At 43.6% G+C, this 144,179-nt stretch overlaps 1 protein-coding gene and 1 long non-coding RNA gene across 4 annotated transcripts; one reads left to right on the top strand and one right to left on the bottom strand.

The window, feature by feature from the left end:
• Window positions 1-43,673: 43,673 nt before the first annotated feature.
• LOC143822373 (uncharacterized) lies at window positions 43,674-52,424 on the bottom strand. The gene is made up of 3 exons (XR_013226139.1): window positions 51,981-52,424; window positions 45,826-45,933; window positions 43,674-43,967 (listed from the first exon to the last, which is right to left on the bottom strand). It is a non-coding gene; the product is annotated as an uncharacterized LOC143822373 (long non-coding RNA).
• A 28,363-nt stretch (window positions 52,425-80,787) lies between these two features.
• OGFRL1 (opioid growth factor receptor like 1) lies at window positions 80,788-138,362 on the top strand. 3 transcript variants are annotated; one of them, XM_077307283.1, is made up of 8 exons: window positions 80,788-81,618; window positions 87,729-87,815; window positions 90,588-90,669; window positions 92,265-92,343; window positions 92,434-92,500; window positions 92,596-92,741; window positions 94,261-95,065; window positions 137,625-138,362. In XM_077307283.1, exons 1-7 carry the CDS (start codon window positions 81,229-81,231, stop codon window positions 95,033-95,035), a joined length of 1,626 nt encoding a protein of 541 aa, XP_077163398.1. In that variant the 5' UTR covers window positions 80,788-81,228; the 3' UTR covers window positions 95,036-95,065; window positions 137,625-138,362. The 3 variants fall into 3 exon arrangements, with proteins under 3 accessions (XP_077163398.1, XP_077163391.1, XP_077163407.1); XM_077307276.1 differs by lacking the exon at window positions 137,625-138,362 and adding an exon at window positions 95,148-117,323; XM_077307292.1 differs by lacking the exon at window positions 137,625-138,362 and having other exon boundaries at window positions 80,790-81,618; window positions 90,591-90,669; window positions 94,261-117,323.
• Window positions 138,363-144,179: the final 5,817 nt, after the last annotated feature.

Raw genomic sequence — 144,179 nt, 5'->3', positions numbered from 1 at the left:
ACACACACACACCCTAACCTTGCTATAATTAAAACAATTAAAAACAGAGTTAAAATGCATACACAACATTAAAAGCAGCAACTAAAATACAGGCTAGGAAGGAGAGATTATTGAGGGAATGCCAAATGAAACAAAAAAGGCTCCATCTGGTATCCTTTACTGTCTGTAAAGAAATACTTATTTATAGGAACTCAATCATTTCCCCTTTCAACACTCTCATTTCAAACATTTTTGACTTTCTCTCTTTCACCTTGATAATTTTAGTTGATCTTTTCTGCACCTGTATCAGAATAGGACTGGGATAAACCAGCTTTACACTCAAGCTTATGGGATGATCTTGGGTCAGTCACTCTCAACCCAGCTACCTCACTGGACCATTGTAAGGATAAAATGGAGGAGGACAGAACTCTATCAAGCTCTACACCAATAACCAGCTTGGTGTAGTGGTTAGGAGTGCAGACTTCTAATCTGGCATGCTGGGGTCGATTCTGTGCTCCCCCACATGCAGCCAGCTGGGTGACCTTGGGCTCCCCACAGCACTGATAAAGCTGTTCTGACCGAGCGGTGATATCAGGGCTCTCTCAGCCTCACCCACCTCACAGGGAGTCTGTTGTGGGGAGAGGAAAGAGAAGGTGACTGTAAGTCGCTTTGAACCTCCTTCGGGTAGAGACAAGCGGCATATAAGAACCAACTCTTCTTCTCTCTTCTTCTCTCTTCTTCTTCTCCTCCTCCTCATTCTTCTTCTTCTATTTGCTGCTCTGAACACCCTTGGAATGTAGAAGATAGGTATATGCTTTTTCTTTAAAATCCCAAATTCTCAGTTAAATCTGAATCCCCATTTTCTATCTAATGTTCTATCACTGGTCTATTTTAGAATTAAGTGGCATTTATGCCTTCTTTTTCTCAAGACGCCAAATATAGTTTCTGGCATCTATAAACTGATGTTTTAGAAGACACTAATTTCCCTTCACTTTCAAGCTGGCCTCATCAGTTCTGTGTTGCTTGCTGCTAGCAACTAATCCCCTCCTCCTATCAAAGCCTTAATTTGTATTTAAAGATGTCTTCACATTTAAGGCTTGAAATATCTTTGAGTCCAAAACATTTGTTAGCTAAGAAGATCATTTGTGATGAGCTCACTGAGCAGCAGAGGTTTTACATTCACTTTTCTAAACTTTGTACACACAAATGTTACAAGCAGACCATGCTGCTTCGATGTTTCAGGCAGTAAAGGGTCATGTATGAAGTCTACCCAACATCTGGTAGCCGGCTGAAAAGGAGTAAGTCAAATATCACTTGTTAGTGACTTGCCATTTACTTGAGGACCATCAGGGATATCTATTCCTCCTAGAGCACATCCACTCATCCTTCTTGTGCGGTGATGCAAAACACAACTGGAAGGCACTGGAAGGGCCCCTAGGAACATTAGTTTGTTCACAAAGTACTCTGATACTGACCTCTGGAGGCTAGTGGTATGGACCTCATGGATGATTGCCAGGAATCAAGGAGTTGGATTGTACATGCCACCAATAGAAGGGACTGGCAGTAATACTGAGGCTTTGGGGGGATCCATAAGCAACATGAATGGCTAAAGAGAATAAAACGAGTGAAACTGTCCATCCTATCTCTTGCACCAGTGATGCCTTCTGTGCCTGAGGAAAGCTTCATGCGTGGGATACAGAAGACTGAGCCCAAGGAGCTGAAACTGGATATTAAGGCGATGATTTGGGCTACAGACCACCATCACCAAATTCTGGCTGGAAGACAGGAACAGGGAGCTACAAAGAAATCAGCAAACAGATTGACAAAGAAGCCTCTTGATAGGGCAGAATAGGTCATGTAGTCACTGAATAGGGTTGCTAATCTCAATGTTGAGTCTGGAGATCTCCCAGCACTACAATTGATCTCCAGGTTATAGAGTTCAATTCCAGTGGAGGAAAGGGCAGTTTCAGTGGGTGGCCTTATAAGCTGCTGAGGCCCCTTCCCTCTCTAAACTTTCCAGATTCCACCTCTAAATCTCTAGGAATATCCCAACCCAGAATTGGCAGCTCTACTGCTATAAAAGTATGACAGTCAGGCTAGATCTGCTGTCTCAGCAACCAGGGTCCTCCATGTTCTTTCTGATCATTTATCCTCATATTCTTCTATTACTTCTGGAGTAGAGTCTGACAATAGAAAAGAACCAAGGTAGTCTGATTCCTTTGGTATGTCTGGATGGCAAGAATTTGGGAATGCCCTTGATTCAATAGCAGAGCACATTCTTGGTCTACCAAAGATCCCTCATCCAGTCTCTGGCATTTAAGAACATAGGAAGAGCCCTGATGTATCAGATGGGTGGTCCATCTAACCTAGTTGCCATGGAAGGCCAACAAAATGAGTAGAGAGTGCTAGGGAAACTGCATCAGGCATTCCCCTGGTGTTCATAAGTTTTCTTCCTGCGGTATTCATGGGTTTTCTACCTATAACTATGGAAGTTCGCTCCACTCACTGTGGCTCATAGCCACTGATAGACCTATCCTATAGGAATCCCCTTTAAAGCGCTTTTAAATACATATATATGCACCCCTACACCCACTGGCAGTTAATGGCACAATTTACCCATTGAGTAAAGAAGTATTTCATCCTAAATCTATTGCCCATCAGTTCCATTGGGAGTTCTAACATCAGAAAATCCTGGGATCAGAGAAACCATTGTATAAAATAGCCTCATATAAGCATATGATTGGATGTGATACATGAAATGATGACACATGTTCAGGATAGTTGTGTGAAAATATATTACTAAAATGAATTTCACTGCCTGCAATCTTTCATCTCTATTTATTACATGTATAACAGTTGCCAGGCATCCATGTACATTGAAGGTCAAGATGAATGTACAGCTAGTCTTATTCCAAATGCTCAGGGCAGACAGCAAATGCGGGGGGGGGGGGGGGAGAGCTAGAAGGACACTTAAACAAAGTAAGATAACTTTCAAGACACTAAAAGCAATTTGATTTTCTTTTTCACTTTTACTGGCCATCTAGAAATGGAGTAAAACAAAGATGTATTTCAGTTGTTCCACAAGATGCTTAAGTTGTAGGTTTGAACAGTCCTTGGGTAGGTCAGTGATGGTGAGGCAGAAGGCTCCTCCAAATAGGGAAGACTTTTCCACCAGAGTCTTTTCTCCAGCCTCAGTAGCCAGGTTGCACCTGTGCAAATCTCATTGCAAGTGCATCCCACCCGGTAAGGATGAAGAAGGTAGAATGGACGATGGTGTAGTTTTGTCAGGGTCCACCAGTATGTTTCTTATCTGCTCCCTACCTTGTAGCTCAGCCCTGATCCTGCCACTTCCATCCTATTTGCATGACCTTTGGGTGCTAGGAACAGCCACAGCAGGAAGCCATTAACAGAATCCATTTATCATCTTCATTCCTTGGCTACACTAACAACTTGCTGCCTTCTTCCACTTTTCATTTCATATTACAACTCCAGGTAAATAGTTTTTTGCCCCACTTTTCTCTACCAAAGGAGTCTCAATGCAGCTTACAATCGATGCAGCTTCCCTTCCTCTCTCCACAACAGGCAACTTGTGGGAGGTGACGCTAAGAGAGCTCTGAAAGAAACTGTGACAGGGTCAAGGCTACTCAGCAGGTTCAGCGGGAGGAGTGGGGAATCAAGCCCAGTTCTCCAGATTAGAGGCCACAGCTTGTAACCCCGACACAATGCTAGCTCTTATATTAGTTAAGGAAGCAAATATTGCCAATTACAAAATATTATCATTTTTTTACAATATTAAATTAATCAAAAACAGTTTTGAATAATTATGGATAACACACAACAAGCCTCCTTCCTTCATGATTCATTTTGGCTACCTCAACACTCTAGATGCAGAGTAACCTGTTTTTAAGGGTTGTTCATTGATCCTTCTCTAAACTCTGCTGGATAAAGAAGAGCTCTGCCAGATCAGATCAATGTTTCCTTCAGTTCAGCATCCAGTTTCACACAGAGATGCCAAGCCTCCCTTCTAGTGCCCACCAACAACAGGTATTTAGCAGTAAACATAAGAGGACCCATTCAACTGTTCATCTCTGTATATTCCATGTGAAACTGTTCATTTACTGAACTGTAATGTTTTGAAAGTTAGCAGCTTACAGTCTTCTTGGATTGTTCAGATTCCAGCATTTATCAAAAATGTTATTGGTTCTGTAGTTGATTCAAGTTCCAGTTATCTGAATTTATGGCTCTAAAATACAAGCAAATGTAATTTCCTGTTCAATAACGACCAGCTAAGCAAATAATAAAAGCTTTCAACCTTGTTGTTATACTTTTGTTAGTTCTAAACCAGTACTTGATCATCATGGCCTATGATACATGAAGTACATATATAATTTTCATTACCTTTAGGTTCCCTTATGGAATTCTGATCAAATACTCAATGAAATCTAGTAGCAAAGAAGTCAGGAGAGATTTTATTTGTATCTTCATATATATACTAGCAAGAAAGCCCATTGCAAGCAGGAATATAATGGGTGCTAGGACCCAGGGGACACCGGGAGGTGCAGATCTCTCTCTCTCTGTGTCTCTCTCTCTCTGTGTCTCGGTGTGCCTCGCAGTGGAGAGGGAATGAGGGCTCGTGTTCAGTCTGGCAGGGCTCTGTGTGTTTCTCTCTATCTCTGGTGCATCTGAGAGGAACGTGGCTAGCGTCCAGGAAGGGAGTGCAGGAGCTGTAGGGGCAGGGCAAATCAGGGTGCAGCCAGTGTTGCTGGCTGCACCCTGATTGGCCCTGTTCCAACTTGGACAGCTGGAAACGTTCCACCCCCCAGGCTGTTTCACAAATATATAGAGGAACCATGGATAAGGATATAGAACATGTGTGTATGCACTCACGCACATGCGTGTACTCACATACACAGAATTATTAGCCAGGAGGGCAGAGAAAACATTGAAAGGCCAAGATCGTTATGTTTGCTAAATTATATGTATTGATAGCTAAAGCAGTGTAGCAAAATTTCTCAACGAGATTGCATACTTCTGTACCAACAGAAAACAGTTAACATGAGTAGGAACCTATAATACTTTGTGGTGGGCAGAGATAGACTAGCAGACCCAATGGGGCATAATAAGTTAGAGGGGAAAAGGGACAAGCTTGCAAATTTCCTCTCCAGCCCATATATTTAATAGTACTTTCTACTAAAATAAGTGTACCATTGGGAGCATGCTCATGTGCAGGTTGGAATTAAGGATGACAGTTTCCAGGTGGGACCTGGGAATCCCCTGGAATTATAGCTCATCTCCAGACTACAGAAATCAGTTCCACCGAAGAAAAATGGATGCTTTGGAGGGTGTACTCTGTGGCATTATACCCCAGTGATGTCCACGTACTCCCCAAGCTCCGCCTCCAGATTGCCAACCTGGATCTGGCAACCCTACTTCCCATCCCCCGCCAATGGCAAGGGAGGACCTACCAACCTTAGTTGGAATGCAGACACAGCTTAAGGCTAGAATACATCTATGGACTATATGCCATTTGGGGTTGGTTAGGGAACTGCCAGGTGCTGTATGTTTCACCTGGCACACCTAGATGGTCTCTATCATCAGGGACTGTAGAATTTAATGGGCATATACATCCCCCATCATGCCTGCATCCACCAGCCTGGCACCAGGGGGCATTCTGGAGGCCACGGATCTCCCAGAGCCACCTGGAGACCTGTTGGCCACAGGACTGGACTTGCCTGTTTCCTCTGAGGATGAGCAACCCATGCGCAGCCAGGCTGAGACCCAGTCGTATTATAAGCCTTTGGACAAGGCAGCTACCAGACCAGAGGAGCAGCACTGGAGACCACAGGTAAAGGTTCCAGCAAGCCCCAAATAGCAACATCGGAGGAGGTGATCTACCCTGATAGCTGTCGGAAGATCAGCACACTAATCAGCATGCTCTCAGGGTAGATGGGGCCAAGTGCGCTGACTTCCTCCAATGAAGACTGGTCCCAACTGCAGGTCCTCTGCCTGGTTTTGAGCTATATCAGAAGGACCTTGAGACAAGGTCCTTCGTGGGGATCAATGCGAGCATTACACTGACTGTCTCCTGAGACTCCTGTTCCAGTTTGCCATAGCAAAGCTCTGTTCCTGCAACTCCCAGCTCTCTGACCTCTGGCTTGTCTAACATTCCTGCTCTGGCTTTTGACCCCTGGCTTGTCTACCAACTATATTCTGGCACTTCAACTCTTTGGCTGGGTCTCAATTCCACTCCTAATTCTGGTTCGTGTTTTGCCTCTGTCCCACTCTCTCTGGTTTTGACTCCAGCTTGGCTTGACTTCGCTCCACACCCTGGACTCTGGACTTTGGGGCAAGCTCTCTGCTCCGGCACAACCACCTGGCCATGGCTTGGCAGAGCAGCTCACTCCCAACGCTTCCACACACATATAAAGTATGCAGAGCTTGCCATGAACTGATGCATGTTCTAAAGCAGGATTTGGAGTGGAACCTTATAGGATCTCAACCAGGGTTAAATATTTATTGACTCCCCCCCCCCCAATAGCCAATGATGGGCCCTGAGGGGGGAGGGAAGGGGAGGGGCGCTGGGTAGGAGTGTACACAGCTGTGTTTCCCAACCATATTTGGCATAATTGCACCACTTCTGGGTTTCTCACAATCTGAAGAATGTTTAAAGGGTTTCTCAACAGTAAAAAAGTTGAGAAAGGCTGATCTAATAGAATGAAAGATTGGCTCAACTTATAGGTTCTTTTCTTCCGGGTGATGCTTTTATCTGAGTTAATTGCTGCTTGTTTTTTAATGAGCAAAAAATAAAAGACAAAACAGATTTCTTCAGTGCCTCTCTTTGTTTAAAGAAGACACCCTTTGCTATATAGTTGATCTCTCTTTGCATTTCACAGGCAGTGGCAAGGTATTGGTGATGTGCGACGCAATTAGGTTGCTTAATTAAACAGACAAAATCTAAGGCTCAGTGGAATGAAAGTGCTGTTATACTATATCTTCTGATATTTAGAAAACCCCACTAGATACCCTCTCCTCATATATAGCAACATCAAAACAATATTTGGCTGTGAAGTATCTTGGTGAGCTATTAAGGCAGGAGATTTGTAATGTTTTTGGTAACAGATGAAACTGGCCTTTACTTCAGTGGAAAGTTGCAAGAAAGAATGAGCTATCATCTGGGTGCCGTTCTATCTTGGCCCATTTCAGAGATGAGTACTACCTGACCTTTACCGCATGGCTGCCGTTGTGCCAGGCCACCACCCAGTGCTTGCCTTGGGGCATGTTGCCCCGCGTCTTCCAGCTCTCGCGTGGGGGAGCAGTAGGCCCAGTGGACCTCCTCCACCCTGGATTTGTGCTCCTGTATGGGAGCCAGGGCAGTGAGGCTCCACCACACCACAGCAAGAGCCTTCTTTCTTTCTTTCTTTCTTTCTTTCTTTCTTTCTTTCTTTCTTTCTTTCTTTCTTTCTTTCTTTCTTTCTTTCTTTCTTTCTTTCTTTCTTTCTTTCTTTGCTTGCTTAGGAATGCTACCTGGGGTAAAAATGGGAACATGGGAGCAACAGAGGGCCTGAGTTGGGCCATGCCTGGGATACCTCCGTCTCACTGCCAGTGTTGAGTGGAACTGGGAATTTGCCCTGCCACCGTTTAAGTCAGGGGTAGTCAAACTGCGGCCCTCCAGATGTCCATGGACTACAATTCCCAGAAGCCCCACAATAGCCTACATAGCAAGGTCAAGTTAAGCTTATTAGGACTGCTATATTTATAAAGTGCAGAAGCCCTTTAGTCTCTACCAGGACCCACATCTATGGTTTTGGAATAATTCAAGAAGCTGTTACATACAAACAACAAATGTTTCATTTGATAATTTCTCTGAAAATTCCCATTCAGAGAAATTTCAGGGCATTTCTGCACCAATTAAATATAGTGAAATGCTTACCTTATGTAGTCGTTATATTCTGGCTCCTCCAATGTCTGGGCAGTAACTGGCTGGCTACATCCTCCATTTTAAAGCGCTAGTTGGGGAATCCACTTCATGCGAATCCCCAACCTATTTAGTGCGAGCTACAGGAGACCAACCAGCAGAGGGAAGTTATGGAGGATAAAACGTGGTAAAGGCACCTGCCTCCTTTTCCCTTGTTCCCAGGGATGGGAATAGGTGGACAAGTATGCAGATGATGCAAAAAAACATCCCCCCCCCCAAAGTTGTAATGCAAAGCATGCCTCTCTAAAATCCCCCCCCCCCCAAAATCAGGAATGAGATTTTTTAAATTATCTAGACTTGTGATTCCATAACCGGTGTCATTCAAAAAGCACTATGCATCTATGATGCATTTTATGCATAGGCATTTAAATGGAGAACTAAGAATTTTAAAAAATTAGTGGGCATCGTGGGACTTTTAAAACATGGAGAAATGGGATTGGCTGCCTGGATTGATTAACAGGCAGAAGAGAGTTGTGTATAAAGTGCGTTGCTCTCTTCCGCCATTTTCAGCAGCAGTTGTAGAAAGTGAAAAGCGTGAAAAGGTGGCAGACTAGAGTGAGACAGCGAAAAGGTGAGGAGGGGCCATAATGTTTAGCATTACGCCATTCAGCTGATGTAACACTATTTTTTTCTGATGTGCGGAAATGCCCTCAGTGTTGCTGTTTTGTAGCTTCTCTGTTTGACTTGACCATACCCCTTCCTTTATCGCATTTGATTGTTCATCTAGCACAGTGGTCCCCAACCCCCGGTCTCCGGCTCCTCTTCCCTGGCTGCTGCCTCAGGAGCTGCCCTGCCACTCTGCTGCCGGCTCACCTTTGGTGCTCTCCAGGGTGCTCCCCCTCAGCATGGCACTACACAGCTGCTGCTGGCAACACCCCACAGCATGTGGTAGGAAGTCTGGGGCACTAGCGGGAAAGTAAGTGGAGCGGGAGCTTAGGCGGCAACGCTCCTTGGCAAAAGACTAGCCCCCCCTCAGTAAAATTGTCAAGTGTTGACCGTGTCAAGTGATAAAAAGGTTGGGGACCACTGTTCTAGCATGTCTCTTAAGCAAAACTTTCCCCCAAAACTCCTGCAGAAAAGGAAAGAGAAGTGCCATGACTGACCAATTAAAAGAGAAGGAGGTACAACAATTATTGAAACAATTATCTGCAACTTAAGTGACTCCCCATGTTTTCCTTGATGGAAAAGTTTGTTGGTCCCTCTGAGAGAGCAGTTATAAATTACATAAATTACATTTTCCCATCAAAGCAGTTTGCCTAGAAAGAAGTGAAGGATAATCATGCCAGGAACATGCAGGTAGCTTTTGGTGAACTATTTATATATCCTGAATATATCCATATATCCATTAACCACTGTGGAAATGGTCTCAGTTTGTGCAGGGCCACTTCTATCCCTGAGGGCATCTAATTGACTTCTTTGAGCAGCCCAACTGAAGTTGTTGCCCCTCCATCCCCAGAATGGTGTAGAACTGAATGGAAGGTCTGTATCCATGATCCTAAGATTAGCAACTGAAAGCCATATATTTTTGTTAAAAAATGAGTGGACTTAAGCAAGTGTTTTGCCTGTTTTATTTAAAATCGTTTCTTACTGCATGCAAGCAGAGATCCAATATAAATAGCACATAACAATAAGGCAAGTGTAACAACTATAATGTGTAAATATGACACGCACAAAGCAGACCTCCACAGAGGGCCAATCAGGTAGGGAGTGAGTTGTCTGCATGCAATTTCAACTTTATAATGTCTGTGTGTATGTGTATGTATACACATTCTGCGCATGTTGAGTAATGCACTTCCAATATGCTTTTGCCGCTCTAAAGTGCATTGACAGTACATTATCCAACATGTGCAGAATGATCCAAGATCAGTCAATAAGGAAATGGCAGATGAAACAGAAACGTCTTCACCTGCTGGTGAAAAAGTTCAAGTGGGGTGAAATTACTTAATTTTGGTGCCATAACTGAGAAAGCCCTTTCTCAGGTTGCCACCCATTTGGACTCAGATGACAGGGGGGCCTGATTATCACAATGGCCATGTATGTTTGCAGGGGTCCTTAAACTATGCAGGTCATGCATTGTATAGAGCTTTAAAGGTCAATACCAGGAGTTGGGACCAGCAGCAGATTGGGAGCACATACTGTTGGAACAAAACTAGAGTGATAAGGACTATCTGCATGTATTTGTGCAAGGGAGAGCAAGCCTAGTTTATAAAGATTATGCCTTTGTAGCCATGAGCTTAGAATAGTATGACTGTGTTTAGGATGGCTCTGTACATGTATCACAAAATCAGTTCTGATAAAATAAAAATCTGAAACAGCTCTTCCATTCTGAAGTTCTGTTGAATGTATGATCAGCAGGAAGAAGAAAAAAGGAGATCTCAATCTATCCCAAATCAGGTCATTTTATGACCAGCCTTTCACCAGGCTGGGTGCATAACATGTCTGTGCTTTGTGAAGAACTGAGCATATGAACAGTCTCACATGGGGAAATCTGAATAGCTAGAAAAAAGAGGTTGGCACTAAGTAGAAGAGGTTGAATGAAGATAAAGTTGACCTAACATCACTCTTCGCTGTCTTTTTCTTTGTATAGTTTAAGCTATGTTTTAAGAGGGGTATCCCCAAGGAGAGCATCTCTTTAATTATCGCACCAGAATGAGCCTACTATTTTTGTTATTTAGAAATCAATGCTAGCTGTTGCCTGCACAATTATGTCAAAAGCAGGTTCTGGTCTCATTGTCTGGCTATGCTCTATTTTGTTTATTCTTAAAGGATCATTCTTTGAATTTCAGCTTCAGAGCTGAGCACTACAAAATGTTTATGTACATTAAAGTATCCATTGTCATGTATATGCTTATGTATGATGATACGGAGTTTCTCTGGATGATAGGGAAGATGTCTGAATGATTCGTTGACATGCAAAAGCCCTATGCCAGCTGGCAGGGGCTCATGGGAATTGTAGTCCATGGACATCTGGAGGGCCACAGTTTGCCCACCCGGGGGCTCCCTCGGGCAGCGGCCTGACTGCCGGGGGCTCCCTTGGGCAGCGGCCTGATGCGGCGAGAGGCGCTTTGCGCCTCTCACCGCATCAGGCCGCCGGGCAGGAAGCCGGGAGCAACTGCGAGCGGCTCGCAGTTGCTGGGGCTGGGAATCGGAGGGACCAATCGGCAGGCGCTTCGCGACTGCCAATTGGTCCCTCCGATTGTCTGTCCTGAGGAAGGGTCCAATCCGGACCCTTCCTCATCACGGACACATCCCACCTTCGAACCTCTTACCCATTTATTTAGTCCGTGGCGCCCGCAGCACCACAGGCGGTTTAAAGATATGCAAGCTCTGTAGTGTGCATGATTGAACAGAATATAAAGAATATACTACAGAGGGAATCAGAGGAGATGTGCATGCGCATCATGGCCATATCTTGCCTTTAAAACCCTATGAGGGTTGCTATGAATTAGCTGCTACTTGGTGCTACTTGGTGACACACTTAGCCTTTTGCTATAAATGCAGGACTCTTTATGCTTGCTGTAATGGTGCTTGCTGCTCCCCTGCCAAAGGTGTTTAACAACCCATTTTAACACACCGCATTGTAAATTCATTTAAAAATTAATTGTCCCTACAAATTTGTGACAATATAACTCTCTGCCTATTTTCAGTTTGCTCCTTCTGCTCAAATACATTTAGTAACAATTGAAAAGACAAGGTCGAAAATATATTTGATGGGCATCAATTGGCAACTAAACACTGGAGCCCAAACTACCAAGCCATTTCCCTCCCTCTGATTTTGTTCCTTTGAAAGGACACTGTTTGGATCTCATCCTAAAATATCATTTGTCGTAATCCTGTGCAACTCCATGCTGGGCCATTTGCTCAGCAAAAGCATTACTTCCAATTGTAACAGCTAATGAAATGTGCTTTAACATGACAGCAAATTGCCCTAGGATTTGAAAATTACATTGTCTGCAGTTTTCATTTGTGAGAAAAGGTCAAACATTACTAAACTCATAGGAATACATCAACAACTGCTAACATAATTGTTTCCACACTATGGACAAAGAAGAACATTTAACAAAGACTACAGCTGAGAGCTTCAGAAAGATGAGAATAAAAGCTAAAATTTTATTGTATTAAGCCCTTTTCTAATTACACCTTTAATGTTCTATATTCCGTTATATTGTCCCAGAAAGTATTATTCTTTCTATGCTCCCTATCCAACAGCAGGCAATAATTCCCTCCCCTTTTTACTGCCAGTTCTGTAGCAGAAATTATTTAAAGATAAGGATCAGAGTACTGATTTCTGTTATAGCACTGAGATACAAACTATGTCTAATCATTATGTTCACACATACTTTGATTATAATATATTTTTAAAAGATTCTAACAAATGTTTTAACCCTTATAGTCCTGTTAGGATGCCTATACTTTCCATACAGCTCAAGGAGTTTCAAAAAGGGGGTCACCATGGCTTACAATATGGATTCTTCACTTTCACCTGTGATGAACAGATTCTGCAGATTTCTGTACTGTTACTGAGCCCTACAGACCAGAAAAGAAATTCCAAGTAATAGATTTCATAGAGAAGAACAGAGGGTAAGGGAAAGGCAGGACTAGGTTGCCCCAGAGGTCCCGTCCAACTCTATGTTTCTAGGAAATGAAGTGTCTTTGCCCCAAGCAGTGCATTCTTAACTGGAAGTGACCTAGACTCTCTTTGTTATCCTCTCCTTGCTTACAATGCATTTCTAAGCCAAGTTATACTTTTCTAGGTCCATCGAAGTCAATGGACTTCAAGTTACCTTCTTGTTTAGACTCCACTGGAGATATGATTCTGGCTCCTCCCCCCTCCCCCCTCCCCAGATGCTGCCTATGCCCATGCTCTGAGTGGACCTCCCCACACACTGACGGTCTGGCTATTCATCCAGCTCTTGTTTCACTCTGCCTAGATCCACCCAAGTAGGTGGGAGTTCTCTTTTTCCATCTGGCTATCTGCTCCCCTGCCCCTTCAATTAGTCAAACATTTTCTTCTGTCAGTATGAATATCTGGTACCAAGACTCCCAGCTCCCCTATTCTACTACTATCAGTAACTGTTTATGCATTTAAAATCAGTGGTTCTCACAAACTGCTATATGCTCAGTAGTAGACAAAGGGACACAGTTTTTACAACAGAAAACAGGTTAAAAACTTGCAGCTAACTGCACAACATTAGCTACAGTAAATGATCTGCTTAACAGGGTATAACAATGTACTACAAGAGGAGATGACAACTCTGATAAACTATCAGAGAAATCAGTTTCAGATGGGTAGTCACGTTGGTCTTCAGTAAAAGAGAAAGATTCTAAAAAGGTTGCACTTTAAAATACCAACAATATTTCCAAGGCATAAGCTTTAGAGTATCAAATCTTCCTTCAACTGAGAAATGAAGGATATTAGAATATAGAATTAGAAACAGTCTTTCCAGTCTGACCTCATGCTAAGTGAAGGTTTTTCAGATTAGCTTGTCATCATCCTTCTGATCTGTCTCTACCAGAGCTAGCACTTTGGTTAATACAACCAACTTGTGGAATAGCCTACCAAACAAAAGCCCTTTCTACACTCATGATTATTGGAGAATTCCTTTAATTAGAATCCTGTTCCTTCACTCTGCATCTTTTACAAAATCTGATTTTCTCTTGGGAGTTGTGAAGTATGCATTCTGTGCCCCAATGAGAAAAATGCAAATAGTTGTTGAAGTACTGTTTTGGGAGCGTTCAGCAGTGGAGCAATGGTTACTAAGGGGCAAAAAGCAGCAGAGTGGTAGAAAATCCCATGGAATAATTATGCTTGTTACTTTCACCTTGGGAGCAAAGAAAAGGGAAAACCCATGGCAATATTACTATCAAAACCCCAGAGAAATAGCAAATGAAAAATGAACTGAATGCTGAAGGAAGTGAAATCCATGCAGAAGGGAAAAGCAGTGAAAACGAAGGGATGTGCAGAATGGAGAAAAAAACACCCAATGGGAATGCGCAGTAAAAGTAAAGGAAACTAACAATGCATAAAGGTCCAAGGAGAGGAAAGGATCTTTTCTTCAGACACTGAGGGAAAAATTAATTATATTTGTCACAACTAGGGATATTATTTTGGATTTTATTGCATGCTGTTCTGCTATGTTCTTGCTGAATTCTTTGTAAGCCCCCTTGAGCTGTGCATAAGGAAAGGTGGAATATAGACGTTGCAAATAAATAAACTTGCCTCTTCTCTCTGTGTGTCTCACACAGAGAGAGACAAACATGTAAGGGCTGCCTTTCCTCCTCAGCATCACAAAATGAAGGGAAAGTGACGTGAGCAGGAGGATGATGGATAAAAACTGACGAGTGAGAAAGCAAGCAGAGGCAAAGAATAAGCCCCGAGAGGAAGCAGCTGAAACTGAAGGTGGAAAACAAATTAAGAGGAAACTCTTGGGAATCAAGCAGCTGAAGGTCACACAAAGGACAGTTTCAGAAGGTAGCCATCTTCGCCTGTAGTAGAAAGTGCAAGAAAAAGAAACGTATATCCCCCTTAAAAGATATGTTCAGGTGGATAGCCATGCTGATCAGCAGGCATAAATAAATAAATTTTAAAAAAATGAAAAACATGACAGCAAGAGTTGAGTCCGGTATTACCTTAAAGATCAACAAGATGTCCAGTGTATCAGTGTTTGATATGTCAGATGAAAGCTTAACTCTGAAGATGCTGTAGGACTCATATCATCCCTGAGACAAAGCGCTCTCTCTCATTCTCCCTCCCTCTCTACCTTTTCTCAGCTGCCTTGAAAATGACTGTGTATCTCCAGTCTATCGAACACCACTTGCACCTGCCATTTTAGGAGTGCATAATTTACCGTGATGAGACAAAAGGCTGCTGGATCTTTTGCAGCCCTTTCCACGGTTTTAATACTCAAAGAGGAGAAGGGTAACTCTTACTGTGGTGAAAGGTTCTTTCTGACTGTGTAAAATGCATGGCAATGGAATCCACAACTATTACGTAGCAGCAGAAAAGCCTCAAGATGGCTGTCATTCAAAATTACGTGCATATTCTCTTTCTGTTTTTCCCCCTGAAATACAATTTCTGATTTATTGTGAAGCAGTAAAACTTTTACAGGCTGTTTTCATTGCAATTTGGGATTCTGAATTGGTTGTAAAAAGAATAATGAAGGTGGTAACAATCTTGTCGAGCCGTGGAAATATGAACAGGGGAGCCATTTGCAATCAGACATTCCAGAGCCTATCAGTACTCTGCTTTGTCACAGACTGGCCTCCTTTTATAGAGCATTTAACATTTACAGATTGGAAATGCAATCTAAATGGGCTAGTATATCTACAATATAATTTCTGAAATTTACTTCTCTCCATCTGTTGCCTTCCCATATCATCCTGCAAGATCCCCTCTGTAGACTCCTTGAATGGACCCCCCCCCCAACTTATGACAGGCTGAACTGCATATTAAGTGCAAGCAAACTCGTACAACAGAACCTGGCAGGAAAAGCAGCTGGGAGACAAACTTGAAACACAGAAATGAGAACTGAATCCCACCCATTATGGTTGTGCTACAACTTCTCCTGCCCCAATAGAGTTCCAAATGCCTGCTTATAGTGCTGGCCTAATGGGGGGACAAGCCAGGTGCCTCCCCCTGCCACAGCCTGGGCACACGAGGCACTCCCATGAACTAGGTGTGGAGGCCCCACCATGACCCTGGTGGATGTGGAGTCTGGTGGCAGAAGAGCCGCTCTCTCACTATTCCTTCATTTGGAGGGTGGGGCAGGAGAAGGCACTTTAGGCGAGCAGTGTCCCCCCCCCCTGATCATGCCATGCACCCTGCTGGTAGTGATGCCCCTTGGGCACCAGCGTGCTTCTTTTGGCACCCTCATCTTCCAGTGCCTGAGGTCTACCTAATGGGCAGCTGAAAATCACTCTGCCCCTGCCACTCCTGTACCCCTTCCAAAATGGCTTTCTGTATAAGGACTGCCTTGTATGTTCCTTAGTAAATGGTACCATCTCCAGATTTTCAGGAGACTGCCAGAAACACCTTTACTTCCCAGGTAGTTTGGTATATCACAAGCCATTCTAAGTGTTATGTGTCTCTTTCTTGAGTTTTCATTAACTTCCCTAACCAACCTGATGAAGGTCTCTAAGGTGCTACTGGACTCAAATCTGGCTGTCTTAACCAACCTTGTTCCTGTTTTGGTCTATATGGGTGAAGACCATCTTTGGTGGATGTTCAGATCCCACTAATGCATCTGCCAATACCCAGTGTTCCATTTTTCTGATCTTCTTCTGCACTTTGTCACAATTCTCTCTTTTTAGCCCTGTTTCTTTGTTGCTGCTTCTTCCTCTCCAGTCCAGTCTCAAATTAGGCTCGCTGCGACATGGGGTCCAGTCTCAAACTGCTGCGACATGGGTTCACTCGGCTACATCAGCAGCCACGAGCACCTTGCTTGGCCTACATGCCTCACCCGCCAGGCACCAGCCCTCACCCCAGCAGACTGCTGCGACAGGAGGTTGCCCGGCGCTTTCACCAGCCAACAGCAGCTTAGCTGCCCAGCATGCCTCCTGCCTCTCCTGCCATGCTCCACCACACATGGCTGCGGGGCCATCACCCCAGCAGCCTGCGGGAAGAAGAGGTCGCCCCACGGTGTCATGCCCCACAAGCACCTCACCTGCCCAGCACGCCTCCCACCTCGCCCGCCGCACACCGTCCCTAACAGCTGTAGGCCTGTCACCCCAGCAGCCGGTGGGAACCAGGGCTTGCCTGGCAGCTCTCCCACCCATGAGCCGCTCGCCAAGCCTTGCTGCCAGCCCTTCCTTACCCGATGCACTGGCTGCTCCTCTGATACCCTGATTCCCCTGCCAAAACAGGGTGTTCCACCCGGCTGTTCCACCCAGACCAACTGCTGCCCCGTCGTCCCGCCCAACTGCCAGACCATGATGTAAGTCACCAGCCGCGCCCTCGGGTAGAGTGGGGACCCCGCTAATGCCTGTTGCATTCCTGCATGCAATGGGCTTAAATGCTAGTACATAAATTAATGTTAGGATTCTCAGAAATCTGTTCAAACTATGATTTATTTTATATTTATTTATATTTGAATTTATTAACTGCCACTCCTAGCCATGCCATCTTGAGGCGGTTTACAGATAAGAGACCCAGAAAACAGTATAAAGTGATACAGTATTGGCAGAACGGTCCCATCCATTCCCTCCGAACCCACAGTCCAGTCCCTGTTCATGCCCACCTACTAGTCTTGGGAGAGGTCATCTGCCCCGGCTGAATGCCGAGTAGACATAGTCCGGATTAAAACAATACCCTTCCCATGGTCCTTGCAATGAATTTGCCCATTCAATAACTATCAAGACTGTTAACATTTCAGTTTCCTTCCTAACATGATACCTGTTTTCAATATTTAAAAATGAAAAATTAACCCACCAAAAACGCATGTGAAAAGGAGATGGAGAGCAGAGAATTGTGACAGCTGGCACAGCTACTTTCAGTTCTTGCTTCTTCACTCCCAAAGCTGAACTGACAAGGATTCGGGCATGGAAAGACTTCTAGACTGACTGAAATGCCTAGCATGTAAAAAACCGAAGCATTGTGAAATCTCCTTTGGGTCAGCAACTCAGTGTAAGGGGGTTATGTGATTGCATTAGATTGAGGATTTGAAACTGCTGTTATCCATGGTTCCGGTAGTCATAATTTTGTTATCTTTAGTTTAGACATTTTTGAAGCACTGCCCTCCTGTGTCCGATTACTGTGCTCCTCTATTCTGTCTAAAACCCATTGTGTGTGAATGCTGGGTGCATGCAGAATGCTCTGCGCAAGAAACAAAGCCAAAGATAATGGGATGGGAGAGAAATAAGGAAAGATGTAGCTGCATCAGCCCCATCAACACACTCTTCTGGCAAAGATAAAGGGATATTTCACCAGAGGCGAGCTCTACTGGCCAGAGACATTATCTGGGCAGAATTATCTGCCAAAGCTACAGAACTATATGGGAAGACCAGTGCCTATGAAACTCTTGCAGAAGCCCACTCCAAATTGTTAAATTCCCAGGCCAGCAGTGTGTGAAGGACGTATCCACCCCACAGAGGACATCTCAACAGCCCGCCCCCATCTCAGAAGGTCAGTACCTCACAAGCGCGGGTGTCCTATTTATTAGAAGAAGTATGAATGGGAATACGGTCAATACGGAAGGGTGCTGAAGATGGCCCAAGTGGCCTGAGGCAGAACAGTTTGTGAGATTGTGTTTATTGGTCTGGACCTCAGTAGAAAAATTACATGCAAGATGATGAGTCTATCCCTCTTTTAAAGAGCCTGTATAAAACACTGCTGATTCCCATCAGAAGGACCTTAAATGTTTGCATTTTATACTGAAAAGGAACAATGCCTCTAGGCATATTGGATCAACATGTGATTTGGCCAGGCCTGGCCTAGCTCTTGGGCCACTTGGCCCAGGTAATCCACTCAAGTATCCAAAATAAATAATAAAATAAACCCCAAGTTAAGTAGCAGGGATTGGGTGGCAAGGAGAAGTCAATCATACAACAGCTGAGGCCAGCATTGAATCTTTGCTACAAATCCTGGCCAAATCATATTAGATACAGGTGGGCAGCCATATTGGTCTGAAGGAGCGGAACAAAATTAGTCCGGTGGCACCTTTAAGACCAACAAAATTTTATTTAAAGTGTAAGCTTGTGTGTGTACACACAAGCTTACACCTTGAATACAACTCTGTTGGTCTTAAGGGTGCCACTGGACTCAAACTTTGTTCTGACCAGATCAAAGAACATGCATGCTGCACTCACACGGCTGGATTGGGGACACGTGAGAATCACAGCAGTGGCCCTGAGACTTCTTGAATGATCCTCTACATTATCTGGGCCTCAGCAGCAGCCCAGTCTTAACAGAAGAAGAAGAAGAAGAGCTGGTTTTTATGCCCCACTTTTCACCACCCGAAGGAATCTCAAAGTGGCTTGCAATCACTTTCCCTTCTTCTCCCCACAACAGACGCCCTGTGGAGTAGGTGGGGCTGAGAGAGCTCTGATAGAAATAGAATGTGAAAACAGCTCTTTTTATAATTTTAATATTTATAATTTTAATATTATTTTGTACCATATTTAATAATATACACTTTGGATCAAACACAAATTTAACTTTCAATATCTTTTGCCTCTCATCATGTATCATAACTCAATATCTCTATTTTTTCTAGCATATCCACCACATATGGTCAAATGGTCCATTTATATTTTGACATTTCAAACATTTATCAATATAGATATTTATTATTTATTTATTTATTTATTTAGATTTATATACCGCCCTCCCCGAAGGCTCAGACTGCTTTTTCCTATTAATTTTTTCCTATTTCTTGAGGGGCAATATACCATCTAAAAACATTTTGTACCAATTTTCTTTTAACATTCAATGAATTTCAATACATTGACCCACAGTCCCTCTCCAATGTATATTCTCTCCAGTGTTTCAAGCCAGAACAGCTCTAACAGAACCATGACTTGCTCAAGGTCAACCAGCTGGCTGTATGTGAAGAAGTGGGGAATCAAACCTGGCTCTCCAGATTAGAGGCTGCTGTTTTTCACCTCTGATTTTTGTCTACCTCTGATTTTTTGTCTAGGGCAGTGTCTGCACTTACTTTCTTTATTCCATTGTCAAGACTGTTGAATTCAGATCGCTTTGAACTCGGGTCTTCCTCTTTCCCCCCCTTCCCCATTGAAACAGGAAAGTCTTCTGCACGTGGTTAGGGAGGCTCAGAAGGGGGGGGGAGCCAAGCCTCTTTCTTTCTTTTCTTGAAGGGGGGGGAGGAGCCAGGCAGGAAACCTCTTTCTTTTCTTGGAGGGGAGGGGGAGAGGATCGAAAAAGGCAGAGGAGGGAGGAAAAATCCAAGACCAACAGAAGTTGAGAGAAATTAGGGGCTTCTCCTTTAAGGCAAGCGCGTCACATGACCAGGTGTAGCCTATCAGAGGTTCTCTACCGCGGAGCTTTCTTTCCCAAGCTGGATATTCAGGATTAAAAGCAGTCTGAGATCGCACAATAAAGGTAGGGTCACTCCGGATCAATCCTTCTTGCTGCAGAAGGAAAATTAAAATCGCCCAAAATCCAAACGGAAATCGCATTCTGTGTAGAGGGCAGGGACTGAATCGATCTGGGGTTGGAATAAAATCTCCGTGCAGTTTACACCTAGGACTCTGGGCAGGCATTAATTCTGTGCTGTCCTACCATGTGGCTGACAGAGATTAACTCTGACGCAACCAGCACAGCATTCCAGAACAAGGGTTTCCCACAAGATTCTCCCAGCATGAAAAGCCGCTTGCGTTTTGTGATGAAGTTTCCTGGACACTTTTGATTGTGCTTTATGACACCTAATCAGAGAACACAGGCAGCCACAGCACAGCTGTGCTCTTATGATCGAAAATGAGACCTTTCTATCTTGGAATGTAGCTTAATCCCAAATTTTAAATACACTATGTAAATTTAGGCTCAAACTCAGTCCCTTTCCCCTCCCCGAAAATTAAAACCATAAATCATTACAGAAACATTCTTTACTGAGCCTGATAGAACTTCTCCAGTGAAAATAATTGAAAACTGTGGCTCTTTGTTCACAGCCTTGTTCACATTGGAAGTTTAATTTTGAATATGAGAAACCACCTTGCTTTGAAGGATGACCTCTGACCCAGAAACCTCATCCTTTAATCCCAGACATTTTAGTCCTAATTGCAGCCATCCTGTGTCTGGGCTAAAGCACTTAACACAATCACACAGATCCTGTCTTCGACATACATTTCGCTAAACTCTGATGAGCCACGCAGGTATAAATGTTATTCCACAAGCCCTAAGGGTAGCGGGGAGGAATAATGCCCCAAGTATAAAAGCTGGTTTAATGGACTGACAGTCATATAAAGATGATTAGACCTCTGATTAGATTTTGTTCCCATACTTTTCTGCTCACATATTCCTGTTGTGTGCATATATATTTGCTCTGTATTGCTAATATTGTCTTGTGAGAATTTTGTCTTTTTTATATTCTAAGACACGGTCTGGCCTACATAAAGCAACTCTTTACAATGACTATTAGTATTCCTTTGTGTTGCAGCTCAATGATTTGTTGCATGGATAAATAAAGGTGACAAGTACCTCCTCGGGGGTACTCTGAATATTAAACAGATTAAACATAAAAAGAGACAGCAACAATCAAAACAAAGAAAAGGAGCAAGAAAGGGAAATGATCTTTTAAAGACATCTATGCAACTGCATCCTCTTGCATGTATTATTTTAATGACCCTTCAAATGGCTTTTTCTCCAATTTACATTTGGTTTGGGGAACAAGAAATTAGCAGCCATTTCCCATGGATTATTTATCCTTGTATTGTTCAGAACTGTATTAATTTTTTTTTGGGGGGGGGGCAAACAACTTCAGGACAATAGTGTAAAGATTAGCTCAAAATCATTTGAACAGGTGTTTGTTTATTGGCACTGAATGCAGCTTAAACAACTTACATAGAGAGCTGCTTAAAAGTAGGTGACTCTGGATAGACACATTTCCAGCCTAGTATGATTAGAAATGGCAGTTAATAAACTGTAACAAACTGATGTTGAGGTTAGATGAGAAATATAATAGAATGTGAATGGCAGTTTTCCTACCAGACTCCACAGAGTTTTAATAACTGACAAGATTAATATACACCACCAGGTCTAGCAGTACTCTGATTCACAACTTGTTTCCCAGTTTCTGATTTGTTTTGGTATCTAGGATCTATTTTTATCATTATCAAACACATCTGCCAAGGAAACCATCCATTATCTCTGTCTCCCATTCACTATTGGGGGTCATATTATGGGAAATTACTGGGGATAACTTCCCTCTCTCTCAGCCTCAGATACCTAACAGGGTGTCTGTTGTGGGGAGAGGAAGGGAAGGCTATTATAAGCCACTCTGAGACTCCTTTGGGCAGTGAAAAGCAGGGTATAAAAACAACTCTTCTTCTATTGGGAAACTGCTACTGAGAAGATGCTATGGGAAAACAGTGTCTCTCCCTTCCACGTGTCCCCATGGCCTCACAGTGCTATCTTCCGTGCAATTGCTCTCAAATTTGCTTTGAGGTGATGGTCTTGAAAAGGTTGCAGCAACACCAAGATGGTTTCCATATGGAAAGGGAAAGTCTACATCTTCCCAGTCCCACCCACATCTGCATTATTTCCCCTGGAGCAATTGCCTGTGATAGCTACCCCCAAAGCACACCTCCCTTCTCAGATTGCAAATTGCAAACCACACATGACTTACTCATAAGTAAACATTCCCAGGGCAGAGGCTTTTCTTGGCTTCCCTGGGTCCCCAAGGGTCGGCAGGGTGCCATTTCTGGGACTCCCACAGCTCCCCCTCCAGAAGGCACCAGGAGATGGCTCACTCCCCCTCATGTCCTCCGAGTTGAAAAAGGCCAGGTGGCCAGGGCAACTTACTGGCAACAGAGCATTCTCTGTGGCTCTTCCACACAGAAAACTTCTGAAACTAGCAAGAAGCTGATTAGCCTTTAATGGCTGAGAGCTCCCTCCTGATTTGGGCTAAACTACCAGGGTAGGCCATTCCTGGCTTAGGGCTACTGCAGGGAATATTTCCGGGGGGGGGGGATCGGATAGGGAGTGAGTTGTCTGCATGCCATTTGAGCTGATTGGCCCTCATTGGCAGAATGCAATTTGAACTGATTGGCCCTCATTGACAGAGTATTCTTTCTCTATTGGCAGCACATCCATGGGGAGGGCCAATCAGGTAGGGAGTGAGTTGTCAGTTTGAGCTTTATTATGTTTAGTGAAGTGATTATTAGTGATGGGTCCTTTAAAGAAGAGGGGGGGGGAGTATCCTGTATGTGCACCTGCCTGATGAAGTTTTGTCTGGCCTTCAGTGTTGTTTTCTCTGATAACAAAACGGGGAGGTTTTACCCTTTTCTTCTCAGGTAATTGCAGCTGTGAATCAAAAGATGTCTTTGAATTGAGCCTTGAATAGCCTGTAAATTCTTGATTGGTTAAAGCTGGGGTTGAATGGAGTTTTGTAGCCCCATTTGAAATGTCCATTCTTATAATATAAAGCATTTGATGAGAAATCATCTGCTCTCTTCTTAGGGGTTTTGTAACATACAGTTGTTATTGCCTCTGACTTTCAGTGCTTAAAATGTTTTAATTCGACTATATGACAGTGCACTTGCTAGTAGTAGTAGTAGTAGTAGTAGTAGTAGTAGTAGTAGTAGTAGTAGTGAACCAGCAAAGACTTGTGAAAGGCATCATCTCATTCCCCGCTCCCCACAAATTCCTCTTTCCTTTTCTGGAAAGCCCCCTAACATCTCCCCTTTTCCTGCTTCCTTCTAACCTTCATGTGGGGCCTGGAGATATCCTAGAATCACAACAGATCTCCCAGCTACAGAGATCAGTTCCACCTTAGGGTTGCCAGCCTCAGGTTGGAAAATTCCTGGAGATTTGGGGGTCCAACCTTGGGATGGAAGGAAGTATGGTATAATGCCACAAAGTTCACCCTCTAAAGCAGCTATCTTCTCCAGGGAAATTTATTTCTGTCATGTAAAGAGCAGCTGTAATTCTAGGTGATCTCCAGCCTTCAACTAAATGTTGGCAAATCTAGTTTCCTTGTAGAAAATAGCTGCTTTGAAGAAGAAGAGTTGGTTCTTATATGCTGCTTTTCTCTACCCAAAGGAGGCTCATAGCGGCTTACATTCGCCTTCCCTTTCCTCTCCCCACAACAGACATCCTGTGAGGTGGGTGAGGCTGAGAGAGCCCTGATATCACTGCCCGGTCAGAACAGCTTTATCAGTGCCGTGGCGAGCCCAAGGTCACCCAGCTGGTTGCATGTGGGGGAGCGCAGAATCGAGCCCGGCATGCCAGATTAGAAGTCTGCACTCCTAACCACTACACCAAACTGGCTCTCTATGGCATTATATCCTGTGCTGGTTCACCACCACCACCACCACCACCACTACTACTACTACTACTACTACTACTACTACTACTACTACTACTACCTCTATGGCATTATACCCTGCTGAGTCCATCCCTTTCTTAAAGGTTGTTGCTGGGTTCTTCTTCCAGATATAGCCACGGTCTCCAAACCCTCTCATAGCTTTGTTATAAACAACACTATACTTTGCCTGGGCCTCCAAGTATTGTTCAGTTTCAGAAAAGCACTCTTTGTTCCGTTCACTAAGGTACTTTAGATATAATAAAATCAGAGTCCAGTAGCACCTTTAAGACCAACAAAGATTTATTCAGGGAGTGAGCTTTCGAGTGCAAGCACTCAGTGCTTGCACTCGAAAGCTCACACCCTGAATAAATCTTTGTTGGTCTTAAAGGTGCTACTGGACTCTGATTTTATTGTGCTACTTCAGACCAACACAGCTACCCATTTGAATCTATCACACTTTAGATATGTTATATACTGAGATACCTAATAAAACTTCCTTTGTTTTTCCCTATTTCCACTGCTCCCACTGATTCCTTTAGAATTCACGGTCAACCATGTTAATCCGTTTTCCTCCACTCTTGGTATTTTATGTTCTACTGACTTTTTTTTACTTCTGTGACCTAGAGGAGATTCATTCCTAACCAAAATGGTCCTATACAAATCACGTGCAAATTATTTGCAAACTTCCGTAACAGCGATCGAGGGCAAAAGAAGAAGGGGACGACAGAGAATGAGGAGGCTGGATGGAGTCACTGAAGCAGTAGGTGCAAACTTAAATGGACTCCGGGGAATGGTAAAGGACAGGAAGGCCTGGAGGATCATTGTCCATGGGGTCGCGATGGGTCGGACACCACTTCGCACCTTACAACAACAACAAATAACGGCTAAAATAGATTAAAATCCTTACTATTGTATGTATTTAAAAAACAAATAGAATATGCCATAACGCTTCTGTTGAACTACTTCACTGATGTTAATGCAGAAAGTGAGATATTGTTTCCGCATTAGGAGACATATCTTGTTTTAGCCCTGCTTTATTGAATCATAGAATTGGAAGAGGCCATACAGGTCATCTAGTTCAACCCCCTGCAGAATCAGCCTAAAGCATGCATGATAAGTGTCTGTCCAGCTGCTGCTTAAAGACCACTAGTGAGGGGGAGCTCATTACCTCCTTATGCAGCCAATTCCACTGCTGAACTACTCTGTGACCCCCCCCCCAATATCTAACCAGTACTGTTTTACAGACAGATTAACCCCATATGAATTTCCTTAGGATGCTATAAGTAAACTGTAAGTTTTCTGCATTTGGGCTCTCCTCCCTTTGTTTCCTTTGGTGCCGGCTCACTCCTTTTTTTTAATGTACCCCTTAATTCCACCATTCTGTGCCCATGATTGCCTTCCCCCCCCTTCCCTACAAGTATACTCATTGTGTCGTCCCCCCCTAAATGTGGGTTATCATGTTACAACGCTGCTGCAGTGCAAAGAAAAAGACTGCCACTATTTTTTATTGACAGAAACAGCATTGTAACGTGATAACTCCTGGTTTTTAGTCAGATTTTCAGGAGGGAGGGGGAGGAATAGACAGGGATGGAGGATGGCAATAAGGAAAAGGGCATGCACAAACAACTCAAAATGGTGGGCATGGGGTAAAGCCTGAAGGCATGCATTTCTCCATTGGGCAGCTATGAATCAGATTGTGCTGTGACAAATGAAATCACCATAATAAATATGCAGTAAGTCAGAGAGCTATTTCGGTCTGCTCTTGGAAATGTGAATTTTAATGCAGAAATGGACTGAAAAGTTTAAAAATGCAATCCAAATGATATTGTTAATGCAGAAATGGTCTGAAAACTAGAAATCTCCAAATCAAAAAGTATCAAGTGAGAAAAGAAAATTCAACTTATCTTTGTGACAAGATTACAAAATTCCGTGTGTGCTCTGGTGTTTTCCTGGAATTGCAACTGGCCTCCAGACCATTTATCTGAAGGAGAGAAAGCATTTGAGGACACTCTAGAAGAGACAGACGCCCTACAGTGACATGATATCACTATGGTTGCTGGTTTCTACATTTCTACTGGACTAAAGAAGGAGAACCAGCATGGTATAGTGGATATAGTGTGTGTGTGGGGGGGGGGGGATAAGAGTCCTATGCGGGCTCAAAACCTATTTCCTCCATAGAAGCTGGCTAGGTGACCTTGGATTCATCACATACTCTATGGCCTTAATTAATTAAAACATTTTCCCCTGAGCTTGGAAGCTAACCATGGTTGTCCCTGGTTAGTATTTGGTTGCGAGACCATCAAGGACGTCCAAGATTGCTACAAAAAAGGCAGGCAATGTCCCACTCCCTCTGTTATTCTCTTGTTTAGAAAATCCTTTGCCGGCACTTAAAACACACATACTCACACAGAGAGGACTTGAACCTACCATATCCTGCTGAGTTCCTTCCCTCCCTAAATTCCACCTTCCCCAAATATTGCTCCCAAATATCCAGGAATATCCCTAGAGAGAGTTGGCCACCCTACCTTGGGCAAACTTTATTCCAAAAGTCTACATAGTGAAAGAACAGTTTTAAATGCCCGATAAGCAGTTGCAGAAAGGAGGCCAGCTGTTACTTATAATCCTGACGTTAAAAGTTGAGGCACACGCCAAAATCCCAAAGCTGCTGCTGCAGTTGCTAAAATTGTAGCACTTCACATACAGATAAATTGGATTGGGTCACAATGACAATCTCTTTTAAGATGAGTTCTGAGGACTTTGGTTAATCAGGTTCTATCCCATCAGTACAAAGGATCACATCCATTATCAGTCCAGTTGGAGGCAGGAAATCTGATCAAAGCAAGGCCTGGTTTCCTTTTTTTTTCTTGAAGTAGCTCCACAGATTCACAGATGGCTTTACTCAGATCAGATAATATTTTGTGGCAATATTCATTAATTCCGAAAAGATCCTGCTGAGAATGCCCCATGTTTTTCAAAACCAGTTTTTCTCCTTACTGGGAAGATTAGTCCTTTTTCGGATCAGCCATTTTAGCTGAAGTAACTAAAAGGTCAATCTGTGACTGACTTTTGTTTAAAATGGAAACAGGCAGCTTTATCATATAGTCCTATTGCAAAAGCTCCTTCGGCATGCTGAGTATTTATTTTCAAAAGAAATATTTAGGCTCTGCAAGTTCCTATTTTATTAGGACTGTTGATTGCTAATCAGAAAGGTACAGCAGGAAGCCTGGCTCTTGAATGTCCTGCTAGGCAATCATTAACTTGGGGCAGAGGATGTATGGAATCATGAATTTTCTTTTCTTTTCTCCTTAGCTCTTTTCAGTCTGTGCTTTATCATACAACACGGTAATTACAGCCCCCCTGATACACACAGTTGCCATTTTGTCTGGGAGGGGCAATGCATGTATATTCCAGCTTTGGAACATGTTCACTTGAGCCCTGATTTTCTAGGTTGAACATACACATGTGCCATCTTTCAGTCAAAACAGCAATTGTGCATATAAGAAGAATTACATGTATAGCATACATTGATTACGTGCAATTTCCAGGCTTCCTGTATGCATGACCATAAAAACGAAAAAGGTTCTTGCTTCAGAATGAACTGGTGTATTTTTACCATAACAAGCTGTTAGCATTTTTTTTAACTTAATGATATAACTATTTCTGAAAGAATTTATTTCTCCCTTCTTCCTCATTCTGGAATGTTTGCCATCCTATTTTAGCAAATTATTATTTTTACTCCCAAATGGTGTCATTTAAGTTGCTTGGTGTTCATGATGAATTTTAGCTGGTGAGTAGTTCATGAACTGAAGTTTGTGGCAGGACAACTGGCACAAACTTTCTATGAATTTTCAAACAGCTCCTGGTGATTCATGAATGGGTACATTTCCAGACAGATTGTCTCCACTCAGTCTAAATGTTTACTGAACTTCTTAGCAATAGCACGGGTGGAACCTTAGGACATGTAGAGGAGCATCCTTTGTAACGTTCATGTCTCTACCTTGTACTGGATCTATTCTATACACTCCTGAACCTGCACCGTCATTTTCCCAGAAAGCATTTTCCTTGTGGGCAACTTTGCTGGGGGGGGGGTTGTAACTTGGATCCTGTAAATCCAACCCACACCAAACATGGAGGGCAAGTAGAGGAGAGTTGGCCAAAGATATCCTACAAGTTTCATGTCTCTAGCATGTCAGGAAAACACATTTTCCTAGTTTGTGCCCATCCCTAGAAATGTTCCTTTCCAAATATTGATGGTAGCTTACAAACCACCGGGGGGGGGGGGGGGGGGCGAAACCACAGAATGAAATGGTCATTAACTATCCAAAATAATTAGACTAATATAAACAATTTAATTGTTTCAGCCAAACAGCAGCACTAATCCTTCATCATTTCTTGAAGAAAGGGCCTAGAGGATGCTGTATCATTACAGAGTCTCCTAGTTTTAGTACTGTGAATGCTGAGGCTGCTGGACTTAAGAAGAAACAAAGCATAGATATTTGTGTTTGTGGGAAGGGCATGAGATGACCTTTAAATGGTGGGTCTGTTGTCCCTAAGCCATTTAGGTCTCTGAATGTTTAAAGTTCTGGAGCATTTCATGAGTGATTGAGGAGGGGGGAAGGCTGAGGTGCTGTTGGCTGGCTCAAAATACACTCCTTATCTTAACACAGCCTGCAGCGCTGCGGGCACTGTGGACTAAATAAAGCCGTAAGGGCTTTGTGGGAGGAGTTAGGGCGGGCTCTGTCCGGGATGAGGAAGGGTGCCGACTGGCCCCTTCCTCTGGACAGACCATTGGCCCGGCCGATTCCCGCCCTGCCGACAAGGAAGCAACTGCGAGCCGCGCTCTGCGCAGCTCGCATTTGCTCCCTTGCTGGCGGCCTGACACGCCGAGAGGCGCAAAGCCTGTACATCTCGACGCGTCAGGCCGCCAGCCAAGGGAGCCCCCAACAGCCTTGCTGCGTGTGACTGCCGGGGTCTCCCTTGCCTACAAGTTGCCAGTTGTCTCTGGTTTTAAACAATAAATCTCTGACATAGGGCCCTGCTTACCAATCTTGAAGGCTATACACGGAGAGGGACTTTCAGAAGTAGGTCCCTGTTTCCAGATTTTTCTTCATGAGGATTATTTTGGACATTTCACAGATCAGTGAAAGCAGGAATTAAAAATGAAATTTGATAACTGACAAAAGGCATTTGGTGGATCCTGCTGCTTACTGAGAAATGCCTGATAGTTTCCAGTGGTTTCCTAAAATGTTAACATCATCAGTAAATGCAAAGATTTGTTAACATAGGGCTTTTTCTTATAGACAGAAGGCAGGGCTTCATTTGAGAGAATAGTCTGCATACAAACAAAGATATAAGAACTGGATTGTCATGGAAGATTATGTGAAAACATCAACATTTCCCGCATAGGGGCGTGTGGGGCTTCAGGCATGCAGGCCAGTCTGGCTGCAATTCTGCACACAGCCCCTTCCCCAGCCAGACTCCTACTCACCAGGAGTATTGAGGACTGCCTGGGTACTACTGGACTGGGGGCAATTTGACTTGCCTACCTCATGTCACTTCCCGGCTTGCTCACTCTTCAGGGGCTTTGTGCAGCAAGAGGGGATTTGCCTCTGCTCAGGTGCAGCCAGGAAAGTGGAGGAGGGGGCAAGGCATGCAGGAATGTGTGCGCTGGTTGAGAGGTGGCAGCAGGGAACATCCTGGCTGAACATGCAGTGGAGGGGCCTGGACTGCCAATTTCACCCACTCTCCCACCCATGGGCTGTCTAGGAGCCAGGCACTGGGAGATGGTCCATTCATTGTGGAGGAGGCACTGAGACACTTAGCTAATCCTCCTCCCCCCAATCATGGGGAGGAGTATGCATGTTTCAGGGGGTGCTGGGGAGGTCAGCTCCTCGTGCATCTCTCCTTCCCATGGCTGTCCTTGCTCACTGGAGGGGAAGGGGATGGCGGATGAAGTTTCCAGGTAGCATGTCAAGTCCCAGGGACATCAAACAAACTGCAAAGGGAACATGGACCCTGCACTAAGCAAACAGAAACTGAAATGTCCATGTAAATCCGGCTACCAAACTGAATAATGTAGACAATACAGGGTATCTTGCAACAAGAATATATTAATGAACACTACAATTAGTATAGTGCAATTTGTACTAATTGTATTGTTCATTGATATATTCTTGTTACATGTCACACTGTACTGTCTACATTATTGAGTTTGGTAGCTGGATTTACACAGACCTTTAAGTCTCAGGGACGTGACACATGACTTCCTGTCCCTGCAGTGTGACTCTCTCTTTTTGTGGGGGCGGCAGCAGGAGGGCAGCGGGCCAAGCCTCGCTCACTTGCCAGCCTCTCTGCTCCCTTAGCCAGCCGCCACTGCTTCCCTCACCTACCACTGCTCTAGTCAGTGTCCCTGGCCTGGCCGACTCTGCAAGGGAGGAGGCAGGACGGCAGCGGGCTAAGCCTTGCTCACTTAGCCTTGTTGCTCTGCTCCGCTCCACAAATGGCTTCCATTTCTTCTAGGCTACCCCTGCCCTCCCTGCCTCATCCCTCTCTCCTCCTTTCCTCTCCCCATTGCTTCCTTCCCCCGGTCAACTTTCCTTCCCCTCAGAACACCAACACTTCTCCTCCTCCTCCTCGCCTCCCCCGAGAGTGCCCTGTCAGTTCCACTGTGACTTTTGTTGCATTTTCCCCTTAGGGCACTGCGTAAGATATTTTCACATCAGAAATTCCCAGTACATATGATGATATCAAAGAGAACAGTCCTCACCTGGACTTCTCTCTGACATCTTCTGCAGATACAAGGAATTTATCTCTGCATGGAGAAACATTAAGTCATGTGAATGCTGCTGTCATTACACAGGCTTACCATCTTATCCACTATCCATAAGAACTAGGTCACAGGCATCAAATTGTACGATGGCAAAGTTATAAATAAGCTGGATCATATATAATCCCTGCTACATGTAGGTGAATAATGCTCTTAATTGGTCTCTCTGTTTGGATCTAACTTTGGAGAATGTATTCCTTTGTAATTTTTCTTGCTTCCTGCTGTAAGAGTTAAAGACTATCTTTTCCCTGTGATTTTTATACTGAGAAACAGAAGGATTAGAAGAAAGGAAAACAGGGAGGTTGAATATGCCAACTTTCTGTCAGTCTTTCATGCTGAGTACAAGTCATACCGTGCAGAGACCCCCTCGGAGCATTTTACAAAAGCCCTGAAATCCATTTAAAAGTAAATGGAATTCGTTTAGAGGGGGAAATGGAAAGAATTTTCTGACAGGCTTTGTTCTAATTAAATAAGGAATTACTGCTATATCATTTGCATTTATCCAACTCACAAGAGCTTGCTGATATCTTAGAGGGGGGAATTCAACGTGGCTCCTCAGACTTAATTTGTCTTCCTGAAGCCAGTTCAGCCTACTCAAGTGAAACTGGTCATTGAATGTACCTCCCTGACTGATTTTGTTCAGTCTTTACAGTATTGTAGCTGTATGGATTTCTTCAAATCTCTTCCTACTTTTTGAAAGCCTGATTTCTAAATGTGGTCTAAAAACATATTAAATAACATTGTCAGATTGTTTTGCCTTTATCCACAGAAAGTGTTATTTAGTCTAACCTTTTATTAAAGTAACAGTAGGTATTTAAGTGTTCTCAACAGAAGCAATTCCCCTTTCACAATTGTTTAACATAACACCAGGAAGAGGCGGGAATATTGATGTCAATACTACTGATGTAACTGTGATCAGGGATCATATGTAGGTGAGAAATATATTGCTTAAGCCTTAAGGGATCTAGGAACAGTATGTTCCTATTTTTATGTCCTCTGGGCGTTTTATGGTCAAGGGTACTCTTGGGCTCCTCCGTTCGAATCTCAAGTTTGTTAATAAATTGTGAAAACACGATGGAACAATTGAAAAAGTGTTTGTTTTATTTTGGATGTTTGAAAATGGACCACAAATGCTCAGAACATGTATGTATTACATTGCTTCTCTTGTTCTTGTACTTCATCCATCATCTGTGCATTAAAAAAATCAAGAAAATAAAATAATAAAAATAAAAAGCATTTAAATCTTGCTTGGGGTGGCATGGGAAAGGAGCATGGCTTTTCTCTTGATTGTAGCCAGACTGGCCTTGTGCAGTTTGCTGGGCTGACTCAGTGGGTTGTCAGGTCTGAATCACAGGGGGACATCTCAAATCTTTTGAGATGATGCTTAAAGCAGAAATTTTAAAAAAACATTAAGATAAATGAAATTGTATAAATGATTAGGTGAGTGCTCCCAATGTACTCAGCGGGCGGGGGGGGGGGGGGCGAGGGGGTCAATTTATGAAAGAGATGTTTCTGTTGCTTGTTTTAATCCCTCTGGGGTGGGTGGGTGAGTGGCATTTTGGGCAGCTGAAAGCATGTTCATAGGCACTGGTCATGTGTCTAAAGGTATATGTGCAGAAACACAATGTTTAGGCTCCTTGCTTAACAGAACAAATGTGTTCAGTGTTCTGGAACAGCTGCCCGCTTACTCCATCCTACATACATGATTAGTGTGTACACACAAGCACACACACACAGAATCACCAATGTGTTATACAGTTTCATTTCACATAATGGTTTTCAATACCACACACACACACCCCTCCAGTGTCAACAATAGGGATGATCTGAAAAGATCTGGTCTGCTGTTTTTTTTTCCTTTTCACTTCTCTCTTCTCTTTGAGTGGGCATTTTAAACGTCCTTTATGTTCATTAGCTGAAAAGCAATGCTTTCTGTGCCTGATTAAACTCTCATATTGATGCTCTGAGTCATGTGGCTATCGGTACATCCTGATGAAGTGCGTTTCTCCCCCTACAGTGAGCACAAGTGTCATCACACCACAGCATGGCTTCCTATTTGAAAGTGGGCGAGCTCACTTCTTGGGAAACCTAAGGGAAGTCATGCATAGAGAAATCAAAAGAATGAGAGCATGACCTTTCCCTGGGGCGATATTGGAGCGCTATTAACAGGACAGAGATGGAGGAAGGAAATATACTATAATGCTTTGAAGGCAATACTTTGAAGCTTTGTTTGGGAATGTTCCATGACCTGCTTGCATGTAGTGTTGCCTAATTGTTTTGTTTCTTGTTATATGGGCCTATATATTTCTGAATCTTGTGGCACAGATCTGGAGATATGCAGCACCCACATCTACAAATTCATTTTGATTGAGAGGAGCATTTCCCATTCTATTCAGGGCTACATGTAGAGAATCTCTGTGTGTGTGTCACATGGGGGGGGGCAGGGAGATAGCACATCTCTCTTTCTGAAAAGATCTGTCACTGAAGTGATATTTCCCATCTCTGACTTTTTGAGAGCGGGGAGTGGAATCACCACCTCCTGTGAACAGATGTTTGAGGTCCAGAGGTCATATAGAAGGGCTGGTAGAACTTCTCTTGTTTTGTGTAGAGCTGAATTCTGAAGGTTAACTGATGCAGTATGAGTTGGCAGAAGCATTAATTTCTGAAGGGTGTGTACTTTAGAACATGTTGAGGGGAAATGAAAGTAAATGTGTTTGACTTCTTGACTTCTGTGTATAAGTTAATAAGAAAAAACTGTGTGCTGCAATTTGGAGTAGGAGTAATCTTAAGGCTGTGATTCATTGCCCTGAAAGTATTTTCGTTATTCCTGCACAGTTAACATGTAAGCATAAGCAATTTAGTGTTAACTCTCTTTTTAAAATGTATTTACTGCTGCCAGCCCCTGTGACAATTTTAAACCACAATGAAAATTGGTGTTAACCGGATAATACAAGAGGCTTTGGAGTTCTGAAGTGATCACACCATCCCAACACTTTTACTGGAACAATGAACAGAGTTAGTGAGCAATATCACCATGAACTAACCTAAACTATGCTTAAACTGAGCTAGGACTTGCTCAGGTTTGGTCATGGAACACATCATTAGAGCTGGGCTAGCCCCGGAACAGAAGGGGAAACATTATGTTTCATGTAAGTAGAACAGTGTACATGGGATGGTTGTATCCTTGGTCATTTATTTACACAGTCCCAGCCTAAAAAATGCATGGGGCCTTCTTTGAGATAGGTATTCTGTGACTGGGTTGATCGCATTTGGAAAAATTCCTAACAGAGCATTTCCTCAGTGGAACAGGCTTCCTTGGGAGGTGGTGGGTTCTCCTTCTTTGGAAGTTTTTTAGCATAGATAGTCATCTGACAAAAATGCTGATTCTGTGAAGTTAGGCAGATTGTAAGTGGGTGGGAAGAAGGAATTGTGTCTGAATTTGGCTCTTGTGGCCCTTTCTTGTGTGCCAAGGAAATGCTGATCACCACTTGGAGGTAAGAAGGTGAATTTCCTCCAGGCCAGATTGGTCAGGGATTCTGGCCATGGAATTGGGGCCACTGTGGGTGGGCAGGAAGTTGTGAATTTCCTGCTCCTGCATTCTGCAGGGGGGTTGGACTAGATGACCCTGGAGGTACCTTTCAACTCTATGATTCATGGTTTTGGGAGGGCCCAGTTATTATAATTAATGAAGGTAAGCAATACTGTCAGTGGCTAGAGGAAGTAGGGTTGTCAGCTTTCTTTCCCGGAAGAGATACTGTGGCCTTAACAACTATACATTGTGTATCTGAGGGGACCTCCTATCCCATTATGTACCCCAGAACAGTGGTCTGCAGCCTTTCTAGGGCTGTGGACCAGCAGTGGTGGGGAGGGCGATCGTGCGGCCGCGCATGCTGAGCACATGCATTTGTGCCATGCGCGGCACTTTTGCGCATGCGTGCATGTGCGGCCCTTCTTCCCTCCCACCCCCTCCTACAAAACGAAGCTTGCTGGGCCACAAGCTAATCAGCCGCTTTTGCGGCCAATTTGCTTGTGGCCTGGGAAGTTTCTTAGTGGGGGTGGGGGTGGGGAGAGGGAGCCGCGGCCCGGTGGTTGGGGACCACCGCTCCAGAGAACTCTTCACCAGTATTAGCTTGTTGGTAATCCCTGGCCCCAGAGATATTTACATGGCCTCAACCAGAGCAAGGGTCTTTTCAGCCTTGGCTCAAATCTAGTGGAATGAGTTGCCAGCTGGGAACCAGGCCCTAACAGATGTCTACATTCTGTAGAGTCTATAAAATGACACTCTTTCACTGGGCATACAGTTGGGGTCAGGCTGTATAAATAATATGGGCCTCCCTCCTTTTCGGCTCCCTGCCCCCTTGTTTCAGACCTTCTTGTTATACATCACCTCCAGCTTGAGTAACCATCAGTGACTGTTTAAGAAGGTGGGAGTATTTAAGAGGGTGGGGGATGGGGCTGTTTTTAATTATTTTTGTTTTATTGTAAACTGCCTCAGCCTGCTTGTATGGAGAGGTAGTAAATACATGACAAACAAATATCCAGCAAAGGTTGATTTTCTTCCCAGGGAAGTGTACTGATAGAGAAAACTATAGCCATCACTTGCACTAGGTTTTGTGGGCCCTTGAACAAGACACTACCACTGCATAAGCACAGTTGTTTGCAAATCAGACAAGATCATGAGAAGGGACTTTCAGAGCTAATTCAGAGCTAATTAAACTGAATTCATTTGTCGCTAATGTATACAAGAGATCAGCAGGAGACTGTGTGGTGTAGCAGTTAGTACCTCAGAGACCCAGTTCAAGATTCCTTCTCTGCCTTGAAACAAACTGAGTGACCTTGAAGGTCAATCTCTCTCTCTCTCTCTTTCAGCATAATTTACCTTACAGAGTAATTGTGGTGATAAAAGGATGAGGGGAGGACTTTGTAAGCTGACCTGAGCTTGCTGTGTGAAAGGTAGAGAAAACGTGATGGATCAATACCAACCCCAGTGGATTAGTCTCCCCATTAACAGATAGAGTAGATAATTATTGACCTTCCTTCTGACTTTTAAAAAATTAATAATTTATTTGCGTTATTTATAGTCTGACTTTTTCACTGAGATTCCAGGCTTATTATTTAGTCTAAGTTAAATACAATCAACAGGATGGAACATCCAATAAACAAAGCAATAAGGTTTGGATTGCAGAAATCCAAAAACAAGCAGAAATCTGACAATGGAACTGAAGCAAAGCTTAAATATTAACATTACAGGTTAAATGATGCACAGATTACATAGCAAGTTCATGTTTACAGCAATAGACATCATGTAGTATATATAGTAATAAAGCCCACAGTCCCTATGCCATTAGCAAAGCATCTTTTAGAAACATCTCATTATAATATAGCTCTAATTACCTGTAAAAAAAAGCACTCCTGGATAATTTAATGTTGCATAGTCTGCAAAAAGTCAACAGTCCTGACTTCATCAGGCAGGCCATTCCATTAGGCGGGGGACAAAACAGAGAATCCACCGGTATGAATAATTGTTGACTTTGCCACCTATAGGGTGGCACCTTTATAGCACAACATAGGGAGAGAGGTAGTCCTGCAAATATGAGGGACCAAGGCCAGGGAGGACTTTGTATATGATAGTCTCTAACTTGAAGAGAGTCTGGCAACTCATGGGCACCCAATGACTGCAGAAGAGTAGTTATATGCATGCTGCACTTAGCTCCTAATAATAGCCAAGCTGTGGCATTATGCACCAACAGAAGCCTCCAAGTTGATATCAAGGGGAGACCTATGTATAGTAGTCTAGTCTCAGTGTTACTGTGGTGTGGATCCAAATGGCCAGTTCAGCCATGGTAGGTGGGGCCATCTTCTCAGCTAGACTGAGTTGGAAGAAAGCATTTTTTTGCAGTTGCATTAACTTGCCTCTCCAGTAGTGATTCTGGATCCAGTATTACCCAAGTCATCAAGGGTCAGCGGAACCCCATCAAAAATGGGAAGCACAATATCCTTCAAAATATCTGCCTTTCCAATCAGCATCACTTATATTTTGTCTGGGTTCAAATTCAGTATCTTTACTTTCAAAACATTTGACCACAGCAGTGGCTCAAGACCTCTATTGTATCACCAAGGGATTTCGACAGAGAGAGACAGAGCTGGGTGTTATCAACATATTGGTGACATTAAGCATCATTGGCTTCTTGGTGAATTCTTCAGTTATTACTGGAGAATAGCCAGTATATCAAACCGTTTAGCTATATACATGTCTTCTAAGTATGTTACTCATTCTTCTGTCCTCTGTATTCCTATGGAGTTTCATTTTAGGACTCGGATGCTGGATGCATTACTCTAGCCAAATATTTTATTTATTTAGGGAATTTACATGCACCGCCTTTTCCTTAAACTAGTTACAAGCCAAGGTGGGAAACAGCAACAAATACAATAATACTCTATTAAAATGACAAAAATCTGCCATTAAACAAATAAACCAGAGCCTGCTGCCTCCATATGCTCTGTATTTCAGCCTCACCAAAGGGCTCAAGGATAGGTACCTGCTCCACCCTCTTTGTGTTTTTTTGTGACAGGCCCTTTCTACCAGCTGAGGAGAGCCACACAGGCTGGAGCACATACATTTAAACTAGTTATGACTTCAAAGTATGGTTTGAATTCTCTTAAATGCTGGCACGCATAAACAGGCTTTCATTGACTAGTCACTAGGTTAAATCCTCTCCACACAGGATTCTCCACCACCGCCAGCTTGCCCTTTCCCAAGAGTGAAACGAAATGGTTCAAGGCCTGCTCATCTCTAGGGACAGGACTCACAACTGGCTACTCTGTCCTCCCCACTATGCTGCCAGGCAGAACTACTGCTTGCTAAGGTAGATCCAAACCATCTAGGTATTCTTCCTGAGCTAACTCCTCCTGTGCTTCCCTCCAAGATTCCATCCCCACTCTAAAAGTGGATTGGATGCTGGAGCAGCACTTCCATAGACTCAGGAATTAAATAGATAAATGGCCATTTTTCAGGGACAGGACAGCATCCTGCCAATGGGCCGGCAACAGAAAAGTTCCAAGCCCAAGCTATAGTGGATTGTATTCCTAGAGTGAGAGTGCTGTTATGAGACCGTGTTGTGAGTTGTTGTGAGGAGTGCAATTACTATATAAATTCAAATCCAAGTACGTGTGCCCGAGATGAGCTTTAAAATTAAGCACCAAAAACTTAACCTGGACCCATAAACAATCAAATCAGTGAAGAAACTACAGGACTGGTTTAATATGCTACAAGCAGCACCTGGCAACAGCTGCCACATTTTACTCTAGCTGAGCTATCTAAATCATCTTCAAGGGCAGTCCCCTGGAGAATATGTCACAGTACTCTTGCCTCAGCATTATCACAACATGAACTGGTGTAAGACAAAGCAGGCTCTCTCAACTGATGGGAGGGAGTTAATTGATTTTTTAAAAATTAAACATTTATCAGGTAATAATAACATATATGGTCATATTGACCTGTCTCCCCTCCCAAAATGGCCAATGATGGGCCTGGAGAAGGTGAGAAGTGGAGGGGCCTTTACTGGCCAAGGCTTGTGGCCTCCAGAGGGGTAAATTTTAACTTAACTGCAGGGGAGGGGGGACAGAGCAGCATAGGCCTGCTCCAGCCTTGATTCTGTCATGGGGGTGGAGGTGACAGTGGAGGCCATGGACTTGAATGGGCCTCACCCCTGTTACTGGAGGCTCCTTTTGGTGAAGAAGAACAAACTGGTAGCCAGTCTAGAGTGCGGGTATGGTTCTCTTCACAAAACATCTTAACACCGCCCGTGGCGCCACGGACTAAATAAAACAGTAAGGCGTTCTGAGGCGGGATGTGTCCGGGATGAGGAAGGGTCCGGATTGGACCCTTCCTCTGGACAGACAATCGGAGGGACCAATCGGCAGGCGCGCAGCGCCTGCCGATTGCTCCCTCCGATTCCCAGCCCCGAGCAACTGTGTGCCGCGCGCAGCGCGGCTCACAGTTGCTTCTTTGCCGCCGCCCGCAAGGGAGCCCCCGGCAGCCGCGCGCAGTGCGGCTGCCGGGGGCTCCCTACAACACAATCCTATGAAGAGCAACTGAAAGAAAACCAGCCAAAAAGCCCCCACGAGCCGCGTCAGAAGCCGCCAGGAGCGCCTGTTGCGCGCAGTTGCTTCTTTGCCGCCGCCCTGACGCGCCGAGAGGCGCAAAGCGCCTCTCACCACGTCAAGCCGCCGGCCTGGAAGCCCCCGGCAGCCGCGCCCAGCGCGGCTGCCTGGGGCTTCCTACAACACACAACTACGAGGAGCAAGCCAAAGAACAAACACAACCAGCCGAAAAGCCCCCAAGAGCCGCATGAGAAGCACAGCGCATCTGCCGGGCCCTCCCTGCCCTCCTGGCTGCATAACAAAAGAAACCTTAGATGAGTAGCCGAAAGAAAAGCCCCGAGGAGCCGCATCAGAAGCCACCGAGGAGCACCCCTCCTCCGACGCGTGCGCACAGCACGCCTTCCGGGGCCTCCCTGCCCTCCTGGCTGCGGAGGAAAACAAACCTGAGTAGCCACGGAGTGAAATAAAAAAAACAGCCGGAAAGCCCCGAGGAGCCGCATCAAAAGCCGCTGAGGAGCGCCCCTCCTCTGACCCGTGCGCACAGCGCGCCTGCCGGGCCCTCCCTGCCCTCCTGGCTGCTGAACAAAAAAACCCTTCGAGGAGCCACCGAAATAAAGAACAAAAAAAATACAGCCGACAAGCGCCGCCGAGCCGCATCAGCTGCCGCCGAGGAGCACCCGTGAAGAGCCGCGGAGGTGCTGCCAGCCTCCTCTGACAGGTAGCTTCAGCCCCTCGCCTGCGGCTCACTCTGTCCCCGCATGCTAGAGCCCATTGTATTCTTTATACAATGGGCTTTTTTTACTAGTCTGAAAATATTTCTGTGCTGCCATTTCCTGTGCTTTGGGAGTGGCCTGGTGATGTTACACCCAGTGGGAAGGTCTAGGTAAGGGGCAGTCGACCGTGGTCCTCCATATGTTCATGGACTACAATTCCCATGAGCCCCTGCCAGCATTTGCTGACAGGGGTTCATGGGAATTGTAGTCCATGAACATCTGGAGTACCACAGATTGACTACCCCTGGTCTAGGTGATGCCACTTTTGGTGTCATGTGACTTCTTGGAGGTGTGGCAGGAAGGTGTGGCCTGCTGACATCACTTCCAGGGTTTCTGGAAGCCTGAGGAATGTTTCAGGATTTTCTCATTGGTAAAAAGGCTGAGAAAGGTTGAGTCAGAGCTACAGCAATACATCATCTAGGTGTTACTATTAACTTAAACCTAAAGCTGTCAGTGACTCCTTGTGCCACAGTATCGTATCGCTTTATGGATAAGTAAGTGGTTCACTGTACTCCATCACCTCCCACCACCCACCCTCTTAGCCTGCATTAAGAAAAAAATGTACTTGTCTTTCCTTCCTGCGGAGGACATTTACATGAAGACTATAGAACTTGTGATTGTTAGCCACGAATGCCGGCTTGCCTGCTCCCAGACCACCCTCCTGCCCTTGCAATCTTACAGTGCTATCCTAAGTAAAGCTAAGCCCTTTTAAGTCCATTGAAGTCAAAGGGCTTAGGATGATGTAACTCTGGCGAGGATGGCACTGTTAGGCAGGCAACAGAACCATGAAGTCAATCAAGCTCCTGGGGTGCTGCCATATGTGCAAGTGGGCTGGTTTCAGCTTGGTTGGATCACAAGCTGTGGAGGCCTGATTGACTTGATATTTGTGGCATTTAATGAAAGGCATGGACTAAAAGGCATGGACTAAAAGCCTAGCCAGGGGTGGGGTAGGGGATCAAATAGTTTCATCAACCAAGTATGGTACAGCTTGAATTGGGTAACCTGGAAGAAGCAGGACCTTCTGTTTATAAAATGATATGCTATAATTTCAGTCTAAATATCTTCAGTTTAGAAGATGACCTAATTGTACTGTGGAAAAATATTAATGTGTTTAATTGGACACAAAGGAAGAGCTTTGAGGCACAACAACAGTGTCTATAATGTGAAAAAGATCTCTAAAGGCAGATCCAGACCACAAGAACACTCTTATAGCAATGCAGACACAGCAATTTAATTTCTCTAGACAATTCCAGGTATGAAGAAACTATTAGTATGATTGATTATAGAGACCAAATTAAAGGGATTCTCAAAATTCAGTGTTGCATACAATGAACATGATCAGGGATTTGAGTTTAATGTTCACGTCTTTTGATATTCAAAACAGATAGCCTATGGACATATCTACAAAATCTATGGAACTGTTGTTACTTGGCTGCTGTTTTTATGGCTTCCAGCCTGGAAGGGTTGAAGGAGCCATTAGGGGTGCCACGCAATGTTTGGAAATTTGGGGGTGGAGGCTTGGGAGGTGTCATGAGTCCTCTGCAGACTTCAGACTGCTTGGAGGAGGAGCTGGAGGGCAAGCAAGGGGCACAGGCACAGGCTCAACCTGGGGAGTTGGAGGAGCCAGCTGCTGAGCCTGAAGTACCAAACAGACTCCTCTTCATCCAGCAGTCAGCCCTGCTTGGGACCCATTGCTCACTAGCAATTGGCTGACAGCTCTCCTGATAGTATGTACAACACAGCTGTGGCTGCTTGCCATCTGTAAAGAGGAAGAGAACTATCAGCACATAGAAGGAGCACGCACGTGGAGCATGGGAAAAGGCCAGGACTGAGACTCTTGAAGGCCTTTGGTGCCAGGGCATTTGCCAACATTCCCAAAGAGAAGAGAAAGGGAAAGCTGAGTCCCAGAACTGAACTGGGAATACTAGTAGGTTATGCTGAAGGGTCAAAGGGCTACAGAATTGTGGAGTAATACAGATCTTCTCCCTGGAGAAGAGCCTAATGTTGGGAGTGATTGAGGGCAGAAGAAGAAGAGGATGACAGAGAATGAGGTGGCTGGATGGAGTCACTGAAGCAGTCGGTGCAAACTTAAATGGACTCCGGGGAATGGTAGAGGACAGGAAGGCCTGGAGGATCATTGTCCATGGGATTGCAATGGGTCGGACACGACTTTGCACCTAACAACAACAACAACAACGATCTGTAATGTTGTGCACATTGAAAAAAGGAATGTGATGTGAGCTATTATGTACAACAACCCTGCAAGGCAGGACAGTCAAAGTGATCTTGCAGTGCAGACCAGTGGTGACACAAGTGAGGAGGCATGCTCAGAAGGGGAACCAAACAACTCAACCCCAGAGGTTGCATCCAGATATTCAAGCAGGAACAACAAAACAGTGATGCTAATGAGATATTGGGTGAAGGATGAAGCCAATCAAGAAAAATAAGTGAAGTGTGTTGAGGATGGCACCAACATTGAAGGAGGCACTGATGCTACTGGCAATGCCAATCCTGCAGAGATGGCGAAAACCTACATGACTGTCCTAAAGGAAGCTGCTCTAGCAGGAATGTTCATCCAGCAGCTGAACTTTGAGGAGTCAATTGAAGACTCCAAAGAAAGAGCCATCAATCTTCTGTTGGACCAAGGCTTTTCCTGAGATCAGATTGATCTAGATCTACTGCTGAAGCAGAACAAAGATGGACAGTCCCAATTTGTTCTGACCAGAGAGAGTTTAGCTGTCAGAGCAAGAATGCTGGAAAGGTCCTGATAGATAAACAGAACCAGAACATTAAGCTTGTGGCGTTAAGCATGAACGTTAAGCATGAACCAGAATGTTAAGCATGTTCATATGTGCTGTGTTGTTGAATGTTATTAGTCTTTTCAAAGTTTTTCAGGTGCTTCCCTGAGTGCAAATGACTTGCTTCTTGGGAAGGGGAATTGTTGGGATGGTAATCAGAAAGTAATTTGGTGAAATCAGCTTTGAAGAAGAAGAGTTGGTTCTTATATGCCGCTTTTCTTTACCCAAAGGAGGCTCAAAGCGGCTTACAGTCGCCTTCCCATTCCTCTTCCCACAACAGACACCCTGTGGGGTGGGTGAGGCTGAGAGAGCCCTGATATCACTGCTTGGTCAGAACAGTTTTATCAGTGCCGTGGTAAGCCCAAGGTCACCCAGCTGGCTGCATGTGGGGGAGTGTGGAATCAAACTGGGCTCCCCAGATTAGAAGTCCACACTCCTAAACACTACACCAAATTTGCTCTTTGGAGGGCTGTTGTTAAGCTTTTGAAGCAGTTGTGCTGTACCTGTGTGGTAACTAACAGTCCCACTTGGTCAGTGCTGGGATTGCTGCCGTGAGCCATGGAGAAACCCCAGGACATGGTCCTTTTGTTTGAACTGGCCACCGCCCATTGCCTAGCAAGTGCTCTCCATTAAGATTCAGCTCTCTCCATCTCTGATGTGGGCATGAGAAGTCTGCCTGCTGCCTAGCTACAAGAGGCTTGCAATATGCTGCATTTCTCATTACTCTTTTAGCTTCTGTACTCTGCTTCAGTAAGGAGATGGAAGCAGATGCATATGACATACATTTGTATATAATGTTTCCTAGTAAAGCTTCTCTATTTTAAACATCAAAGCACTCTGAGTCTCATCCTCAATAACTAGCTAATAACTGTATACTTTTAAAACACTCTGTTGCTTTGCAGCTCTGTTTCTCTGGAGGGACCTAGGACTGAGCCCAATCCTAAAGCCCCAACACTCCCTCCCCCCTCCAATTTTAGATCTTCCTAGTCTGATTAGCCCGACAGAGTGTATCTGGAGGTGAGGGGTGGGTAGAGGTATTGGTTTTATCTGTAATTATTTTTAAAAAATCAAAAAACCCTTAATGGCATATAAAAACATATATATGAAAGTAAGTAGTTGTTCATTAATAATTATTTATTATAAGCCACTGCAAGCCTGCTTGCTGGGAGGAACAAAATATAAATAAAATAAATAAAAATAAGAAACAACACATAATTTCTGTCTCATAAAGATGTGCTTTAATTTTTTAACTATTTACCATTGAATTAATTTAGGAATGTTTCAGATTACAAGATGGCAAACTTGAATTGCTACTGCATACACTGTTATGGATCATAGTCAAACCTGATTTCCTGACAGGTGCACCTCTGTAGCATGGATTTGTAAAATGTACTTGATATTCCTGTGTTTGATAACATTTTAGATATACATTTAAAACATATTGCATGTACAATGAAACATAATGGGTTGTATCCTATGCTTCATTTCTACCAACAAAAGAAGGCTTCCACTGGCTTCCGCCTTTGCTTGCATTTCCTGTCCTCAGTGATGTGAGCATAAGGAAATAAAAATAAGAAGTGCATTAAAAAAATTGCACCCAATCTGATCATATTTCAAAATAAATGCTAAAAGGAATACAGTTGAGATAGCTCATACTGCTGTAATTTAGGACTGGTGGTTGAAATACATTTCAGCTACAGGATAAATTTTAATACTGCCTTCTCTTTCCTAACTTTGCTGGGATAAAAACAGAACGTTTTCTAAAATCTGAGCTCTTCAGCAACTCAGATTTAGTAAAGTTATCTGAAGATGCTAATGAGTTGTACAGCCATCCCTTAAAAGAAACCATTTCTGCTTTGATGCACTGGCTCACTGCATATAGATTTTCTGTCTGAAAAGCATTTAAATTAGTATCTTCCTTATTCTGCTTCTCAGTAATACTATTTATTCAATCAACTTTTCACAGTCCAGATTCTATTTTAAAGAGATATATTTTACAGTGGGAATTAACACTTGCAGCAATATTTATCTTGCGGATACATTTATATTAAAGGCATTTCTTCCCCAAGGTAAGAATCTGTTGGCAGTGAGTCAATTAATCTTTGCAGAATATCTAAAAGATTTCAGGAGAAAGACACTGGTTTTATTTATCTTACTTTTTTGTTGTTAAACATGATGTTTGTTTGTGACACATCTTAACCTTGCATTTTAGGTTAGATTAAGCCAAGAAAGAGCAAGCCCACTTGAACAAAAAGGGGCTTTAACTTTTCTTTGCAAATACAATAATCCATAAGCCTTTTTCTTTAGAAATAAATGAAAGATATATTTAAAAATTTAAAGCTATAGTGTGGGAAAGTAAAGATTAGCAAACTGGGCAGGAGGGCAGTATATAAATTGAAAAAGTAATAATAATAATAAAATGTAAAAAGAACTTCAAATAGGTTTACAAACACTGGGTTGGGAAAATACCGGAGATTTGGAAGTATAATCTGGGGAGGGCAGTGTTTGGGTAGGGAAGGGAGTTCAGCAGTCCTATCATAGAGTTCACTCTCTGAAATAGCGATTTTCTCCAAGGGAATTGATTTCTCTAATTTGGACTTCAGTTGTCATTCTAGAAAAACATGAGGCCTCACACAGAAGTTGAAAACCCTAACTGCAAGTGACACCATAGGGAAATAGCAAAAATTCAGGTCTAGTATGTTTTAGATGAAGTATATCATGTTATTTTAGATTAGAACTAAACTTCAGTGGTCTACCATCCAAAAGTGTCTCACTGGTCATACGTTCAGGCCCATCAAGGTGCTTGACAGTTCCTAGTCTCTACCCCAGAGAAGCAGGACAAACCTGAGGGTTTTATAGTATGGTAACTTTGGTTACTATACCAGGGATTCCCAACCAAGGGTCGGCGGACCCCTGGGGATCCTCATGAGCTCCAGAGGGGGTCTGTGGCCTTTCTCCTCCTACCTTAACGGACTTGGTCACAAGTTACAGAACCGGCCACCTCCACCTGGAGGGCTCAGTGAGTAGACAGTGGGTGTAAAAATCGAATGAGGGGAGTCAGTTTTGGAGTAGTATGGGGGGGTCTGGGGAGTCTTTTTAGCTCCTGCCCTTCTTATCGCCTACATGAGGTGGAACCACTGTAACCGCAGTAAAGGTGGGGGGAGGGAGCAAAAGGAAGGTGAAGGGTTATATCACTTCCGGGGACATGGCTGGGAGGTGTTACCAACTGACATCACTTCCAGGGGTACTTGAAGCCTGAAAATCTATTTAGCCAGAAATCAAGATGAGATGCATAGATAAAACTAAACATTTTATATCCTAATTGCTGGCTACCAGTCAATAAATCATTAATCAAGGTATCCCAAACACTAAGATGAACCAGATCATGTTGCACCTGGTATCTAGTGATGAGAGGAAAAAATCATGCTTTGAAGAGAGAGAGAAGTTCTCTTGAGAGTGGTTGCTGTCCCCTCACAGTACTCAAGGCAACTGAAGCACCAACCTGTAACAAAGATGGAATTACAAAGGTTATACAATATGCCCACAGCATGTCAACCTTGTCTTGTACATGTTTTGTAGAGGGTTCCCTTTCAGTATTCCCTCAAATTTCCTATGTGGAAACTGTTTGGAAAACAATAACAAAAATGGGGGTAGGGAGGAAAGGCCTCAGGAAAAAATTGTTTCCCTCCTCTCCATTTATCCATTTTTTCCTGGTCTTCACGTCTCTGCACAAAAGTAGTCAAGACACAAGCAAAATGCTCTGAACCTCCATGATTGTGTAATATAGATATTATCTGGTAGCCTCTGAATTTGGCTTTTGGTGACAAGTTTTAACCAGCTTTAGCTGATCACATCTCTTTTCAGATTTCAATTTGTTCACAAATTGCAAGCAAGCATCCTGAAGGTCAATAAAACCCTTGTTTTGATACATTTATAATAGGATCCAAAACTTTCCATACATGCACATTCTCACACTGCTTTCCCAAACTATGTTCCTAACCCATCATCTTTATTATATGTTAAAGACATTTTAAAAGAAGATGTTTCAACATGCTGGCTTTTCTCTAAGATAGCCAGGCCAAATGGGCAAGGCTAGCAAAATGTTCATCAGCTATGTGTTGCTAACAATTAGCTATGACTGCTCTCCTTCCCAGTCTGTTCCTGATAGTAAGAAAAGGTCAGCTTACAAAAGAGGATGTTTCCTTGGTTGTGTTCATCTTGCTAAGGCGAGGAGAAAAGAAGCTGTATGGCTCATTTGTCATATTCCAGCCTTGCTCATTTTGACTCCCAGGCAGATTCCCAGAGTGGAGCACAACTGTGTTTATTTTTATTAATTGAATTCATGCTGCCTCATGGAAACTGTAGTTTGGGCTACATTCCAAGCATGTGTCAGCCCCATGAATGCTACTGACACTGCAATAACAGTAAGAGCACATACACCTGAGGATACTGGGGCATGCACAAGCCAGACAATTCAGTAAACAGTGGAGTGAGTATTAGCTATGGCTACCCAGCCAACTGCTGTGATGAATATTGCAGCTATTCTGCTACTAAACTACTTGAAATACTGTTTGTGTTGAATTGTTGAGACAATCACATGAGGAATTCAATTCAGCACAAAATGGACATCGATAATTTTTTCATATTTTTTCAATGTTCTCAGTGTTCCTGATTCTAACTCACTTTAGGCTGGATTTTTATAAAAGTAACCTACATACCAATGAATCACCATTCATTCATTCATTCATTCATTCATTCATTCAACTTCTAGACTGACCCTATTGACCTCATTGTCTCAGGGCAAAAAGTTAAAATGAACAATACAATATTATTGGTAATACCAAAACTATAGAGCTAGATATTTGCTGTCCTTGTCATGTGAGGAGGGCTAGCAATAGTGAAGAGCTGGGTATATTGCAGCAGGGGGGGGCATTGATATTCAAGTTATTTGTCTGAACTGGCCTCAGCCCTAAGCCTGGTGGAAGAGAACCAACATGCATAAGAAGAGGCTGAGCATATAGTCTCCCAATCTAAAATCAAGGTATTGAATTGTCTCTTCTTGTGCCACAGAAGTGTATGTCCAACTGTACACTCTAGAACACTTATTTTTTGCTTCACAACCCTGAGACCAAGTCAGGTGGATTAAAATTTCAGATCATTGACTAATGTAATTAAAATTGGCAGAATCTGATCATCCAAGTTTTCCTTTGCCCCCTCAGAAACACTAAAACTGACAAGGTATATCCCTCCTAGTTTTTAATGACTCAGAAATATCCTTAATCACAATAGTATCTTTCCTCCCTCAGTTTTCTCTGTGGATAGGATGAAGATGCTTATAATGCTGTATATGCTACAGAAAATTAATTAATTATCCCATATGGGACACAAATATTTCCTGCACAATACAATTTAAAATATCATGTAGGGATTCCATACTACACATTGGTGTACTCTGAATCTGCATCCTTCTGGCAGCTGAAAATAAAGTTCCTCCTTTCCTTCCTACTTACCATTTCCAGATACCTTTGTTCTGCCTCCAGACATTGTGGCAGAAACAGATTTTTTTTCAAGGAGTTTATTAATACTGCAAAAAACTTTTGCAGTATTAATTCCATACATCCACAAACAGTTCTTTGCCTGACCTGGACCTGTTCATCTGAACAACCAGGCTTCCCCTCCAAGGCATCTGATAAACTTGTGTGTTCTTTTTCCTTGGGAGTAATTGATCACCTGTCCATTTGTTAGCTTCCAAGCAACTGGGTCCCCGCTGGGAGATGCAGAGGCCTGCTGGCTACTCTTCCTGTCCTTGACTATGAATAATCTTTGCAAAAGTAATCTTGAACATTCTTATTGCCCTTGATCTTAATGCATATTCTGTCTCCCAGGCAAATGGAGAATACACAGAAGGATTTGGATTCATCTGTGAGATTGTATATAGTATCTTAGTTGCTTTATCAAAGACTGAAACCTTTTCCCCACAAACAATCAACCAAACCCAGAACTACACACACACACACACACACACCCAATACAAGGGCTGGATGCTGAACTTGCTTCTGAACTAAGTACAGAAACTAATGGCTTTCTGCACCAGGTTTTTGTTCTAGCTCAGTATCTTAACTCTATCTGATTTCCCCCTCCCTAATCCACCATATCATTTGCCAGGCATTGCTGTCTCCATTTTCTTTGTGTTTTTTCAGACCACCTTTGCAGTGCTATGACATGCTGTCCTAGATATAAAACACATCTTTTAATATATTGACTTTAGCCTGGCAGAAGCCCTTGCAAGTTAACTCCTATATTTCCCTGATACTGGATGAAAATGTCAGAAATGCAGGATGCAATGTTATCTCTATGCAAGTAGGGCCCAACTATATTTCTACTTTCCTTCTGTTTCTAGAGAATTCATGGATATCTAGCACCAGTGCCTTTGATCACTAGCAGAATGAAGGTGGATAGGATTTCACAACCTTTTAAGAATCAGGTCAGAGCTTAGGAGTGTTTTTGGATCCAATATTGTTTCTCAGTGATTATGGCTGTTTACAGGCAACTTTTCTCAGCTTAGGCTATTGTCCCTGCTGTGCAAATTCTTGGAGAAATCAGAGCTGTCACTGTGTGATTCCTTTACTTAGGTTTTTAAAGTCTAAAATATTTTTAGCTGTTATATTAATAATATAATCATAATTCTTAAGCATAACTATTAGCTACTTTGAGAGTCCCTGGATAGAAAAGGGAGACAGAAATAAGTATTTGTAACCAATGATGCATTTAGATATGCCCAATCGGTCTTATTTATGTTCTATATTTACATCCATGCTTCTTTTGAAAATCCTCAGCAGGGTTTATATTGCCATATGTAATAGTTCATAGGCAGTCTTCTAATCAGGCAGTTTATGCAGCCAGACAGATTCAGCAGCTGCACTATCTCATGGCTTCAGACCATAAGCCGGTGTGGCCGTCCTGCTTTCTCAAGAGTCAAACAGTGGTTAGCAACCCAATCGCCAGTTTGGCAAATTAGGACTTCTACATAGGGACCTGAAAATGCAATCCTGCCATGGCAGCAGCAGCAAGCAGCATGGGAATGGGCAGGAACATTACCCAGGGCACCCATTCCCAGGCTGCTTACTGATGTCACTGGCCCCACTCCGTCCCTTCCCCTTTCCCCATTGCGCCTGCGTAGAAGTACAGATGAAATGGTCATTACACCACGAACCTGCAGCCCAGAACTGTACTTCTTCTGCCCATGTTCAGAATGAGAATTTTCTGGGATGTTGTGTGTATGCTGCACGTGTAGACTCAGGGGCTTCCTATTTTCCATAGATGGAAAAAAAACCACCTGGAAGCCGCAATCTGTACTTCACCGCCCCTTATGTTGAGATGAAAAGGAACAACTACTTTTTATGACCAGCATGCTTCAGCTTCAAATCTCCTTGATTGTACAGATCAAGCAACAGAAGAACGTGTGCTGTATTGAAAACCGTCTGCTTATGTCCTGCCTTATAATGGATCCTCAATTAGCATTTGTTCCCAACCCAAAAGGCTTTGCCAGAACAGTTCCAACTGCGGCAATACTAAGCCTTATCTCTTCTTGGCAGCTGCTGTAGTTCTGTGTCAGAGCAAACTTTGAGTTTGTGCCAAAATTGGCACAAATTTTTCTTAAAGTATGACTAAATGACAAACCTTGTTGCAGATGACCGAGGACTGCTGTCAGCTTTTACACAACTGCACAGAAGAGGAAATGTAGTTAGGCACAGTGTCTCCCTGCACCGTATGGTTAAGATAACACCACAGGACAAGTCCCATACCCACGACTCTTGGAGTCAGTTTCCTATTTCCTCTTCTATTTCAGCATGTGCAGTTCCTGCTCCAGGACTGTGATGGCATGCAAGAGAATTTCAGCCTTCCCCCTTGCATACTTTCCCCAAACAGGAAAGGTCTGGAGTAGGAACTATTTTGCTCACTGTGGAATGCCACTTGGTGCCTGTGGTATTCTGGAGTAGGCCAAATAGCTACCCCTGCAGATTGGTTCTGTTGGACTGTTGGACACAAACCACATATTAATGTGTGTCAACGACTGTTTCATTTGTTGAAGAGCTGGGTCAGAGTTTCCTGAACCCAATTTACTTTCCTCATGATTACACAGCAGTTGTGAGGAAAAGCATTTAAAATCTCTAGGAGCTTAGGACCATGGCACAGGAGAAGGAAGAGCTTTTCCCTCCCCTCAGCACTATTTTCCCAACCCAAAATGGCAGGCAGGGAAGTAAATTTTTATCTTTGGAGTTGTGTATGGAGTATTGCAAAGATGAGTCCTTTACTCCCACTCCTGGCCATTTCAACTTAGGCAAATGGCACAGGGAGGAGGACATTACCTCTCCATGTCATCATCCTGAACCTAACGGGATCATGGGGTACTTTAAAATGACTTTCCCTTATATTACTGTGTGACTGTAGAGCAGTGGTCCCTAACCCCCGGTCCGGGGACCGGGACCAGTCCGTGGATCAGTCGGTACAGGGCCGCGGCTCCTCATCCTCCTCCCTGGCTGCTGCTGCCCTGACACTCTGCCACCGGCTCACCTTTGGTGCTCTCCAGCAGCCGCCATGGCTGGGGCTCCCCCTTGGTGTGGCACTGCGCAGCTGCTGCTGGCAGTGTCCCCCCCCCCCAGCAGGTGGCAGGAAGTCAGGGGTGCTGGCAGCAAAGCAAGTGGAGCAGGAGCTCAGGTGGCAGCGACATCCCTCAGCAAAAGACTAGCCCCCCCCCAGGCCTCAGTAAAATTGTCAAGCATTAACCGGTCCCCCGTGATAAACAGGTTGGGGACCACTGCTGTAGAGCACTCATAACAATATAACATGGAGTTTGGCCCGATGTTACCATTTCTGGGTTGGTCTGTGATCCCCACACTGTAAACATAGTTGTGTGGAAATTGACCACTGATCTCTAACTAGGTGCTGGTAGATGGTAGATTCCTTTTCCTCTTTTATTTCTTTATCTCTAATTACTCTGCACTTTTGGATTTTTGAAGCAAGTGAAAAGGGGAAATAACATCTACTTTTTATCTTTCTGTTCTCTTTTCCCTCAGCTCACAAAGTACCTGTGTTTTTGTATTTCTCAACATCAGTTGCTGGGAGGCAGCAGCAGGGGAACAATTGTTGCCTTCATGCCCTTCCTGCAAGCTTCCCATAGGCATCTGGCTGGCTACTGTGAAAAACAACACCCTGGCCTAGGTGGACCTTTGTTCTGATCTAGCAAAGATCTTCTCATGTTCTTAGTCTGGCTGATTAGGAACATTTTGTTGAAGCCTAGTTAAGACACTAATAAAATTAATTTGTTTAAAATATAGTTAAAATAAATTTAAAATAATGCAAGAGTGTAGTAACAGCAAAAATCCTTTGTTTACAAGAATTCAATGGACACATTTTCCACACATACTGTATTTTTCATAAAGGTGTTGACAATTTCATTCACAAATACATATTATACTTATGCTGCAGTCAGCACGTTGGCTACCAGTTAGTTTCCGGGCACCATTCAAGACACTGGCTATAACCTACCAAATCCTTCATGGCCTAGGACTCAGATATCTATTGGTGCACATCTACGAATTCACTGTGCCAAGGCAGTTCTGCTCTTCAGGATAGAGCCTTCTAAACCTGCTACCCTACAAGTGGGTAAGATAAGCAGCTGTCTGTAGATAAACATTCTGTTTTGTGGCTCCCGCCTAGGGAAATGGTCTGTCTGATAAAGTCAAGAGATCTCCTACATGCCTATAGTCCCACAAAAATGGAGCTGTTCAGCATTTGTAAAGTGAATTAGGTTGGGGTTTATGCTTTAAGCAGTTCTTTCTCAATTTCTCTTAGCCAGACACACTCTGCACTCCCTAGTTGCCAACTCCTCAACCGCTCTTTCTCAACAGCGGTTTTCCAACTGTCTATATACCAACATTCCATCAGCTCCCAGTGGCCGCTCTTAGGGAGAGGCTGACCCTAACCTGTCCATCACAGGGGTAGATAAGGAATAGATTAGTGGGTAGAAAGGTGAGAAGGAAGCAGGGAAATGTGAAGATATCGGGGTAGCCAAGAGAAGAAAAAGTGGGAGAGAATGCAGAGGAAAATGATGTGACCTTCACAAGTCTTTGCAGGTTCACCACTGCATAGCTGGGCTTGACCTGGTGGCTAGTACTGCACAACTAAGTCATAAGTAGAAGTATCTGGAGGAGGGAAGGAGGAAAGCTAAAGACAGGAGGACAGATAAAGGCTAGCTAGTGTGCAGGAAGCCAAGGAGGAAACAAAAGAGGGCAGAGACTATAGGGGTTTCAGGGTAGATAAAGCAGAAATTATGGGGTGAAGGAAATGAGATGTCATTTGGAAGTTGTTGTAGGTTTCCTATTTGTTGTCCTCTAATTGTGCAATCTACCATTATTCCTCCCTTGCATATGTTTCCTTAATTTTTTCTCCAGTCTTGCAATGTTGCTCAGTGAACTCTACTGTATATACTCCATTACTTTTAGTTGTAATCTGCCTTGAGTCTCAATGAGAAAGATGGACTAAAAATGAACTAAAAAAATAAATGGCTACTCTCTGTCTCTTATTTATCCTAAGGAATTCAGGGCAAGGGAAATGATTTTCCAGTTTGTTTCACAACCATATTTTGAGGTTGATTATGCTGAGAGGGAATAACTAGCATACAGTCACCCAGTGATCTTAACCATTCTTGTGGTCTTGCCTATGTATATCAGATTACAGGGGCATTGTACATATATTATGTTTCTAGAGTTACAGTTGACAAACAAATTAATATGAAAAATTCTATTGCAAGATGAATTCTGAAATGTCTTCCTTTTAATGGAATATGCACTCACAAAACAATAACCTCAAGGAGAATTCCCTTTTGGCATTTCTTTACCATCAATTGATATATTTCTTTAGCACAAGAGGAAAAAATATAAGAGCCTGCATATGTAGATATGACAAGATCAGTTAAGAATCGTATTTGTAAACACAGGAGCTATATGAGAAAAAGAAAGTTTACAGCTCCATTAACTCAACACTATACAATCTTCAAACATTCTGATAAGGATCTTTGTTTCTGGGTTGTTTAACAGCTGCCAACTTTATCCTCTCAACAGCATAGACTTTTTATAAGAGGAGAAAAATTCTGGATCTTCATTTTGGGAGCACTTACACCACAATGATGGAATGAAGATATTGACTGGAGGTGCACATAATTACTGGAATTCTTTCATCTGCAGTGGCTTTATATATTGATGGAAAGCTGTAACCATGTTTGGTCCCCCCCCCCTTTTTTTTTCCTGTTTAAGGTTGTCATGCCTCCCTTTTCCTCCTTCTACTTCAGTTTTTTTTTTCTTCCTTCCTTCCCCTTTTTCTCCCCATCTGTCCTTTGGATTACTCAACTAACAGGAGGATTACATCATCCTCTTAGGTTTAAGAATAGTAAAGAGTCATTGTCAGAATTAAGGTTGATACTTATATGTACACTAAGAGTTATAATAACCATGGTCAGGTATGTATATTATAAGGTTATATTATCGGAATGTAATTTGTTTGGTCTGAATTAATTGAACGTAATTTTAAAATATGTGAGTAGCTATGTTGTATACATTTTTAACAGATAGAGCTATTGAATCTGCATTCCTTGGATGTCCCTTATACAGCTCAATTCTTTTGCCACAGAGAATATTTGTTGTTGTTAGGTGCGAAGTCGTGTCCGACCCATCATGACCCCATGGACAATGATCCTCCAGGCCTTCCTGTCCTCTACCATTCCCCGGAGTCCATTTAAGTTTGCACCTACTGCTTCAGTGACTCCATCCAGCCACCTCATTCTCTGTCGTCCCCTTCTTCTTTTGCCCTCGATCACTCCCAGCATTAGGCTCTTCCCCAGGGAGTCCTTCCTTCTCATGAGGTGGCCAAAGTATTTGAGTTTCATCTTCAGGAGCTGGCCTTCTAAGGAGCAGTCAGGGCTGATCTCCTCTAGGACTGACCGGTTTGTTCGCCTTGCAGTCCAAGGGACTCGCAAGAGTCTTCTCCAGTACCAGAGTTCAAAAGCCTCAATTCTTTGACGCTCGGCCTTCCTTATGATCCAACTTTCGCAGCCATACATTGCAACTGGGAAGACCATAGCCTTGACTAAATGCACTTTTGTTGGCAGGGTGATGTCAGAGAATATTAGGAATGCCATATAACCTACCTGCCTTGGCTCAGACACGTTTATACGTTTAAGTGTGCATGTATGTACAAAAATTTGATCACCGAGGAAGGCCTCGCAGGCCTGAACACAGCATGTCCAGAGGAAGGCTATGAAGATGGTGAGGGGTTTGGAGACCAAGTCATATTAGGAAAGGTTGAGGAAGCTTGCTCTGCTTAGCCTGGACAGAAAGCAAATAAGAGGTGATATGATAACCATCTTCAAATATTTGAAGGGCTGTCATATAGAAGATGGAGCAGTTTTCTGTTGCCCCAGAGGGTCAGACCAGAACCAATGGGTTAAAATTAATTCAAAAGAATTTTCGGCTAAACATCCGGAAGAATTTTCTGACAGGGTGGTTCCCAATGGAATAGGCTTCCTCGGGAGATGTTGAGTTCTCCTTCTTTGGAAGTTTTTAAACAGAGGCTAGATATTCATCTAAAAGAAATGCTGATTTTATGAACTTAGGCAGATTGTGAGCAGGTGGACAGAAAGGGATATTCTGGTGTTTGTGTCTTGTGGCCCTTCCTTGCAAAACCCAGGGAATTGCTGATTGTCACTATGGGATGGTAGGTGAATTCCCTTCAGGCCAGGCTGGATTCTGGAGATTTTTTTTTTGGGACGGGGGAGGGAAATCACTTGGGCATGAAATAAGAGCCACTATGGGTGACCAGAGTTGAAGGGAGGTAAGGCGGGACATGGTGCCACAGCAGCGGCGGCGACCTCCCTCCCTCCAGCCCATCTTGTGTGCCTGCGGGGCCTCCGTCAGCACAGGTCAGGTGGGGGCCAAGGGCAGGCCTCTGCCTGGCACGCCTGCGCCGGCCAGCCACAGGGCCAGCTAGGACAGAGCGCCGCTGCCAGCCATCCTGCTGGCCGGGGGGGAGGGAGGGAGGGGGCAGGGAGGGGCTCCAGCTGGGCCCATGTTGCGGTTTAAAGGGCCTGGTGAGATACGGGACAATGTCCCGGAAGGCATGAGTGTCCCACGGAAGTCGAGATGGATGGGCAGCTTAACTATAGGTGGGCAGGTAGTTGTGAGTTCCTGCATTGTGCAGGGAGTTTGGCTCTATGATTCTATTCTATGATTCTATTGGTCCTGTGTTAATGGTTCAAGGGTTTTAATCCAGAAACAGGGGAATGTATTAGGTTATACAGATTCAAAACATTTTAGTTCAAACATTCACCATTTTAAGGGTGGTATGTGCTGATGTTTTTAAATTCTAGTTTTTGCTGAATTTGTAATAAATACACATATTTTGGTTTAATTTGTTTCTGTAACAATGGTCTTCTCTCACCCAGCCTTTGGGTACCCCGCATGAACTGCTATGTCATATGAACTTTGAAATCTAAATTAAAAATATCCTTAATGGGCCTTCACTAAAGCTCAACATCCCTATGGTGCATAAGATAAAGCTGCCAGAATATTAAAGAGGGTTTCCTGCTCTGAGTTTTGTAGTTAAGGAATTCACATTCAGAGCTGTTGGCAGCCTCACCGTGCTAGGCCTTGGCACCCGAATTGCATTGCAGTGAAACTTGCATAATACTGTATTTTGTACCAGCCAGGTGTAAGCGTTGATAAAACTGTGCTCCAATAAATGTTATGAAGTCCTACCGCAAGCCTCCAGTTGCTTTCTCCCCATAGGGTTCCGAACACATTTATTCTTGAAAACATATTTAGAGCCTCACCTGGGGAAAGCTGGGGTTTCTGTGTGCGATTTGGTGTAGAGAACTGGCAGGAAAGAAGAGTCTTAAGCACCGCCGCACAGAGATCTTTCTCCTCTTCAAATCACCAAGTGTTTGCTATATTAAAGTTCCTGAAACAATTATCTGGTCCCTTTAATATAATGCAATGGTTCTCAGACTGTGGGCTGAGGCACAAAAGTAGGCATTACTATTTTTTTTGCAGGTGGGTTGTGAGGAAGGACATGAAACAGGGCATGCTGGAAAGGAGGCTCCGAGAGGCTTGATAGCAAATTTGGGGTTTAAGAACGAAGGTGTTGCCATGATTTTTGTCTCTCTTTATAGCAACCACATTGCTATTCCCCAGTGACTTGATTATTAAAATATAGAAAATTTGATCAGTTTAATTGAAGGTATAATGTACACCAGAATCCACAGGACAATAATGAAGAGAGAGAGAGAGAGAGAGAGAGAGAGAATATCTAGTTACATCTTCTATAGAGAAATATTGTACATGTCACTTTTTTCCAGCACATTTTTCCATGCCTGATTTTGTCAGAGAGGAGTCTCAAAGTGGCTTATAATTGCCTTTCCTTCCTCTCCCCACAACAAACACCCTGTGAGGTAGGTAGGGCTGAGAGAGCTCTGACAGGACTACTCTATGAGAATAGCACTATCAGGACTGTGTCTACCTAAGGTCACCCATCTAGCTGCTTGTAGAGGAGTGGGAAATCAAACCCAGCTCTCCCGATTAGAACTTGCTACTCCTAACCGCTACACTAAGCTGCTATTGTACTACTTTTAAGAACATTCTGTCAGCAAGCAAGGATAGGGATGAAAAGATCTTGAGACAACATGGTGAAAATAAAGGGGGAGCAGGGAAAAATTAGGTAGAGGGATATAGAAATGAATGACAAAAATGTGGAAAAGAGGGAGAGAGATTAAGGAAAAGAGAGGGAAAGATTGTTTACTTTTGCTGCAATACCCTAGCGATCACTTTGCAAGAACTGGCTGAGCTGTATGCCAGGAAAAGGCCAGGGTATTATACAAAATGATCTTGGTTAGCAGGCAGGAGACACTTAGGGTAGCATCCATCAGATGAGGTTGTTTATCTTGCACCATTGCTGGATTAGTTGATGAGTTTAGCATGATCTGTTAGTCAAGTTTGCTTCAATCTTGGGAGAAAGGTCAGTCAGGTGTGGTCAAACTGTAGCTCTCCAGATGCCTATGGACAATTCCCATGAGCCCCTGCTAGCAACATCCTGGAATTGTAGTCCATGGGCATCTGGAGAGCCACAGTTTGGCCACCCCCTCTAGCAGATAATAGAGCAATATGTGGACCGAGAACTTCCAGAAGTACAGGCAGGATTTCGAAGAGGCAGAGGAACTAGAGATCAAATTGCCAACATACGCTGGATCATGGAGAAAGCTAGGGAGTACCAGAAGAACGTCTACTTCTGCTTCATTGACTATGCTAAAGCCTTTGATTGTGTGGAGCACAACAAATTGTGGCAAGTTCTTAAAGAGATGGGAATACCAGAGCATCTTATTTGTCTCTTGAGAAATTTATATGCAGGTCAAGAAGCAACAGTGAGAACTGAACATGGAATCACTGACTGGTTCAAAATTGAGAAAGGAGTTCGGCAAGGCTGTATACTGTCGCCTTGCCTATTTAACTTGTATGCAGAGCACATCATGAGAAATGCGGGATTAGAGGAGTCACAAATTGGGATCAAGATTGCAGGGAGAAATATCAACAACCTCAGATATGCAGATGATACCACTCTAATGGCAGAAAGTGAAGAGGAACTAAAGAGCCTGTTGATGCGGGTGAAGGAGGAGAGTGCCAAAGTTGGCTTGAAACTCAACATCAAGAAAACAAAGATCATGGCATCCGGCCCTCTCAATTCCTGGCAAATAGAAGGGGAAGAAATGGAGATAGTGACAGATTTTATTTTCCTGGGCTCCAAGATCACTGCAGATGGGGACTGCAGCAAAGAAATTAAAAGACGCTTGCTCCTGGGGAGGAAAGCTATGGCAAATCTAGACAGCATCCTAAAAAGCAGAGACATCACCCTGCCAACAAAAGTGCGTTTAGTCAAGGCTATGGTCTTCCCAGTTGCAATGTATGGCTGCGAAAGTTGGACCATAAGGAAGGCCAAGCGTCAAAGAATTGAGGCTTTTGAACTCTGGTGTTGGAGAAGACTCTTGCGAGTCCCTTGGACTGCAAGGCGAACAAACCGGTCAGTCCTAGAGGAGATCAGCCCTGACTGCTCTTTAGAAGGCCAGATCCTGAAGATGAAACTCAAATATTTTGGCCACCTCATGAGAAGGAAGGACTCCCTGGAGAAGAGCCTAATGCTGGGAGAGATCGAGGGCAAAAGAAGAAGGGGACGACAGAGAATGAGGTGGCTGGATGGAGTCACTGAAGCAGTAGGTGCAAACTTAAATGGACTCCGGGGAATGGTAGAGGACAGGAAGGCCTGGAGGATCATTGTCCATGGGGTCGCGATGGGTCGGACACGACTTCGCACATAACAACAACAACAAGACTTCTCTGTCCCCCTAGTGGTTGCATCCAGAACTGCATTAAAAATAAATGGAAAGACATTGGACTGCATGCAGTTTGATTCTGTTTTCAAAGGTCCTCCAGTTGTCTTGGGCCCCTGAATTCTCCCCCCCCCCCAGTCTCCCCAGTCTCCCTCTGGTGGTGGCCCTGATAGTGAAGACAAAGGAAGAGCCTCTTTGGGCTTTCCTGCACACCATAAATTTAACGTCATACTTGCCCTCTGAAGATACTATATTCCACTATATTATCCCACCAAGTTTCTGTGATTCCTATTAGGTCATAGTCCCCTTCCTCTATTAGGACTACGTACCTCCCGCTTGTGATCATTCTAGTCTTGTTAATTCTTGTCCAGGTTTAGGACTGAATTGTTAGTTACAAGAGAAATATAGCTGATTGATTGGCTTAATGTCTTTAATGCATTTTTAAAATCCAATATGTATTAAGGTTGAATATGCAGAATTGGAGATCTGGACTTTTCCAGGGTCCTCAGACAGTGCGTGGAGAGAGCCTACATGTACCACTAGTATGCAGATATCCTCCATCCAGACCACATGAATACATAGAGGGTAGAAATTGCCTCCCTTTAGTTTGCAGGTAGTAGATTCCAATTTTGAATATTTGTTTCTAGAAAAAAAATACTCCATGCAAACAGGCTAGCACAGTAGGGGGAAAGGAAATACTCTTTTCCCTTGCCATGTTGGTTTCGGTTTGTACAGAGCTTTTAACGTGGGCAGCGTTGCAAAAAGTGATTATCCACCTGAGGTTTGAACGGGTGCAGGTCACAGTCCTATTTCATGCTTTCACTATCTCATTCTTCAGCATCTGGGATCTAGGCCTGAAATGTGTCTCACACATTCACTGATCCTGTAAAAAGGTCAGCTTCTTCATTCCCCTCAAATAGCACTTGCGTAAAACCCACAGCTACAGGCCTTCTCACAGCCATCAAGGCAGCCAACCTCAGCACTGCTTCCTCTCAAAGCGACAAGCATTGCGTTGCCATAACAGCCCCTTGCTTCCTTGACTGAAGCACTGACAGCTGTTCCATGAGGTTGTCCTGGACAATGAAATGACAATTCGGTGCGGCATTTGGACAGCTGGTGCGAGCATGCCAAACCTCTGCCAAGATCCCTCACAGGACGCTCACTACTGAAAAGCCAATGAGTTTCTACTGACAGCCAACTTTCTTCAAATGTTCCTCTCAGAGGTTAGTCATAATGAATAGAATATCACAAGGTTCCAGATGGCGCCAGTTTAAGCATGCCAAACTCTCTCCAGTCTCTATTCTAGTTCTTTCCCTCTACTCCTCCAAAAGTTACAGAGAGGAATCAGAGTTCATGAACAGTGGTATACGGGTATGGTTCTGTTAAAATAAAATTTTAAAAATATGTATTTTAAAGAGACAGCTTCAGGCAGTTAAGCCTGTGTTTTTCTAAGACATAAGAATCACTGCATCACTGGCCTCTATATGATGTACAAGGCATTCTGTAAAATATGTGAGAATTTAGGTTTGCATCATGCAGAACTAATTTGGGAGGCAATGTTTTTTTTTGGGGGGGGGGGGAGATAATACAAAAGCAGTTCCTATTGTGGCCAGTGAATCTCTTACCAAATCAGACATGGAAGAATGTGCTAGATTGCAAGTAATTTTCCTAATTTTAGTGCAGATGTTGCCCCATCTATAAATGTGTTCATTTATACCCCACCTTTCTCCTCAACAGGGACCCCCAAGCAACTCTTTGCCTCTTTGCCATTTTATTTTCAAAACAACCATGTGGGACAGGTTAGGCTGAAAATCTGACTGGCCCCAGATCACCCAGCAAGCTTCCATAGCAGGGTGGGAATATGAACCTTGGTTTCCCAAATCGTAATCCAACCACTACACTACAACACATCTATGGGTGATTTGTTATGTCTCTCCTTGCCCTGCTGTAGCAGCAATGGGGGGGGGGGAAGAGACCTTTTGTATAGGCTGGAGTTTTGATTTACCCATTTCTCTCCAACTTACAACATGGGCACTCAGCCAAGAAAACTTGTAATTTGATGGCCATATTTCCTTCTATAAGCAAGCATGGTGCTCTCTCACTGGGGACACAAAGCTATATCCCTTTATTTTCTTTCAGGTAGTTTATTTCATTGATTTACTCTCTAGGATTAATTGAGTTCAAAGATGGGCACAAAGGACTGAAGATATTGTTTGTGCCAATATGGTGTTAAGCATATTATAATTTGAAGAATTCTTGGGCTCTACTAAACTGTCACACAAGGTGGTAAAATGAGCAAGGGAGGGTAAGGCAAAAGAAATAATATGTTGAATGAGATTTTGCATATATTTCTGCCACTGAAACTCCTTCACCATGCACAGCCTGTTGAAACAGCCACATTCAGGACCCAACAGACAAATGTAATCACCGTAGAGTATGTATATGTATTTGCAATAACAAAAGCCCACTGATCAGATATACACCTGCTTGCCAAATCTGGGCTGATTCTGCACTTACTTAGTTTATTCCGTTGTGGATCCTGCTGAATTCAGATCGATTTTAACTTGGGTCTTCAGTGTAGACGGCAGGGACTGAATTGACTTGGGATTGGAATAAAAGCTCCGTGCAGATTCAGCCCTGGTGTGCAGGAATGTGTCTGTGGCCTTTGATCCTTTTTGTCATAAAATGGTTCATCCCATAATAACCTCTATACTCCCACATTTGAGTACCATTATGCTTCATAATATGGCAACAACTCTAGTATAGGCATTACGCAATGTATGCATCATACAATATTATCTATACAACATCATCCATGTGCATAACACATTATTCTTCATCTTTTCCTAAGCAGAACTACACCTCCATGTCACTTGCACCAAGATGACAGTACATCTCTTTCCCTAACTATCTTCAGTAGTTCACAGACAGCTCTCTATTGAAACAGAAGTAAAAACAAAACAAAAATAAATGAGGAATCATTGGCTCATAATTCTTAAGGTATAGGTTAAATTGTGAAACTATGTATGTGGAGAGAATAATTTCATATTCAAAGAATGATCTTATTCTGAGTTTATAATAAGGCTAAGAGGTGACCTTGCTGTTAGAGCTGCACTGAATTTCTAATTTTCATATATGAATGAATAACTCCAATTGGTATCCTTCCAAAATGAAATTAAAAACCACATAGAAGAGTGAGCATGTAAATGATGCTGCCGTATGTATTACAATAGATTCACCTGGATGTCAGTAATAAAACCTAGTGCTAATTGATCACAGTGTAAATTAAATACTGTTTAATCCATCAGATTTTGGTAATGAATTGGCAACAGTCATTAAATATTGCGAAACGAATGATCTGTAGGCAGTGTATCTAATGGTGAGTGCATCAACCCTTTGTAATGTACTTTGTTTCTAACATGATAAAGCATTCCCAGGGCCATGATTATGGATTTTTTGTACATCCTACTTCAACTGAAAACTCCTCCCTCCTTTTCCTTCCAACAGCCATCAGTGGGACCATCAGGGATGGCTGGATCTATCATAGTCCTCTCCTCCAAGGAACAGTTGCATTACATTTTAGTTGTCTTGTGCATGGTGTAGTTTTTAATCCTATGAGCTACTTTAGTAATGTCTGAAGTCATTTCGGAGGACAGTGGCTTCTTCACTCCACTTTCATTCCTCCACTTCCTAAGAAGGTCACCACTGGCATGGGAAAGACCATGCCTTCCAAATCCCATCTGTGTGACTTGAGGCATGTACATGCTTTTCATTCTTCTTTCCCTAACCCATACTTCCATGCATACATAAAACATTGGAAATTATACAGGTTAGTTGTGAGAATGAATGAAAGTTGGAAATGCTTACAGCAGTAAAACTTAACTAATGTTAGAATATGCAAGATCTGTAGTGTGCATCAGGGGTAGTCAACCTGTGGTCCTCCAGATGTCAATGGACTACAATTCCCATGAGCCTCTGCCAGCAAATACTGGCAGGGGCTCATGGGAATTGTAGTCCATGAACATCTGGAGGACCACAGGTTGACTACCCCTGGTGTACATGATGGAACAACATATATGAAGAATATCCTACAGGGGGCAATAGAGGAGATGTGCAGTTAGCATGTTCTAATCAGGAACTTCCTGGTACTTGTCAAGGAATCTCCCATGTGTCCTGATTGGCTCCTCTGGATACTTCCTGCTCCTCTGCACATACTTCCTCTCTGTCTGCCTTCAGATGAAGAACCTCAGTTAGTGCTTCTCTCTCCTTGCTGTCCTTACAAAGTTGTTTCAGTTCTCAACAGGGCTATTCATTAAGAAGCTGGTGATTTACCCCCTTGCATATTTAAACTCTGCCAACAGCTAACAGGTGCAAGTAGAGGGGGAAGAGCTACTCATGGTGAATTATTGAAGTGTAGCAAACTCAATATAAGCACAGGGCCAAGGAGAAGTTTCCTATTGCTAGTTATATTATTAAGCTGACTATGTTTAAGGCCTCTACTCTGGCCAAAATAGTGTTATTTTTCCCCAGAGATATAATGCAGGGAAACAAATCATAGCCAAAATATCTACTATCCGCACTTTTAGCCCAGATGCTCCTGGATTGTTCTAGTTCTTGGTAGAAAAAAGAATAATGGCCTGTGAAGTTTCCAGGTCTGCCTAGTTCCAGATGTGCTTTTCTGATCCCAAATGGACATTGTTGTAAAAGGATGGAGGAAATAGCTGAAATATCATTCACAAACTTGTTACAGAACTGCATGCAAAACATACTAGCTTTACCTCCCATAATTTGACCAAATTATACCTTTTGAGAAATGAACAACGTTTTGTGGCTCAATGAAATGTCAGACCGCTGAAATCACTGGGACTGATAGTTCTGATGACAGGATGGCCTTATGTGGGGAGCCAAACAAGGCTTTTCCCTCTGTCATTTAAAGTACTCCTGCCTAAATAACAACTACAACTCCCTGTTTCCATAGAAACTTTATAAATATGCCATTATTGGAGTAAGTAATAATGATACTCTTAAAAGAGCTTTAATCAAAACAAAATGTTTGCAGCAGTAAACACAGAAAGCCGCAGTCAAGTTACCTGTCAGCTCTTTCTACAAAGTCTCTTGTGCGCGGGGGCTTTTCGTGATTCTGCCAAGCCATGCAGGCAAAAAGTTCTGTGAAGATTAGAGTTCCATGTACACCAAGGTGTTTACAGCTGCCAGAGGGTTATAATGGTGGAGGCCTGGTGAGAAGAACTGCTCCCTCCCTGTGCAGGCCTGGGAGAGCTGCGGGGACATTGCTTGGAAGATTTGTGACTGATGGCTGTGGGGGCCAGGTGAGGGAACAGTCTAATGCAGGGGTGGTCAACCTGTGGTCCTCCAGATATCCATGGACTACAATTCCCATGAGCCCTTGCCAGCACTTGCTGGCAGGGGCTCATTGGAATTGTAGTCCATGGACATCTGGAGGACCACAGGTTAACTACCCCTGGTCTAATGGGTTAACCTGTTGTTGTGTTTTACTGCCATCTTGGGTTTTTTACTGGGATATTGTACTGTTTTATGGGATTTCATATTAATGTAAACTGCCACAAGCCAGTTGTTCCGGGAGGGGCGGTCTAAAAATATGAAAATAAATAAATAAAAATGAAAGGCCAGATTGTGGTCCTTTATGAAAAAACCAAGGAAGAGCATACATTTATACAAGGGAAGCAGCCTGACCCCTCACCAAGGGATTTTGCACAAGTGTTGCATGGATAGATAACAGTACCCATGATCCTCTGCTTCCCAAGTCGCTTTACATCCAATGACTATATGGCAAAGGGGGCATTGTTAGTGCTATGACATGGAATTAGACTTGCTTGCTCCCTACCCTTTTGTGTGCATAACTATAGTAAGAGCCAAGAACTGGAGAGTCATTACCTGAGGAAACGGGAGACAAACTGGAAGGTTATCATTACCTCATTTGCCAACAGAAAGGCAAAAGAGGGATGCTGGTGGCAATGGCAGCTTTTGGTCTCTTATGTGCGAGTTTTTCTGTGTGTGGACTGCAATGCTTGCATGTGCTGTCGTGCTCACCTGCCGTCTGAAATGGTTCTAGCCCTAGAATTCTGTACCTTGTGACTTCCCCACATAGGTAGATTAGCTCTTAAGCCTCACAATCTCTAGTTCAGGGGTAGTCAAACTGCGGCCCTCCAGATGTCCATGGACTACAATTCCCAGGAGCCTCCTGCCAGCAAATTGTAGTCCATGGACATCTGGAGGGCCGCAGTTTGACTACCCCTGCTCTAGTTCAAACATCACTTGGCTTTCCAGGCATTTTGTCCTTTCATGCTTTCTTGTTTGTACTATGTATAATGTGCACACCCTGCTTGCAACAAGTGATAATTATTCCTATGAAGTGTTATTCTGATGCAATACTTGATGTGTGGGATATGGTTTTTTTTAATGGCGCTGGAAGCCTCCTTGAGGCACAGCTAGAGCTCCTTGTTAGTAACCATAGATACTGCCCTTACATTTGCATAAGCTTACACCTCAGAGATTCCCGTGTGCAGAATTATTGGATGCAATTAACTCGCAAATACCAAGAGTAACTTTATTAAAAATGAATCTGACATCTATTTTATTTGTCTCAGAGAGTTTCCAGTCTCTGCATGATCATCCTGTGAATGTGGGGTCCTATCTGGCTTTTTGTCCTTTCCCATAACGATTATTGATTTGCCTTTACAAAATTGCAGCTGCTGGGAATGCTGATTGCATCTGTTATGGATCTAATCTAAAGAAACACCTAGTTTATGCAGAGTTTACCAAGGATGTCAAAGACTGGGGGCAGAGGAAGAGAAGCAGGCTTTGTAGGCAGAAAACTAGCAGCAGCTAAGTAACATTATGGCTATTCTTTACTTGCCTTTTCCTGCATCTCCAGTAAATAGGACTGCCAACCTCCAGGTGGTGGCTGGAAATCTCCTTTACAACTTATCTCCAGGTGACAGAAATCATTTCACCCAGAGAAAAAACCCACTTTGGAAGATAGACTCGGTGGCATTATAATCCTTTGACCAGCGATGGGCCTGGAGGGAAGGGTAGGGGCCCCAGGTATGTATGTCCACAGCTCTGCTTCCCAACCATATTCTACATGATCGCACCACTTCTGAGGTTTCTTGAAGCCTGAAGAATGTTTCAGGGGTTTCCCAATGGTAAAAAAGTTGAGAAAGGATGTTTTAAAATGAACCTGGCCTGTGTCCTTCAGAGGATGTCTGAGAATGAACCAGCAAACCAGCCACTAAAGCCCAATCTGCTCAAGATATACTGTGCTGTGCAGCTTATTGGTTTTCAGTTTTTGTTTGTTTTTTAAAGCTGTTATGAGGCACTTTTGGTACTTATTCAGATAAAATCTAAAGTTTGCAAAATAACCAAGGAGATGACAATTTTCATGTAATGTTTTATCAAAACCCAGAAATGAACACGGTCAATAAACCACACATGTCTGAACATTGACATCTAGCCTTGCCACACTATGTAATAGGCTTTGGTTCCTCTCAGATGTCCAATAAACAATTTATAGACTGTATTTTCAGTGAACGACTACTATGACACAGGAGATTAGACAGAAAGGAGGCCTCTTACAAGTGCTAAAAACTGATGATGATGATAATAATAATCATAATGAAACACTCCTAAAGAATGATGTATCCTGGTCTGTTAAGATAGTACAAGCCAATATTGCACTTGGAAGATTTTTAAGAAAGGACCCAAGTACAGTTTGCATCCCATCAGCTATATTGCAAAAAAGCCCCCATATCTCTCCATTGTTGATCCTGTTTGTCCTTTAAACACCCCATAGATAAATGTCATCAAGGCATTATTCCCACAGATACGAAGGCTAAGAAAAAGTGCCTGCCCAAGTTCATAAAGTGGGAAATTATTAGCCACCCAACTCAGTACATAATTGTAAATTCCCATATATAGGCAGGGAATGTAGGCTGTGTATGTTTTAATAATGGGGACAGCAAGAACAAGGATAAATGATAACAAGAGGATCCAGAGAATGGGATGATGAGGGCAGAAATCATCTGTTCCACATAATATTTCTGTTAAGGGCTTGGAGGTGAGGGGTAGTGCAGGCTGGGGCAGGTGGATATGTGTTGGGCACAGTTTCCTCAGGGCAAATGAATGAAGTATATAGTGCCTTGTCTGCCGAACTGAATGAGCTAATTTAAGGTCTTACTATAGTGTCAAGCTCTCTTTGAAAGTATGTGAATACACTACCCGAACTGATAGCCGCTACAGCCAAGCAAAGACAACTTGTGTGTTTGTGTGTCTGTGTGTAGAGCAGTTCACAAGCTCCTGTGTGGGTTGATTTTAACCTCGAACAATTTGGATTATTTGATACTGTAAATGGGCAATCTTATTCTGTGTCCCTGGCTTATATAACAACATAAAACCATTCCCTTAGCAGTCAGAACGCAATAATGCAATAGCCTCAATGACTGTCAGCGTACATTTTGTGTACACAAAGGAATGCTCGCTGCTTTCGGCTGTTACATGCTATTGCTTACAGTATTTTACACAATATGTCACTCCAATGTGCATCTCTTTGTATTCTTTGCTGCACAAATGTTCCCTTGGCTGTGAAGGCAACTTTAGTAGCTACACAACATCTGCTCTTTTAACAATGTGCTACTCTTTGTCACTTGCTGGGACCCTTTCCATTTCATTCTCTCCCCTCCCTCACCCAAACTGTTATGTGACCCAGGAAATCATTTCCAGAGCTCAGGATGACAAACAATGTGGACAGCATTCCCGACTTTTAGGTTTAACCTCGTCTGCATACCTTATCAGCACCTTTCATAGCATTCCTTTCCACAGTCATTTCAGAATGGGTTATTGCAACAAATGTTTTTGCAGAATCTATGGATCTCTCTGGAGTGACAAGGTAGAGGGGACCAACTTCTTGGGACCTATTTTCCAGGCTCTGATGAAAGAGTGTACTTAAGCCATCCTACTCCTTGCTGGTCAGGCTTTGCAATAAAAATGGAGCCATCTAGAAGGATAAGCTATACATAGCACATGTGCTCAGGTATAGTATTAAAATTCAGGTACCGCTGTAAAATCCAGGGGAAGAAATAATATTGAAGTATGGGCTGTCTCTATTCTTTCCAATTCAAAGAAAGAGATGTTTTCCTTCCAGGGAACTTGCAGAGAAATGTCAAGATTTAGTAGACACCAATGGCTAAAATTGACAAATTGGTTTGAACTAACATCTCAGAACTGCTATAGATAGGGGAAGATCTGGCCAGACTCCAACAACAGGATGTGGAAGACTGGCAGGGCCTGTTTGGCAATGAAACTCTTTCTTTGATGGCAACAGCAGCATATGAGTGTCAAGCAAAATGAGACCCTGCTCTTGTCTAAACAGACCTCAGTCCATCTCACTTCTCTCTGGGTTATACTATTGACTGGATGGAACTCTTGCCTGTCCTGGTGAGGGCCTCTCTACTTGTCAGTCCGGGTCCAAGGGGCCAATCCAGGAGTTTTGATCCCGGACTCAGCCCACTCCAACACCCCTTACTGTTTTATTAAGAGGGACAGATGCTTTAAGACAAAGACTGTCTGAGTATTACATTTGTAGTTATAATCTTACTAGTTTCAAAGCCCCTTTATAAAAAGGGGTTTTGAAAGGGGAGAAGGGGTTTTGAAAGGGGAGTCCAGCAGGGAGGGAACCCCCAGCAGCCTCGCTTCGCACGACTGCTGGGGGTTCCCTCGGGCGGCGGTCTGACGCGGCGAGAGGCGCTTCGCGCCTCTCGCCGCGTCAGACCGGCAGGGAGGGAAGCCCCAGCAGCCGCGCTTCGCGCGACTGCTGGGGGTTCCCTCGGGCGGCGGTCTGACGTGGCGAGAGGCGCTTCGCGCCTCTCACCGCGTCAGACCGGCAGGGAGGGAACCCCCAGCAGCCGCGCTTCACGCAACTGCTGGGGGTTCCCTCGGGCGTTCGGGAGCAACTGCGAGCCGCGCTGCGCGCGGCTCGCAGTTGCTCAGGCTGGGAATCAGAGGGACCAATCGGCAGGCGCTTTGCGCCTGCCGATTGGTCCCTCCGATTGTCTGTCGTGAGGAAGGGTCCAACCCGGACCCTTCCTCATCACGGACAAAGCCCACCTCTAGGGGGCTTAACGAATTATTCGGGCGCCACGGGCTGTTTAAAGATGGTAATATTCATGTTATATTTTGTGATTTAACTCATTGTTTCATACCCCTTACAATTCTACAGGTTTAAGCACAGGTTAGTTGGTTAGTTGGTTAGTTAGTTAGTTAGTTAGTTAGTTAGTTAGTTAGTTAGTTAGTTATTGTATGCCATGTGTAGTGTGGCCAGGAGATCTCTGGATTGTCTGACAGCCAGGCAAGGGAAGTTTGGCGGTGTTTTGCTATTTCCTGCCTCTGCCATTTCCACCCTAGTTTTCCTTGGAGAAACTACCAACCAAGTCCTTGGAGGTCTTCCATCCAAATATTAGCCAGAGTTGGCCCTGCTTAACTTTCAATGCATCAGCCTTGCCTGGCCTATTATTAGTCATTATTACTAGTCATGAGCACAAGCTAATCCTTCAGGTTTGGACAGTGCACCATCACAGTTAAAGAGCTAACTTGCCTGGAAGGAAGCACCAATGAATAAAATAACACTGATTTATGAGAAGACCTATTTACAATTTCTGCCTATGTGACATTACACTGGTTTCCACTGTCATATTCTGAACATTTAAATTCTATTTAAGCACAAAGAATAGCCTAAAAGAGTAGCTGATCAAGAGTTTTTATACACTGAATGTCTCCAGAACACACTTTACAATATCCATAACCTTTCTAGCATTTTCTACCTTTAATATTGGATTAGTGGAATTCTCTCCAAATTGTTAATGAATCAGTGATCCTTGCTATACCATTCAGGAACCCCTTTGACATCTCCTCTCAACTAGTCATTGCACAGTGCATAATTACTCTGTTTAATTTTAATCTCATTTTGTATCTATTTGACAGCAGTTCCATCAAATATGCATTTAATTAGCTTTCTGGGGGAAAATCCCTGCTATGTCCAATATTAAGTGCACTGCATGTCCTTTATGCTGTTTAAGCTTATCAAAGAAAAATATTAATTGAATCTGGTATAATCAATCATTGACAAACCCAATCTGCCAATTATCCATATTCCTACAGGTGCTTCTGAACTGATAGTTTATTAATATTGCTATATCTTAAGTCTTTACCAGTAGTTTAGACCTGTTACAGTGCCATCTATTATATTAACTATTGGTTTATTATCCCCCAGGTTCCTCAAAATTGTCTTCTGTTCAATATTAATATGCTAGGATACCAATTAATCTGACATTATTCAAAGACAATACTTAACTAAAGTTGGCAGGTTTACTTAGTCTGAATTTTCTCCTAAAAATGGGTTTGATAGTTAGCAATATAACAGGTGAAATGCTGGCTACAAGAACAATCATTTACATAGTCTCCAGAGATAGCAAATAATAAATAAATAAAATCAGATATATTCTAAACTGTATGAATTTGAATCATTTAAAAAACTCCCATCACTGCCTTTAGTTTATCAGATATGTATAGTACATCCCTCATCATGAGGATTGATGGCCTTCAGATGGCTCTCGTTAACCAAAGTGGACAAGCTGCCAGGTTCAGTGAGAGCAGCCACTTGCCCCTTGGAACTCCGCCCGTCCCAGCTGCTCAAGTTGGGTGACAGATAGATAGGAGGCCCCTTAAGGGAGATTGTGAACCTCTCCCTTGCAGTAGGGGGGTTCCCTGACAGGCTCAAGGAGGCAGTGGTCCATTCTCTCCTAAAGAAACCATCTCTGGACCTGTGGGACCCCGCCAACTACCACCTAGTCTCACATCTTATGTTTCTGGGAAAGGTAGTGAAATGGGCCACAGTGGACCAGCTCCTGGCATTCTTGGAGGAAGCTTTGGCCCTAGGCGCATACCAGTTTGGCTTCTGTCCCAGCCATGGGGTGGAGAATGCATTGGTTGTCCTAATGGATGACATTGGGCATCAGCTGGATCAAGGTGGGTCAGCTATTCTCATTCTTTTAGATCTGTCGGCTGAATTTGATGTGGTCGACCATGAGCTGCTGGCCAAGTGCCTCGCCATGACTGGAATAAGAGGGACAGTACTTAAATGGCTGTCCTCCTTTCTCTGTAATCAGTTGCAGAGGGCTGTAGTGGGAGAAGAGTTGTCAGCCCCCAAGGCACTCCTGTGTGGGGTCCCACAAGGGGCAATCCTCTCTCCCACACTTTTCAACATCTACAAGTGCCCTCTAGTCCAGCTGGTCCAGGGATTTGGGTTGGGTTGTCACCAATATGCAGATGACACCCAGCTCTACCTTCTGTTGGACAGACAGCCGGACTCCCCCCCCCCCCATACATTTGCAAGCTGTTTGAAAGCAATGGCTGGGTGGCTCAGCCAGAGCTATCTAAAACTCAACCCCTCCAAGATGGAGGTCCTCTGGCTGGGTAGGAAGGGGCAAGATCAGGCAGCATGCTTACCATGCCTGGATGGGGTGCAATTAACACCTGTACCAGCCGCCAGGAATTTGGGCGTAATCTTCGAAGCCTTCCTCTCTATGGAGGCTCAGATCACAAAAGTAGCCCAGACAGAGGGACAAACCAGATCCAATGAGATGAAATTAATTCAAAAATTTCATCCAAACATCTGGAAGAAGTTCCTGACAGAGCGGTTTCTAAGTGGAACAGGCTTCCTTGGGAGGTGGTGGGTTCTCCATCTTTGGAAATTTTTAAACAGAGGCAGGATAGCCATCTAAAGGAGAGGCTGATTCTTTGAAAATTCAAGGGGGTGGCAGGTTATAGTGGATGAGCGATAGGATTGTGAGTGTCCTGTATAGTGCAGGGGGTTGGACTAGATGAAGCAAGAGGTACCTTCCGACTATGATTCTATGATTCTATTGTGTTTTTCCATCTATGCCAGGTGCAGCTACTATTACCCTACATGTCCTTGGATCACAGTCACAGTGATTCATGCAACAGTCACTTCCAGGTTAGACTTCTGTAACTCACTCTATGCAGACCTACCATTGTCCTTGACCTGGAAATTGCAATTGGTACAGAATGCAGCTGCAAGGGTCCTCACTAGAACATCTTGGGGGGTCTACATCCAGCCTGTGCTGAGACAACTGCAATGGTTGCCAGGTTGTTTCCATATCAAGTTCAAGGAATTAGTTCTAACCTTTAAGGCAGCTTGGGGTCTACCTATCTGAGGGACCACCTGTCTGCTTATGCTCCCTGCAGGGCCCTTCGCTCTGCAGGTATGAATCCACTGGTTGTTCCGTCCTCCCAGGACATCCGGCTGGCCTCGACTAGGGCTAGGGCCTTTTTGGCCATGGCCCTAGCCTGATGGAATGAGCTCCTGGAAGAGCTAAGGGCCCTGACAGAACTATCAAGGTTCCACAAAGCCTGTAAGACAGCACTCTTCCACCAGGCATTTGGTTGAGGATGGGAAGGGATGCCCGGTGTTACAATCTGGGGGTCCCACCCTATGCTAAATATTACGTGTTCAATCTGATGCCACAGATCACAACCGTTGAGATACCATCATGAGCCATGGAAGTGGCTTGAGGCCAGAGCAGCGATGTTATGGGGTGTGTGTCTTTTTCTCTTGTTTTTATTGCTATCTTGAAGTTAGTTTTTTATGCTAGTTTTAATTGTGGGGATGGGAAATGTTTTAATGCTATATTGTATTTATGGTGTTTTTATTGTTTTATCTGTGAGCCGTCCCGAGCTAATACTAGTAAGTATGGGCAGGATATAAGTAAACAAACAAACAAACAAACAAACAAACACCTTTATGGTGCTCTTAAACCTAGGTTTAGCAGGGTCAACCCCGGTTTGTATTTGGATTGGAAACCACCAATGAATTCTAGGGTTGCTACAGAGGCAAGCAATGGCAAGCCATGTCTGAATGTCTCTTGCCTTGAAAACTCTATTGGTTGCCATAAACTGGCTGCAACTTGATGGCAACATCTACCCCTCCAAACAGTGGGTAATCAGTTGTCTTCTAAAAAGAGCTAGAGATCTTCTTACCGAAGCTGCAAAATTTGTCTCAGACTAAAACACACTTAAATGGAAGACGTGCACATAAACATCTCTACATCAGTTCACACCTAGTTCACACCCAGATACTTTTCCAGCCCTATTCTTGCTCCATCATAAATTAGATTTGCCAGCTCTGGGTGGGGTAATACTGGATATTTTGGGAATTAGAGCCTGAAGACGGCAGGGTTTGGGGAGGGGAGAGACTTCAATGGGTTATAATGCCACAGAGGCCACCTTCCAAGGGGCCTTTTTCTCCAGGTGATCTAATCTCTGTTGCCTGGAGATCTCTTGTAATCACAGATCTCCAGCCATCACCTGGAAGTTGGCAAGCCTACTAATAAATGTTCTATTTAGCTGCAAGCTCTCCGCTGATAAAACCCTCTCAGTACCATATGGTAATGAAAAAGATATTTTGCCTCAGTTCAGACAGAAAATGAAACTACGGTTTAATCTATATATGGTTAATGTGGTCATCTCAATGAAGGCGACCCTTCAAAGACGGAGGTCCTGTGGCTGGGCAGGAAAGGCCCAAGTAAGGAAGCGCGCCTACCCATTCTAGATGGAGTGCAGCTAAAAGTGGTCCACTCCACCAGGAACCTGGGAGAGATACTTGATGCCTCCCTTTCAATGGAGGCTCAGATCACAACGGAAGAGCGGCTGGCGTTTTACCACCTTCGTCAAGACAAACTACTAGCACCCTACTTGGCCCCAGAACACCTAGCCACAGTGATCCACGCAACGGTCACCTCTAGGCTGGACTTCTGTAACTCGCTCTATGCTGGCCTGCCCTTATCTTTGATCCGGAAACTGCAGCTGGTCCAGAATGCGGCTGCCAGGGTCCTCACAGCAACACCTCGGAGGTCCCACATCCGGCCCATCCTCCAGCAGCTGTGCTGGTTCCCATTCTGGATCAGGCTTAAGGTGTTGGTTATCCCCTTTAAGGCCATATGCGGTCTGGGCCCAGTATACCTGAGGGACCGCCTCTCCACCTACACTCCTCAAAGAGCCTTGCGCTCTACTACTTCCAACCTCCTGGTGGTCCCTGGCCCCAAGGAAGCCCGCTTGACCTTAACCAGGGCCAGAGCTTTCTCCATTCTGGCCCCCACCTGGTGGAACGAGCTCCCAGAGGAGATCAGGGCCCTGACAGAACCTAAACAGTTCCACAGGGCCTGCAAAAGGGAGCTCCTCCACCAGGCAGCAAAAGGGAGCTGCTCCGCCAGGCAGCTGAGGTCAACCCAAACTATCGCTTCCAATTGGCCCCCAAGGCCCCCCCCCGCACTACGACTGACACTAATAGGCCTTACCTTAAGAGTTGAGCTGAGACTCTTGCAATTTCTATTTTCTAATGTTATTGTTATGATCATGTTATTATTATAATGTTATTACTGTTATCACCTGTTACTATAAATTATCTGTATCTTTTCCTGTTTCCTGTAAACCGCCGTGAGCCCTCGGGGAGGGCGGTATATAAATATAATAAAATAAATAAATAAAATAAACTAGGACTAATCAGGGTCTGCCAAAGCAAGTCCTGAACCAATTGCTTGAAGTTGGTTTATTAATCACAGTTAGTTTTAACAGTTTTCAGACAGTATAACAAACACAGAGATTCTTAATCTAGGCGTGTCCCAATGTGCCACTTTCAAACACTCCCCTAACTATAGAAACAACCATTTGTCAAGCCAAATCAGGAGCTGAGTGATGGCCTTTGGAGACTGGCTTCACAAATTAATCATCTGTTCCACTTAATATTTCTAGTAAGGCCTTGGGAAGAGGAGCTGGTCTCATTGCTTAAGTGCCACTCAGAGCTTATCCCCTACTTGGCAGCTGTCCCACCCCCGGGTGCCTCCTCCTCCAACCGGCTTGCCTGTCTGTCCAGTGGCCAGCCAATCACCTTCCGTCCCCCACCCCTGACCACTCCCTCCTCCTTCCACTTCCCTCTGAGGCTGCAGATTCTTGGTGTGTGAGAGCTGCCCCTGATGGTGAGATCCCTAACAGCTGCCTGCAGCTTTTCCAGGTCCTGGGGGGAGGGAGAGGCCATCCACTGAGTTCTTCCACTCCACCCCCCTCAATCTAGCGCCGGTTGTATTCCTGAATGCAACACGCTTTGCCCCTAGTACATATAATAAAAAATGGTTTTGCTTTATGTTTGAACCCTCCTGTAATGTTACCAAAGCCTCAGCAAAAATATTTTCTCATACCTTTTCATTCAAAACAGGCATTTCCTTGGCACTGCCTAATCTGCCACTCTTTTCTCTACATCTTTTACCATAATGCTTTATATTTTGGTAGCTAAAGTCAAGTATGTTAAAAAGCTACTTTTTACACAATATAGCTTAGTGCTACAAATTGTGCTTTCTGAATTGTAATGATAAAGCAACAGGAAACTCCTTAAAAACAACTTATACAAAAGTGCAACAGCACAAAAGGGAAAAAATACAGTGTATAAATAAATCCAGTAACTTGAAAGAAAGAATGAGAGAAAAGCATAATTATTCTCTCTCAGAAAATATCTGACACTGTAGTCTTGATACAGAAGAAGCGATTGTACTTAACTAATAAACATCATGGGAACCAACGTATTTAAATTTTATTTTAAAAGAGTAGCCAAAAAGACAACAGTTATGAATCAAAAACCAGAAAGAGAACCTATTAAGAAAGATATTAAATTACTTTTCTTCCGAGGTGGAGAGAGCAGAATTCAAAATATTGGTGTTCTACCAGAACTGGACAATTTTTCTCATTCACGTTTTCTTGCAAATAGTTATTGGATTTATTTGAAAATAGTTACTGGATTTCTCTTATATGATTGTATATTTTTCTAAATAGACTTTTGTTCCTAATCGTTTCTCCACAGAGAGGCAGATTTATAAAACATCTCTGTAAAAACAATCAGATTTAATTTAATTTTATTCCTTTCCCTATTATTTCTCTCTTTTATTTCAATTCTTTAGCAAGATATAACATTTTAGCCAATTACAGATACAAGTGAGTCAGTGGCCTCATTGCTTGTCAAGAATAAATTAATTCATGGCCCCAGGAATTTAAAATATAATTTTTCCTTGGAATGTTAAGAAAAAGCCTTTTCTCCAGTACCTCTATGTGGTCTTCTCACAATTCATTTTCTGACTGCAGCCCATTAAGTTGCTCAAGTGTATGTACAAGTTGTTCAAAAGCAAATCCCAGTTTATTCTATGGGGCTTTCGAAGTCAGCATACATTGGATTTACTTCCAATTTGTGTGTTTTGAGTTGGGATGTAAGATTCACTACACATATTTTTTAAACTTCCGTTAGACTTGAATAGGACCAAGTTAGTTTAAAGGTCTGAAATGATGTGAATACTAAATACTGTACAGTTTCATTTATACAAATGTTGTAATGCAACTTTGTAATATAGTTAAGAAGTTGAATTATAAAAGTAGGTCTACTCAGAATCCTACTCAGGTCTATTCAATGATGCTAACTCCCAATAAAGTATCCCTAGGACTCCGTTGATCCATTCATCTTCAATACGGTTATACGGGCATAAGAAATTTGGATCTTCAGACATTATCATGGAAATTTTGTTTCTGTGATGTCAACTTAAAACATGTGCATTATACTGCACAGGTAATATGCGTGGATGGTAAGATTTGGGAGGCTCTGATTAAACCTTGGGCTTTGCATCAGTTCCAATATTTGGGATTTTTTCCTTGCCCCCCAATCTCCCCCCCCCCCAATATCACAGTACATTCTTGTACTTCCAGGGCTTTCCCTGGTTTTTCTCTCATCTTCCTCAAAGTTGCTTCGCTGTAACATTTTGGGAAAGATCACAGCAAATCCTGATGGTTGTTGCAGTGTGTGTGTGTGTGTGTGGGGGGGGAATATTCAGATTTTTTAGCCCACAGGGCAGCCATTCTTCCTGACTCTGTCTGCACAGATGTAATTTCCTTCCCCTGCCATCAAGGGAGGGCTTTTTAAAAATCAGCACTAGAATATTGGTGTATTAATATACCTTTGTGAACAGGTATAGCAGATTCTCTAGAAATCTCATCTTCCATATTTAAAAAAGTAAATCCTCCTCCCTTGCAGAGATGCATATCTTTTCAATCAAACATATCTTTGCAACCATTTGCGCTAGAGCAGTGATTCTCAACCTTCCTAATTCCGTGACCCTTTAATACAGTTACTCATGTTGCTGTGACCCCCAACCATAAAATTATGCAAGTGTTCTTTCACAGAAATTAAACCAAAACTGACCAGTGGTGTGAAGATCCATTGTTCATGATTGTATATAAATCGGGTTTTTTCTAGGGTTTCTCAGTTTAGTTCTGCCTCTTGTCCCACCATGCCCACCATCTTTTCCACTGCTCGAGGCAGATGAACGCTCTATCTCGATCTGCAAGGCTGTTGTGTAGATGGTGCTCCCCAGCCAAGCTGCTTGCCCTGCCATGACCCCCGTGAAAGAGTCGTTCGACCCCCAAAGGCGTCCCGACCCACACGTTGAGATCCGCTGGGCTAGAGACTTAGTGGTTTGTTTGTTTTTTAGAATGAAAGCTGGGAATTAGACAACTTGCTATATCTACACTTACAACAATATACCAATACAATGATATCCTTGTGTCAATATTTCTAAAAATGGCAAAAACCCTGATGGCTGGGGGGGCGGGGGGGGGAGCTACGGCTAAGGGACCAGAGCAGGGAAACTACAGGGAACCTTGCCACTTAAAAACCCTATTGTTGCTGTGCTTCATCTGCAGCCACATCAGCCATGGAGAAACCATGAATCCTATCTCCATGTAGAAGACACCTTTGTAGATACTGGTAGGGATCAGATAAGTCTGTATGGGCACCGTTTGTTCAAACAACTTAGGCCTTGTTCCTAAAGAACTGCCAAGAGAAAGATATTTCACTCCTAAAAACAATACAATGTTTTCTACAATCATAATTTAATCTCACTCTATTGCATTACTGGGAAAATTCTACACCTACCATATGCGTTTATAATTAAAAGCTGGCTTTCTCCAGAGATTGAAGGCAGCTAAGTGTCAATGTGGCAGAAAGAATACAATAAAAGCTGAAGAACAGAAACCACCAATACCAATCCAGCTGCAGCTAGCCAATTCATTTCTTTTACAATCTTTCTGCAGTCCTCACATCAGACATAAAGAACAGTCTCTACAAAAAAAGCCCTCTGTGTGCCTTCCTAAAAATAGGCTGTGAGGAGGAACTTTGAACCTGCTCTGGAAGGCCATTCCAAAGAATTGGCCTATTGATCAAGGGAAAACCTTGAGAGTGAATGACTCTATTGAGAAGGCATGGTAAGCAAAAGCTCAAATCTACTATCTTGTTGCTTGTGGAACTTAAGGGTTTCTATTTAGGTTGTAATAGTTTTAATACAATGTAGTCCTTAACAGGTAGGACTCATCTTTTTGCACACTTAATATATGTAAAACGGGATATGGGGATAGTTGGTCAAAATCAGTGATTCTGGGACTGGCAAACCTTATCCAGTTCTGCACACAACACGGGACATTAACACTAGCCCTGTATATAGACAGGGAAGACTACAGAGAAGGGCTGTAGAAGGTACAAGTATAGCATACCATGGCTCTTGAATCACATTCCACCAGGACTTCCAGATACAGCTGAGGATTTGCACTGTCAGACACAATTACCAAGGCTAGACCAGGTGAGCATATCCCATCCTTCGCTGTGGCAAGCCCTATTTCCTTGTGCCCCTGACTTGCATTTACCCCCCTTTGGACTATGGTGGCCCTGGTGAGGAGGGGGTAGCACCTGGTTTCTGGAAGCCCAAATGGGGTACCCCCCCCCAGGCTATTGCTGCACCAGGACTTTTCTGTGTCTTTAATGCCTAATCTGCCCCCACTGCTCTAGCACTGAACTGTTCATGCCACTTTTATACTCATGCTGGAGTTATGCCAGTTGCCAATACACTGATTCCCTCAAGGTTTTGATGCGGTCTGATTTACAAGCTTTGAAACGGAATTCTGCTTCATTTCAGTCAGACATTCTTTCTCTCTTTTGATATGTTTGATTGCATGGTATGTACATCACTTGAATTAAATCATTGCTGGAGCATGGGATGATGGCAGGTAACCAAGCAGAAACAGACAGATGAACAGCTACAAGATCTCTGACTGAAAGGTTTAGTAAGGCTGCAAACTGTTGTGAGCTTGTCTATATGCTGACATTGTTTTGCATTTTTAAAAGGAATTAAGACAATTTCCGCACATCAGTAAAAATAGTGTTACGCCAGCTGAATGGCAAAGCGCTAGATTTTATCGTGCTTCCCAGCCCCTCCTCACCTTTTCTGCTGTCTTGCCTCTGTCGCCTTTTTGTGCATCTCACCCTCCACATCTGCTGCTGGAAATGGCAGGAGAGAGCAATGTGCCTTAAACACATCGCACTTCTACCCATCAAGCAATTCTCTATATTTTAAAGGTTCCACAATGCCTAATTTTTTAAATTTACTTTTCTGTCGAAATGCCTATGCATAGAATCATAGATGCATAATGCCTTTTGAACGTGACCCCTTATGGGATCACAAGTCCTTTGATACTTTAAAAAATTAATATCATTCCCATGGTGGGGGGGGGGAGAAAACTTTAGAGAGGCACGCTTTGTGTTACAACTCCTGAAAAAAACTGCTTTTATTTTTGGCATCACCTGCACGCTTGTCTGCCTATTCATTGCTCCAGGAAGTTAGCCATTTTTAAAAAGAAATCCCTGTCCCCGGGAACAAGGGAGAGGGTGGCGGGTGTGAGGGCTGGACGAGGCAGCCGACTTTAGTGCGTTTGAGTCTCCATACCTTCCCTCTGCTGGTTGCCTGCTGGTTGCTCTCCGGTAGCTAACCCTAATAGGATGGTGAATCCACTTTATGTGATTCCCCAACTAGCACTTTAAAATGGAGGATGTAGCCAGCCAGTTACTGCCCAGACGCTGGATATTGGTGATGTCATATGGAGAGGCCGGAATATAGTGACTTCGGTTGGCAAACATTACACTACATTTAACGGGTGTGGAAATTCCACAAATGTCCTTAGTTATAACAAGAAAACATATTCCAAAGTTTACCCCATCCCTCTTTCTCTACCACAATAAAATTTTTGAATGCCTGTGCCTTAATTAGCATATATTTAATAAATATTTGGGTATGCTGCATCTCCTGAATTTTTAAATAGCCAACAGAAGTGCTTCCGGGAAAAAAAACATATTTGTTCATTTTCCATTTGGACTGGCATTCTAGTGCACAGATTCCTCATCCTACGGGTGCTACAGGGCATGAGATAAAGAAAGGGCTCCAGTAATCCTCTGCCAAGCAAATACAAGGCACGTTCTGTAAGATAGTGCTTCAACAAACATTAGCAAGGACAGTGAGAAAAGTGTTGCTTTTTATAAGCAGTTATCATATTAGAACCAGTAACTGCAATAACTAAGCCGTCAACCCTAAGCAGATCTACCCCAAATCCTACTCTGGGCCAATCCAAGGAAAATGTTCTAAGAAACTGCACTGGAAATAGTCAAAGTTGGAGGGTGTGTACTACAGAGACAGTTGCCTCGGCTTGCATGGTCCAGGAATCACCTGTTGAATTTCTACTCGGTATGCCACGCTTAGAGCACGGGGGAAGCAGCGGGCAAAGCGAGCATCCCTTTCTGCACAACTCGCCCTAGAGGCAGAGCCGCATCTCTCGTTCCCGTTCGGAGTCCCACCAGCAGGTGGTCAAGCAGCCGCCAGGAGGGGGCTCCTGAGCCGCCGTCTCCGTCTCCTCCTCCTCCTCCTCCTCCTCCTGCTGCTGCCCGGCTTCTCCAAGGCCTAGCTGCCTGCCGCCAGCCTGGAAGGCACGAGAAACCCCCCGAACGAAGCACGTGTTTGCACAGAAACTTCCACGTCTCCCAGCAGCAGCGCGTCCGAGAGGCGACTGCCGCGGTTCAGGGAGGAACTGGGCGTGCTTGACGGTTTCCTGTGGAAATCCCGGAGCCGCGCAGCTCCTCCTCCTCCGCCCCATGCGCGTTTCGGGGGCTGGGGACTGGCTGAGGAGGAGCAGAGCCTCGGCTGGCTGTCGCTTCTGCCATCTGCGCCCGCCTCCGCCTCGCTGCCTTCTGCCTCCCCGTTGCCCGCGGCCTCCTGTCGCCACCATGCCCCGGCAGCAGCAGCAGCGGCAGCAGCGGCGGCGGTGCTCGTAGCCCGCCTGCGGACCCCCTTCCTTCCCTTGCGCGTCCCTTTCCATCCTCCCGCCGGGGGAGGCTCCTGCGGCGCTTCTTCAATGGGCAGTTTGCTGAGCGGGGTCAGCTTCAAGGAGCCCACCACGGTGGAGGACTGCGATTCTACGTGGGAGACGGACTCGGAGCCGGAGCTCCCGCAGCCGGGGGCAGGCGAGGAAGGGCAGCCGCTCGAGGGGCTGGGCGGCGGCGGCCGGGAAGAGCCCCCCACGGAGGACGAGCCCCAGCAGGAGCAGCAGCCGCCGCCGCCGCCGCCGCCACAAGGGGAACCGCTCCCTGCGGCAAGCGCCCGGCCCGAAGATACGGAGCCGCGGGAAGGGCTGGAGGAGGCGGTGGAAGAAGAGCCCGAAGGGGAGGAGGGCGGCGGCGGCGGCGGCGAAGCCTCTGAGGAAGGCGGAGGGCGCGAAGGAGGAGAAGCGGTCCACACCGAACAGGTAACTTGAGACCCCGCAAACTTCTCCGGGGGGAGGACAGGTGGGGGCCGGAGCCTCCCCTCCCCTTTCTCACTTCCATTGCCTCGGCCCCTCGGCCGCCTCGTCTCGCCCGTGCAGAGCCTCTCCGTGTACAGGCAGGTGCCCTGGTCTAGGAATGCAGCAGCAGGGGTGGGGGTGGGTGGCGATGGTTGTAAAGCTCGGCCGGCCTGTTTGCGTAAAAGAGGTGCTCGCTCCCTCCCCCCCCCCGGTCCCTCCTTATCTCCCCCCCCCCCCGTTTAAATTTGCGCCCGCCTTGTGACTCAGTCGTAGTGGCTGCATCTTTTCTTTGCTCTTCTCCTTGCCGGGAAATGAAAGCCAGCCGTGGAATGGGAGGTGTGAGGCTGAGGAATCGAAGGGGGTGGAGAAACCAGCCTGCCTTGCCCGTTGGCTGTCTCTTGTGCCACCCGACCGCGCACTGGTATTTTGGTGTGGTTTGTTTTCTTCCTGGTGACCTGCGTTGCGGGCTGCCAAAGGAGGAACGGTCAGATGGGGCTGTGGTTTGTTTTCCTTCTCCCCTTTGCCTTACTGACAGCTTGCTACATATTCCTCCTCCCCCCCCCTTTTTTTTTTTTTGAAGAAGAAGACTCTAGAGGTTTAAAAATGCAGAAGGTCAAAGTAGTTTTAATCCGCTCTGTTTCCAGGGTATGACTATTATTGCTTTTCTCTTAGCAGCATCTGATTCAGAGAACAAAAAATAGGTTCAGCTCATGTGGTATTGGTGCAGCTTCAGAAACCAGGTTTATTTGACATTCTGGCTGTGTAAAACTACCTGCTATGATTATATCTGTTGAAAATGGGTTTCCTGCCTCTGAAAGAATGCATAAACCAAAGTCTTTTGGAAAGCATAAAACCAGCTGACCTGTCCCTTACTTTTCATTCAATTTTAGATTGAGGTTTTCAGCCCCCCCCCCCCTTTTTAGTTCTTATTCAGAATTTCACCCCTACCCCATGAATAATTTTGTCTTTCTGATAAAAAGTTTTCATCATATGTCTTTTAAAGATTCCAGACAGTAGATAACTGGGAGCATACAGCTTTATATATTGTATAAATAAATTGGGTACATGGAAGTCAAAAGTGAACCAAGTTTCAGGGAGTTTTGTTGGATAAATCTGAATTATAAATGTCTGCTGCTTGCATATTGTTTCATGTGGAATGTTAAGAAGTGTGAAGTCACTTCCAACTTTTGGTGACAACCTCCTAAACATTCTATAATTGACAGCCTTGTTCAGGTCTTACAAACTGAGGCCCTTAGCTTCCGTTATTGTCAATTCATTTCATGTTGGGTCTTTTCCTACTGCCTCTTCTTAGCATTAGTGACAACCCCCCTCAGCATTATTGACTTTTCTAGTGCATCTTGTCTTTTCATTATGTGACTGAAATATATAAGTATATAGCTTATAAGGAGAGTTCAGGCTTGATTTGATCTAGAACCTACTTATTTGCCAATTTCGTGGTCTCTGGTATCCATCCATAAACTCCTCCAACACCATATTTCAAATTAATCTGTTTTCTTCCAATCAGTTTTGTTCTTTGTCTGATACATCCTGTAACTGGGTTTTTAAAAGTTATTTCCTAACAAGTGTCCTAAGTAAAAAAAAAAAAAATGCTATAGCAAGTAGGCAAATAGGCAAATATAACTATGTGGAATGAACTTAATCCCAAATTTAAATTCTTGGCAAAAATATTCATATACAAATTCTCTCTGTTTCTTTGATACTATATTTTGTTTGGACAAAAGCTAGTGCAGTCGAGATGTAAACTACTAACTGAATTGTAAGTCCCCATGTGTTATAATTATTTACCACTCCCCCCCCCCACCTAATCGCCAGAAATACTATATTTTCCCACATTATGGTAAGAATTTAGATTTAAAATAGTGTTCAGTTGGTGGGCTAGTAAATGAAAAATAACACCCATTGGCTGCTATGTATAAAGTTTGGTGGACTGAATTTGCAAAATACAGAATGACTTCAGGTAAGTTGGTTCTGGCACTACAGACATGTATCCCTTGTGTAATTTAATCACACAGTATCTTTAACTACATATAGCTCTGCCACCTGTAGCATCCTTGTATGGTGGTGTGAGGTGAAAAATTCCATCTTTCACATTTGGATCCCAACCTAGGAAACTCGAGGTTCTTCTCCCACTCTCCATTTTATCCTCACAAACACACTGAGTGACTGACTAGCCCAAGGTCGCTCGGTGACTTTCATAGCAAAGTAGAGAATGAGAATTCAGGAATTCAGTCCTGGATCTCATAGAGCTCAGTGTTGAGCCAACTTGATACCAGCAGAATTGGACTTGACCACACATACGTGCACAGTAGAAATAATGACAATGCATGTTTCATAGTGAATCTATTGAGATGATTCTGTATTGGCTAGAGTAAATAGTGACATGTTTTGCAGGACAAACATTATAAGGGTGTGATATGATATAGGAATGTTGGTACTGCCCTAAATGATAAATATGTAGAAGACCTGGATCATAAATGCAGTACATCTAGTAGAAAATGTGTGTGTGTGCAAAAAAAGAGTTTGTTTGAAGCTTAAAATGATTCATATTTCATGTTGACGTCTAACAGAATAGACCTGTGACTAATGGAATTATCAACGGTTGACAAAGTAATGGTGCTTATTATTCTTTAATGTAAAAGTCTAAACCAAGCACCAGCTGAAATCTGTGGGAGTTCTATTATTCACTATTGCAAATAATCATCTGTTATAAAAATTGTGTGCATGAAGGCTTTTGGGGGGGAAGGTAACCTTTCAGAAAAGGTTATTTTGGCAATTTTGAAAACCTAATTCAAAATTATTAAATATTTTTAAGTTGTTTCACTCAAAATATTGTGCAGTCCTCCATGTAATGATCAGGTCTGTCAGAATACAGACAGACTTGCTCTTATCAATGCAAATCTTAGTTCAGCTGTCTCATGAAACCATCTGAAAGAGACTTGTAAAGAGAAAAAAAATTACTGTTACTATTACTCCACTGTTACTATTACTCAACTAACAAATATACATGAATTTGCTTTGGCTAATGGTGATAGCTGAACCTTTCTTTGGATTTGGAACACTATGGTTTTGTACCAGTTACGTAAATTTATTAAAGGTCTAAACATTATCTGTAGCAGATGAAAAGTAGCAAGGAGTGATTGGCCAAATAGTTCCTCATTTGGGAATAAGTCTGTATCTTAAAAAAGAAACAAAACGTTTCTTTTGCTTTGTATATATTGATCAGAAAGGCACCATGAAAATGAAGTTTCTGAATTGGTTTGTTAAAAATGAAAAAATGTGCCAAAGCTGAAAAGGTCAAATTTGTTTGGAATTGTGCTATATTTTTCCTCTCTGGTCCGTAGTCACAGTCTAGCACCAACAATCCATTCATCAAAATGTAGATCTGCTGTAATTGAGAACAATATTCTGCCATGCAAGCAGATCATCATGCAGTGGATTAGGTATGTGACTGGTGGAAAAGCAGTCGTGTATTTTTGAAACATTAATTAGAATTACAAAAAGTTTAAACCACTAATCTTGAGATATATGCTATATATGCAGATACTAATTAGTTATATTGTTTCACAATAAGAACATTGAGATCATTAAGAACACTGCAGTTGCTTTACATCTTAATAAATTTACACAGGCTGCCCTACTCTTTTGTTTTTGATGCCTATTCCCGTTTGCATATGGTATAGCAGACATCCTAATGTAAAGGCAGGAGAAGCTTTGATGTGCTGCTAGGTTTGCTGTTGACTCCCGTAGAGTTTGGAAGCAAGCAGTAATCATTTCTGCCCTTCCTAACAAATTATGTCATCATGAAATTTAAAAGGTAACTTATTCTCTATAGAGCAGCATTCTTGGATTTGTAGAATACTTAATTTTTGACAGATAATTGACCAATAAGCCAACTATACAGCAGTCATTAAGAGATGGGTGATAGACGGATTGAAAAGACAGAGACTGAGGCAAAGTTGGTTGAAAAAGCAGAGATCCTAAAGGACATTGTGCTCCCCACTTTCGATGGCGTTCAGCTGATCTTGCAGCTGACTGAGTTAAAAGTCGTGGGGTTTATTACTTTATTACTGAGCTTTATTACTGAGAGGAGCAAGTTAATATAGTTGCAAAACCTGGCTTTCTTCAACTCCGCTTAACCCAAAAGGTGGCCCTTACCTTGATACAGCTGATCTGGCCACCTGGATCCACCCCACAGTAATATCAAGACTAAGGTGACCAGATTTTAACATTGGTAAAGCGGGACACCATTGACCGGGGGGGTTCTTGATTAAAACTTTGGTCTATATGGAGCAACAAAAAGTTTCATAGAACGCATAGAACGCAAAAATAGTATTGTAATATATATTTTTAAATTTCAACATAAGTACAATTTGCCAGGTGTCCCCAGATGTCCCTCCAAAAGTGGGACAATCTGGTCACCTTAATCAAGACTAGACTATGGTAGTGCACTGTACATTGTTATCCCCTCAAAATCAATTGGGCAATTCCAGTTGGTGCAGAATGTGTCGCTCGGCTATTATTGGGAGCTAGGTGGAACACAGTCCTATCCTGCAGGTACTGCACTAATTGTCCATCAGTTATTGAGCCCTATTTATTTATTTATGTAATTTATATACCGCCCCTTGCTGTGATATCTCTGGGTGGTGTATACCTAACCAGTTGGAGGGTGGGTGGGAAAGATACATAAAATATGGAACAGTATGGTCAACACCACAACATATGGGTAACCTTGAATGATTGAACAACAACAGTCAGGGACAATTGGATATTAGGTTGCCGGTAGAGGGAGAGGTTGAGGGAATGTCCCCATCGTTGGTCTCATCTCAAAGGTATAGGGTGTCATATATAAAGCCTTTCATGGCCTTGGACTCATATCTATGAGACTACCTTTTCCCCACGCTCCACCACAACAGCCTTGCTCGCCAAAGCAGGGTCTTCTACCGGTGCCAGCCTGAAAGCTGGCCAAATCAATTAACTGCCCATACACATGGTGCCTCCATGGTGGCCACCACTTTGTGGAATGGCCTGCCAGAGAAAATTAGGGAGGCTCTCCTGGCTTCCTGTAGTCTCTGGAAAGCAAATTATTCAAGAGGGTTTTTCAAGGGAGGCTATAGAATCACACATTACTAAATGACGGACACAGTTACTTGCATAAATCAGTAAGGACTGTAGTCTGTGGTACTGGGCATAACTTGCTGTAATTAGGATCGTACTATGACATTTTGCATCAATTAATGTGTCATGTCAATATTTCTGGTTTGCTTCGGCTCTAATTTTAGATGTCTGGTTAGCCCTAATCCTATTGTATTGTTTATCGAATGTCCCATCCATTGATTGTTTGACTCACTCTGATTTGCCCACACTAGGAGAACCCTCCCCCACTGAGGGCCAACCAAAGGCTCTTCTCCACCTACCCTCATTTTGTCTCATTTCATCCAGAAAGCCAGCAGGAGCTAAGCTGCGTGGCTTTGTGCAACCAGTCAGCACACCTCCTTGCTGCCAGCAGGGCTGCAAGGTCCAGCTGCCTTTGCTGTGGCGCCTGTGCTAGTGTCTGCCACTTCCTTGTTGCCCACGGGGGCTGGGAAGGCTGGCCACATTCTCCATGGAGGGCCCTGCCCTACGTCCTTGCTACCTGCGGGAGCTGAGTGTGCTGCAAGGCCTGGTCATATGTTCCGCAGAGGCCTGATGGGCCTTCCTGGCCTCTGGCAATAGTGAGGAGTTAGATGAGGACTGCAGACCCGCTGCAGAGGGGGTAGCAAGCCTTCTTATTTGTCAGCAGAGGTGAGCATGGCTGTGCACACCTCCCCCCCCTTCCTCCCCTCTGGCGCTAGCCTACAAGCAAGCTGCCTACTCTGCCGGTATTTGCTGCCTTCTTGGGGGGGGGCACTTCATCCTCCACCGAGCTCTTGCCTCTTGTGCCAAGCTGGTGGGATGGGGCACTGGCTCCCAGCCTGCTTTTAAAGCAGGCTTTGCCACTAGTATATTATATATGCCACCAAATTCTAGTTGTTATACTCATTTTGCTTGCTACTAAATATGTCTTCTCTTTTCAGGGGGATGATGCAATTGAAGTGACAGCTAAACCAAAGAGAAGCTTTTATGCTGCAAGAGATTTGTACAAATATCGACACCAATATCCAGTAAGAGCATTTGATAGGGTTTGTTTTTTGAGGGGGTGTCATTCATTAAGTACAATTATGGTGACATTTAAGTCCCTGAAGTCATTTAGATAAGCATAGTAATTTTACGGTGGGCTGAAGGATGGAATGGTGTCTAGAAACCCGCAAGCCCTTTGTTCTTTGACTGAGATGTTGGAGGGCAAGTACACATTGTGTCTTTTCTTATTGCCATTGTTTGTGTTGATGCAGTATTAAGAGACATCAAAGGCCATAATTTGCTATATAAGATCATCCTTGCCTTGAGAATTTTATGATGGAAATACCCAATTTTATAGTTGCTTGACTCTGTCCTAAAAGCAAATGCAGGAGGGAGACTGGTTTCAGTAACTTGCCAGAAAACTAGTAGAGCTGGGGAATAAGTTGTTGTACCATCATTGGTTGCCCTATTAAACCTATCTTGAAATAGTTCTTAGCATCCCTGAGCTGGAAGATCAGACTGCATGTTGAGTGGGGGAGGGGGGAATCCTCTGTCTTACTATTCTATTTTATATATACATATATACACATACATACATACATACATACATACATACACACACACACACACACACACACACACCACCCTCTCTCCAAGAAGAAGAAGAGTTGGTTCTTATATGCCGCTTTTCCCTACCTGAAGGAGGCTCAAAGCGGCTTACAGTCGCCTTCCCATTCCTCTCCCCACAACAGACACCCTGTGAGGTGGGTGAGGCTGAGAGAGCCCTGATATCACTGCCCGGTCAGAACAGTTTTATCAGTGCCGTGGCGAGCCCAAGGTCACCCAGCTGGTTGCATGTGGGGGAGCGCAGAATCGAACCTGGCATGAGTAGAAGTCCGCACTCCTAACCACTACACCAAACTGGCTCTCAAGGAGTTCAGGGTGGAATACATGCTTCTCATTTCATTTTGGCTTCCCAGAAACCCAGTATTATAGACTGAATGATTGTCCCACAGTCACCCAGGGAATCTGAACCTATGTTTTCCCAATTCTAACCACTGTACCCTATTTCCTCTCTTTTCCCCCACAGTAGCTCAGTTGGCCAGCAAAAAAATGGTTAACAGTATGAAACCACTCAACGCTGTCCTGTTTTGCCGACTTTTGTTCAGGAACCTAGACGGTTGAGCTGCTAAAACACTGAACAAAATTAATCCATTTATTAAAAAGTGCACAATAACTACAGGTTAAGAACATACATATAGTGTAGATAAAACAGAGAGTGGGTATCACATTACATCCACATAGTATACAGCAGTGGTCCCCAACCTGCGGGCCGCGGCCCGGTGCCGGGCCGCAAAGGCCATGGCACCGGGCCGCGGCTCCCTCTCCCCGCCCCGCCCCCGCAGTAAAAAACTTCCCAGGCCGCAAGCTTGCGGCCCGGGAAGCTTCTTACTGCGGGAGGCGGGGAGAGGGAATCAGGGCCGGGCCGCGCCTGTGCGGGCCACGCCCGCTCGGCCCGATCCGCGGGCGCGGCCCGATCCGCGGGTGCGGTGTGGGCGCGGCCCGCGGGCGCGGTGTGGGCGCGGCCCGCGGGCGCGGTGTGGGCGCGGCCCGCGGGCGCGGCGTGGGCGCGGCCCGCGGGCGCGGCCCGATCCGCGGGCGTGGCCCGCACGGGCGCGGTCCGCGGGGGCGAGGCCCGATGCCCTGCCGGTCCCCAGCCTCGGAAAGGTTGGGGACCACTGGTATACAGCAATAAATGTAAGTTGCAATTATTGAATAGTGGCCTCAATAAGGAGTGGAGTCGCTTGGAGAGTGAAACGTCAGCTCTTTATTAAGATCACATAAATAGCACACCACCTGTACTTATATACAGTGCTGGGTTCTTGCCCAAGCCTGTGATTGGACCAGTGTTAGTCCCCCAAGTTCAAAATGATTGGAACATTTAAACTATCCTGGAGGAGGATGGATCCTGCATGCTATCTGATGCCATTACAAGTCCCTGAGGTTTGAATCATGTTTCCTGCTCTGTGGGCCTGCTAAACCGCATATGCAACAAACAGCAAGTACAATAATTAAGACCAAAATATTGGTTACATATATCACTAGACCAAATGTGTTTGGGCCCAGAGGGCCTTCTTCAGGAGTCTAAATAATAACACACACTATAAATGTAATAACTATGAAGTATCTCTTCCAAGCCAGTCAGGTTGTGTATGAATCAACAGAATAGTGTAGCTCCAAACAATTACAAAGTTTTGATGTCAATCAGGCCTGCATATATCAAGGAGCCCACATTCATAAAAGATTATAGTTTAAACAACAATTTTGCCCTTGGCCTTTGCCCTATTTGCCCTGTGTGTCCATGTGTCAACCATAAGTGGCATTAAATGACATTAAATTCCAGAGATAAAAGCATAACAAAAATAATTTCAGATGCTTGCATAAAGAGGCATTGCAGGCATTTTAACAAGAGATAACAGATGCGCAAATTCTTTTCATTTTGCATTCCTGCTCGGTTTTTACTTGATCTCTTCTTTCATGTGAACTAAGTCACTACATAGCATTGTGAAAGCTGTTGTCCTATAACAATCAGATCGTGATCTATCCTGGCAGCTTAGACTGTGTTAAGAGGCTTCTTTTGGCACATAGAGACAGAGCTAGTTTCTCTCCTGTTTTCCCAAATGAGAAGAAATTTGGTTAGCTTAAAATGCATCCACACTTCATTATAAACATATTAGAAATGACTTCAGCACCCCTCTGTTTTCTATAGATATTTGGTTAGCTGACTGTGCTTTGTACTGTTCATCTTTGCTCAGCAGAACTTTAAAGATCTTCGATATCAGAATGATTTATGCAACCTCCGCTTTTACAAGAATAAAATCCCCTTTAAACCTGATGGTAAGTAACCCGGCAAGGATTTCATAATGTTAATTACATTCAGTAGTAATAGAAGTATGCTTTTACTAAGTGCTGAGAATTTGTGTTTTCATTTGTGTAAATTGTAAGAACGAAGGGACTGGAGTGTTTGTTTTAAGATCACCTTGTCTTCAAGCATAATTTTGCACTGTGAAGAAATCTTTTTAATACCAAAAGTCCTTCAAAAAGACCTTTCTAATATATGGTGAAATCTCAAGGTCTGCTGTCTTGCAAAACATGTTATTACGTTTTGCTGTCTTGCAAAACATGTTATTATGCAAAACATGTTATTATGTATAGTAGTAGTCTGGATCATGTGCCTTAGATCAGTGGTCCCCAACCTTTTTGAGACTGGGGACCGGCAGCAGCAGGGAGGGCAATTGCCTGGCCGCGCATGCCATGCATGCACAGCCAAAATCGCACATGCGCGGCACTTTCGCGCATGCACTATTTCGGCCACGCATGGCACATATGTGCATGCGCGGCCCTGTTTCCCTCTCCCCCCCTCCCGCAGTAAGAAGCTTCCCGGGCCGCAAGCTTGCAGCCCAGGAAGTTTTTTACTGCCGGGGGGGCGGGGAGAGGGAGCCACGGCCCGGTGCCAGGGCCTTCGCGGCCCCATGGTTGGGGACCACTACATTAGTTCACAAAGCTTATTGTAAAAGGAAAAAAAGTCATCTTTCTGGTAAATTCTCTTGCAGCTATATCTAGAAAACACTTCAATTTTCTCCAGCAGTTTTATTTCTCTTTAAACCAATGAAACTAATTGACTTGCATAAAGTTGAAATATCCCACCATAAATTGCTTGTGGTTTGGTGTGTCAATTGATCTCATTTACTGTTCTGATCTCAAGTGGCCACAAATTGTTTTGGGTTTAAGACCAACTGAATCATGACCATCACAAAAGAATTTCTGATTTCTCAGAGATGTCTTCATTGTTAAGTATTTTAAAAATATTCTTGGCCATTCAGTTATGTGAGTCTTTCCCTTCTGGTTTTGTTTAAATCCGAGCTAGCCATTTACAGATGTTTAATACTCATAGAGAATATCATAAAAAGTGATGGGTCCTTCCGACAACATGCTGAACATTCAAAAGCCTCCTGAGCAAGCCCCGCCTGCCAGGAGGCTTTCAGGGTTTTAGCACACCATCCTGTCAGGGTGCAGAGAGAAGCCTATCTGGACCCTGGAGGGACAGTGCAGGGGCCAAGGAGCTGGTCAATGTCTGTTCTGATGGGGAGAGATGCTTGCAGATCTTTAACTCCGCCCCCCTCCCGACAGGGTGCAAGGAGATGGCTCCATGCACCAATGGGCTGCATGGGGGAAAGGAGCCAGCCAGTGCGGAAAGACACTTGCTGGCTCTTTACACTCCCCCCTCCCTCTCAGGTTGTAGGGGGAAGGCTGCCTAGTGCCCATTGCATTCCAGCATGCAGCAAGCTTCACTGCTGGTTAATATCTAATGTTAAATCATAATCATCTGTAAAATGTGTCTGCTTACAATTTGTCAAAATATTTTTTCCACTAAAGCTTTGCTAAATGGAAAAATACTATACTGAAGGATTGTTTAATATTTTCTGATGTAGGTGTTTATATTGAAGAAGTCCTAAACAAGTGGAAAGGAGACTATGAAAAGTTGGAGCACAACCACACGTACATACAGTGGTTAGTAACATTTTACTTGGTCAGTTTGGTGTGTGCGTGTTATAGTTAAACTTCAATTATAAGCAAATGTTGTGTTTTGTTTTAATATAGGCTTTTTCCTTTAAGAGAACAAGGCCTAAATTTCTATGCGAAGGAATTAACAACTTATGAAATAGAGGTAAAGCAAATATTTCACAATACAATGTTATAATCTGAGGGTTTGGGGTAGAAAGTATTGTAATGTTTTCAATATATCTTTAAAATGTGTTGCAGGAATTCAAAAAAACAAAAGAAGCAATTAGAAGATTTCTGTTGGCTTACAAAATGATGTTAGAGTTTTTTGGAATAAAATTAATTGATAAAACTGGAAACGTGACACGAGCTTCTAATTGGCAAGAGAGATTCCAGCACTTGAATGAGTGAGTAATGATCTTCAAATTGTTATTTCAGCATGAAGCCCAGGTCAGATGATACTCAACCCCAATGTTTCCCTGAACTGGCAATTGTTCTACTTCCCAGAGGCATCCATGTATAGGTGTGATGTTTTAACAGGATGTACTTGTATGAAATCCAACACATGTAGAGCAAATCATAGTTGATTCCTAGAACATAACTGGGATATTGGTTACCCTCTGCCATTCAGTACATTGGGTTTTTACATGCACATGTCTTTTCAAAACACTGTCCCTGCGTATAGATTTCCATCATCTCAAAGGATGGGCAGGCATACATAGTGAGTGGGAATGAAAGGAGCTATCTGTTCTTTCCCCCCATTGCCAAGAATGATATCAGGGTGTGTGCTGCCTAATTTAGGTACAGAAGCTGTATTTTTCTTCATTCACGCACCCTTTTTTCTTACCAGTTTGGTAAGAAGAATTCATTGAGTAGAGCACTTCTCTCTGTGCTGTATAATACATACATATCTCGTAATAGTTTGAGGTTGAACTATTGGGTTGGATGCAGATTAAATTTTTTGCTCATGCAAGGCAGTTTTGTCAATAGAACTGAATTGTCCTCCCTTCCCTCCCCCCGCTATAGCCCACTGGGGCACAGAGGACCCTTGAGAACAGCTTGATAGGCAAATTGGGGGTCCCCAGTAGGGACAAGAAATTGCTGAAAATTACTCTAAACATCCCATTAGCAAAAAATTCAGTCTGAATTCAACCCATTCACTATAGGATTCACAGTGCATGGAGATGCTGGGTTTTTTTTTGGGGGGGGGGTGGTTGTAGGGGGAGTTAGAGTTCACATCCTGGCCCTGTGTTACTTCATGATGATCTGAGTCGCCTTCTGTTTCACATCATGGGGACTGGAAACAGACTGTAACAATACTGATGAAATGCTGCTGCACCTCAGGGACTCAACTCAAAAAGTTTGAGGGCCCCGGGCTACACAAAATAGGAGGTGCAATGACAGGATAGGGCCTGATTTTGCCTCATCAACAGTAGCCTCAAAGCAATAGTAGCAGCATCTAACTCGTGTATGTGTCCAGAGTGCAGTCTCATCATGTACTTGAGTGTTCGGTGTTTTAATGTACAAAATATAGTATGCATATGGATAGGAGTCAAATGCTGTTCTGTTGATGATAGAACATCTAAGTGTTTTAATCCAGAAAAAGCCATGTTTCCCCCCATTATTTTGTTTATGGAGTACAGCATAATCTTTTGCAAGTGCATTTCAGTGTACAAATCTAGCTTTTATCTGTAATTGCAGCTATGGAGTATTATATGGATCGTGTGAAGAGGCTATTTTAACTTTGGAGAGGTTTTTAACTTGATACTTCCCATCCCATCTGAATTACTTATGGGAGATCAGCATTTGAATAATAATCATCCTTTTGTCAAAGTAATAGGAACCGACATTTTCTATGACTACAAATTTTTAATTTAGGTTCTGTCATTTTGAGTTCATTTGTACTTTTTTTTTTTTTTTTTGCAGGTCTCAACATAACTACTTGAGAATCACCCGTATTCTCAAGAGTCTTGGTGAACTTGGATATGAGAGTTTCAAACCTCCCCTTGTAAAATTTATTCTCCATGAAGCTCTTGTGGAAGACACCATCCCCAACATTAAGCAAAGTGCTTTGGAGTATTTTGTATATACCATCAGAGACCGAAGAGAAAGAAGAAAACTTCTGCGATTTGCCCAGCAACACTATATACCCTCCGATCACTTCATATGGGGTCCACCAAGGAAACAGAAGTGTGAAGGAAGCAAACCAAGCAAGAAACTGGCATCGCCAATTTCTCTTCGCAGCAGCTGTACTTCTAAGCATAAGAAAAGAGACTCCAAGAATGCATCTGCAGTTTCTAACGCAAGCGGGAAACCAGCTGATGAGAAAAGGGCAGGACCTATCAAAAATGAGGAGGATCACACTAGGAAACGCAGCAGCTCTGAGGCTACTAGGCAGAGCAGTGGTGAAAAGAATAGTGACCTTGAAAGTCAGAACTCAAAACTGGAAGGAACAGCCAGCCCTTCAGACCAAAAGGAAAACATTTCCAATTTCAAAAAACATAAAGGTAAAAATGATGAAAATCTGAACCAAGACTGTAGAAATCCCGAAGTTGTGGAAAAAGATTCTTGTGATAGTCATTGTGGCTCAACTGATATGTCAACTGATCTGCAAGACAGTGTAGCTAAGGATAAAAATCCAGGTGGATCCACCTCAAAAAGCAAAGAGGAGACTCCAGCATTAATTCAGACATCACCGTAAACCTGGTCTCTTGCTGAACATGACAAAATGGTGGGTTCTTTTCACTTGTGTGGGAATCGATGAGAGAGAGAATATCTTGGTCCTAGGCCTAATGCCAAATCTATTTGTTTAGGCTTTCTGGAGTTCTATGGCTTCTTTTATTTGACTCGGTTTGCAGTTTTGAAAGGGGTATGTATTGCTTAAAAATGGTGTAATATTCAGGCTTTGGAAATGCCTTTTGAGAAGTCTGCTTTCCCTAAATTTTGTTGTCTCCTTGTTCTGTGTCTTAAGCTAATATTTATGTTTTTGAAAACCTCATGGTCCAGCTAGATTTTTGAGGAGCTAGGGTTTGGGATATCTCTAGTATATAATCACTTGGCATGCTGATCTTTCCCAATGCTTCTCCATGCCTGTTGTTGTCTAAAAATCAAAATGAGACAGATCTAGATACCCATATTTGAACAGCAGAGTCCTACCTCTTGTGAATCTCACTGTGACACTGGGTAGAAAAATTGCATTTTCCCAACCCTGTTTCCCTACTTTTGAAATGTATCTCTTGGCAGTGGTTGAGAGAAAATGCAAGATGGTCAATTGCTTTGTAAATAAGAGTAATTAACATTCATACACAGTACCCATTGTACTTGAAATGTGTCACTGCCTCTTCCCCTGCCATCTCCTTCAGCCCCCCCCCCCACTGGTATAATATATTGTAATGGATATAACTGGACTCCTCAAGCATGAAGTTCTGAAGGCTGACTTCTGTCATGTTATTTGATTTTCCCCTCCTTACTTCAGCAGGGTGGTTGTGTGGATAAAATGGAATGCTGCTGCTATGAGTTTGTTTTGGGGTTTTGTTTTGTTTTTGGTTCTTGGAAGAATGCTGCATTCATGTTTCCTTTCCTTTCCCTGTTCCCCATATTGTTTCTTTGCCATTTGTGATGTCCTTTACCCTAACATACTTTCCTTCTGCATTTTGTTTTACTTGTGCCTTGCCAACCTCTAAAACAAATCAGGAGAATGTTATGCCTGTGATTGCTTCTGAAATTGAGGTGTCCCCTGGGAGAAGAGGGAGCCATTGTTCCCAAGAAAACCCTTTTTCAATAACATGGGGTATAGAGGGTTAAGGAAGAGTTCACACTGCATAGATAGAGCTACTATTCTGCAGTTACTTCAGAGGTTTACCTTTCTGCCAAGAACTTCTGTTTGGAGTTTAATCAGTGAAGAGAGAGGAAATGCTTTCTTTTCTGTTTCTCTGCAATTGTTTGTCACTGCAGGAAATAAAGGGAACATCCAAAGATGGAAAAACCTGTACTGAGACTTGCACACAAGATCCTCTCCCTTCCGTCTTGTATGTGTCCTTCTTAAAAGTAAACTCCAATGTTTCTCCTCAATGGAGAATTTTTGGGAGAGCAATGGGGAGCATACTAGTTGTGTAGAGTGAAGATAGAGAACCTTGAAAAAGAACAGGACTCAAGAGGGCTCCAGAGGAATCAGGGACCACTCTTCTTCAAAAGCACAGCTTCTCTCCTTGTAAATAAGCTGTAGCCCATAGTTTGGTCACCTGTATAGACCTGCCAACTCTTAAGGAATACCTTCTCACAAGTGTGTGACAAAAGATTGTTCTTACTGGGTTCTCAGTTGGCTCCTTAGATAATGCAGTCCTATTTTGATTGGAGCAGTCCTCTAAATAATTATGAAAATTTATTCTGTCCAGAGACAGATTTACAAGCTAGGTTGCATCTTTGTGCCTGTTAATAGAAAACAGTATTGAAGTTACTATTTTTAGTGATGCTGTGATGTCTCTTCAATTTGACACTGCGTAAGGCAGGGGTCTCCGGCTTTTTTCAGACTGTCAGCACCTCTGGAGTTCTGACACATTGTGATAGACACAGCCACAAAATTGCTACCACAAATCATTGCTGCAGAAGGCAGGGCCTGCCACAAAATGTCTGTTGCAGGTTACATTCAGTCATACAGTTCATGCAGTGTGGTGGCAGCTGCTAGCAAAGCAACACTTTAAAAAATCTGCATGGCCAACAAACATTTAAAAACACTTGACAGACACCAATGAAAGTGTTGGAAGGTAACGGGTGGGGGCACTATGTTAGGGAACTTAACTTAGGGCTGTAGCATGTTTTAATCTGGCTGTGCCCCTGCCCTTCATTCTCTTTTCAGGGCCTAGTATTGTAAAGAGTTTTTGTACACGTTAAAACAGGATTTCGCCCACAAAGATGAGCCTATTGAAAAAGTGATAGTCTATACCAGTGGTGCCCAAACTTTTCTGGGCTGCGGACCAGGGGGAGGGGAGAGGGAGGCCCGGGGAATGGGGGGGAGGGAGGCGCGGGCGTGGGCACGCTGGCAGGCGCAAAAATGCAGGCACAGCAGCTCTACGCCTACGTGTTGGCGCCCACCGGCGCCCGCCCTCCCTCCCCCCAACAGCACGGTGCTCACTGCACCGTGCCATGGGAGGGAGGTGTGGGAGTGGGCGCGCTGGCAGGTGCAAATGCACATGCACGGCAGCTGTGTGTTTGCGCCCGCTGGCGCCTGCACCTCCCTCCCCCCCGCAGCTCAGTGCTCGCTGCGCCGGGGCCTGGGAGCAATCGGCCGCCTCCCTTCCCCTTGCGGTGGCCTGGTACCGAGGGCTCCACGACCTAGTACCGGTCTGGTTCCCAGGGGTTGGGGAAGACTGGACTCTATACGATTGTGGTGGCAGTGTGGGTGGCTTAACGGCAGGACAGATGCAAAAGTTACCAGGACACAGGCATTGGGACGGATGGTCTCTTCCAGTATAGGGCAGCTTCATATATTCATGCTAGGTTCCACAGGACTTAGAGCTACTTTTCCTGCATGGCTACGCCTTTGAAACTAATGTGAAAAAATAAGCATTATTGCAAATGCTGGTCCATGCCTTCACAAAAAGTTGTGTCATTTCATTGGAAACTTTGATTCTAGTCCATTCCTTTGTTGGAGTGTAAGCATGTTGAAGGAATGCAAAAATAGCCTTTGCTAGAACCAGATAGAAATCAGCCATCTGCCTTCTACAAAGCTTTAACGAGAGGCACCCTTTGACCATCTCTCCTGTTGCCTGTGTGGTTCACACAAACATGGTGTGGATAAGTGAAGCGTGGGTTTAGGCTTTATCCTCTTTCAGCCAGCACTGAACTTATAGAACCCAGTTCTAGCTGGACAGTTATAGCATTTCGGCAGTCTTGCATATTGTATTGAATTGGGCTATCACCATGGTGGTTGTTCCTGGATTTTCTTTAAATATAATTAGTTTTTCAGCATTCTGCAGATTGATTTTTCTTGTTGAGATGTCAAATGTATATTTTAAAATGCCAATTTTTTCCTCAGATTTAATGTAGCAAAATCCATGTTAACACATGGTTATGCATTCATCAGTATGTCTACTTGTAACAGAAACCTTGAACATTTTAAGAAGAATTTGCTCTCTTGACTTATTAATTTTGATCTTTCTGTGATTTTATTGTTTGGTAGTGGTGCTAGTACATTGTGCTGTAATCCTCCACCATACTTTGTTTATTGTGTCCTTCCCTCTTATTCAGTATTTTGTACATTAATATCACACTCCTCTTAATACAATCAGGCTTTTTTTTAGTGTTTACAGAAACAAAATCATATTTCTGTTCCCCTTTCCCCTCGGGCTTTGGGAAGCTTATTTAAGCTCTCAGGCTGTGTGTTATTTAAGAATAAGTTCTCAGGCTCTGTTATTTCTCGAAATTGGAATTCATTTAACTTGGTCTTGATAAATCTTTAGCACAATGTACACTCAGTTATTCCAAATTTGACAAGGGGCTGAGTGTTTGTTGCAACTTTTCTAAGTCATTATTTTCATAGATACCTTTTCAGTAGCCAGCTTGAGAAATCAACAGATGGCATCTCTTTAGCCCAACAAAGGTGGATACCTTCTTTAATCAATTCCATATTAGACTGGTACATTAAAAATACTGACAATAGATAACCTACAAAGAGGCACACATATCTAACAGACAAGGTAGCTTTGCATGTCTTGCTAGCCTAGGAATAGCATACTTGCATTTGTATCTTTCAAGATTGGATATGGGGATGGTTTACATTTTTCAGGTGTGGGATCTCTTTTCAAATGATCCCCATAATCAGTTATGGAAGAGACTCTGGTTAAATGAGTGCTATTCCGTGGAAGTGTATGCTGCAGTAGACCTGTTAGTCTTTTGAGGTGTCGCAAGATTCCGTTCTTACAATAGCATCTCTATGACCCTTTATGCATGGCGGCAGCTACTCCACGCTGCCGCCATGCCGTTGTGGCAGGGCAGGATGCCCGTCTGTTCCCTGTGAATGCACTGGGGCGGGGCATGCATGGCTGCCCCGGCGTTGCGCAAGCACACACGTTTTGCGCTGGGGCCAGCAGGGTAAGCGGCAGCGGCTGGGGGGGGGGGAGATGGGGAAGGGCCCCCTCCATATGCTTTGGCGGGGGCAGGGGATGCCCTTTCTAGCTCCGTGGCTCCAGGGAGCCCGCAGGGGTGTGCGGTGTCCCTACAGGGACACCGTAGGTTAGGGCCGGGTGGGCCGAAAGGCCCACAATGGCAATTATGCACAGCGCCCGCCCGCCGCAGCTCCTGCAGGTGCCTGCAGCATCTAGGAAGTTCCTGCATTTCTATAATGCGGGCCTTCCATGGCTCTGTGCTGGGCCATGCCCATGCTGGCAGCAGGGGCTTGCATAATCGGGGATTTTCCCCGATGCCATGCCACCACCAGCACGGACATTCTGGCGCGTGCATAATGGGTCTATGGAAGTACATAGTATGAATGCAGCTTTATGTGTGAACTACTCCCTTTTGCACCAACCTTACTTTACTGATCTCCAAGGATGCTTCATACCTGACCTTTAAAAAAAAAATATCTTCCGGTACTCACATGCCAAAAGACACATTCTAATAGTCCTCACAGTTGTGAGGTAGCTGCCTTTGTAACTTTTTGACCCAGCATGGTTATAGTGGTTAAGAGTGGCTAATCTGGAAAACCACTACATGAAGCCTGCTGGGGGACCTTGGGCTATTCACAGTTCTCTCAGACCTCTCTCAACCTCACCTATCTCACAAGGTAACTGTTGTGAGGAGAGGGAAAGTAATTGTAAGCCGCTTTGAGGCTTCTTAAGGTAGAGAAAAGCAGGGTATAAAAACCAATACTACTTCTGCCAGTGGCAAAACAATGAACATGCAGAATCAATTTGAATATTCTATTTTCCAAAGGCCCAATTTAAAGCATACTTGCCCTTGAGAAACTGAAAGGTTTAACTCAGATCAAATACTGCAATGGGCCAATGTAGTAGCTACTTCTACAGTGTTCTTTTTTTCCAAATATAAACTGCTTGACTTGTACTAGGACAATTCTAAGAATCTGTGATTATATTTAATTATGTAGTCAGTTTCAATTTACAGTTCATTTTACAATTCAATAATTACAGTTCAGTACAAAAGTTGTTGTTTAGTTATAAAATGTAATGCAATTACACAAATATAACAAATCTAAATGAAAAATGGGATCTTGCTACCTGAAAATAAAATTAGCATTTCTGCCCCTTTTTCTATCAAGACAAGTATTGGTTTGTTAAAGATAAAATAGCTCTTCTGAGTAACCTTTATTGCATGGAAATATGCAATTTTTTAATTTTTTTTATTGCAATAAATTTTTTTTATTGCATGAGAGCCAGTTTGGTGTAGTGGTTAGGAGTGCGGACTTCTAATCTGGCATGCCGGGTTCGATTCTGCGCTCCCCCACATGCAACCAGCTGGGTGACCTTGGGCTCGCCACGGCACTGATAAAACTGTTCTGACCGGGCAGTGATATCAGCGCTCTCTCAGCCTCACCCACCCCACAAGGTGTCTGTTGTGGGGAGAGGAATGGGAAGGCGACTGTAAGCCGCTTTGAGCCTCCTTCGGGTAGGGAAAAGCGGCATATAAGAACCAACTCTTCTTCTTCTTCATATTTCAGTTGAGTTATTTTTAAAAATCTTCAAGCTGCTTTGTCTATTAATAGGTGGGTTCTCTGTTTGCATTTTTTCCCCTTCAAAAATGTCCTGATTGTTACTTAACTGAATTTTAAAAAGTTTTATTTTAAAACAGCTTATGATGAAAGTTCAGTGAATTACCATTCCACTGCAAAAGTGTATTCTATTATCAAAGATACTACTGTCTATAATTTTAAAATATCCAAATTGTAGTAAGTTAGTCTAAAACCCTACAAATGTGTATGGTAAGGAAGTTACAACTAGGTAGTGGACAAATCAGTAGCAAAATAGCAACTCCCAGAATCCTCTCATACTCTCTGGTATAGAAATAGGGAACTTAGACCCAAAGTTACAACCTGTTTGTGTCACCCTTTCCTTGTGCGTGTGTCCTTCTAGTGTGCATTAACTTATGTGGTCCTGTGAACAACAAAACTAATGAAAATGGCAAGATGTTGCAATCTGAAAATATCTATTCTAGTAATCTTCAGCATCTTGAAACCTTAATTGATAGGTATTTGCACAGTACCTTTTAAAATGATAAATGTTGAGAAGGGAACCACCTGGCCTTCAGTTGTTTTCATTAATCTTAAACACTTCCTAGTGATTTGACCGAGTTTCTCATACTGAACTACAGACTGCTGTTAGAACTCTTGGATGGGAACGCTTCCGGGGCAGTGCTTGAAAGTCCTGGGTTTGTTTTCCTAATGTCTTAGTGCTAGTTACTAAGAACACCTCACTAACCTGACTAGCATGAGTAACTTCTAAGCTGAATGCATTGAGACAAATGCTGGGAGCCAATTCACATATTAATGTAGCTAAGCATGAGATTGGATCTCATACTACATTAGCAACAATTGTAAGGAGAAATTGTTTGAGGGAAATGGCAGTTTCATTCCATGCCAAGGGACTATGATCGCTTTCCTTTTCCCTTTCACATCTCCTTTGCTTTATCATTGGATTTCACTCCATGCTGCATTGATAAAAATCTGACTAAAATTAATTGACCCGGCCCTGTCTTACCGACATTCTTATATACCTGTATGTAAACTTTCATAGTATACTTAAATACGAGATGTTCAAACATACTTGTAGGAACACAAAAAAGGACAATAGTGTTGCCATTTGTGTTATTCTGTACAATCTTTTCCTGCAAACTCTGTGTTATTTCTTTAAGATTTAGTTGCCCTGAAATTTCATTTCTTTTACATCAATGCAAAATTGTATAATATGTATAACTTTCAAAAATATTTCTTGTCAGAATATTAGCTGCGCCCTGGGAAATTATTTCTACTTGAATAAGAATAGTAAACACCAGCAGTTGTGTTTTCTAAAAATGCCTTGTGTAATGGGGGTTTACAAATCACCTGGCTGCTTTCCTGATTACAACAGAGAATATGTTTCATACTTCAAATTGCACCTAATGGAATTAAAATGGAAGAAGAGCATCAGTTTGATTCTTATTGTTTAATTATGTAGACTGTGCCAGCCCTGCTATACAGAGGCAGGCAATGGGAATCCACCTCTGTTCATCTCTAGCCTTGAAAACCCTGTGGGATTGCCATAAATGCACTGCAACCTGACAGCACTTAAGACTACCACCTCCACCATCTCAGCCCTTATTGAGATATCCTCTTTCGTAACATGAAGATCTGTTTCTTCTCCCCACCAACTAGATGAGTGGCACTGACAAAGCTTGTGCCAACCATCTGTTCAGTAGCCTGAGACTGTTGGACAGATTTGTACAGCACATGCCCTTCTGGATGAGGAACTCCCCCCCTCAACCTGCAGCAGCCTCATGTGTATGTGGGGGTCAATCCATGCAAAGAAACCCGCACATATACATTATTGACCCCTCACTGTATCAGAGCAAAAGTATCTCTGCACGGAGGATTTAGTATTTTCTTTGTACTGTCCCAGTCTTCTTGTTATGCCTGAATTGCTCCTTTTTTCTGTGACTCTATAACTTCATGATGGTCAGTCATTCTGGAAATGTGAGTTCAGCCCAGAGGGAAAGATGAATCTTGGAAGAACATGGATGTATTTTTTAAATATCAAAATACTTAATGAAAAAATTGCAGTAGCTATAAGGAGGAGAAGCTTTATCTCCAATGTGAAAATATCAGTGTCATGTCAAATGTGTAGGCCTGCTCTGAACTTGGTGTTCTTCTGCAACAGTGAAATTGCAGAATGCTGTGCATGCTTATTAGAACTGGTACCATATGTATGTGGTAGAGGTTGTAACCAGTTTCTGGATTTGTAAGTTATTGTAAAATATATATTTTATAATAATGTGACTGTATGGCAGTGTTCTGCCAAGATATGTGACATCAAAAAAGCAATGGTTTATGTTGCTTATTGCTGTACCATGAAGTAAATATATATATGTATAAAAACCCTTTTCAAGTGGCACTTTTAGCTTGCACCAAAGCTTATAATAAAGCATCTTTTGTGTTAACTGGGTCATTCAAGAAAAGTATTGCATTTTTTGTTAAAGATCTGAACATCAGCTGTGTTCTGTGAAGGTCTCTTCCCAAGCTGCCAGAAGAAAAGATAAGTGTATGCAAACACAAAGTTTGTCCCTGAAAACAGAACTGGCAGAAATAGAGTAAATGGACACCACTTAACCCTGACCATCAGGCACATCTGCAACAGAGCAATAAAAGCCTCTATGGTTCCTCTTTTTTGAGCACTGGTGAACTTCAAGCAGTGCATTAGCAGAAGTGTCACTACCCAAGTTTCTTCTAAAATGATGTTTCCAGAATGTACTCACTGAAGTTAAAATACAGTCCTTTAAAACTAATTTCTGTTTGCCCTATTTTGAATTATTTTTAATGCTGCAGAAGAGTAAAGACTGGTCTTTGACAGCAGAAAGAGACTGATTTGCCAAAGCATTAGTGGACCTTACATTTGGTACAAAAGGGGTTAATTTCCACTGCTGTGCTTGAGGTGAGGAGGTAGTAGTGGTAGAACCAATGGGATGAAATTAATTCAAAAGAAATTCCATCTAAACATCAGGAAGAAGTTCCTGACAGAGGGGTTTCACAGTGGAACAGGCTTCCTCTGGAACAGTGAAACAGGTGGGTTCTCCATCTTTGGAGATTTTTAAACAGAGGCTAGATAGCCATCTGACGGAGAGGCTGATTCTGTGAAGGTTCAAGGGGGTGGCAGGTTACAGTGGATGAGAGATAGGGTGTTTAATATGTCACAGCAAAGACTGACATGGCTTTTGCCACCCTTGAAGACCAACAGATTTATTGTGGCATGAGTTTTTATGGACTGAAGACTATTACTTCAGCTGATGCTGAAGATAGTGTTATAGATCAGTGGTCCCCAACCCCCAGTCCAGGGACCGGGACCGGTCCATAGATCAGTCGGTACCAGGCCACAACTTCTCCTCGTCCTCCTCCATTGCTACTGCCTTGAGGGCTGCCACTCTGCTGTAGAAGCATAGTCCCCATCAGCACTTTCAGAACAATTTTGAAAGACGCTTCAAGACTGGTACTAGGTAAATGTTTTCATCAGCAGAGTTTTTCTCAAACTTAACACCATTATACAGATATGCAGCCAAGCCTTTAGCTGCCATACCTGTGCACGAAACATCTCCCACTCAACCCTCCTTTGCCGAATCTTGCCTGTGTTTTTGTTCTGCAGGTTTCTGAGACCCCATTTACTGTTCTCTCTCATTCCATTCTTTACTTCTCTTAAATAAAATGTAATGCAATTACACAAATATAACAAATCTAAATGAAAAATGGGATCTTGCTACCTGAAAATAAAATTAGCATTCCTGCCCCTTTTTCTATCAAGACAAGTATTGGTTTGTTAAAGATAAAATAGCTCTTCTGAGTAACCTTTATTGCATGGAAATATGCAATTTTAAATTTTTTTTATTGCATTATTTTTTTAATTGCAATAAATTTTTTTTATTGCATGAGAGCCAGTTTGGTGTAGTGGTTGGGAGTGCGGACTTTTAATCTAGCATGCCGGGTTCGATTCTGCGCTCCCCCACATGCAACCAGCTGGGTGACCTTGGGCTCGCCACGGCACTGATAAAACTGTTCTGACCGAGCAGTGATATCAGGGCTCTCTCAGCCTCACCCACCCCACAGGGTGTCTGTTGTGGGGAGAGGAATGGGAAGGCGACTGTAAGCCGCTTTGAGCCTCCTTCGGGTAGGGAAAAGCGGCATATAAGAACCAACTCTTCTTCTTCTTCTTCATATTTCAGTTGAGTTATTTTTAAAAATCTTCAAGCTGCTTTGTCTATTAATAGGTGGGTTCTCTGTTTGCATTTTTTCCCCTTCAAAAATGTCCTGATTGTTACTTAACTGAATTTTAAAAAGTTTTATTTTAAAACAGCTTATGAAGAAAGTTCAGTGAATTACCATTCCACTGCAAAAGTGTATTCTATTATCAAAGATACTACTGTCTATAATTTTAAAATATCTAAATTGTAGTAAGTTAGTCTAAAACCCTACAAATGTGTATGGTAGGGAAGTTACAACTAGGTAGTGGACAAATCAGTCGCAAAATATCAACTCCCAGAATCCTCTCATACTCTCTGGTGTAGAAATAGGGAACTTAGACCCAAAGTTACAACCTGTTTGTGTCACCCTTTCCTTGTGCGTGTGTCCTTCTAGTGTGCATTAACTTATGTGGTCCTGTGAACAACAAAACTAATGAAAATGGCAAGATGTTGCAATCTGAAAATATCTATTCTAGTAATCTTCAGCATCTTGAAACCTTAATTGATAGGTATTTGCACAATACCTTTTAAAATGATAAATGTTGAGAAGGGAACCACCTGGCCTTCAGTTGTTTTCATTAATCTTAAACACTTCCTAGTGATTTGACAGAGTTTCTCATACTGAACTACAGACTGCTGTTAGAACTCTTGGATGGGAACGCTTCCGGGGCAGTGCTTGAAAGTCCTGGGTTTGTTTTCCTAATGTCTTAGTGCTAGTTACTAAGAACACCCCACTAACCTGACTAGCATGAGTAACTTCTAAGCTGAATGCATTGAGACAAATGCTGGGAGCCAATTCACATATTAATGTAGCTAAGCATGAGATTGGATCTCATACTACATTAGCAACAATTGTAAGGAGAAATTGTTTGAGGGAAATGGCAGTTTCATTCCATGCCAAGGGACTATGATCGCTTTCCTTTTCCCTTTCACATCTCCTTTGCTTAATCATTGGATTTCACTCCATGCTGCATTGATAAAAATCTGAGTAAAATTAATTGACCCGGCCCTGTCTTACCGACATTCTTATATACCTGTATGTAAACTTTCATTGTATACTTAAATATGAGATGTTCAAACATACCAGTAGGAACACAAAAAAGGACAATAGTGTTGCCATTCGTGTTATTCTGTACAATCTTTTCCTGCAAACTGTGTTATTTCTTTAAGATTTAGTTGCCCTGAAATTTCATTTCTTTTACATCAATGCAAAATTGTATGATATGTATAACTTTCAAAAATATTTCTTGTCAGAATATTAGCTGGGAAATTATTTCTACTTGAATAAGAATAGTAAACACCAGCAGTTCTGTTTTCTAAAAATGCCTTGTGTAATGGGGGTTTGCAAATCACCTGGCTGCTTTCCTGATTACAACAGAGAATATGTTTCATACTTCAAATTGCACCTAATGGAATTAAAATGGAAGAAGAGCATCAGTTTGATTCTTATTGTTTAATTATGTAGACTGTGCCAGCCCTGCTATACAGAGGCAGGCAATGGGAATCCACCTCTGTTCATCTCTAGCCTTGAAAACCCTGTGGGATTGCCATAAATGCACTGCAACCTGACAGCACTTAAGACTACAACCTCCACCATCTCAGCCCTTATTGAGATATCCTCTTTCATAACATGAAGATCTGTCTCTTCTCCCCACCAAATAGATGAGTGGCACTGACAAAGCTTGTGCCAACCATCTGTTCAGTAGCCTGAGACTGTTGGACAGATTTGTACAGCACATGCCCTTCTGGATGAGGAACTCCCCCCCTCAACCTGCAGCAGCCTCATGTGCATGTGGGGGTCAATCCATGCAAAGAAACCCGCACATATACATTATTGACCCCTCACTGTATCAGAGCAAAAGTATCTCTGCACGGAGGATTTAGTATTTTCTTTGTACTGTCCCAGTCTTCTTGTTATGCCTGAATTGCTCCTTTTTCTGTGACTATAACTTCATGATGGTCAGTCATTCTGGAAATGTGAGTTCAGCCCAGAGGGAAAGATGAATCTTGGAAGAACATGGATGTATTTTTTAAATATCAAAATACTTAATGAAAAAATTGCAGTAGCTATAAGGAGGGGAAGCTTTATCTCCAATGTGAAAATATCAGTGTCATGTCAAATGTGTAGGCCTGCTCTGAACTTGGTGTTCTTCTGCAACAGTGAAATTGCAGAATGCTGTGCATGCTTATTAGAACTGGTACCATATGTATGTGGTAGAGGTTGTAACCAGTTTCTGGATTTGTAAGTTATTGTAAAATATATATTTTATAATAATGTGACTGTATGGCAGTGTTCTGCCAAGATATGTGACATCAAAAAAGCAATGGTTTATGTTGCTTATTGCTGTACCATGAAGTAAATATATATATGTATAAAAACCCTTTTCAAGTGGCACTTTTAGCTTGCACCAAAGCTTATAATAAAGCACCTTTTGTGTTAACTGGGTCATTCAAGAAAAGTATTGCATTTTTTGTTAAAGATCTGAACATCAGCTGTGTTCTGTGAAGGTCTCTTCCCAAGCTGCCAGAAGAAAAGATAAGTGTATGCAAACACAAAGTTTGTCCCTGAAAACAGAACTGGCAGAAATAGAGTAAATGGACACCACTTAACCCTGACCATCAGGCACATCTGCAACAGAGCAATAAAAGCCTCTATGGTTCCTCTTTTTTGAGCACTGGTGAACTTCAAGCAGTGCATTAGCAGAAGTGTCACTACCCAAGTTTCTTCTAAAATGATGTTTCCAGAATGTACTCACTGAAGTTAAAATACAGTCCTTTAAAACTAATTTCTGTTTGCCCTATTTTGAATTATTTTTAATGCTGCAGAAGAGTAAAGACTGGTCTTTGACAGCAGAAAGAGATTGATTTGCCAAAGCATTAGTGGACCTTACATTTGGCACAAAAGGGGTTAATTTCCACTGCTGTGCTTGAGGTGAGGAGGTAGTAGTGGTAGAACCAATGGGATGAAATTAATTCAAAAGAAATTATTATTATTATTATTATTATTATTATTATTATTATTATTATTATTATTATTATTATTATTATTATTATTATTTCGATTTATTTCCCGCCACTCCCAAATGGCTCGCGGCGGGTTACAATATCTTAAAAAACCCATTAAAACTCCCATTAAAAGACTTTAAAATGTCACAACATGGCAGCACAATAATAAGATCCCCTTCCTACCCCCATTCCTAAAAAAGGGGGGGGTGGAGGAGAAGGAGGTCAACGGTGTTCAAGAAGAAGCCCAGGGGAGAGCAGTCGATGTACCCCGGCAGCCCCAGCCTCAACCATAGACCTGGCGGAAGAGCTCCGTCTTGCAGGCCCTGCGGAATGTTAAAGGGTCCCGCAGGGCCCGCAGCTCACCCGGGAGCTCATTCCACCAGGTGGGGGCCAGGACCGAAAAGGCCCTGGCCCTGGTCGAGGCTAGGCGTGCTTCCCTAGGGCCGGGAACGACCAGAAGATTCTCACTCGCAGAGCGCAGAGCCCTGCGGGGGGCATAGGGCACTAGGCGGTCCCTCAGGTATGTGGGTCCCAGCCCGCGTAAAGCCTTAAAGGTTAGAACCAGAACCTTGAACCGGATCCGGACAGCAATTGGTAACCAGTGCAGCTGCCTCAGCACAGGCTGGATGTGGGCCCTCCAAGGTGTGCCGGTGAGGACCCTAGCGGCTGCATTTTGTACCAGCTGGAGTTTCCGGATCAGAGACAGGGATAGGCCCGCGTAGAGCGAGTTACAGAAATCTAATCTGGAGGTGACCGTTGCATGGATCACAGTGGCCAGGTGTTCGGGGGACAGGTAGGGCGCTAGTAGCCGGGCTTGGCGAAGATGGAAAAATGCCTGGCCGGCTACTTTCCTGACCTGCGCCTCCATAGTCAGGGAGGCATCAATGGTCACACCCAAGTTTCTGGCCTGGGACGCGATGGTAAGGTGCGCCCCTGCCAGGGTGGGTAAATGCGCTTCCTGTTCCCGCCCCCTACTTCCCAGCCACAGGACCTCCGTCTTGGAGGGGTTGAGTTTCAGGCGACTCTGCTCAAACCATTCTGTCACTGCTTCCAAACATCTGGCGAATGGTTCCGGGGGGGAGTCTGGGTGGCCGTCCATGAGGAGATAGAGCTGGGTGTCATCAGCGTACTGATGGCAGCCCAACCCAAAACTCCGTACCAGCTGGGCCAGAGGGCGCATGAAGATGTTAAATAGTGTGGGGGAGAGAACCGCGCCCTGTGGGACCCCACAAGGGAGTCCATAAGGGCGCGAGAGCTCATCCCCCACTGCAACCCTCTGGGTCCGGTTCTGGAGGAAGGAGCGTATCCAGCGCAAGGCTGTACCCCGTATCCCCGTACCGGCGAGGCGGTGGCCCAATATCTCATGGTCCACGGTGTCGAAAGCAGCCGACAGATCCAGAAGGACCAGCACGGCTGACCCGCCTCTATCCAGCTGGCGACGGAGATCATCCAGCAAAGCGACCAACACCGTCTCCACCCCGTGGCCAGGGCGGAAGCCAGACTGATATGGATCGAGTGCCGAAGTTTCATCCAAGAAAGCTAGGAGCTGGTCCGCCGCAGCCCTTTCCACCACCTTGCCCAGGAACGCTAGGTGCGACACCGGGCGGTAGTTGGCAGGGTCCTGCGGGTCCAGCGTTGATTTTTTCAGGAGAGGGCGAACCACTGCCTCCTTCAGCCGCTCGGGGAATTCCCCGGAACTCAGGGAAAGGTTGATAATATCCCTGAGTTGGCCTCCTATCCCCTCTCCGCTCCCCTTGAGAAGCCAAGAGGGACAGGGATCAAGGGGGCAGGTGGTCGCCCTGACCGACCCCAGCAACTTGTCCACTTCCATCTAAACATCAGGAAGAAGTTCCTGACAGAGCGGTTTCACAGTGGAACAGGCTTCCTCTGGAACAGTGGAACAGGTGGGTTCTCCATCTTTGGAGATTTTTAAACAGAGGCTAGATAGCCATCTGACGGAGAGGCTGATTCTGTGAAGGTTCAAGGGGGTGGCAGGTTACAGTGGATGAGAGATAGGGTGTTTAATATGTCACAGCAAAGACTGACATGGCTTTTGCCACCCTTGAAGACCAACAGATTTATTGTGGCATGAGTTTTTATGGACTGAAGACTATTACTTCAGCTGATGCTGAAGATAGTGTTTTAGATCAGTGGTCCCCAACCCCCAGTCCAGGGACCGGGACCGGTCCATAGATCAGTCGGTACCAGGCCACAGCTTCTCCTCGTCCTCCTCCATTGCTACTGCCTTGAGGGCTGCCACTCTGCTGTAGAAGCATAGTCCCCATCAGCACTTTCAGAACAATTTTGAAAGACGCTTCAAGACTGGTACTAGGTAAATGTTTTCATCAGCAGAGTTTTTCTCAAACTTAACACCATTATACAGATATGCAGCCAAGCCTTTAGCTGCCATACCTGTGCACGAAACATCTCCCACTCAACCCTCCTTTGCCGAATCTTGCCTGTGTTTTTGTTCTGCAGGTTTCTGAGACCCCATTTACTGTTCTCTCTCATTCCATTCACTTCTCTGCCTCCTCCAATTCTTCTGGGTGGCAAGCCTTCCTGAGCTCAAACTTATTTAATTGCTCACTGTCTTTCCTTGTAATGAGGAGGCATAGTGGTGTAAATTAGGAATATGGCATGAACCTGAAGAATAGAAGTTTCTGGGGAGTCATGGGCTGTCACAAACCTCAAACCCCAAACTCTCATTAACCCCCCTGTGTTTGCAAACCTTTTCAGTTTGTTGAGTGTGTTGTGCACTAGGCTGTCTCCTGAGGTGCTAGAGATGTGAAATTCACTAGAAAGCCCCGAGTGCATCACCTTATCATCGGCATGGTTTCTGGGTGTGGGACATCCGTCTCCCTTTTGCCACTGGGAGATGGTCACCTACCCATATAACACTTTTAGAGGGATGTGGTCACCCACACACCTCTCAAGATTTGGGTTTGATCCCCCACTCCTCTTCCATGTGCAGGCAGCACATATGTAAAAGCTCCAGATTAGACTACTATAACTCGCTCTACGCAGGCCTGCCCTTGTCTTTGACCCGGAAGTTAGAATTGGTACAGAATGCGGCTGCTAGGGTCCTCACTAGAACACCTTGGAGGGCCCACATTCAGACGGTACTTCAACATCTGCACTGGTTGCCAATTTGTTTCCAGATCAAGTTCAAGGTTTTGGTTTTAACCTTTAAGGCTACATGCTGCCTGGGTCCTGCCTATCTACGGGACCGCTTGGTTGCTTATGCCCCCCGCAGGGCTTTTCGCTCTGTGGGTGCAAACCTACTGGTGGTTCTGGGCCCTCTGGATGTTCGCCTGGCCTCAATCCGGTGGAATGAGCTCCCGGAAGAGCTAAGGGCCCTGTGGGAGTTTACAGCTTTCTGCAGGGCCTGGAAGACGGAGCTCTTCCGCCAGGTATATGATTGAGGTCAGGGTGGGCGGTCCTGACATTAGCTCTGGGCTCCCTGGGTTCATCTGAATGATCTGATTACCTCACTCCCATATTACAGTATCAGCAACCTGATGTCCCTTGGCTAATATGGGGCGGTATGGGGGGGGGTTAGTGGGGTTAGTTAGTGTTTGTCTGTTGCCTAATGTTGATATTGTGGATTGATTGGTTTTAATGGTTTTAACTATGGGTTTTATTGCAATATTTTTTACCTTGTAAACTGCCGTGAGCCTATGGGAATGGTGGTATAAAAGTCTAATAAATAAATAAATAAATATGGTAAACTTCAAACCATTTACTTCAGTGTAAGGCTTCCAAAACTTATATCAACCGCTCTAGAGAAGTGGTTTCAGGATCTTTGTTTTAGGTGCCAATGAAGCAGTTTTCTGGTAAAGGAAGCTGGAAAATCATATTTTGGGTTTTCAACAAATATGCTGCTCATCCACATCTGGAGTAGTATCCTTAGTTCTATTGAACTAGTATTAAGCTAAGTAATAAACCATCCTCTATTAAACAACACTAAACACACTTTTTCAAAACCAGTGGAAGCTTTTGGCAGATATTAAATTTTTCCCTCCTGAAATTTATTGCTTGTTGTAATGAGTCTTTATCACTGGCCATTATCATGTGGAGCAAGTGTTAAATTCTTCTGGTAAAAGCCATTTGACACAAACTTTTCAAGGTAGTTAATTTTAGATGTAACAAACTATTTTGAAATGTGATGAGACTGCCCTTGGGAAATTGTCAAAATGCAGGTCCTATACCAAGTCATGAATTATGAGTTCATCATATCAGACTATTCAAAATAATGCAGCATTACATCAAAGCCAGTTCAGATGGCCTTTGGGGCATTACCCAATATAGTTATGGAATGCTTGTGAATACCATAACTATGTAGAACAGGCCAGTTTCTTGGATGTTTCCCACTCTGAATGGGAAGATTCCATGGAGGAATGCCTGTCCCCAACCCGGGCCAGGGCCTGTTTAGTCTAGGACCCAATCTGGAGGAATGAGTTCCCGGGAGAGCTGAGGGCCCTAATAGAGCTTGCATAGTTCTGCAGGGCTTGCAATACAGAGCTCTTCCGCCAGGACCTCCCTCAGGCTATGTATTACAATGAACAATCCCCCTGAGGGCGATGGCTGCCAGGCGGGGTGGCAGCAGTCCGTGGCTAATCTTGTTAGGTTTTTATGCTGGTTTTATACATGCTGTAACCCGCCTCACATCTATAAATGTAACAAATAAAATGAGAATCTGGAAGGAGTTCATATACAGTTCACCTGGTCCTTGTATTCACATACATAATGAAAAGGCATGGGATGACACCATATGGAAACTATATTTTTGTGTAACATGGAGTGAGATCTTCAGAATCACCAGTGTCATATACATTGGCTGTTGGCTATGTTCAAATAAGATGTATACAGGGATTCAAAACAAAATAATGCCTGAAGTAACATGAGGCATTACTACTAAATGAAGAATCTAAACCAAAGAAGAATCAAGCAAGCAATCTTGTCTCTGTTATCACGATCCTGCCAAGCATATGAGTCAGATTTCAGCTGAACGAAAGTTGTCTGCTCTGAAATAAGATAGCCTGGGTACTTGGAGACTCCTTGGGGTAGGAAAAAACAGGGTATAAAAACCAACTTTTCTTCTGCTTATTTTCTTGTTAAAATTATTTTCTGTGATCTTCAGCTCTTGTGAGCTGCGGACCACATGTGGTCCATCAACTAATTGGAGGTGGGCCGCGAAGGACACCTTCTCCCCCCCTGGCCCTTTACTCCTTCCCCCCAGCCCTTTACAACACACTTTGGGTGTCATTATCTTCCATCACTCCCAGATGGGACTATCTTGTTGCAGAGAAACAAGCTCAGGGTTCCCATTGATTTGTCATTGTCATGAGTTAAAATTTCCATGAAAATAAAATGTTCCTTATGTTCATTGTTGTGGCGTGTCTGTATCTTATTTTGAAGGGATGTTTAAACATTACCATAGCGATCAGAGAGCGTTAGGGCAGTGGTTGAGAGTAGAGGAGTAAACTTCCCCCCCACTGGGCCTTAGTAAAATTGTCAAGCATTGAGTGGTCCCCGGTGATCAAAAGGTCGGGGACCACTGCTTTAGTATTCAAACAGAGTGCATGATCATTTTAGTGCATGATCATTATCACTACACTGTCACATTGAATTTGAAAAGTCAATGTAGTGTTTTGATCAAGTGACCATGTTGGGGTGGAACAGAGTACAGGTTCAACTTTGAATTGCAAATAAAGATTTGGAATAAGTCTTAAAGGCAACTGTGATATACTGTTTCCCCGAACAGACATACTCTGTGCTGTTCTGCTAAGGCCACTTAGTGCACAACCCTGTAACTGTATTTGAAATAAAATAACTTCGAGAGAATTGCAAAGCCTCTATTATTAGTAGGAAACCAACACTTGGTAAAGTTTCACCTCCTTCACTGTGCCATCAGTGTTGAAGACTAGCAAATCTGTAGGTTGCTCACAGAATTACAGCAAATCTAACGTTAACTCAAATCCACTCATATCTAGTGTTTTGTAATGATACTCCTAAGCAGCATATGGAATCTCTTTTTATAATTTACTTCCACCGCATTCATTAAACACACACATGCAAGAACAGCTAGAAAAATGAACAGGAAGACAGATGCTCCAATAAGTGTTCATATATGTTCCTTCATTAAACTCTTGGGGCTTTGGGGATGCTCCTATCACAGTCCTAACCAGGGCTGTGCACTTGATTGCTCTAGAATCCAAACTACCCTGTGTCCTCCTGGAGAACCCTGGTTGCTCCTCAGTTAATGGGGAACCTGGAGTGAAGCAGGCAGTTGGGAGTGCAAATAGAGAAGAGCTCAAAGTCAATGTGACAGAGCAAAGGGGAGAGCACATTATTGTACCTATTCTGCGGTAGTGATTGCAGCAGAGGCACTTCTCAGCCATCATTGCATCTGCACAGTGCTGTCTAGTGGAACTTTTCTACACAAATCTGGAAAATACAGGCCTGTTGTCATACTTTCACTCTGCATTTTGCAGATAAAATCACCCATACTTAGATTTTGTAGTTGGGGCAGTTCAATGTCAGGATGCCTTTGGAGTGGAGTTGGCCCTAGTTATATAGAGGACTTTCAGTTGGATGTGGAAGAATATAAGTCTGACTTCAGGCACGTCAAGTCTGCTGGAGTCCTCATTAGGGCTGGATGAAGAGGTCACATAGATGAAAAAGGAATGTGCTCTGTTGAACAGATAAGCCGGTGGTGTGTATACCTGAAAGCGCTTCAAGTAGCCTGTAAACCAGCTGCTTACAAAGTAAGCAAAAAGTCTTTCGGGAATGGAAAACGTTGCCTTTAGGTTTGAGTTGCACATGCCCATCTATCTACAAGTAGAAGAGTTGGTTCTTATATGCCACTTTTCTCTACCTGAAGGAGTCTCAAAGCGGCTTACATTCGCCTTCCCTTTCCTCTCCCCACAGCAGACACCCTGTGAGGTGGGTGAGAGCCCTGATATTACTGCTCAGTCAGAACAGCTTTATCAGTGCCATGGTGAGCCCAAGGCCACCCAGATGGTTGCATGTGGGGGAGTGGGGAATCAAACCCGGCTCACCAGATTAGAAGTCCACACTCCTTACCACTACACCAAGCTGGTGTACAAAATTGGCTTGGAGGTTGTAACTCTTTTGATAATCTGATTTTAGTGTTTCCTGCAATCATACAATACATGATTCAACAGCTTTGGAAATTATTTTTAACGTATTTCTTTGACATGAACAAAGTTTGAGTCCAGTGGCACCTTTAAGACCAACAAACTTTAAGTCATAATGTAAGCTTTTGTGTGCATGCACACTTCCTTGGATACAATGAAATGGGAATTTACTAGTCCAAACTTTGTTGGCCTTAATGGTGCCACTGAACACAAACTTGGTTCTGCTGCTTGCTTCAGGCCAACACAGCTACCCACCTGAATCTTTCTTTGACATGATGCCTGCTGCACAGAAGCCTACCATATCTAGATGTAACCCTTGCCCTTCTTGGCTGTAAGTATCAAGCCAGGCTGGGTTGGTGGAATGGGTCTGTGAACAACGTGTATGCAAAGGGGTGCAGTTCCAATCACCGTGAAGGAGGTGGTCATGTGGCCCCTGCTGAACAACATATCCCTGGACTTCATGGACTTGAACAACAATTGCAATGTGGTCATCATTTCATTTTGGGGCCAGGTGCTTGAGCAGGTGGTAGCCACAGAACATCAGGTAGTCTTGGAGGGGATGGATTATCTAGATGTTTTTCAATCAGGATCCAATATTAGGCTTGGAATTGAAATGTATTTGTTTATTTATAATTTGATTTCTAGACCGTCGCTCCCAGCTACTAGCTTGTGGTGGTTTACAGCATATATATAAAACATTGTACATAAAAATGTACAATAAAATCCCCATGGTCATCCCGCCATGGTCGATCTGATGGATGATCTTTACCAGGACAGTGACATGGGAGAGCATCCCTATCCATCTGCGGAGTTGAATACCATTGTCTGTGGTAGGCTTCTGGAAAGAAGAATTGTGTTGGGAATGTGTGTATCGTTGTGTGGGGGGTACCCTCCTTTGGTAGTTCTGCTGTTACTCGAATAACTGATTCTAGAAGGTGGTGCAGGGGGACTGTTGCTCAGCCCAATGGCATTTATGCTATGGGGCCCAAAAAGGTTTAATCTTGGTCTCAATGCTGTTTAATGTTTACATGAAACTGCTAGAAGAAAACATCAGGGGATTTGGAATAGGATGCAGATCTATCCAATATGTGGATGACCCGCAGCCAAGTCAGCTGGTTCTGTGCATGTCCTGAATGGCATAAATGAGGCAAAGATGCTGAGGGATTGTGGAGTCAATCTATCTTGGAGGGGGCTGACTCCTCATGAATGAACAGGTTTGAACCTTGGGATATTTCTGAATTCTGCCCTACAGCTGAGGCCCAGATCTCATTTGCTTTGGATGATAATCCAGCTATGGCCATTTCTTGAAAAAACATGATTTGGCTGCATTGGTCCATACTCCTGGTTCAGGATTGATTACTGTATCACATTTTAGATGGGGCTGCCTGGGATGGGATACAGGGATATCACCCCAGTGCTGAAAGAATTTCACTGGCTGCCCATGTTTCCTGGGCACAAGACAAAGCCTAAGTGGCTTGGGACTAGGGTGCTTGAAGGATCACCTCCTCCCATACTGCGCAGCCAAGATCTGCCTCACAAGGCTTGATGTCAACAGTGAGGTAAGTGGCAACCGGAGAGAGGGCTTTTTTAGGCATGTCGTTCCACAGTGTCTCACCCGGTATCCACAGTCATCTAATTTAGGTGCCAGGCCAAGTCATTTGTATTTGCCCAGACTTTTAATTAAGCTTGTTAATTAAATGGTTGATCTGCCTGGAAACCATTAAGCTTTCAGTGCTCTATTGGTATGGTTTAGGTTTTTATGCTGGGCTGGGATTTTAATGCTAGATTTTAATTAATATTTTAATGTTTTGTTGTTGTTATTCTGTAACCCACCGCAGACAGGTTCCTAGAGAAGCATAAAAATTTTCTAAATAAAACAAGTTCTGTAAATAACTCTTCCTCAGCGTTATTTATATTTTACATTAATATATAAATAGAGAGCAAGCCCACTGTACACTAGCATGGGCACTAGCATGGTGCACACAATGGGCACTAGCATGGTGTGCACATGTGGGGGTGGGAGTTGGTAGGTGGGAGAGTCTGGCTCCTTCCTTGCCGGTGCGTTCCAGCGAATGAAAGGGACAGGAAGTGGTGATAGATGGAGCTGGGGGGGGCTGGGCATGGGAAAAGCAGGATGGGGCCCTGGGCGCAGGGCACAGAGAGCAGCGCGGGGAAGTCCCACGGAAGATGGGAAGAAAAGGGAGGAAAAGGGAAGGGAAGGGAAAGGGGAAAAGCCACTATCCAAATACCATCCTCGGCTTATATGCGAGTCAATAAGGTTTTCCAGCATTTTGTGGTGAAATTAGGTGCCTCGGTTTATATGCGGGTCGGCTTATATGCAAGTATAAACCAACCATAAAGTATACACTGTATATAACAGTTTTTTGCAATATAGAAAGTCATCTTTTTGACAGCAACTACCATAATCTTAAGAAAATAACTTGGCCCAAAGACAAAGCCAGAAATAGATATGTCATGTTTTAGGAGCAGAAGTGTAGTTTGAGTCCAGTGGCACCTTTAAGACTGACAAAGCTGTCAGATGCACTTCATCAGATACACACAAAACCTCACACCTTGAATAAAGTTTGTCAGTCTTAAAGGTGCCAGTGGACTCAAACTTTGTTCTGCTGCTTCAGACCAACACAGCTACGCACCTGAGTCATGATTTGCCTTGTAACTTCCCCACAGATTTCAGCTAGGAACAGAACAGTGCAGAATTACTGTATTTATTTGAAAGGACAACAAACCCCTCCACTAAAAAAATGATATAAACATGAGAATTTACAATGACCTCATCTTTTTAAATGGCATACCTGGAAAAAAACTTGTATTTGAGTAAATAAATTTGTGACTTTTAACATCTGTGGAAGAAAACATTGGTATTTGGCCATTCTTCCATTTGGCTATTCTAACTTGCAACAGCATTTTTATAGCATTGCTTTTCTTTTTAAGGCAATACTTAAGAGGAGGGGGAGGCCCTGTTTTCAAATGTGGCAGAGGTATTCGAAGCTTACTGTTATGTGAAACAAATTGTGGCTGCAATTCTGAATTATATTATACCGTAGTGATTTTCTCAAACTAAATTGAATTTGATCTTGAGTCGGTGAGTGTAGGACTGGGACCCAAAAGCCCAATATTTTGAATCCTTTTTAGCATGTCTGCCATTCTTCTTCTTTCAAAGTGGTCCTCACAGCGTTTCATCATTATCGTCTCCTTTCACTTCAGACATGGTTTGTACAAAGCTGGTACTTCTGTGAGAAAATGTTAATGTTATTTTCCTACCATCTGTTGTAAACTTGGCTATTGATCTGAGCCGCTGATGAACCTCATAAGAGATTCTCTCATCCACATGCTTTTATCACCTTTGCTAAAGCTGACTGATTAAATCAATCAATCAAAAAGTACCAAGTACCTAGATTTCTCAGGATAAACTAGGCCACCTGGTATAAAACCTTTTCTCTTATTAGGCAAACACTATTTCACACTGGTACAGTGAACACTTTTTAACAAGCATACATATAGTGTATCAAAGCCCTTTAGTAATTCTGATTCTTTCTCTTTCACAAGCAAATTTGAAGAGTGGCTATTTTCTGAAGCACATCAAGATTATTCTAAAACAAGCCCTCCCTTATCATGTTAAGGCCAATGAAGGTTATAGAATTCCCATTATGCTACTTTGAGTTGAGGCAGTTAAGATCTTCCTCTCAAATCCTGCTCTTTGTGCCCTCTGCCTGTAGAGGGAAGGTGGATGGCAACCAGAGGCAGGGATTGTTCAGTAATGGCAACCCACTCTTGGAATGTCTCCTGCCTTGAAAATCGCCTGGCAACTATTTTATTCTCCTTTAGTCCCAGAGGCCAAAAACATTTGTCTTTATTTAGGCTTTTAATTAAGGAGATTTCTTTTTAAGAGGATTTGTGGTCTGCTCATAGCTTATCAACACCATTTCAGACTACTTTATGTGCTCTTAAGCCATTATTTCCCAGATGTGGTGCAATTGTGCAGAATATGGTTGGGAAACATAACTGTGTATATAACCATAGCTGTGTGCTCTTCCCACCCTCTCCAGGGCAATCAATTACCATTTTTTGAGTGGGGGGGGAGGCGGGCTGAAATGACCATATATGGTCATTGTTGTTGTTGTTAGGTGCAGAGTCGTGTTTACAGCTTAAGCTTAGCTCTTTTATAGTTTTAGTTGTGAGCTGTTTTGAACAACTCCGGAATGGCAGCATACAAGTCTTCTAAATGAACAGGTAAATAGAGTCAGCACAGCAGGAAAGTATAGTACAACCTGCTATTGTGCTTCACAGGTCTTGTGCCTCTGCTCCTCATGCCAAACAAATGATCTCTACTGTAACCCACCCTCCCCCAACAGTACCAATGACATGTTTTCATAGCAAGCACAGTTGGATTTATCAGAACCAACAAAATTCTCACAAAGGAGGGAGCAAGTACCTCCAGAGTATGTTCAATAGCCACAGTGTTGGGAGGGAAATTGAGGGATGTTACAGGGTACACTGGGAAAACCACACCATCTGTAACAGTCTTAAGATGGAGTATGTCTTAATAGATTAAAGCCAAGAAGCCCCTCTCCAGTGAACTAGCCCTGAATGAGCCTGATTTGATGAAATCAGCATAAATTGATCTGCAACACATTTCACTAAAGACAGAGTGAACAAATTGCAAAATAAAATATGCTTCACTGTCAGATTTGTTTGGCAAAAATAAATGCATTTTCATTTGGTGCATTTCAAAATGGCTTATCGATGAGAGTTTTCAAGGAGCAGAGCAGGTGGCCCTTTGAAAGGCTCTCACTGACTTAAGCAGTCACAAACAATTTGACACTGAACCTTAAGACTGTGACTGCACATGGCTTATTAATCAGAGCTGAATCTAAGATGGAGGGAAATGGTGCTCCAAAGCTTTGATAATTTCTTGGAGGGAGAACAAAATTGAAAAATATCTACCATTACCTACACAAACATCTCTAACTCAGGATAATGTATCCCAGCTGCATGTATTGAATAGATAATTCAGAAGGAAAAGTGATCCAGAACTTAATTATAATTCCATTATGACAGTACTGTGTATACTTACAACCACACTGAAAGAGAAAGGAGCTGATCTCAATAGCTACATCTACACATGTGAACAAAGCTGCAGCATGCTAGCACTCATCAACCACTGCAGACATTTTCCTATGCGGCTAGAATGAGTAAACAACCAAGCCATTTGTCTGTGGATAGTATTAACTTTAAAGATAAACTGATCTGAGGGACATCATTCATGATTTTGTAATGAAATGGCTAGAAAAATAAAGCTTCAAAGTGAATTGATCTATTTATAAAGTGTAGCTATATTGATCTATTTGAATAATAAAAAAAGGAAAAATCAACAGAATAATATCATAGGGACAGTCAATATATCACCAGATATTCAGGAACTTTTGTAAGGGCTCCTCTTCAGGCAGAATGTCATGTTATGTTCAAGGTCACTGTAGGGGAAGTAGTAGGAGAGCAGGGAGAAAACCTGAACCACCAAGCAAGGAACTGGGACACCTGCACCATGTGACATCTTCCCTCATCTGGCACACAGCAGTGGAAGGAGGAAGGCCACAAACTCTCCACCTGGACAGCTTCAGAGGATCACTCTGGAAAGCCAATTTGGTGTAGTGGTTAGGAGTGCGGACTTCTGATCTGGCATGCTGGGTTCGATTCTGCGCTCCCCCACATGCAACCAGCTGGGTGACCTTGGGCTCGCCACGGCACTGATAAAACTGTTCTGACCGAGCAGTGATATCAGGGCTCTCTCAGCCTCACCCACCTCACAGGGTGTCTGTTGTGGGGAGAGGAATGGGAAGACGACTGTAAGCCGCTTTGAGCCTCCTTCAGGTAGGGAAAAGCGGCATATAAGAACCAACTCTTCTTCTTCTTCTTCGGGAGCTCCTTCTGTTTTCTGTGGACAATGGCTGATTAAACTGAGGCGCAGTAGACAAACTCACAGGAACAAAATCTGAACTGCTGAGTGAGGAGTCAGTTCAACTCAGCTCACTCGGGATGTCTGCACAGGGCGATGTGCAGCAGTGAAAGGGGAAGGCTACAAATGCTCCACCTGGGTGGCTTCAGAGGAACAGTTTTCTGGAGTTCCTACTATTTTATGCATCCACAATGCAGGTGTGTGCCATGAAGGAAATGACAGAAGGGCACAGGCTGAACTGAGAAGGGAAATCTGGTTGTTTTTCTCCTCTTCTAAAGCCCCTTTTTGGGTTTTTTGGGGGAGAATAGTTACATTGCAGGTAATCTGATTAAGAGATGTTAACTAAATTGTAAATATGATGAAGGACAGGTAACCAATTTATCTTTTAAAACAATCAAGTCAAGATAGCTGTAATATAAGTAACTGAGTAGGAGATTTTAGAGTAAAAGGTAGATAATGGAGACTTTTTATTGGGGAAAAATGCCAAAGAAAAAATATATACCTTCTTCTGGGCAGGACTCACCTAACAAGTTAGCAAGCTCTTTTGAAAAGATCTCTTTTATTGAGTATGGTATTTGAGTGAATTTAAGGTTTATCTTAGAGGGATTTGGTGATTCTACATACAAATAGAAAAATAGGATCAATAGAAAAAAAGACTCCAATATAATGAACGAAAAACAAGTTCGATAAGGGTACTCTACAAAGCTTAATTGAATTAAAGGGATAGAAAGTAGAGGATGAGCAGCTAAATATACATTTGAAGCTGTATGTCATTTTAAATTGTTAGAACTTGAGGTTAAAATTAAAGAATTTAATAACAGAAGTAGAAGAATGTGCTTAAAGCTTAGAGGGCTAAAGCAAAGGAAGAGGATGAAAACATAGGGCCATTCCACACCTGGAAAATATAGTGAAAGGTTTACCTTTTGCAGATGGTATTGTTTTTTTTTTGCATTTTATATTACGTTGTCAACATCCAGCATCCGAGCAGCAAACCAGCAGCTACACCCTCCATTTTAAAGCGATAGCTGGGGAATCCCAAAAAGTGGTTTCCCCAACTATGTAGCGTGAGTGAGAGGAATGTATCCAGCAAGCCACATACCAAGGAAATGTGTGGAGCCAAAATAGAGCCACCTCCGGTGCCCACCTTCTCATCCACCTCTCTCTTCCTTCTCCCGTGGATGGAGCTGCTTTTTTTAAAAAAACAAACTGCCTGTGTTAAATGTGTTAAATCAACCAGGCAGAGCAAAAAAAAATCCCCCCACACCAGTTAACACACAAAGCATGCCTCTCTAACCCCTCCCCCCAAAAAATCAGGAACAAGGTTATTTTTGTAATGCTTCAAGGCTCATGATTCCAAAAGGGGTGGCAGTAAAGTAAGCACTATACATCTATGATTAGATACACAGGCATAGCAACAGAGAAGTTTTACTTTAAAAAAATTAACTTGCACCACGGTCCCTTTAAAACAGGGAGAAAGGTGATTGGCTGCCTGGCTTGATTGATAAGCAGAGGAGAGTCCCGTATATTAGTGATCCCCAACCTGTGGGCCGCGGACCACATGTGGTCCTTCGACTAATTGGAGGTGGGCCCCGAAGGACGCCTTCTCCCCCGCCCCCGGCCCTTTACTTCATCCCCCCCCAGCCCTTTACAACACACTTCATTGTTGTGGCGTGTCTGTATCTTATTTTGAAGGGAAGTTTAAACATTACCATAGCGATCAGAGAGCGTTAGGGCAGTGGTTGAGAGTAGAGGAGTAAACTACCCCCCACCAGGCCTCAGTAAAAGGCGTTGAGTGGTCCCCGGCGTTGAGTGGTCCCCGGTGAGTGGTCCCCGGCATTGAGTGGTCCCCGGTGATAAAAAGGTTGGGGACCACTGCCGTATATAGTGCATTTCTCTCTTCCGCCATTTCAAGCAGGCGTGCGGAGTGCCAAGAAGCGCGAGAAGGTGGCAGAGGAGAGCGAGAAAGCCAGGAGGCGAGGAATGGCCGGAGGCATAATTTTTTATAGTGTTACGCTATTGTGCTGGTGTAATGCTACTTTTTTCAACGTGTGGAATGGCCCATAGATTTAGAAGAGTTACTTACTGAGATTCTTGACTCAGACTATCATGAAACAGTGAAAAAGTACCAGTGCTTTCAGGTTAGTACACAAGTTGTGTGCAACAGACAAGTGTGCAGGGATATTCTTGTGGTGTTTGATTCTGTTTCAACAAAGGAAGCAATATATAAAAAATTGTAAGATCAAGCTCTTAAAATTCATGATGAAATACGACAGGTTCAATAGGAGCAGTCTATAAATGTAAATAATAAATAATCAAGACATATCACCTGTAATTCTGCAGAAAAGAGCTTGAAGTTTTTAATGGGCAAGTTGAGAGAAAAGGGTATTCAATATAGGTGGGGATTCCCCTTTAGAATGAACTTTAGGCATAGTGGTAAACTAAAATAGAAGAATGGATTATGAAACATAAAGAACCCTTTTTGTTAAACTGACAAATTTAGAGAGGTCGAGATGTGCTTCAACTGAATAAAGTCTGGCAAACCTCCACTGCAAGACCTACATATAACAATGTTATGTTTTTAATAATGTTACCTTATTTTTTATGTTTAATGTTTATGACTTTAAAAAATTAAATTTATTAAGAATGCAAATGAAGCTTACTGTAGAACCCCTAACTATGGTGTACCATGTTGTAATTTCATATAGAAATTACAAGTTTGCACTGGCCTGCGTTCTGTACCTGACAGAAATGTTTCCTTTGGAAGGATTCCAGAAGCAATTTGGTTACAAGCCTAGAGATAAGTCTACAAAGTGATTATTGTAAGTATGGAGAGGGGGTTTAACCCTGGCAATCACTGAAAGGAGACTTCTGTATTTACTAGAATCATAGAATCATGGAGTTGGAAGGGGCCATACATCTAGTCCAACCCCCTGCTCAACGCAGGATCAGCCATAAGCATCCTAAAGCATCCAAGAAAAGTGTGTATCCAACCTTTGAAGACTGCCAGTGAGGGGGAGCTCACCACCTCCTTAGGCAGCCTATTCCACTACTACTTTAGTCTGCTATTGCTGCAACCTAAATATTATATATGAATCACAAAATTGTTCAGCATTAGCTTTGAAAGTATCTCAGACAGGCTGTAGAGATTTCAGTTCACTTGAAAGAGAAGGTTTTTTCCCCTTTGATTACTTCCAGAGGCAATTTGGCTTGAGGCCCAGGGAGGAGACAACTGGATCCTCAGCAACACCCAAAATGAGGAAACAAAATAAGGAACTGAAAAACATTTCGCTCATAGCATGAGGAAAAATCCCAGTCTTTGTTCATTGAAGATCAAGGTGTTCTCTAATTTCTTTAATCTCATTGTCTTCTAAAGAGAAGGAAACAAAAACACATATTTGAAACCTACACATATCACCTGTTGTTTTCCTCATCTACTGTTGCAGGCCCAAGGAAATCACAGGGTTAGATTAGATTGCTACAATAAATTAAAGCCACTTACCATTGTGGTGGCTATCAGGTGAGCATCTATGTGACCTCAGTTTAGAAATGGTTTCTAAAACCCCATTGGTACTATGTAAATATCAGAATAGAGTGTAAAGAACACAAAATGTTACTTTGTTTACAGATAAACTAAATGTATTCAGGGATGTCTTTTGAAAACAAAGTTATATACTGTAATTTTTCTGAATTACTTGCAGAGGTAAGCTAAACAAACACAGTACTTTAAATTTAAGTGTACTCAAAGAATATAGTGAAACCTTCAACTCTAGGATCATCTGGTCAAAAGCAATACATACATACCTGAATAGTCCTAAATTAAGCAATGTCATACTGAATACAGTCTTCATGTTGTTGATTACATAAAATATGTGGGAAGCCTGTAAATGGAATAAGATGTTGTTGTTAGGTGCGAAGTCGTGTCCGATCCATCGTGACCCCATGGACAATGATCCTCCAGGCCTTCCTATCCTCTACCATTCCCCGGAGTCCATTTAAGTTTGCACCTACTGCTTCGGTGACTCCATTCAGCCACCTCATTCTCTGTCATCCCCTTCTTCTTTTGCCCTCAATTGCTCCCAGCATTAGGCTCTTCTCTAAGGAGGCCTTCCTTTTCATGAGGTGGCCAAAGTATTTGAGTTTCATCTTCAGGATCTGGCCTTCTAAGGAGCAGTCTGGGCTGATCTCCTCTAGGACTGACCAGTTTGTTTGCCTTGCAGTCCAAGGGACTCGCAAGAGTCTTCTCCAGCACCAGAGTTCAAAAGCCTCAATTCTTTGATTCTCGGCCTTCCTTATGGTCCAACTTTCACAGCCAGACATTGCAACTGGGAAGACTATAGCCTTGACTAAACGCACTTTTGTTGCCAGGGTGATGTCTTTTCAGGATGCTGTCTAGATTTGCCATAGCTTTTCTCCCCAGGAGCAGGTGTCTTTTAATTTCTTTGCTGCAGTCCCCATCTGCAGTGATCTTGGAGCCCAGGAAAATAAAATCTGTCACTATCTTCATTTCTTCCCCATCTATTTGCCAGGAATTGAGAGGGCCGGATGCCATGATCTTTGTTTTCTTGATGTTGAGTTTCAAGCCAACTTTTGCACTCTCCTCCTTCACCCGCATCAACAGGCTCTTTAGTTCCTCTTCACTTTCTGCCATTAGAGTAGTATCATCTGCATATCTGAGGTTGTTGATATTTCTTCCTGCCATCCTGATTCCAATTTGTGACTCCTCTAACCCCGCCTTTCTCATGATGTGTTCCGCATACAAGTTAAATAGGCAAGGAGACAGTATATAGCCTTGCCGAACTCCTTTCTCAGTTTTGAACCAATCAGTGATTCCATGCTCGGTTCTCACTGTTGCTTTTTGACCTGCATATAGGTTTCTCAAGAGACAAATAAGATGCTCTAGTATTCCCATCTCTTTAAGAACTTGCCACAATTTGTTGTGCTCCACACAATCAAAGGCTTTAGCATAGTCAATGAAGCAGAAGTAGATGTTCTTCTGGAACTCCCTAGCTTTCTCCATGATCCAGCGTATGTTGGCAATTTGATCTCTAATTCCTCTGCCTCTTCGAAATCCTGCCTGTACTTCTGGAAGTTCTCGATCCACATATTGCTGGAGCCTAGCTTGTAGGATTTTGAAAATAACTTTGCTAGCATAAGAAATGAGTACAATGGTGCGGTAGTTTGAACATTCTTTGGCATTGCCCTTCTTTGGGATTGGAATGTAAACTGACCTTTTCCAATCCTGTGGCCATTGTTGAGTTTTCCAAATTTGCTGGCATATTGAGTGTAGCACTTTTACTGCATCATCTTTTAAGATTTTGAATAGTTCAACTGGAATGCTGTCACCACCTCTAGTTTTATTGTTGTTCAGACTTCCTAAGGCCCATTTGACTTCACATTCCAGGATGTCTGGTTCCAGGTCAGTAACTACCCCATCGTGGTTATCAGGGATGTTAAGCTCACTCTTGTATAGTTCCTCTGTATAATTTTGCCACCTTTTAAAAATCTCTTCTGCTTCTGTGAGATCTCTACCATTTTGGTCCCTTATCATACCCATCTTTGTATGAAACGTTCTCTTCATATCTCCAATTTTCGTGAAATGATCTCTGGTCCTCCCCATTCTATTGTTTTCTTCTATTTGTTTGCACTGTTCATTTAAGAAGGCATTCTTATCTCTTCTAGCTTTTCTCTGGAATTCTGCATTGAATTGGGTGTATCTTTCTCTTTCTCCCTTGCCTTTCACTTCCTTTCTCTCCTTAGCTATTTATAAAGCTTCCTGAGACAGCTATTTTGATTTCTTGCATTTCTTTTTCTTTGGGATGGTTTTAGTTGCTACCTCTTGTACAATGTTGCGAACCTCCGTCCATAGTTCTTCAGGCACTCTGCCTATCAGATCTAATTCCTTAAATCTATTTGTCACCTCTACTGTATATTCGTCAGGAATATGATTTAGTTCATACCTGAGTGGCCTAGTGCTTTTCCCTACTTTCTTCAATTTAAGCCTAAATTTTGCAACAAGAAGCTGATGATCTGGACCACAATCAGCTCCTGGTCTTGTTTTTACTGACTGTATAGAACTTCTCAATCTTTGACTGCAGAGCACATAGTCAATCTGATTTCTGTGTTGACTGTCTGGTGGTGTCCATGTGTAGAGTAGGCTCTTGGGTTGTTGGAAAAGAGTGTTTGCTATGACCATTGTATTCTCTTGACAAAATTCTACCAACCTGTGCCCTGTTGCATTTTGTACTCCAAGGCCAAACTTGCCTGTTATCCCAGTTATCTTTTGGCTTCCTACTTTAGCATTCCAATCCCCCATGATGATAAGCACATCATTTTTTGGCGTTGCATCTAGAAGGTCTTGTAGGGCTTCATAGAACTGGTCAACTTCATCCTCTTCAGCAGCAGTGGTTGGGGCATAGACCTGGATTACTGTGATGTTGAATGGTTTGCCTTGGAATCGAACTGAGATCATTCTGTCATTTTGGGGATTGTATCCCAAGACTGCTTTTCCTACTCTCATATTGATTATGAAGGCTACTCCATTTTTTCTGCGAGATTCTTGTCCACAGTAGTATACCTGATGGTCAACTGAATTAAATCCACCCATTCCTGTCCATTTTAGTTCACCGATTCCTAGAATGTCGATGTTCCGTCTTGTCATCTGTTTAACCAGCTTGCCTTGATTCATGGATCTGATATTCCAGGTTCCTATGGAATAAAAATCTTTACAGCATCTTTCTGCCACCAGTTACTTCCACAACTGAGCATCCTTTTGGCTTTGGCCCAGTCCCTTCATTCATTCTGACGCTACTCGTACTAGCCGTCTGCTCATCTCCAGTAGCATATTGGACATCTTCCGACCTGAGGGTTTCATCTTCCGGCGTCATATTGTTTAGCCTTTTGGAACTGTCCTTGGCAGAGATACTGGAGTGGTTTGCCATTTCCTTGTTTGGGGATCACCTTTTGTCAGAGCTCTCAGCTATGACCTGTCCGTCTTGGGTGGCCCTGCATGGCATAGCTCATAGCTTCATTGAGCTACGCAAGCCCCCTTGCATAGTGATCCTTGAAGGGGGACAGTCTTCATACTAAATTGTAAACCTGAGAATTAAATTTAAAACTGCCTGGAAAACAAATCTTGATGCAGAATTAGAAAAGTGATAGTATAAAATTCTTCATGATCATATTCATAGAGGATCTATTTGTAATCAGTAACTGCAGTTTTATATGCATCCTACAGAATTTATTGTAATTCTTGCTTGATATGTTGAAATGAAATCCATGGATCAAGCATTAGTGAATTTAAATCATTCCTGAAGTTACTGTTTCAAAATATTTGGGATTTGAAACAGAACTGCATTTTACTACTTCAAGGCATTAAGAGTATAAGAGTGTTTGTGTGTGTGTGTGTTTGTGTGTGTGTGTGTGAGAGAGAGAGAGAGAGAGAGAGAGAGAGAGAGAGAAAGAGAGAGAGAGAGAGAGAGAGAAGGGTTACAAGGCAGAACAAATAATTGGTTGAATAGTACTGCCCATTCCGGAAGCTGTAGGACAGACCATGGCCTATTTCTCATTAAAATAGTAAAATTTGCATCTGATCTATAGTACTTAAGATGCGGGAAAGGGGTTGCATAACCAAGTGCTCCTCCATATATTACAATTTCCTTGGATAAAGAAAATTAAATAATAGGAAAAATGTTAAACTATGTCCATTCTTTCTGACTTCTGCAGTGCAGTCTTAAACAGAACAGCAGTTTTCTAAGTCCATTGAAATAAATGTGTTTATCAGGGTGCCACTATTTTCTTCTATATGAGGGGTGTTTTTGCATGTGACACCCCACCAGTCTTGTGAATTAGTATAATCCAGATGGAGCATTATTATCTTGAAGAGACCTAGGTTCAAATTCTCAATAGTCTTATGCACATGCATGTAGTAGAGCAGGGGTTGCGAACCCCCGGGGCTGCAAACTGGTACCAAGCCGCAAAAGCCTCGGTACCGGGCCACGGGGGGAGGGAGGTGCCTCCCCCCCCCCCGCAGTATGGCGCTTGCTGCGCCGGGAGCGATTGGCCGACGAAGCGGCCAATTCGCTCAAGCCTAGGCCCACGGGCAGGACAAACAGATGTCATTACTGTTATCATTTCTGTTACAGGGAGCGTGCCAGTAGATGTGTATACACATCAATAAACTATGAAGAACAAGAATGGCCTGCCAAGAGGCAGCAAACTCTGCTTGTGGTGTTTTCTTTTTAAGATTGGCGGCTTATCTAAAACCCACCATCTTATGTGGGGAAAACAGCTATTTCAGGTCTTACCACTGCCACTATAAAAACCAAGACCTACCAGGCACTCTCCTCCCTTCTCCAAACCCCTGCCATTAAGAGTTTATTAAAAATGAACTGCAACCATTTTCTGAATCTCATCAACAATGCAGTGATGTTCTTCAATGCATCTGTTAGCAGCAGCAGCTAAATTGCTATTATTCCCAAGGCAAGGTTAACATTAATGCTGAACAAAGACATTTGATGAAGAGTTGATATGTGGAGGCTGTATTGTTAACAGAAATGAGCACATCCATTTCAGCTCCGTTTAACATGGAGACTGAGGAAAAAAGGATTTATAAGGATGCAGTCTTCTCTTGTTTAAAGCACTGGGAGATCCTAACACAATAGGAAAAAAATAATTTTTCACCTCATAGAAAAGGACTGCTGTGGTCTTAAAGGAGAAAGAATACGAAGCAAGACGTTTAGGCATGTTTGTAAGAAATATGCATTCTATCTCCCATTCAAGCCATTTAATCAAATCAAGGCCTTTTGTGAAAAGACCTTTTTGCTGTATCTGCGGCATCTGCCTAATCTAGCTTGTATAGTAATGCACATTGAGGACAACAAACCTATATGCAGAATTGTGGCACAAAGTTTTTACAGGATCTGTCTTTTTAAAAAAAGAGAACAAGTATATAGGGAGCAAATGATTTAAAATTAATATTATATTGAACCTGAACTTTAACTTAAAGTTGTTGGGTTTTTTTTAAGGCCACTTCAACATCTAATGCACATTAAGGCTAAGAGAGAATGTTTAAAAAAATAAAGAATGCAAATAGGAAGAATACATACATACATTTGCCTTTAGACTTTCATCACTTTAGTTTGTCATCTGAGCTACAGAAGATTAGTTTAGAGGAACTGTCTGCATAAACAATGTCTGGGAAGTACTTTGAAAGATGGAATCAGTAGGCAATACCAGCTGTTCCCAAGAAAATGCCTCTGTCAGCAGACTGTAGATGGCCAGGGCTCAGAAAGTTTGTGTCAGCAGCTGTAAGTGCTAGTCTGTCAGCATTTCTATCCTATTCCATACACAAAAATGTATATTACTTAATTACGGCAAAGGCAGAGGAGAAGGTTTTGATAACTGAACCTGGAAATAAGGCTTTCTTCTGCGAGTAATTCCTGTCAGACACAACTGCCCTGAGGGTGTTCCTTATGAACTCTGTGAGGGCTTCCTTGGAAACAAGTTACGTGGCATACCACAGCACAACACCGCCTGCTATTGAAAAAAAGAAATACATTTGCCACTCATGTTCAATAGTTTTGGAAACAAGAGTTTAGAAACTTAAAACAACAATGAAGTGTGTGAGTGCTGCCGGTTCATTTGTAAAGAAGCTAGCATTTGCTGCCTCATTGGTTAACCAACTTACACTACCACCATTGGCTCTCTGTAGTACTTTCTCTTCTCAAACGGCTTTTCCACTGTGATACTTTACAAAATGTTATTGGTACAGCTTTTTATCTCTGGCCTTTTCAAAAAGAGCTACCAAAAAAACAACAAAAAAAAACCTGCAAGCGTTTCTTAGCTTTTTGGTGTTTTGCCATTGCATGGAATCTGTTTCTGGGCCTGCAAACTGTTACCTAGGCAACTCCACTTAAGTAAGAACTAAACAGGCTGTTACAATTAGACTGCTTGGAAGAAGTCACTGCTGTTGATAAGCACAGGTGATGCAAATAATATTAAGACTGGCAGCATATATTATTTTTACAATTACTAGTCTGAGCACTTATTTTACATTCCTTACTATCAGAAGGACTGGTTTTAATTTGCTTGTTTAATATCCATTTATGTGCACATTCATTTTCCTGATGGGTTGCATTAGGATAAACATCTAGGTTGGAAACTGGAACATCTAATTCTAACCAGCATATTGCTAACAACAAAAATCTAATACCTGCATGGACATTTTCCTGCCCTCTAAAGCAGTGGCCAGCCCAGATCTCAAACCAGGGAGATTCCACCCTGGTAACACTTGTGTGCAGGACTGCCAGGTCACAGCCAACTTATGGTGAACCCAGCTGAGGTGGTTTGCCATTGCCTTCCCCTGCAGAGTCTTCCTTAGTGGTCTCCTTTCCAACCCTGCTAAGCTTCTGATGTCTGACAAGATCAGGCTATACAGGGCCACCTTCCCGCCAACCACAAATAACAGAGATCCAAACAATACAAGACAGACATTTTGATGTATTTATTACATTTATATACTGCCCTCCCTTGCAGCTCTCCCCCCCCCCCCACACACACACACTGCCTTCCCAGCATTGGGGAAGGGAGGCGTGAGGAACTCTGTGCCTGCCCTCCCCATCGTTTAAAGAGCCAGCTGCTGGCTTGCATCAGGGAAAAACTAAGAATTGAGTTTTCACAAGCAAATGAGGAGGTTCAGTTCAGTCATCAGCTTCCACTTCACCCTCAATATAGAGATGCATGACTGACTCGCCTTAATGGCAAAAATATTCCTACAGAGAGAAATTAGTCTGTCCAAGGATAGTGCTCGGGATAGTACTGTCAAGGGCAGAAGTGGATGACATCTGAAGCTGCAGTCAAGACAATTGAAGCCCCTCGGATACTGTTCATGGGGAGTGGAGGTGAGAGGACTATACTAGGAAGGGCGTCCTTCCCTAATAAATATCATCAGAGCGGCCAGAGATTTGTGCTTGGGACAGTGGAACTGAGGGCAGAAGCATGTTCCATCTCAAGCCTCCATCAAGGCATTAGAAACCCTCCTGATATTCTCCACAAAGGAAATGGAACCTTCTCCAGGGAGTGGGTGGCAGGACGGTACTAAGGACATGCTGAGAGCTGTCCTTTGAATAATGCAATTTTTCTTCTTATTCACCTATTCCTTTGCTGTTATATCAAAAGATTTGCAATTTGAGTATTTGAGACCTTTATATGTACTAGGGGCAAAGCCCATTGTATCCAAGAATACAACAGGCGCTAGAGCTTGGCAGTGGGAATAGGAAGGGGAGGAGTTGTCCAGTCTGTAAGGGCATGGGGTTGAATGTGTGTGTTGTGTGGGAGGTTGTGGTTGCATGGTGGCAAATGAGGGCATGGGTGTGGAGAGATGGGTGTCAATAACCTGTGGTTTGGAATGTTTGTTGAGTGTGGGAGAGGACTGACCTTTGGGAATTATGGCATAGTGGTTACAGATGAGCTGTCCAGAGCCATGTCTTCAGATATGTGAAGGGAAAATCAGACTGGAGATTCTTCTTAGGGGAAGATTACACAGCTACCAATTCCCCCCAGTTCTGCGTCATTTCCCTTCTTGTGTGAATTAGGCCACAGACACTGAAATGTCCCTCTGCCCTAATACACATAGAGTAGTCACAGTACACAGGTGTCCACCCTGTTCCTTCTTTTCCATTTTTTCACTGTTGATAAAATGTTATGTACCCACATGCTTCTTTCATGGTTGCTCCTTAGAAGAACGGATTTTTGTACCCTGTTGTTTACTACCCAAAGGAGTCTCAAAGCGGTTTACAAACACCTTTTCCATTCGTCTCCATTCGAAGGCCTTGGCGCCGGGCCGCGGCTCCTTCTCCTCTCCCCCCCGAAGCGAGCTCGCCAGGCTGCGAGCAAATCGGCCGCCAAAGCGGCCAATTAGCTCGCGGCCCGGCAAGCTTCTTGTTTCGGGAGGGGAGGGAAGAGAAGTTTGCCGCAAGCTGATCGGCTGTTTTAGCGGCTGATTTGCTGGCGGCCCAGAGGGGCCGGGAGGGGGAGCTGCAGCCGCCGGCATGGCAGCGGCACAAACGTGCGTGCGCAGCAGTCTGCGCACGCATGTTTGCGCTGGGGCGGCCGCGCGTGCGCGGGCCCCCAGGCCACCCTCTCCCCCCACTCCGGAGCAGTGGTCCACAGCGGCTGAAAGCTTGCGGACCGCTGCCCCAGAATACAAACAGTTGCTGGTATGGGCTGGCCATAGCCCATAGCCCAGGAGGGACACACCTGCACCACTCCCTCCCAACTGCAGGCAAAAATGGCTTCTTTGAAGGCTGGACTCTGAGGCATTGTATGATTTTGAAGTCCCACCTCCAAACCTCCAGGAATATTTCCAACCCAGGGGTACCCAACCTCCAGCTGGGGCCTGGAGAACTCCTGGAATTACAGCTCACCTGCAGAGGATAAAGATCAGCTCCCCAGGCAGAAAGAGCTACTTTGGACAGTGGTAGAGAAGAAACATTTAAGGCCTCCCACACAGGTTGTTGTTGAATTGAAAGACTTGAGGCCTACTGCACAGGGTTGTTGTGCAGATGAAACAGGAGACAAAAGAACCAGTTTCGTCTGCAGAATAACACTGTGCAGTTTCCTCAAACCTGCAGAGAGTTGCAAAGAAGAAAGACACATGGCTTGGCTGTGTCTAACCCCCGGCCAGAGCAGTATTTTAAGTGAGAAGGGGCTTTTCTGTGGCCTCCCTGTCAGCCAACTATTTGGCAGAAGGGGAAAGTCCCCCCCCCCTCAAAATAAAGGCCCTCAGGCTCCCCTATGTTGCTCTTGGAAAGGCCTCCCTCCCCTCAGTCAGGGCCTGTCAGAGGCTCCTTCGCAGCAGGCCTGAAGGGAGGGGGGAGGGGAAGCACTCTGCAGCCTCCTGCCAGCTCTGTCAGGGTTCTGAGGCAATTTGCAGTTGGACATGACAGTTAGGACAGCCTTGGAGCAAAAAGGGCTGGTGCAGCCTCTGTTCTCATCCCCCTTGGCAGCCCTGCTGACTTCATCTCCCTGCGGTGGTCAGGAGCAGACTGGCAGCCAGACTGGGCTGGGTAAATGGAATTTTGGTCTGTCCTGGTGAGGGGCCAATAGGAAGGCGCTTTGTGCGCCTCCCCGTTGGCTGCTTGGCCCTGGATGGACACTCGGAGGGCCCAATCATTGGGCCCTCTGAGTTTTTATCCTGGACAGGGCCCGCCCTAACTCCTCCCCAGGTGGCCTTACCCTTTTATTTAACCGCAGGAGCGGTTAAAGATGGCTTACCGGAGTGGAGTAAAGCGGTAACATCACCTCACGTGAATTGGACATTATAGTTCTTTAATACAGCCTAAAATCCCATTTGCCTTTTTAGCTACTGAGTCACACTGCTGTTCAGTGTCTGGTCTACTAAGACCCCCAGATGTTTTTCATGTGTACTACTGCCAAGACAAGTCTCACCCATCCTATAGTGATGCATATGATTTTTCCTACCTAAATGAAGAACTTTACATTTATCACTATTGAAATTAATTTTATTCATTTTAGCCCAGTTTTCTAGCCTGTCAAGATCATTTTGTATTCTGATTCTGTCTTCTGGTATGTTTGCTATCCTTCCCAGTGTAATGTCATCTGCAAATTTAATAAGGATCCCCTCTATTCCTTCATCCAAATAATTTTAAAATATATTGAACAGCACAGGGCCCAGGACAGATCCCTGAGGCACTCCACTTGTTATTCCTCTCCAAGAAGATGACAAACCATTTACAAACACCCTTTGGGTGCTATCTGTCAACCAGTTCTCAATCCACCTAACAGTAATAGGATCCCTGTGCAGTAGGCCTCAACCCCATGCCCTTACAGACTGGACAACTCCTCCCCTTCCTCTTCCCACTGCCAAGCTCTAGCACTCGTTGTATTCTTGGAGACAACGGGCTTTACCCCTAGTCACTAATAATTCCTCTTAACTTCACTCCTGTCACTCCTCATGACCCCCCCCCCGCCCCTTGTATTCACTGCTCCTTGGTCAACAAGGTCTTCCATCTTTCTCTTCTTCCCCAGTTGAGGCTTACTGTGGTTCCCCCGTACAAGGAAAGAGATTGCATCTAGTGCCTTTGAAAGCTTTGCAGTGTGTTTCAACATAGTAATTTCAATTAAACCATGTTTTCATATTACTTCTAAACTGACACATTGATTTATTCTCTTTAGAATAGTCCTGTAGCCCAAAGTTCATATTCAGAGGATATAGCACTCAATGGGCACTACAATCAATGCTTACAGGATAAGCTACAATTTGTTCAAAAAGGACTAATCAATCTATACTAGGCTTCATTCTGTTCTGGATTGGAGTTATTGAGTGCATCAAGTGTTCAAAGCTTTCAATGAATGGTAACTGCAAATGCCAATGTATATTATGAGAAACCATTCTGAATCCACCCACTGACATGAAGCCTTAGCAAATGGTTGAGATTTCCCCCCCCCCCCGGAATATTCTTTGAGTTTCAGAAGAAAGGAATGGTCTTAGAACATTAATACCTTAGAACAGCATTTCAATTTCTCATTAGGTATCTGCATGAGAAAATTATTTCATATTTCTGGAGCAAATTTATCGATTGATCTAGTGAAACAGATTGGCAGCATGGAAGATGAAGCTGCTGCAGAGTTTTCATTGCTATTTTTCAGCTGTAAAATTTTCCTCCCAACTCCAGACACTTTATTTCATTATGCTATTTGAAACTGAATGAACTATGGTCACTTTGGTACATCCTTCAACCCCTGGTGCAATATTTCAGAAATGTAATCAATCAAGTCAACTTTACCAAAACTGGCCAAACTCAATCATGGCGGCCGCAAGTGCCCATTTCCAAAATGGCGCCTCTGCGGCTTCAGCTGCTGTGGAGGCCAAACGAGTCTTGCTTACCCCCCTTCGGGCTTGCCAGATTCAGCTATGGCAGCCATGAGCCTCTTGTTTCGAGCTGCGGCTGCTTTGGAGTCCCGGCGGCCCTTGACTTGCTCAGTGGTCTGGGGTCACGTCTCCTTGCTGGGAAGGGCCGCCAGTCGCTGTGGAGTCATCGCTCCAGTGCGCCACAGCAGTCATGGGAAGAGACTGTTTTTTATCAAGGCAAAAGAGTTTTATGATCAGCGATTCCTACGCTTGTTGAGATTTTATGTTAAGTTAACCAGAATACCCATACTTGTCTTTGCATCCCTTGTCAATATCTTCATTGGTGAAGCTGAGCTGGCCGAGATTCCAGAAGGTTATGTTCCAGACCATTGGGAGTATTATAAACATCCCGTAACTAGGTGGATGGCGCAGTGCCTTCTAACCTGGCATGCCAGATTAGAAGTCCGCACTCCTAACCACTACACCAAACTGGTTAGAGGTGTGTCAGTGGTCAAAATAAGGAAAATGTGCTCAAGCCTCTGTAGGGTAAAACGTAAAACTGAATATTAGTATTTATTAAAATTAAAAATCCTAGGCTTAAAATATAGCCTCATTAAAATCCAAGTGTACATTCATACTACCATCACTGACCAGATGAATACTTTGGACACTCACTGGACACTGGAAGTGCTCATCTGGACTAGAGCCTGCTTTAGAAACATAAGAGGCTTCAAAGAAATGGCCTTCTAGTCTATAGAATCGACTAAGGTCCTTAGTGTCCTACATAATGAACATATTATATAACTACTAGCAAGAAAGCCCATTGCAAGCAGGAATGCAATAGGTGCTGGGACCCAGGGGACACCAGGAGGTGCAGATCTCTGTGTGTGTGTCCCTTTTGCTGCGTGTCTCTTGGTATTCCTCGCAGCAGAAGGCATAGCAGGTAATTAGGAGGGAAAAAGGGCTGGTGCGCAGTTTGGGGCCAGCTTTCTCTGTCTGTCTCTCTCTCTCCCTCTGTCGCAGCAGGGGCGGCTCTCTGTGTGTCTCTGTCAGCAGTTTGGAGCAGCTGTCTCTGTGCCTCCCTCACAGCAGGAGTGATAGGAGGGAATGAGGGCTTGTATTCGGTCTGGCAGGGCTCTGTGTGTCTCTCTCTGTCTCTGGCATGTCTGAGAGGAACATGGCTAGTGTCCAAGGAGAAACCTGTGGACGCAACCTGTGACCTGCTCCTTCTATTGATACCCTTGGACTGCCTGAAGAAACCCTTGACTCACAGGACTGAGTTAAGACATTAATTTCATTGTCTGTCCCTTGGCATCCTGTTTTTGAAATACTGGTTATCTTTGCGTTGCAGCTTATCTGTGCTTCCTCCCAGCAGAGAACTGAAATCTGAGACCAACACAGGAGGCAAAGGAAACAGCTGGGGCCATTCCGCACCGGGATCCATGTTGCAAATTGTTTGCCGAATGAAAAATCACCATTTTAAATAGTGGAATTCGTTGTTATGCATACCTGCCTTTGTAGTGGAATCCAGTTGCGTTTCTATCGTTTCCCACAGGGTTCCGGTCTCGGCAAAAATTGCTAGCCAGGAAGCGCTATTGATGAGCTGTGTCCCGCCCCTGGCCGTCAAGCAGCCAATGGGCGGCCGTTATCATGCTCCCAAACAGCCCCTTTCCCTTTAAGGAAGGTTTAAAAAAAATACCAGTTGCAACAAATCTGCGTTGATTCGTTGCAACGGAGAGACCAATCCAGCTAGCAGGTGGTGTTTGAGCTGCCGTTTCATCATTGCCACGCTCCCCCCGAGTGAAAAAAAAAATCCCCCCCCCCTCACGGGTGCGATTTTCGGCCGAAAACTGTGAAAAATAAAGGGAAAATAAACCAGCAAACGGGCCTCTGCGTTGCTTGTGCTTGGTGACTTTAAACAGAGGGACTTTAAACAGAGGGAAGCCTCGCTGGGTAAACGAAGGCTTGCCGGTGCGTTGATCTCCGCTCGCTCGGAGAAAAAAAATGGCGATCGCTTCGCCGGAAGATCAGAGGAGAGAGCCAGGGGGAGGGACTTTGCAGAAACCGCAACAATGGTAACGCACAGAACTTTCCCGCTAGTGTTGCAGATTGGTTGCAGGAGTGTAGCACTTTCCGGAGGGTGAATCCACTTTTTGGGATTTCCCTGAAAGCGCTACAACGAAGCGCTTTCTGCGGATCGGTTTCAGAAGTGTTGCAGATTCTCAACAACTTTGTGCATAACGGCAAAACTGTAGCGATTTCAATTAGTAACCACTGTGCTATTTTGGATGAATGCGGAACGGCCCCTGGTTTCCCTCCCTTGCCTGGGGGAGATGAAGGTGGGAAGAGGCTGAGAATGGAGCAACTTACCAGTAGTAGGACCTTTCAGAGAGGCGAACACCTCTTCCACCCAGCAAACAGCAGGAGGAAGAGGACAAATTGGCAAAGTGCAACTTGAACTGATTAGCCTTCATTGGCAGTGGTATCTTCCCACTGGCAGCAAACCTCAGGACCAATCAAGTGGGGAGTGAGTTGTCTGCACGCAACTTCAACTTTATAATGTTTAGTGATGCTTGATAGTGATGATGTTAAGGATTCATTCAAGTAGTCTTTACATAATTTTAAAAGCCAGGTTGAGCATGGATCCAGGGAACTGTTAGATGCCTTCACAGATCCCAGGACTTCATTAACATCCAACATGAAAACTGAAACAAAGTGGTCTATAAATAGAACAAGCAACATATTAAGCACTTTGTAGGCAGAAATCTTCCTGCCCATGGAAGCATAAAAATGCTTTTTTTCTTTTTCTGAAATTGAAATTGTGTGGTCAGTCTGTATTCTATTCAAAGTGTAACTTGGCTCATGCTTCCTGGGATTTCAGAAGATAAGTCAGATGCCTATATGGGTTTGAATAACACTGACAAGATTTCCACAGCTGTCCCCTGCAGCCATAGTGGGTTGGAGAAGGCAAGAGATGCTTAATTTAGAGAAAAATCTTATAGAGAATCTGGGTTACAGGTTACCAGACCAGTGTCTGTTTAATTTCCAACCTGTTGTTGCAGCAAGAAATAAACCTCAATGTGCTATGGGAATTGTGGAATAAAGCTGAAACAATGCGTTCCGAATTGGGATCCCATGGCTTGAAACCTGGGCCAGCTGAGTAAATTTCATATACCATTTGGTAGAACTAGGCACCCCTAGGACACAATTTACATGTTTTAAATGTTTCATGAAGCATAGCTCACTTTATTAGATGCAAATATATATGTGTGGGTATGTGTATGTTTACACAGATACAGTGGTACAGAAGAAAAGCCTGTTGCAAAGATGCTTTATTTAACGGGTTCTGGTAAGGATGGCACCTGCATGTATCCATCACTAAGCAGCCACCTTGCTGTAAGTGTCTGAAATAGGCTTAAGTAAATGTATACTCCTATTTAACATGCACACATGACGCTATTTACAAGGAGAAATCTTAAACAGGTATACTCAATAGAGAATACCATTTTCTTCATCAGAAGAGCTGGAAGGTACCTCAATCCTCTGCACAGTAAAAGGTATTTAAAAATACCCCTGCACTCCCCCAGGGAGCAATGCTCAGACCCCCGAAGTAGGATCCCTGGGCCAATTTGGCCTGGAGGGAAATTTCTTTTTGAAATATACCACCCTGAGCCAGTTCACTGAGATGGGAGTAGAGAAATTAAATAAAATAAATATTCCTAAGGATATCAATTAAAACAAAAACAAAAACAAAAAGGAGTAGCCCTTGAATATCCTTAAATACTTCCCAACATTTGTCCAAGATAGTATTTTCCTACTTGAGGAATAACAGCAGTTTCACAGTTGAGGCCGGGGGTCATCAACCACCGGGCCGCGAGGGCCACAGTACCGGGCCGCTGGCAGCCGCGCCTGCCTCCCCCCGCCCACAGTGAGAAGGAAGGGAAGAGGCAGGTGCAGCCACTGGCACACTGGCAATGCAAACGCGTGTGCGTGCAGTTGCCACACGTTAGTGCCCCCTGGTGGCGAAAACGCGCATACGCGGCAACTGTGCGTGCGTGTTTGCGCAGCACCCGGGCCGTTGGCTCTCCCCTCACTCCGGAGGCGGTCCCTGACCTGAGAGAGGTTGGGGACCGCTAGTTGAGGCTATGCTCCTGTGCACGTACAAAGAAACACACATTGGCCTCACTGTATGATACCCTCCTACTAGTTACTTGAATCAGCATCTTCCCTTTCCAACATCAACTGTGGGAAGTTCTGGTCTTAAACTAAGGGCATTGTGATTGTTTTTAAATATATATAATTTCAACTCTAATTCTATTTTGAAACTATAAATTTCACAAGCCTTTTTAAAAAGTCTCTAAAAGCACTCCTGGAAAAGTTGTGTTCTGAAGTTCTGTGAAAGATCTACAGTGCCCTCTGGTGGTACAAGAAAGCACAGACAACAGCACATCTGATTTTAGCAGAAGACTTATGCAGTACAATACATGGCCACTCTTTTCAATTGAAACAATTTTACAATTAAGTTTTTTGCAGGCCTTTAAGTAGCCACCTACTAGTGAACAAAAAGATATGATGGATTAGTTATTGCTCTCAAGTATTTTCTAAAGAATACTATGAGGCACATGGTGAGTTTAATGGACGCGAGAAAATCAGATGGCGTATCTGTTAAGCACGTGAGCAGTTTTGGTACAGAAATATCATGTGGGATGAAGTTAAGCACTTTGGGCATTTCTCATGAGCATACTGAAATCAATTCCATCAAGGGCTGTCCAAAGGTAAAATGTGGCATCCAGTTACAACCTATTCATGGCAACGCCATGAAGTTCTACCTCTTCCATTCAGGCTCAAACCCTACTTAGCTTTATACTCTTATGAGGCTGGGCTAGTTTGAGCTATTAGGGCTGTTAAGGATGCCCAACTACACAATGTTAGGCTTGAAGCAGAATAAAAGACCTTCCCTCTGCCCCAGAGACACACTCTTAAGCAGTCCTTCTATGCTTTGGAACAAGATACGAAATGCGGAGAACATTACAGGAAGGACTGAAAGCTTAAATGTTCTCTGGCATCAGCTGGATAGGAGCAGTTTGGCTAGATCTGTCAGCTGTGTTTGACGTGGTCAGCCACAAGCTTTTAGCCCACCACCTCACTGGGACTGGGATACAGGGGACAATGGCTGCTCTCTTTCCTACAGAACCAAACATAGAGGGTCACAGTGGGGGAAGAATTAGCATGCCCCTTTCAATTCTCATGCAGAGTTGCTCAGGGGGCAGTTCTCCCCCCCCCCATGCTTTTAAACATCTTTATGCACTCTCTGGCAGAGTTTTGTGCTGAGATATCATCAGTATGGAGATGACATCCAGCTCCTTCTCCTCATGGATAGCTACCTGGACTCCCTCTGGAAACAGTTGCCAGATGTTAGGAAGCCGTAGCTGGGTGGCTTGAGCAGGTCGCCTGAAAATCAAGCCCTCCAAGACGGAGGTCCTGTGGCCGGGAAGCAAAGGGGCAGATCAGGAAGTGCATTTGCCCAACCTGGCCTGGGTTCAACTTAACATCTTGCCCTGTGCCCGGAATTTGGCCGTGATCCTTGATGCCTCCCTTTCTATGGATGCTCAGGTCACAAGAGTAGCCTGACTAGCATTTTTCCATCTTTGCCAGGCGAGGCTACTAGTACACTACCTGTCTCCAGAAAACCTGGCCACGGTTATCCATGCGACAGTCACCTCCAGGATTGAGTTCTGTAACTCACTCTGCACAGGCTTTCCCTTGTCCTTGACCCAGAAATTGCAGCTGGTTCAAAATGCAGGTGCTGGGTTCTCACTGGAACACCTTGGAGGGTCCATATCCAGCCAGTGCTGAAGAAGCTGCACTAGTTGCCAGTTGCAGCCCAGATCAAGTTCAAGGTTTTGGTTTTGAGCTGTCTGGGACCCACATATCTGAGGGACTGCTTGTAGCCTTATGCCCACCACAGGGCCTTGCACTCTGCAGGTGCAAACTTGTGGGTGGTTCCCAGTCCACATGAGATTTGCCTAACCTCAACCAGGGCCAGGCCGAACTGATGGAATGAGCTCCCAGAAGAGCTGAGGGCCCTGCAGGGCCTGTAAAACAGAGCACTTCCACTAGGTCTTTGGTTGAGGCAAGGAAATGAAAGATTACAGAGCCCCTCCATATATTTATATATGTAAGTTCACCTGGTATGGGCACCCGAAATCACTCTTGAGGCGCTGGGTGTGGGAGGGTTGGTGGGGGAGGGGTTTTTATGCTGCTGCCTGGTTCTTAGTAATTGTGGGTTTTTAACTTGGGAGGGGTTATGTTCTATGACTATGGGGGTTTTATGCTCTACCAATATAATCTGCCACGAGACGGTCAATGTGTTTTTATCTTAAATTTTAAAGATCCATCAGAGGAGATATAATTTTTTCCGGTGTAACTGTTTCTCTTATGTTGTAACTTTTTAGGTTACAGTCATTAGAATTTTTGCAGATTTTATTTTTTCCTAGTTTTTATTATTTTTGTTAACTGTTGTAAGCCTCCTTGTAAACCTCACTAGGGAGGTACAGAATAGAAATGCTTCAGTAAAGCAAAATCAGTCTCTTGTACAGTGGTCGGTTCTTCAGGACACATGGGCAGAATTGCCCTGACCTCATCCTGTGTTCTTCTGTTCCAGGGATACCCCATGAGCTACCTTTACTCATCACACCAGAGGCAGTGTCTTTTTTCTTTTTAAAGTTTTGTCAGAGAAATTCCACACATTGAAGACATAAATAAAAGTGAAACCACCTCTGAATATTTTTGAAGTGGAGCAATAGTTTGCTGTGTCACAACATACATATACTAGACAACACTTACCAAGCGTGACACTTGCATACACACTGAAGAGTTCTCATAAATATTAGCGTTATGAACAGGGAGTCTGGCTGTATCATATTTCCACTATGCAACAAAAAGTTCAGAGCCAGCATTCCATGCTGTGTTTCTTCAAGAGTGGCCTATCTCCACAATAGATAGGATCAGAGTTTTCATTGTCCACAATGGTCTAACAGAGTCTTTGGAGGAAGACAAAAATAGCCATAAAAGGCAGGATATGAGCTGACCTTATTTCACCATCTCTGGCCAAATTGAGTTAAACTAAATTATTAACCTTTTTCCTTTAAGGGAAGGACATGCTGTTAGATTTCAGCAAGAGATACAGCTATCACTGTCTGCAAAGCTTATTCTAATAGTACTTAAAGGCTTTTTGTTCGGTCCACAATATCAGTTATTGATTGGTCCTTCTCCCTGGCTATGTTGTGTACGAATATTTTTATTTAAATATTTATATATACTCTTTGAAATGCTATTTAACTGTTTTGATGTTTGCTGTCTTGTGGTTCTTATATTGGTTAGAAAGGCAGCATATGTTTTAATTGGTGCAGTGGTTAAGAGTGATGGACTCTAATCTGGAGAGCTGGGTTTGATTCCCCATTCCTCCACATAGCCATCTGGGTGACCTTGGGCCAATCACAGTTCTTAGAGCTGTTCTCACAGAGCAGTTCTGTTAGAGCTCCCAGCTCCACCTATGTCACAGGATATCTGTTGCAAGGAGAGGATAGAAAAGGTATTGGTAAGCCTCTTTGGGACTCGTCTAGGTAGTGAAAAGAAGGGTATTCAAAGGCAGCTTCTTCTTTAACCGGGAACGCAAGAGTCATGCAAAAGAAGGTCTCACTTGTCCATATATAGCTTGCACTGAAGTGTGGCAGACCACAAATATGAGGCATGATAATGAGAAATGTAAGCAATTGATGGAGTGCGTAAGACTCAGAATAGTCAAACCTCTGCTTACTATTCTGAGTAAGACTCAGAATAGTCAAACCTCTGCTTACTATTCTGAGTAAGACTCAGAATAGTCAAACCTCTGCTTACTATATCT

The sequence above is a fragment of the Paroedura picta genome, chromosome 1 (assembly GCF_049243985.1).
Source record: "Paroedura picta isolate Pp20150507F chromosome 1, Ppicta_v3.0, whole genome shotgun sequence".
In the NCBI taxonomy this organism is placed as follows: Eukaryota; Metazoa; Chordata; class Lepidosauria; order Squamata; family Gekkonidae; genus Paroedura; species Paroedura picta.
The sequence above is the reverse complement of the archived record's forward strand: the minus strand, read 5'-3'. Positions and strand labels throughout refer to the sequence as shown.

Excerpts from the sequence above, each read along its gene's own strand:
- OGFRL1 (XM_077307283.1), top strand. The coding sequence starts at position 81,229 with ATGGGCAGTTTGCTGAGCGGGGTCAGCTTCAAGGAGCCCACCACGGTG. Across the intron at positions 81,619-87,728 it reads AAGCGGTCCACACCGAACAG|GGGGATGATGCAATTGAAGT; the intron begins GTAACTTGAGAC and ends TTCTCTTTTCAG. Across the intron at positions 87,816-90,587 it reads AATATCGACACCAATATCCA|CAGAACTTTAAAGATCTTCG; the intron begins GTAAGAGCATTT and ends ATCTTTGCTCAG.